The sequence below is a fragment of the Natator depressus genome, chromosome 7 (genome assembly GCF_965152275.1).
Source record: "Natator depressus isolate rNatDep1 chromosome 7, rNatDep2.hap1, whole genome shotgun sequence".
Taxonomy (NCBI): domain Eukaryota; kingdom Metazoa; phylum Chordata; order Testudines; family Cheloniidae; genus Natator; species Natator depressus.
Genome location: NC_134240.1, coordinates 122,940,222 through 123,065,450, shown reverse-complemented (window position 1 = coordinate 123,065,450; position 125,229 = coordinate 122,940,222). Strand labels below are relative to the sequence as shown.

Sequence of the window (125,229 nt, the reverse complement as noted above, 5' to 3'; positions counted from 1 at the left end):
GGCACCATGACTCCTGGCTCCTATGGCTGTGGGGGCTCCTGGTGCCAGTGGATACAGCGGCTGCCGTGGAAGCCCAGTGCCTACGGCTGCAGCAGGCTCCTGGCACCCACAGCTGTGGCTCATGGCCTGGCACTACCAGCTCCAGCTCCCATCCACGCCAGTCTGTGAATGGATGAGCTGGGAGAACCCTGCCCTTGGCTCCAACCCCAGAGGGACCCTGGGAGAGAAGGCACCAGCTCCTCATGCTTCTTGCACTGCTATTGTTCAGCGGCTGGGCCCGCTGGGCAGGGAACCTGAACCCTGGGTCAGCGTCACCTGCTCCATATCTCCCCCTTTACCAGCCTGGTCTGCCACAGGAACCGCGCCCAGCACTGCAAGGGCGCCGGGTCCCCGTTAGGCACCTAATTATGCACCCAGGGTTTGAGACATGCCCAGCCCAGTGGGTAAACAGTGCAAAGCTGCCCCCAGCTGTGGGCGCTGACTAACCTGGCCCCAGAACTCACCCTGGTGTTGCAGACAAACGGGGCTTAGCGCCAGTGACAAGCGTCCCCTGCGGGCTGCGAGCTGCCCTGGGGCCTGCGGGCATGCGAGAGCTGACAGCAGTGCTCAGGTCTGCAGGAGGCCTCTCGCTGCGGCACCAAGTGATTTATACAATGGGCTTGTCAGCCTGTCGGTCACTGCGGGGTCACAGCTGCCGGCTGCCCAAGGTCTTCGCTGTGCTGCAGGCCTGAGGCTCCTCCAAGTGCCAGGGACTGTCACAGAGCTGAGCAAAAACAGGGCAGGGCCTGGACCATGTCTCCTCCCGGCCACACCGGCCAGGGCCATCACCAGCTATGGAGCTGTGCTCACACCATTCACAGCGGCGTGCCACATCGCTGCCTTGTTCCCCCCCACCCCCGCCAGCGCTGCAAAGCCAGGACCCCTGTGTATAGCCTGGACCCCACAGCTCCCTCAGGGGTCTCTGGGGTGATGAGGCAGAAGCCCTGCTCTTTCCATGGTGGCAGGAGCAGACCCATCCCACTCGCTCCAGCCTGCTCTCTGCTCCCCCATGGAGGGCGTGCTCTGCCCTGGGCTGGCACAGAGCTGCGTGTCGTGGGGCTGGTGCTGCAAATCCAGCCGTTTCATGGCTTCCACGGCCTGGGTCTGATCAATCCAAAGCAGCTCAGTGCGGTCAATGGGGTAATGCTGGGTAGCCCCGCTCAGGATTCCTACTACGAGCGAGTGACACCAGTTGGGACCCTCAGAACAACCGAGGGCCCAGAGACCGCTCAGCTGAGCTCCCCACAGACAGAGCAACCCGGGGCGACCAGCACTTATGGAGCATCCCCCCGCCCCCCATGCCTCCACCAGCGTCTGCCGGGGGGGAGCTGCCCCAGCTTTGCAACAGGGTCTGGCAACCCCCAAGGCTGGAGCATTCAGATGGGCCTGGACAGGCCCAAGCCTGGCGTGTGACTAGAACCCAGCAAGCAGAGGAGGGTAAGGCCTGGCAGGGCAGCATGGGTGGCCCCCAAAGGCCCTGTGGGTGGGGGAAACAACCCCCTGGGAGGCATTAGCCCCTCCCACCCAAAGACACTGAGATAACATCGGGGAGGGGCAGCTGCTGGGAGGGAGAGGGGCTCACAGGGCCCCCCAGCACAGAGCTCTCCAACCTACCTCCCCCACCCCCCTCGCACCCAGCCCTACAGTGTCAAAGCACCTGACAGGGCTCCCATCAGGTCACCCAGGGAGCCCAGCAGAGCCCTCAGCCCACCGGCCTCCCACAAGGCCACACAAGCTGCCCTGGGGTGGGGTGAAGGATTTTGGTGAACACCCCCATGGCGCTGGCACCTCTCCCACTCCAGCCTGCCCCAGGCCATGCCCTTTGCCATGCTGTGCCCCCCTCCACAGGCACGGTGCTGCGTGCGGTTTGTGCAGGGGGCAGGGGCAGGGATCTGGTTCCTCTCCATGTCTAGCTGCTGCAGCCAGGCTTCGGCCACCCCCCGCTCCCTGTGCACGGCGCTGCCACCCGCCCGGAGCCAGGGCCAGACCCAACTCCCTGTGCCCAGATGGGCGCCCCGGTAGCACTGGGCCCTGAGTCCCAGAGCCCGGCCCCTGCCCTGCAGCCCAGAGTGGGGCTTGCAGTGGGGGGACAAGCCCCCAGGCCCCCACACTCATCCCCCAGCAGCCTGGTGGACTGACAGACCCAGTGATCCCCGGGGTCGGGGCCCCACGGCCCCAGCTCCTGCCTCTCCTCCTGTCATCCCCCACGTCAGCAGCAGGCCACCTCCCCCGCCCGGCCGGACGGGATGTGTTGCCATAGCGATGCTGCCCTTGACTGTATGAATAAAGCCCCCCCCCATGGGAGCCAGGAGATCAGCTGCCTCCAGCCCCCCGTGAGGCTCGGCCCCCCAGGGGCAGGGAAGGTGGCTCGTGACTAGGCTGGGAAAGCACCGGTCTGGGTCTGCGGACGCTGCCTGTCTGTGCCCAGCCAGCACTGCCCAGGGCGGCCTAGTCTGCCCCTCGGCCCTGCTGGCCTCCCACAGGGCCCTGAAGTGTTTGGGGACCAGGGGAGGGGGCCTGGTCTGTGGCCAGGTTCAGCCCTGGCACAAAGAACCCACCCCGCCCCCACTGCTTGAGCTTAGCACCACCCCAAACCGGCAGGGGGACGTCACCCCAACCCGCAGGGCTGGGCGCGTGGGCTGCCCCCTGCCTAAGGGCGCCCCGCCTGCCTGGCAGCACCCCCAGAACCAGGCGTGTGCCCTGTGGGCACGGCCAAGCCCGCAGCCAGCCACAGCACACAGGGGCTGAGGCAGGGTAGCCCGGCGTCCCCCAGCCAGAGCCAGCACAGACCCCCTCAAACAGCCGCACAGCCGCTGGGCGCCCCCTCAGTCACACCAGGCTGGGCGGGCGCCAGGGAGAGGAGCATTGGCCCGGGGCCCCAGGGAGTGGGCGCAACATTTGTGTGTGGCAGGAGGATTTCCTCTCTCCCACCTGCAGCCACTTCCTACGCGAGGCCCCATCTCAGGCTGGCTCTGGGCGAGCGGCCCCCTCCGCCACGCACCCAGACCCCGGGGCCGCGGCACAGCGAGTGGCTGGTGCCTGGGTAGGAACGCTGGGGGGCGAGGAAACCTGCTCCTCTGGCACGGGGCAAGAGCCCCCGCCTGAGCAGTGCGAAGCAAACCGGGCGCTGAGCCTCTGCCAAGGCAATCCCGGTGTGGCCCCCCGGGTCTGCCCCACACCAGCGCCCAGTGCCCCCAGAGAACTCCTGGGTCTGCCCCACCCCAGGGCCCGGAGGCCCCATAGAGCCCCCACGGCCTGCCCCACACTGTGCCAGGTGGGCGGCATGCTGCGCTAGGGGGCAGGCAGGGGCATGCTCACTGACCCCCCCGACCTCGCCCCCCGAAGCTCTGCCGTAAACGTCACGGATGCTCTGAAACGGCAGCCCCCGCCCGGGCTGGCATGTCGCTTTGCTGCAGCTCCTTGGCGCGGGCGGCGAGGTGCCACCACGCTGGGGGCTTGGCCCTTCGGCTCCAGCCGCAGCAGCTGAGAGCTGCTATTTTTAACCGGCCTGGAAGTGGAGGCGGCTCGTTTCCCAGCGCGGCTGCAGGAGCTGTAATTACTCTCCCAGCTGGGTCCCTTCCCTCCGCTCGGTGAGCTGGGGCCAGACCTGCCTGGCCTAGAGACGCCCCTGCCCCCCCGCGAGCCACTGTCCGGCCCATCAGCCCATGTACAGCCCACAAAGGGGGCAGCGCTGGGCCGTGCAGGGGGCTGCGGTACCAGCCCTGGGCGCCCCTCACACGCAGGGCAGATGCTTCGCACGTCCCCCCCGTCATCTTTTCTCAAGACGAAGCGGGTTTTAGCCTTTTCTCACAGAGCAGCATTTCTAAACCTTTGAGCAGTTCTGTTGCTCTCCTCTGGGGTCTCCCCCATATGTCCACATCTTCCCTAATGTGTGGGGCCCAGAACCGGACACAGTATCCAGCTGAGGCCTCACCAGTGCTGAGTAGAGCAGGACAATTACCGCCCATGTCTTACATACGACGCGCTTGTGAACACACCGCAGGATGATATTAGACTTTTTTGCAACTGTGTCACATTGTGACTCATATTCAATTTGTGAGTCACTCTGACCCCAGCTCCTTGGCAGCTGTGTGAGACCTTGCCAGCTGCTCTCCAGTGTGTACTTGGGCATTTGATTTTTCCTTCCTAAGTGAAGCACTTTGCACTTGTCTTTATGGAATTTCATCTTGTTGATTCGAGATCAATTCTCCAATTTGTCAAGGTCACTTTGAATTCTGATCCTGTCCTCCAAAGTGCCTACGACCCCTCCCAACTTGGTGTCATCCGCAAATTTTATAAGCATTCTCTCCACTCCATTTTCCAAATCCCTGATGAAAATATTGCATAGGATCAGACCCAGGACTGACCCCCGCTGGACCCCATCAGGTACATCCCCCAGCCCCCAGTGTGACAGTGAACCATTGATCACGGTCTTTCAACCAGGTGTACTTTATAGTCATTTGATTCAGACCCCATTTCCCTAGTTTGCTTATGTGAATGTCAGGTGGGACTGCGTCAAAAGCCCCACTAAAATCAAGGTGTATCACGTCTACTGCTTTCCCCTTTCCCCTTTCCAGTAGGACAGTGACCCTGGCAATGAAGGAAATCAGGTTGGTTTGGCATGACCCTGAATACACTGAAATATTCGTTAGCCTGTTCTTCCCCTTTTTTGGCTTGTGTTCCTTCCCCGGGTTCTTAATATTAACTGTGTTGAGTCACCATTAACGTCTTAAATGAAGACAGAGGCTAGAGGGGCATTAAACACATGTTCTTTCTTGATATTATTAACTCTCCTTTCCCACTAAATAGAGGGCCTAGACTTTCCTTTGTCTTTCTCTCACTTCCAATGTATTTAAATAACCTCTCTCTCCCTTGCCAGGTGTCACGGAGTGTGGGGGAGTCCAGGCCCTGCACCCCTCTTCCTGGGATTCACTGAGACTCTCAGCCAGCCAGTAAAACCGAAGGTTTATTGGACAACAGGAACACAGTCCAAAACAGAGCTTGTGGGTACACCCAGGACCCCTCAGTGAAGTCCTTCTGGGGGAGCAGGGAGCTTAGACCCCAGCCCTGGGGTTCCCTGTGTTCCTCCACCCAGCCCCAAACTGAAACTAAACCCACCGAGCAGGTTCCCTGCTGCAGCCTCCATCCACATTCCTGGGCAGAGGTGTTACCTCCCCCTCCCCCTCCTGGCTCAGGTGACAGGCTCTCAGGTCTCCCGTCCCCAGGGCACATTCCCAGGTCAACACTCCCCCCTCCCTGCTGCGTCACATCGTCACATCTCTCCCCCCTTCGAGACTGAACTGAGCGGGGTCACTGTGACCAGTGACCTGGGGAAGTTCGGGGCCCCCTCTCCAGGACAGCGCATCCGCTATCAGGTTGGCACTTCCCTTCACGTGGACCACGTCCATGTCGTAATCCTGCAGGAGCAGGCTCCACCTCAGGAGCTTGGCGTTGGCTCCTTTCATCTGGTGCAGCCAGGTCAGGGGAGAGTGGTCGGTGTAGACGGTGAAGTGTCGCCCGAAGAGATAGGGCTCTAGTTTCTTGAGGGCCCACACCATGGCCAGGCACTCCTTCTCGATGGCCGCGTAGTGTTGCTCCCGGGGTAGCAACTTCTTGCTCAGGTACACGATGGGGTGTCTCTCCCCCTTTTCATCCTCCTGCATTAGCACCGCCCCCAGTCCCGTGTCGGAGGCGTCGGTGAACACCACAAAGGGCTTGTCAAAGTCTGGGTTTGCTAGAACTGGGCCACTGACCAGAGCCTCCTTCAGCGCCCGGAAAGCCTCCTGGCACTGCTCGGTCCAGACCACCTTGTCTGGCTTCCCCTTCTTGCATAGCTCAGTGATGGGGGTGGCTATGGCGCTAAAGTGGGGCACAAATCTTCGGTAGTATCCTGCCATCCCAATAAAGGCTTGGACCTGCTTTTTGGTGTGGGGAGCGGGCCAGTCTCTGATCACCTCCACCTTGGCCGGTTCCGGCTTTAGGCGGCCGCTCCCCACCCGATGGCCCAGGTAAGATACTTCAGCCATCCCCACCTTGCACTTCTCCGCTTTGACAGTCAGCCCAGCCCCCTGGAGTCGGTCCAGCACTTGTCTAACCTGGGACACGTGGTCCTCCCAGGTCTGGCTAAAGACACAGATGTCGTCAATATACGCCACGGCAAAACTCTCCATCCCCCTCAGGAGCTGGTCCACCAGGCGCTGGAAGGTGGCCGGCGCTCCCTTGAGGCCGAAAGGCAGGGTCAGAAACTCATAGAGCCCCAGAGGGGTGATAAAGGCCGATTTCAGCCGGGCATCTGCATCCAGCGGCACTTGCCAGTAGCCCTTTGTAAGGTCCATGGTGGTAAGGTACCGAGCTCCTCCCAGCTTGTCTAGGAGCTCGTCCGGCCTGGGCATGGGGTAGGCATCCGATACAGTGATGGCATTGAGCTTCCGATAGTCCACACAGAACCGGACTGACCCATCCTTTTTGGGGACCAGCACCACCGGCGAGGCCCAAGGGCTGGCCGATGGCTGGATCACCCCCAAAGCCAGCATGTCCCGGACCTCTCTTTCCAGGTCCTGAGCAGTTTTCCCTGTGACTCGGAAGGGGGAGCATCTTATCGGCGGGTGCGACCCTGTCTGCACCCGGTGGACAGTCAGATTAGTGCGTCCAGGCTGGTTGGAAAACAGCTGTCGGTACGGATGCAGCACCCCCCTGACCTCAGCTTGCTGGGCAGGGGTGAGCTGATCCGAGAGGGGGATTGTTTCCAGGGGGGAACCAGCTCTGGTCCCAGGGAATAGATCTACTAAAGGGTCATCTCCCTGCTCCTCCCACTGACCACACACAGCTAACACCACATTCCCCCTGGCATAATATGGCTTCATCATATTCACATGGTACACCCGGCGGTGGTGGGCCCGGTTCGACAGCTCCACCACATAGTTTACCTCATTGAGCTGCTTGACGACCTTGAACGGGCCCTCCCAGGCGGCCTGTAGTTTGTTCTTTCTCACGGGGATGAGAACCATCACCTGATCCCCGGTGGCGTAGGCACGGGCCCGCGCCGTGCGGTCATACCAGACCTTCTGCTTCCTCTGGGCTCTGGCCAGATTCTCCCTGGCCAGGCCCATGAGTTCAGCCAGTCTCTCTCGGAAGGTCAGGACATACTCCACCACTGACTCTCCATCGGGAGTGGCCTTCCCCTCCCACTCGTCTCTCATCAGGTCCAGGGGGCCCCTCACCCTCCTTCCATATAACAGTTCGAAAGGCGAAAATCCGGTAGACTCCTGGGGCACCTCCCTGTACGCGAACAGCAGGTGAGGTAAGTACTTGTCCCAATCCTGCGGGTGCTGGTTCATAAAGGTTTTCAGCATCATCTTTAGCGTCCCGTTAAACCTCTCCACCAGCCCATTGGACTGGGGGTGATACGCTGAGGCCCAGTCATGCTGGACCCCACATTTCTCCCACAAGCACCGGAGCAGGGCCGACATGAAGTTGGAGCCTTGGTCTGTCAAGACTTCCCTGGGGAACCCCACTCGGCTGAAAATGGTCAGGAGCGCATCTGCCACGGTGTCTGCTTCAATGGAAGCTAAGGGCACTGCCTCGGGGTAGCGGGTGGCGAAATCTACCACCACCAGAATGTATTTCTTCCCCGACCGGGTCGTCTTGCTGAGAGGCCCCACGATGTCCATGGCCACCTTCTGGAAAGGCTCCTCTATGATGGGCAAAGGTCTCAACGCCGCTTTCCCCTTGTCCCGGGCCTTCCCCACCCTCTGACAGGGGTCACAGGATCGGCAATACTGCCGGACGGTGGTAAAGACCCCGGGCCAGTAAAAGTTCTGTAGCAACCTCTGCCGGGTGCGCCGGATTCCCTGGTGCCCTGCGAGGGGGATGTCATGGGCCAGGGACAGGAGCTTGCGGCGGTACTTCTGGGGGACCACCAGCTGCCTCCTGATCCCACAGGACTCCCCTTCCCCTGGGGGAGCCCATTCTCGGTACAGGAACCCCTTCTCCCACAGGAACCTCTCCTGGCAGCCTCTCCTCATGGTCCGTCCCTCACTGAGGTCGGCCAGGTCCCTGAGCTTCTGCAAGGAGGGATCTTTCCTCAACTCGGCCTGGAACTCAGCGGCTGGGGAAGGGATGGGGCCCGGTTCCCCCTCCGTGGCCAGGTCTGAGGCCGCAGCCTCTCTGAGCCGTGCCCCTCGGCGCTCCCTCCCCACCCGAGTAGGGTCTCGCGCCTCCAGTGTGGTACCCTCCCCAGGGTCAGGTCGCAGTGCCCCTCGCCGGCTCTGGCTACGGGTCACAACCAGGGCGGTCTGGGGGTCGCTTGGCCAGTCCTCTAGGTCTCCCCCCATCAAAACTTCAGTGGGCAAATGGTGGTGTACCCCCACATCCTTGGGGCCCTCCTTGGTCCCCCATTTCAGGTGTACCCTTGCCACGGGCACCTTAAATGGGGTCCCGCCCACCCCCGTCAGGGTCAGGTAGGTGTTGGGCACCACCCGATCTGGGGCCACCACCTCGGGCCGGGCCAGCGTCACCTCCGCGCCCGTATCCCAGTATCCATTGACCTTCCTCCCATCCACCTCCAGGGGAACAAGGCACTCTCTCCGGAGGGACAGCCCCGCACCCACCCTGTAAACCGAGCACCCTGAGTCCAGAGCCTCCAGCCCTCTGGTGGGGCTGGCTGGGGGTACTCTTCCCTCCTGAGCAGGTGGCAAACTGGTAGCCCCCCTTTCCTGGGTCGCCTGCCCCTCGTCCAGCTGAGTCCCTACCCAGTTAACCCTGGGTAGGTTGGGTCTGCTCAGTTTGTCCCTGAGCCCGGGGCACTGGGCCCGTACGTGGCCTCTCTGGCCACAGTGATAGCAGCTCAGGTCACGTTCGTCCCCTCGAACGGGTCGGAGGGGCCTGACACCAGGCGTTCCCCTTTGGAGGGGGTTCTCCCTATTTCCCCGCTGGGAGGCCCCATGGTGACTCTCTCTCTGCATCGGGGGGGGCCTGTTCTTTTGGGACTCCTCCCGGCTACCCCCTGACCGACTGTTCACAAACTCGTCGGCCAGCTGCCCTGCATGCTGGGGGTTCGCGAGCTTTTTGTCCACCAGCCACAGCCTCAGGTCGGAAGGGCACTGTTCATACAGGTGCTCCAGTACAAACAGGTCAAGCAGGTCCTCTTTAGTTTGGGCCCCCGCTGTCCACTTGCGGGCATATCCCTGCATCCTGTTGACCAGTTGTAGGTAGGTGACCTCAGGCGTTTTACGCTGACTCCGGAACCTTCTCCGGTACATCTCGGGGGTCAGCCCAAACTCACGGAGCAGAGCCTGTTTGAACAGTTCATAGTCCCCTGCCTCTGCCCCTGTCATCCGGCTGTAGACCTCCACGGCTTTGGGGTCCAGTAAGGGGGTGAGGAACTGGAGCCTGTCTGCAGGGTCAACCCTGTGCAGCTCGCAGGCATTCTCAAAGGCCGTCAGGAAGCTATCTATGTCCTCCCCCTCCTTCCGCTGGGCCAGGAAGCACTTATCAAAGCTCCTTGCAGTCTTGGGTCCCCCTCACTCACCGCAGCCGGGGCCCCACTGCTCCTCAGCCTGGCCAGCTCCAGTTCATGCTGTCTTTGTTTCTCCTTCTCCTGCTGCTCATGTTGACGTTCCCTCTCCTTCTCCTGACGCTCCCTCTCCTTCTCCTGACGTTCCCTCTCCTTCTCCTGACGCTCCCTCTCCTTCTCCTCCTGCTCATGTTGACGTTGTTTCTCCTCATGTTGACGTTGTTTTTCATGATCCTCCAGCTCCCTCATTTTCCTCTCCCTCTCCCATTCCAGCCGCATCCGCTCCAGGGATGGGGAGCTCCGCTGGGAGGATCCCCTGCTGGCTGCTGGGGTCAGGGGGCCCTCGGTATTCGCTGGGCTTCCCACAACCCCTCCCCCAGGCATAGGTAGGAAGGGTCTCGGGGTGTCCTGGGCAGCAGTCTGACCCCTCCCAGCCTGGTCAGGCCCCAGGGCCCACGCTGCGTCCGCCGGGCGGCTTCCCTCAGGGACAGGGATCGGGTCATCCAAGCGATCCCTCTCCTCCAGCTGGGCAATCAGCTGTTCCTTGGTGGACCTCCCGACGCGCAGCCCCCTCTGCCTGCACAGCTCCACCAGGTCGCTCTTAAGGCGTTTAGCGTACATCTCCCGGCTGGCCACTCGCAGGCCGGGCAGCTGTCCACGGTTTCCAGGAAAAGCCCCTAGTGTGCCAGTCCTTCTTGAGGTCACCACCTCTTTGCCAGGGTCGAGTTGCAGACTCCTCCGCCCCTGGGACCGCTCGCTGCAATCCCCCGGGGGACCCTGTTACTGCAAAAGTCCTTCTCTCTGGTGACACACTCCCAGGGGTTAACCGCCCCCTGAAACCGTCTCTCTCTCTGAATCTTCAGCACGCCTGGTCCCCGTCAATCCCCCTTCGTTTTACTGTTCCCCAGTCACTTACTGCAGGAAGCGCCGTTCACGGGGTGCAGTAGATCCCACCGCTGCCACCAGTTGTCACGGAGTGTGGGGGAGTCCAGGCCCTGCACCCCTCTTCCTGGGATTCACTGAGACTCTCAGCCAGCCAGTAAAACCGAAGGTTTATTGGACAACAGGAACACAGTCCAAAACAGAGCTTGTGGGTACACCCAGGACCCCTCAGTGAAGTCCTTCTGGGGGAGCAGGGAGCTTAGACCCCAGCCCTGGGGTTCCCTGTGTTCCTCCACCCAGCCCCAAACTGAAACTAAACCCACCGAGCAGGTTCCCTGCTGCAGCCTCCCTCCACATTCCTGGGCAGAGGTGTTACCTCCCCCTCCCCCTCCTGGCTCAGGTGACAGGCTCTCAGGTCTCCCGTCCCCAGGGCACATTCCCAGGTCAACACTCCCCCCTCCCTGCTGCGTCACATCGTCACACCAGGGCCACAGGGGAAGGGGCTGAGAGCAGCGAGTGGGGGCGTGGCCTCGGTGGGAAGAGGCGGGGGCAGGGGGCTAGCCTCCCCAAGGGGAAGCTTCACCTGCCACAGCTGCCGCCCGTGTTCAGAGCAGTTCCAGAGCACCAGGACTGACTCAATGACGTTCACTAATGATCTGGAGGATGGTGTGGATTGCACCCTCAGCAAGTTTGCAGATGACACTAAGCTGGGGGGAGAGGTAGATACGCTGGAGGGTAGGGATAGGGTCCAGAGGGACCTAGACAAATTAGAGGATTGGGCCAAAGGAAATCTGATGAGGTTCAACAAGGACAAGTGCAGAGTCCTGCACTTAGGACGGAAGAATCCCAGGCACCGCTACAGACTAGGGACCGAATGGCTAGGCAGCAGTTCTGCAGAAAAGGACCTAGGGGTGACAGTGGACGAGAAGCTGGATATGAGTCAGCAGTGTGCCCTTGTTGCCAAGAAGGCCAATGGCATTTTGGGATGTATATGTAGGGGCATTGCCAGCAGATCGAGGGACGTGATCGTTCCCCTCTATTCGACATTGGTGAGGCCTCATCTGGAGTACTGTGTCCAGCTTTGGGCCCCACACTACGAGAAGGATGTGGAAAAATTGGAAAACGTCCAGCGGAGGGCAACAAAAATGATTAGGGGACTGGAACACATGACTTATGAGGAGAGGCTGAGGGAATTGGGATTGTTTAGACTGCAGAAGAGAAGAATGAGGGGGGATTTGATAGCTGCTTTCAACTACCTGAGAGGTGGTTCCAAAGAGGATGGCTCTAGACTGTTCTCAGTGGTAGCTGATGACAGAACGAGGAGTAATGGTCTCAAGTTGCAGTGGGGGAGGTTTAGATTGGATATTAGGAAACACTATTTCACTAGGAGGGTGGTGAAACACTGGAATGCGTTACCTAGGGAGGTGGTGGAATCTCCTTCCTTAGAAGTTTTTAAGGTCAGGCTTGACAAAGCCCTGGCTCGGATGATTTAGTTGGGATTGGTCCTGCTTTGAGCAGGGGGTGGGACTAGATGACCTCCTGAGGTCCCTTCCCACCCGGATATTCTATGATTCTATGCTCGGCAGCTCTTCACATGGGCCGGTCTGATAGTGGCTGATGGTTGGCCCTACTGGATCAACAGCTTCTAGTTTCCCTGGCACGGCTTCCCTCTGCTTGGGCAATTCTGTTTCCAGTGGCCTTTGCCTCCACATCATCTGCACAAGTCAGCTGGGCTGGGATCCACGCGGGAGCAGCCCCGCATCCAACCCATGGGACGCTGGAGAATAGCTGGCACTTGGGCCTCCTCCGATTTTTCAGCAATTCATTAGCAATCGTTCCTTGCAGAGCTGCCTCGGGTAGGAAGGAGTCTCCCTGGGGCTGGCAACAGGGGTGCTGGAACAGGGGGACAAGGGGCCACGGCCCTCCCACTTTTCACCACGGGGCCTGGCTCCCAGCCCCTCCTCTTGCCCCCAAAGCCCGGCTCAGGTAAGAGCGGCCCAGGGAGCCCAGGGAGCTGTGCAGAGCCGTGGACCCTCCACCTGCCTGGGGTGAGGAGACCCGAGAGCAGCCCCTGGCCCATGTCCCCACCCCCGGGGTCCCGCAACAGGCAGCTGTGGAGACCTGCAGACCCTCCACCTGCCCTGGGCAGGGCCCAAGGGGGCGGGGACAGGGCCACGGAGGTGGCAGGGCCTCATGCCCACCCCCCCCCCCACACACACACACTTTTAGGAAGAATCCGTCACCCCTGGCTGGGAATTAACAGCTGATCCCTTTAAGGAAACTCCAATTTCTGCTCCCACATTTGTGACTCTGTCTAGTCGGAGCCACAGATCTCCTCAGCCCGTCAGGCTCCTTCTCCAGCGGGTGAGGGACTCCCCATTAAACAATTTACAAACTGGCTCTTCACACAGGCCTCTCTCAGGGCTTGTGTCACAGACCCACAGGAGCGGAGCTGGGCCCCAGCCTTGGAACAGTCTCTGGAGGACCCCTTCAGTGGGCCAGACCCCCAGGGATCTCACTCTTCCTCCAGGGTGGCCACGCGACCCACCCCTTCCTGAGACTGAACCTTCAGAGAATCACAGACATGTCGGGCTGGAAGGGACCTCGCTAGGTCAGCTACTTCAGCCCCCCACCGAGGCAGGACTCAGTATTACCTAGACCAGCCCTGGGAGGTGTGTGTCCATCCTGCTCTTAAACAACTCCAATGACAGGGACGCCACAACCCCCTGGGCAACTTATCCCAGGGCTTAACCACCCTGACAGGAAGTTTTTCCTAGTGTCCAACCTAAACTGCCCTGGCTGCAGTTTGAGCCCGTTGCGGCTTGTCCTGGCCTCAGGAGAACAACATGGCACCCTCCTCTTTGTAACAACCGTTTACAGACTAGAAAACTGCTTGGCACCGTGAGCCCGGCTGCCCCATGGACTTGCCCAGTCTGCAGGGAGTGAGGCCCCTCTCCCAGCATCTACAGGGACCCAGCAGCGCTTTCAAAGCAGGCGGGTTATTAGTCCCCCGGGACACAGAATCATAGAATCATAGAATATCAGGGTTGGAAGGGACCTCAGGAGGTCATCTAGTCCAACCCCCTGCCCAAAGCAGGACCTATCCCCAATCAAATCATCCCAGCCAGGGCTTTGTCAAGCCTGACCTTAAAAACTTCTAAGGAAGGAGATTCTACCACCTCCCTAGGTAACACATTCCAGTGTTTCACCACCCTCCTAGTGAAAAAGTTTTTCCTAATATCCAACCTAAACCTCCCCCACTGCAACTTGAGACCATTACTCCTCGTTCTGTCCTCCTCTACCACTGAGAATAGTCTAGAGCCATCCTCTCTGGAACCCCCTTTCAGGTAGTTGAAAGCAGCTATCAAATCCCCCCTCATTCTTCTCTTCCGCAGACTAAACAATCCCAGTTCCCTCAGCCTCTCCTCATAAGTCATGTGTTCCAGTCCCCTAATCATTTTTGTTGCCCTTCGCTGGACTCTCACCAATTTTTCCACATCCTTCTTGTAGTGTGGGGCCCAAAGCTGGACACAGTACTCCAGATGAGGCCTCACCAATGTCGAATAGAGGGGAACGATCACGTCCCTCGATCTGCTGGCAATGCCCCTACGTATACATCCCAAAATGCCATTGGCCTTCTTGGCAACAAGGGCACACTGCTGACTCATATCCAGCTTCTCGTCCACTGTAACTCCTAGGTCCTTTTCCGCAGAACTGCTGCCTAGCCATTCGGTCCCTAGTCTGTAGCGGTGCATGGGATTCTTCCGTCCTAAGTGCAGGACCCTGCACTTATCCTTGTTGAACCTCATCAGATTTCTTTTGGCCCCATCCTCCAATTTGTCTAGGTCCCTCTGTATCCTATCACTACCCTCCAGCGTATCTACCTCTGTCACGGAGTCCCCGGGCGATGCTCTGGAACTGCTCCCCGTGAAGCCAGTCAGGACTCTGGGGAAGTCTCCTCTCTGGGAGCAGACTGTCTTCAGGACACACAGCTCACACAGCTTCCACCTTCCTGGGTCTGACCTCGGAGCATTCAGCCTCCTCTGCCCCTCCGTGCGCTTCCCACAGCGAGTCCGCTCAGGCGGGGTCCTGGGGAAGCCAGAGGGTCCTGCCCCCCAACTCCGCAGTCAGACGGGACTCTCAGCCAGCCAGTAAAACAGAGGTTTATTAGATGACAGGAACACGGTCTAACACAGAGCTTGTAGGTGCAGAGAACAGGACCCCTCAGCTGGGTCCATTTTGGGGGGCAGTGAGCCAGACAACCACATCTGCCCTTCACTCCATGTCCCAGCCAGCCCCAAACTGAAACTCCCTCCAGCCCCTCCTCCTCTGGGCTTTGTCCCTTTCCCGGGCCAGGAGGTCACCTGATTCCTTTGTTCTCCAACCCTTTAGCTCTCACCTGGCAGGGGGGAAGGCCCAGGCCATCAGTTGCCAGGAAACAGGGTGTCGGCCATTCTCTGTGTCCAGACCCCTGCACACAGCTGCCCTCTAGGGCTCTGCAGTGATCATACACCCTTACCCCACCCCCTAGATACTTAAGAACTGCATAGGGGAAACTGAGGCACCCCCACACTATTCAGAGGAAACATTAAGAACAGTCCCACTTCGTCACAACCTCTCCTCCCAGTTTAGTGTCATCTGCAAAGTTGCTGAGGGTGCAATCCACACCATCCTCCAGATCATTAATGAAGATATTGAACGAAATTGGCCGAGGACCAACTCTTGATACCGGCTGCCAACTAGACATGGAGCCATTGATCACTACCCGTTGAGCCCGACAATCTAGCCAACTTTCTATCCACCTTATAGTCCATTCATCCAGCCCATACTTCTTTAACTTGCTGACAAGAATACTGTGGGAGACCGTGTCAAAAGCTTTGCTAAAGTCAAGGAATAACACGTCCACTGCTTTCCCTTCATCCACAGAACCAGTAATCTCATCATAGAAGGCGATTAGATTAGTCAGGCATGACTTGCCCTTGGTGAATCCATGCTGACTGTTCCTGATCACTTTCCTCTCATGAAAGTGCTTCAGGATTGATTCCTTGAGGACCTGCTCCATGATTTTTCCGGGGACTGAGGTGAGGCTGAGGTGAGGCTGACTGGCCTGTAGTTCCCAGGATCCTCCTTCTTCCCTGACAACATGACATGACAGCAGCACGGGAACCCTTTGGTAGCTAGGTGAAGCCCAGTCCATTCTGGGCAGCCGAGATCAGGCTCTGTGCCTCTCCGGCTGATCCTTAGGCAGTTCCCAGGTGAGAGCCCAGGCTCCTTCTCCCCCTCCTCCACCCCTGCCCCGACCTCACCGTCCTTTGTTCCCTGGGGTCTCCGCTCAGCTCCCTCCTTGCTGAGAGGTGGAGAAATCCTCCTCCCTCCCAGTGTTGGCTGCTAGTGTGCCGAAGTGGGGGTTCTCTTGGTTGATTTTGTTAATGGTTTGCATGCCAAGGGGGTGGGACTCAGTGTCCCTGGGTGTTACTGGTTAAAGAGGGGATGGGAGAGGGGGTTTGTTGGACACAGCACCGGCGAGGAAACTTGGGACCCCGGCCAATGGCCTGGAGAATGGAGACCTTAGCGACTGGTGACCTGGGGACCCAGAGGCCCAGCTCGGGAGTCACCTCCGGGTCTGGCCAGTGGGAGGACAATGGGCTGCGGAGAGAGGATCCCGTGACCTGACCAGCCGGTTCCAGCCAGAAGGGACAAAGGACAGAAGAGGGGAGAGGGGGCCCAAGCAACCCTGTTTACCTGGAGAGAAGACAATGGACAGAGGCAGGATTTGGGGCCAGTGATAGCAGATGACCAGCTGGGAAGCAGGGGAGCTCGGGACTGGAGAGAGGGAGCAAGCAGAGCCCCCCTGGATGCAGGGGAGACTGGGATGTGCTGTGCTGAGGGGGGCCAGGCCTGAGGCTCTGAGAGTTTCCAGGGCTGTGTTCGGACTCTCAATAAACCCTCCTGATTTATGCTGGCTGATAGTCGCTCCGGTCTAGAGAACAGGGGGCATTATTCCCTCTGGGGGTGGAGGCCCCAGGGGTCCAGAGTGAGGGGACTCCCTGAGGGGGCCCACGCCGAAAGACAGGCAGGCTAAGGCTCAGAGAGGTGCGGCTCCAGGAGGCGGAGGGGCTTAACCCCGAGAGAGAGTGGACCCCTGAGAAGGGCTGTCACACTGAAGGGGGTTCCTGTGAGCCCTTGACAGCTAGGCGTCAGTGTCCTGGCAATTGGGGCTTTCCATTGTCTTCCTGGATTTTCCATCCATCCGGGTCGGCCTTGGCCAGTCCCCTGTAATGATCCGTTCCGGCCACTCAGACAGCTGAGAACCTGCTTTGGCATCACCAGCCACAGCCCTGCTAGGCGCTGGGCTGTTGTCTCAGCCCTTCGCTCCATACCCGCACCTGCCATGTGCTCACAGCCGCCCCGCACGCACGGTGCTGCTCAGCCAAAGGCTGCTGCAGGACTTCGGGGAACTCTGCAAGTACCAGCTCCAGCGTCCACGGGCAGGAGCCAGACGCCCGTCACCAACTCCCACCCCTCGGCACAGCCGCACGCCAGACAGCAGTGCAGAGCCCCGGAGGAGCAGGGCTGCCCAGCTTGAGAGCGAGGCATGCCTCCCGTGCCCGTTGCCAGCTGGACTGGCCCTGGCCCAATGGGCTGCAGGAAGGCATTTACCTGCAGTTATGGCTTTTGACCATCAGAGGCCGCTGTGGCACCTGCTGAGCTGGCAGTCCTGCACCCCGCCGTCCCCCCAGCCAGAGGAAAAGCCCCCCCAGCAGGGCAAGCAGCCCTGGGCTCCCTCCACCCCCACCAGAACCAGTGCTCCAGCCATGGGACACAACCTGAGCCCTTTCACCAAGGGCCAGGGAGCCCCAGCAGGCCCCAGCGTTGCCTGGCTGGGCAGCACCCCCCGCCTCCCACAGGCCAAGTGTGGGGCTTGGGAGCAGGCCCACCAGTGCTCCCCGGGGGTACCCAGCGCCGCCCCGCCAGCCTCTGTGGGCTCATATATTGCACCTAAGATCACGGCAGGTTGGGTGTGTTTGAGTCCCCTGGCACCAAGGCCTGGGCAGGGGGGCTCCTTGGGCCCACTGTGGCTAGGCAGGGTGGGTTAGTGCACTGGGCTGGGACCCAGGAGTGCGGGTCCAAATCCCCTCCCTGGCAGGAGGCCCCAAACCCAGACGTGCCACGCCCAGGGTTTGGCAATGAGCACAGTGCACGGAGGGAGCAGCTCCGGGGAGCCCTCTGTTCCAGAGCCACGTAGGGCTCGCCCTGCCCACCCAGCACATCGCCCCATCCCCCCGACACAGCTTCACAGGCCGCGTCCCCCCACCCCAACACAGCCAGGGCACGACCCACCAGACACGGCTGGGGCCAGAGCACGTCCCCCCTGCCAGCTCCAACAGGCCCACACGAGAGTGTGTCCCCCCACCCCAACACAGCCAGAGCACGACCCACCAGACACGGCTGGGGCCAGAGCACGTCCCCCCCCGACATGGCCAGAGAGCATGTCCCCACACACACAGCCAGGGCCGGAGCATGTCCCCTGCCCCAGCACGGCCAGGGCCAATGCATGTGTCCCCCCCAACATGGCCGGGGCCAGAGTATGCAAACCCCCCCGCTCCAGCACGGCCTGCACGAGAGCGCGGCGTCCCCCGGAACGCGGTGCCAGGCGGGGGGCTGGGCAGTGCCAGGTGCTTGGGACTCGCCTGAGGGGGAGGGGAGCCGGCAGTACCTGGTGAGGGTCCTGTGGCACCAGCAGCAGAAGTGGCAGCCCCCATCGCCAGTCCCACCGCTCTGGGGCAGGCCCCTCTCCTGCCTCCATGGGCTGGCCGGCCCCACACAGCCGAATGACAGGCACAGGTGCCAGCTGGGCTGCAGGCCAGGAGCGACTTCCCCTGCACTCCTGTCCCAGGACGGGGGGGCTGCCAGGGATCCCCCGCCGGTTCCCTTGCCCTCCTGTCCCTTCCAGCCCACCTGCCCCCTGGGCCAGGGACAGCAGCACCCCTCCCACACCCCCTGGGGCCCATGTACAGGGGGTGAGAGAGGGCTGGAGTGTGGGGGGAGGGGCTGCAGGGGGCAGGATTGTACAGGGGGAGGGGCTGGAGGGGGGCAGGGTGTGCAGGGGGAGGGGGGCTGCAGGGGATAAAATTAAAGCGGGGAAGAGAGAAAACCGCACAGGCCAGACTCGGGGGATGGGCTGAAGTTGGTGCATAGGGCTGGGAGCCAGGACTCCTGGGTTCTCTCTCCGGGTATGACTCTGCCTTGCCAGAGGCCCCTTCCCACTGGGGGAGAGCACCTGCTTGCCCGCGGGTGCTGGGTTATTAGCGGAGGCAGGGGGTTCAGGCTGTGGGAAACGCCACTCCAGGAGCGCAGGGGCCTGGGCCCAGCCCCGGGAGCCCCAGAGAGCTGCAGGGCAGCAGCATTGCTGGGGGGCAGGGAGCCTGGAGCTGGGCATTCCCCTCAGGGCAGCGGAGGGGCAGGCCCTTCCCTGCCCCAGGCCAGGGTCCCCTGGGGGCCCCGAGTGCAGGGCTGTGTGAGGTCTGGGGGCAGCTAAGGGAGCCAGGGGCCAGCCCTGCCCCCCAGCCGCCAGCCCTCCCTGCCAGGTGGTGACTCAGTGGCTCTAATGGAGGCGTGCTGACAGACGGGGGGCACAGGCCAGCTGGCAGGTAGCCCTCCGCTCACAGGGCCTTTCATCTCCTGTCCCGGGCTCAGGACGGGGAGGGGCTCACGGGGGTTGTGCATTGGCCTGCTCCCAGCTCCCTGGGGAGGGGGACTCGGCCTGGGCCCAGCCCTGGGGAAGGGACCCCTTGGCCCTGCAGGGGGGTGGAATCCCCAGTCCCAGAGCTCCCTGCACAACTCCCCCCCACACACACACACACCCCAGTCAAGGCACACAGGTCTCAGGGCCCCATCATGGGACCCAGGCTCTGGCATCCACTGACAGCCAGTCCCTCAGGGAGGAGGGACAAAGCTCCCCGCCTGCCCCCCAAGGTTAACCTGCTCCTGGGGGGAACCCCAGCCCGGTGCCTCGGCCCCAGAGCTCAGCCCTTGGCTGCAACTTCTGGCCCTGTCGGAACCAGGCTGCTGAGAGCTGTGACAATCTGCCCCAGCTGGGCTCTGCCCCACGGGGCGTCCGTCTGGGGGGAGGCCTAGAGCCAGGCGCTGGAGTCTCCCTTCCCCAGGTGCCCACCTACGGCCCGCGTGGGAGCGCCGCAGAGGGGCGTGCGGGCGGAGGCTGGCTGGAAGCTGGCGGCCCGGAGGCAGCAGCCTGGCTGAGGCAGCCCCAGTCACTAATCGGTGTCTGCTCCAGAAGAGCTCTGGGGGCCAGGCGGATGCCCTGGCTGAGCACAGCGCCTCCTAGGGGAGGAGAGAGACGCTGCCGGGGGAGCTCTGCAGAGACTCCCTCACTCACGTGCAAACCCTGCCAGCTACAGCCCGGCCCACGGAGGAAACCGGGGCAGGAGCAACCAGTGGCCCAGATGACCAGGCACCGGTCAACTGGGGCACACAGTCAGCACAGGGGACCCGACCCGCCTCATCACGGTGCCAAGATCCCAGCTGGGGGCTGGCCCTACAACCCCTCAGACTGCAAATGAGGACAGGGGTCCCCATGCGGCCGTCTCAGCTCAGTGGAGTGGGGTGTGGGCTCAGCCACTGAAGCACTGGGAGCGTCAGACACAGAGCCGGTGCCACCGCAGATGTCTTGGAACCCGGTGAATTTGCCAGGTGATGCAGCGGGCACGGTTGCCCTGGCCACGAAGGCAGCATACACCAAAGGTTGGTCAGGCTCCCTGTGCCCGATGCCCTGAGTCACTGACGCCAGGCGCAGAGCTCCCACAACCGAGCAGCCGCCAGTGCTGTGCCCCGGGCAAGGGATGACGCACACGCACAGGGCAGGCCAGGCCCAGAACAGAGCAATACCCATGCTAGTTGACAGGTTTCAGAGTAACAGCCGTGTTAGTCTGTATTCGCAAAAAGAAAAGGAGTACTTGTGGCACCTTAGAGACTAACCAGTTTATTTGAGCATAAGCTTTCGTTCTGATGAAGTGAGCTGTAGCTCACGAAAGCTTATGCTCAAATAAATTGGTTAGTCTCTAAGGTGCCACAAGTCCTCCTTTTCTTCATGCTAGTTGAGGAGGCCACCCTCCTTGCTAAATGGTTAGTGGGACAAAGCCTGTGCCCATGGGAAGGGACAGTTCAGCGAGGAAAGCAGGATCAGGCCCAGACAAGCAGGTAGGCAACAGACAAAGAGATTGGAAAACAGGATGGAAGCCCTGAGGGGCATAGAGGCAGGAGTAAGGAAAGCAGTAAGTAAGTCCAGGCATGGGGATTTCAGATCCCTGGGGCAATACTTGGAACCCTGAAATCTTGAGTTGATGAAGGTGTCATTCTGGGAGATAAGCAAGTGATTTAAGGAAAGAGAGTGAGAAGTTAACTCTGCAAATTCTGGAGGGAATTAAACAGTTGAACATTGTGAAAATGTTAAAAAGGCAAGATGTTATAGAAAGAGAATTCTTGGCTTCTTTGCAGCCATTCTGAAGGAAAAATGGCCCTTTTCCAAAGGAATGTCTGTAAATAATCCAGGCAAAGAGACAATCAGATTGAAATCATTTGACTATGGACAATTTAGTTAAATTTACTAAAAGAACAGAAGGGGTTTCTGTTGGAACATAACTGCCCCAAATGTATAAAGGGAATGTAATCTATGTACAGCTATGTATCCATAGAGCAGTGTAAGGGATGTTAAGGAAAAAAGAATATGTGTATGTGTCTGTACATAGATATGTATGGATCTATCTGTGTGTACAGTATAACTATATTGTGTAAATACATGAGGTTCTAAGGACCTACACCAACACACCTGGTTTGTAAAACTCTTGTTTTGTAGGTTTAAGATAAATTGGTTTTGGTTTCAATAATGCCACTAAAAATCCATTTGAGTCTTTAATTCAAAGTTGCGGAACTGACAGACCTTTTTGCCAAACACAGGTAATTAGTGTTGTTGCTTTGGAATTTGGCCTTTAACCCTTAAGGGGAACCCCAATGCTTTACAAAGTTTAATTTGTTCTTAAATAAAGACCAAAGTCATGGCTGCCGCAGGGCAGTCAAAACCAGGCGAACGGGAAGAGATTCTGGATCTTTTTTGTTTGTTTGTTTGTTTGTTTGTAAAATAACAGGAAATTAAAAAAAAAAGACAGCACCCCACTGAAGCAACAACAGGGGTGAGGTGCCCAAAACAATAAGAAGCAGTGTCAGAAACACTGAGCCTTAGGTGGCTTGGAGTAATCAGACTGTGACTTTAATAAAGGTACTTGAAAACTCTGAACACAAAGAAACAGGGACACCTGATGTAAAAACTGATCTGGCTAATAGCATGTTATTGAAGGTTTCAGAGTAGCAGCCGTGTTAGTCTGTATTCGCAAAAAGAAAAGGAGGACTTGTGGCACCTTAGAGACTAACCAATTTATTTGAATTTATTTATTTATTTGAAAGCTCATGCTCAAATAAATTGGTTAGTCTCTAAGGTGCCACAAGTCCTCCTTTTCTTCATGTCATTGAAGTTACACTATGGAAGGAATGTGCATTTTTCCCAGGACATGTGCAGTGTATCTTGGAGAAGGGGTAAAAGAAATGCAAACAAAACTTGCTACTTAATTAAAATCCTATTAGGGCTCCAAAAGGGAGCCACCATAGGTTGTGTTTTCCTTTTCAGATCTCTGTGTGTTTTGGAAGCAGAAGCTGAAAGTGAAAAGAAATCAAAACTCTGGTGGAAGTTGATTGTGTCCCTTCTAAGTCTCTGAGCTCTGCTGATGGCTTTGGATCCAAAAGCAAGACAGGAAGCCTCTGTGTTGATGCAAATTACCTAACTGGTAGAGGAAGGAGAGAACTGCCCATAAATGGCAGCACAAAGGAGCCGCAGAGAAAGGACATACCTGGTCAGCAAACAAACTACAGTAACTCCTCACTTAACGTCCTCCCGCCTAACGTTGATTCAAAGTTACGTCGCTGCTCAATTAGGGAACATGCTCATTTAAAGTTGTGCAATGCTCCTGCCAGGCATCCCCGGGCGATGCTCTGGAACTGCTCCCCACGAAGCCAGGCAAGACTCTGGGGAAGTCTCCTCTCTGTGAGCAGCCTGTCTGCAGGGCACACAGCTCACACAGCTTCCACCTTCCTGGGTCTGACCTCGGAGCATTCAGCATCCTCTGCCCCTCCGTGCGCTTCCCCCAGCGAGTCCGCCCAGGCGGGGTCCTGGGGAAGCCAGAGGGTCCTGCCCCCAACTTCGCAGTCAGACGGGACTCTCAGCCAGCCAGTAAAACAGAAGGTTTATTAGACGACAGGAACATGGTCTAACACAGAGCTTGTAGGTGCAGAGAACAGGACCCCTCAGCCAGGTCCATTTTGGGGGCAGGGAGGTGTGACAAAGTGGGAATGTTCTTTATGCTTTCTCTGAATACTGTGTGGGTGCCTCAGTTTCCCCTATGCAGTTCTTAAGTATCTAGGTGGGGGAATAAGGGGGTGTGATTGTTGCAGAGCAGAGGGCCAGTGTGGTGGTGTCTGCACAGAGAATGGCCGACACCCTGTCTCCTGGCAACTGATGGCCTGGGCCTCTCCTCTGCAAAGGTGCCAACTGAAGGGGCTGGAGAACAAAGAGATCAGGTGGCCTCCTGGCCCGGGAAAGAGACAAAGGCCGGAGGAGGGGCGGGAGAGTTCCAGTTTGGAGCTGGCTGGGGAAATGGAGGGAGGCCCAGATGCGGCTCTGGCCTCCCTGCCCCCCAAGGTTGGTTAAGGTACAGCTAAAGCAGGCCCCACAGAGAGGCGGCTCCCCCAGAGTCCTGACTGGCTTCATAGGGAGCAATTCCAGAGCATCGCCCGGGGACTCTGTGACAGGAGGCCAGAGCCCCATCTGGGCCTCCCTCCATTTCCGCAGCCACCAGGTAATGTGGGGGTGGAACAGGCCACCCAGCCGCCAGGTAACAGGGGGGACACACTGCCCTGCCACCAGGTAACAGGGGAGACAGGTCACCCCATCACCAGGTAACGGGGGGGACAGGTCACCCCACCACCAGGTAACGGGGTGGGACAGCGGGAAGGGCTGGGTCGCGGAGCATCCGCCCGCAGTGCCAGCGCCGCCCGCTCGGCCCTGATACCCACGGCTCAGAGCCCCATCGGCAGGCTGAATGCCCGGCAGACCCTGCCCGGGGCCAAGCAGGGCTGCTGCAGAGCCCCTGGTGCCCCCCATGTGGGGCTGCGCTGGAGAGACAGACGGATGGGAAGGGGGCAGCAGTGACCCTGCCATGGTCCCTGGGGCAGAGGGGTTGAACCGGCTCAGCCTGGGGCTTTGGCTCTGTTCCCGCAGCCGCACGGGCTCCCTGGGGCAGAAACGTCAGCCCAGCCCCTCTGCCCACCTTGGCAGCAGCATCCCCTCCTGCTGCCAGCCTGGCTCCCTGCGCTCTGCCCTGGGGGGTCGCTGACAGCTGGGCACATGGTGGGAACACAGTCACATGGGGGGGCCTGTGCCAGGCCTCTCACCTCCCCATCCCCACAGCGTGCAGGGTCTGCCCGCAGTGCGAGATGGAGCACAAGGCGGAGGGCATGATGGAGCAGATGTGTACTAGTGACTTCAGTGAGTGGGGTGGGGAGAAGGGGGCTCCCGGGGTGTCCCCCCCACAGATCGGCCTGGGTAGGCCTTGTCCCAGGGGAGGGAGGGGCTGGATAAGGGGGGCTGGGCAGTGGGTGGGGGTAGCGGGTAGGGGGAGGCTGGGCAGTGGGGCCGGGGAGGGACTGGGGGGGCTGGGCAGTGGGGAGCAGGGGGGGCACGAGGGGGCTGGATCAGGGGGGCCGGGGAGAGTGGGGCCCGGGGGGGGCTGGGCAATGGGGAGCGGGGCCGGGGGGCCGGATCGGGGGGGCGGAGCCGGGGGGGCTGTGGGCGCCCCGGGCAGTCCGGGGGCAGCTCCGAGCCGGCCCCGCTCCCCCCGCAGTGCTGAAGACGCTGCTCCGGGAGCTGCGGGCGGAGGGCGGTGAGCGCCGCCTGGCGGCCGCCCCGAAAAAAAAAGCTGCTGAAGCGGGGCCTGCTGCAGCGCCCCGGCGCCCGGCGCTGCACATGCGGAACGCGGCCGCCTGCCCCTGCCCGCAGCTGGCCGACCTGCGCCGCCCCTTCCTGGTGCTGGGCGGGCGGCTGCTGCTGGGGGCCCTGTACCGCTGGGAGCGGGGCAACCGGGAGATGCGCTTCGCCCTCAAGTTCATGTTCTCCTACCCCTGCCCCCCGCGCTACGCCCCGCTCCTCGGGGCCGAGCAGCGCTAGGGGCCCGGGAACCCCCCCTGCCTACCGGGCACCCCCGGGGACTCCGCCCCACCCGCCTGCAGGCCACCCCCTGCCCACCCCCCGCCGGGCACTCCCCTGCCAGGCACCCCTAGGAACCCTCCCCCCGCTAGGCCCCCCTGGGAACCCCTCCTGCCTGCCGGGCATCCCCAGGACCCCCCCCCCACTCACCTGATGGCTACCCTCCCCCTGCCTGCCGGGCACCCCGCAGACCCCCACCCACCTGCCAGAGACCCCCCAGGACGGGGCTCCCCCCATCCCAGCCTGCGAGTTCCGGTGTGTCGGGCAGGTTAACCCAGGTGCCAGGTCCCTCCTGTCCCTCCTGCTCAGTGGGGTGGCCCCGGGGGAGGGGGGAATCCAGGCTCCGCCCCCTCCGCTTGCTCCTGTCTGCCCCCTCCTGCCTTAAGGGCAGCGAGGGGGGAAGGGGGCAGAGAGGAGCAAGTGGCCGGGCAGCCCCGCTCAGCAGCTGATTGGCGGCCAGCCCCAGGGCCACCAGAGCAGCAGCCCTGGCCAGCCCCATGGGTGCTGAGCACCCCTTAGTTCTTCTTCATGGGTGCTTGAGGCCCTGAGCACCCACAAAGTTGACTCCATCCCCCAGCAAGGCCCCAGCAGGGGACCCCATGGCTACAGGAGGGCACAAGGCCTGGCCAGCAAAGGGCACCCGCCCCGCCGGCTCGGCTTCCTGCTCTGCAGCCGTCTGCCCTGCAGGCACCACAATGCCCTGTGCCCAATGGCCCTGCCCCCCCAAGCCGGAGAGACGCGGCAGGCCCAGAGCACCGGGGACACGGGCAGAGGGTGCTGCCAAGGCGGCTCCCACACTGGGGACCTGGCTGCTGGCAGGGTGGGGGCAGATCTCTGTGCTCCGTGGCAAGGCCCCGGCCGGTGGGTACCCAAGGATCCTGCCAACACCCAGCATCACACAGCAACTGTGGCCTGGCCCTAGCACAGCCCGGCTGCCCCAGCACGCGGTGCCAAAGCTGCCCAGCCCGCGCACAGCCAGGCCTGGCACCCAGGTGGGCACTGAAGGGGGAAGAGGCAGATGCCTCACGCCAGGCGAGGAAACACCGGCTGAGTCCAGGGACACCACCACCTGGGGGGCTGTGGCAGGAGCTGGGGGCTGACCCACACAGCCACCCCAAGCCCTGTCTCCCTCACACGTTGGCTCCAATGAACAGGCAGGTGGGGGCCACAGGCCAGACCTAGAACTCTGCTCTCGCTTGGCGCTGGGGCCACCTGCCCCTGGAAACGCTGGCACCATCAGCATCCACTGGCCCATGCCAAGGCCTGTGCAGGTCCCCATGGCACAGACACCCCCACTGGGGACCAGGTGTGACGAAGTGGGACTGTTCTTAATGGTTCCTCCGAATATTGTGGGGGTGCCTCAATTCCCTTATGCAGTTCTTAAGTATCTAGGTGGTGGGGTAAGGGTGTATGATCACTGCAGAGCCCTAGAGGGCAGGTGTGTGCAGGGGTCTGGACACAGAGAATGGCCGACACCCTGTTTCCTGGCCACTGATGGCCTGGACCCTTCCCCCCTGCAAGGTGAGAGCTAAAGGGTTGGAGAACAAAGGAATCAGGTGACCTCCTGGCCTGGAAAAGGAACAAAGCCCAGAGGAGGGGGGGCTGGAGGGAGTTTCAGTTTGGGGCTGGCTAGGACATGGAGTGAAGGGCAGACGTGGTTGTCTGGCTCACTGCCCTCCAAAATGGACCCAGCTGAGGGGTCCTGTTCTCTGCACCTGCAAGCTCTGTTTTAGACCATGTTCCTGTCGTCTAATAAACCTCTGTTTTACTGGCTGGCTGAGAGTCCCGTCTGACTGCGAAGTTGGGGTGCAGGACCCTCTGGCTTCCCCAGGAGCCCCGCCTGAGCAGTCTCGCTGTGGGAAGCACACGGAGGGGCAGAGGATGCTGAATGCTCTGAGGTCAGACCCAGGAAGGTGGAAGCCGTGTGAGCTGTTTGCCCTGCGGACAGGCTGCTCACCGGAAGGCGACTGCCCCAGAGTCCTGACTGGCTTCATGGGGAGCAGTTCCAGAGCATCGCCCGGGCACTCCGTGACAACTGGTGGCAGCGGTGGGATCTACTGCACCCCGTGGATGGCGCTTCCTGCAGTAAGTGACTGGGGAGCAGTAAAACAAAGGGGGATTGATGGGGACTAGGCGTGCTGAAGATTCAGAGAGAGACGGTTTCAGGGGGCGGTTAACCCCTAGGATTGTGTGACCAGAGAGAAGGACTTTTGCAGTAACAGTGTTCCCCTGGGGATTGCAGCGAGCGGTCCAAGAGGCGGAGGAGTCTGCCACTCGACCCTGGCAAAGAGGTGGTGACCTTGAGTTGGGCTGGCACACTAGGGGTTCTCCTGGAAACCGTGGGGAGCTGAGAGCACACAGGCCTGTGAGTCCACAACAACCTGGGAAGAGCGGAGTGATGGCCTGTCACCGTCTCCTTAAGAAGGACATTGTAACCCTGTGCAAAAAGAGAGGGTTGCGCATTGGAAAGTTCACCAAAGCACAGTTAATCGTGCAGCTGGAGGAGGATGACCGCTCTAAGGGACAGATTCCTGACCCCAAATGGGGCTATAGCAGGATCTGGGAGCAGCTGGAGTGGGAGCCAGGCATCGCCAAGACTCCTGTCCCCGACCAGACGAGGGTCTTCACGATCGGGTTCCCCATCCGGGGATCGGAGATGGACGGGATTGGAGCTGAGTCCGAGAGAGCAAGAGGACTGGAGAGACAGCGAGAGCCCGAGAAAGAGCTGCAGAAGCAGCAGCAGCATGAACTGGCGGTGGGGGGAGCGGAGAGGCCTAGGGAACCTCCCCGGGGTGAGTGGGGATAGACCCCGGGGGGCCAGTTCCGCAGGGAACCTCGAGACTAAATTGCTGCCCCTGGTTAAGGGGGGGGGGGATGTGGATGCCCACCTCACTGCCTTTGAGCAGGCTGGAGATTTGAACCAGGGGGACCCTGCGGAAAAGCCCCGGTGTCTAGCTCCCTTGCTGGGTCCCAAGGCCATAGACTCTGTCGGCCAGATGGGTGGGGAGGTGGACAGGCTCCCACTCCTGACCCCAACCTATATGTCTGTGTGGAGTTTCCTGGGGCCAGGCCCCTCGGACCCCCAGTGGGAGCGGAAGGTGATGGTCAATGGGGAGACATTCCTGGGGTGGCGAGATCCTGGGACAGAGAGAACTGTTGTCAGGCCCTGGGTGGTGCAGCCTCAGATGCTGAGGGGCTGTGTGAGCTGGGTGAGGGTCCCAGGGACGAAGCCCCTCGCCCTGCCTATGGCCCAGATCCCTGTGCAGACCCAGGAGGGGTGGGGCTGGCTGGTTGTTGGGGTTCTCCAGGATATCGGCTGCGAGACCCTGTTGGGGGGTGACTGTGTCTCTTTGGGACAGGATCCAGGCCCTGCTCCTGTAACGGCCAAGGGTTTGAATTTGAATCCAGGGAACCAATCGGTGGAGAGGGAAATGGTCAGTGAAAATGCAGATGACCTGGCTGGCAGCAGGGAGGAGCCGCTAGGCTCAGGCTACCTGCCTGCCTGTAAGCAGACCCCTGGGGCTGGGTGGGACAGAGAGATGCTCCCTGCGCCCTTGCACTCCGGAGAGGGGGCTCACGCTGGCTCTGATGCAGTGAGGAAAGCAGCGAGCTCGCTGCCTACTCCCACTGGCACAGCAAGGGCAGTGCTGAGCACAGGGGGAGCTGAGACCCCAGCTGAGTGGGGGGAGACACAGGCAGGGGAGGGGATCTGTGGGGAGTGGCAAGGTGCTTGGTAAGGAAAGTTTGGATGAGCCTAGGCAGCCTTGTGATCTGATGGCTTTGTCTAGTCAGCAGGGTGGGAAGGCGAGGAGAGTGGAAGATGAGTGTCCCTGGACCTTACCTGTTAGCTGGGTGGAGAATTGGGACAGTGAAGGAAACGTGCCTGTGCCTGTCAGAGGTATTGACTTGCCTGTGGAGGGAGCTACCCTGATCTCCAAGCAGGTGTCTGTGATCAGCCTTGTGTGCTGGGACAAGGGGAATGAGATCCCAAGCTGTGTGTCTGGTAAAGGAGAAAGTGTGTCCGGCTCTTCTTGGTCTGTGGAGCAGACAGAAGGGGCCTTGCAGCCTGTGATGGTTGAGCGTTGTGCAGTTGTCTCAGAGCTGGTTCTGGATTCAGCTAAAGCCCAGGAAGGGAATGGTCCTAAGTTTGTGTCTGCTCAGGAGAATGGCCCTGTAACTAGGTCGCATCCAGTTAGTGTCTATGTAAAATCCCAGAGACCAGACAATTCTGGTGCTTGTATTTTGCCTGTTGCTCGTGTGTGGTTGGGAAAGGGTGTCGCAACTCTGTCTAATCAGGGTGAGATCCTAGCCAGGGCACAAGGAGAGCGTGAAGGTGATGTGATTGTGTTACCTATGGAGGGTGTGGAAACCTGTAGCAAGAAGGAAAAGATTCCTGAACTTGTGTGTGGCAAAGGGAAGGAGAAGGCTTCTGACCATTTATCTAGGAAGTCTGTCAGTTTGCCTGAAAGGGGATTGTGTAGGAATCCACCGGACGGGCCATAGGTAATTCTGGATGTAAGGGAGACCCAGAAAGAGTCTGTTGTTGCTCAGGAATGTGTTCCTCTAGAGCAAGCCCTAGGTAAAGAGGGTAAGAGCAGAATTTCTGGGAGGGGTGAATTGTTGCATAGAAAAGCCCTAGGGAAAGGAATCCTCATGGAGTCTTTGCAAGCAGTTTACTGCAACTGAAGGGTGTGAAAGTGATTTAATCAAGAAAGTTTCAGTTCCTAACAGCCAGAAATTTTCTGTTGTGAATGGATCCACTGACTGTCCTGTTGAAAGACCCAGTGTGGATAGCTTTGAGAAGGTCTCAGATGGAGTGAAAGCTGTTAAGAAACTTAAACAGTCCTATAACCAAGTGGCTGTGTTTGGCCAGCTTGTTGGGGAGAAGACCCAATCCAAGTTTGACCCCCTGGGGTTTTGGGGTGGCAAAAGGGCGGGCCGCAGAAACCTTCCCACATGCGGCCTGCGAGTGCTATCGACCACCCCCGACCTAAGGGAGGGCGTGAAACTGGAAGGGCCTGGTGTAACTCCTACCAAGGAATGGCAGAGACGCTGGGGCATCCATGGGAACGTTGGTGGCTTCAAACTTCCCCAGGTCACCGCCTAAAGTGACCCCGCTCAGTTCGATCTCGAAGGGGGGAGAGATGTGACGAAGTGGGACTGTTCTTAATGGTTCCTCCGAATATTGTGGAGGTGCCTCAATTTCCCTTATGCAGTTCTTAAGTATCTAGGTGGTGGGTAAGGGTGTATGATCACTGCAGAGCCCTAGAGGGCAGGTGTGTGCAGGGGTCTGGACACAGAGAATGGCCGACACCCTGTTTCCTGGCCACTGATGGCCTGGACCCTTCCCCCCTGCAAGGTGAGAGCTAAAGGGTTGGAGAACAAAGGAATCAGGTGATCTCCTGGGCCCGGGAAAGGGACAAAAGCCCAGAGGAGGAGGGGCTGGAGAGAGTTTCAGTTTGGGGCTGGCTGGGACATGGAGTGAAGGGCAGACGTGGTTGTCTGGCTCACTGCCCTCCAAAATGGACCCAGCTGAGGGGTCCTGTTCTCTGCACCTGCAAGCTCTGTGTTAGACCATGTTCCTGTCGTCTAATAAACCTCTGTTTTACTGGCTGGCTGAGAGTCCCGTCTGACTGCGAAGTTGGGGTGCAGGACCCTCTGGCTTCCCCAGGAGCCCCGCCTGAGCAGTCTCGCTGTGGAAGCACACGGAGGGGCAGAGGATGCTGAATGCTCCGAGGTCAGACCCAGGAAGGTGGAAGCCGTGTGAGCTGTTTGCCCTGCGGACAGGCTGCTCACCGGAAGGCGACTGCCCCAGAGTCCTGACTGGCTTCATGGGGAGCAGTTCCAGAGCATCGCCCGGGCACTCCGTGACACCAGGCCAAGGCCCCGCAGCCCCAGCTGCCCCCTTTGCCCCACCCCTGCATCGGCCGCTCTGGGCAGGTCTCCAGCAACACCTTCTCCAGGCGCCCTGCGGGAGCATCAATGCAGCCAGTGCCCCCTCCCCAGCTCCAGGGGTTACGCCCTGCACAGAGCTGGGCGCTTTGCTGTACACGAGGCGTGCCGGGGAGGGAGCGAGGCTCCAGCAGGTCACAGGAAGCAGCAAGGCGGGGGCTGGCAGGCTGAGAGGGACATTGGCTGGGCCGGAGATTGACCTGCGCTGGGGCTAGAGCCAAGCCTGTGAACCAGGGCCTGGGGCACACCAGGCTTGGGGGTAGCAGGGCACAGAACAAGGCTAATGAATGCACCAGTTTGGGAGGGAACAGTCTGGGAATTTTTCATGTTTTGTAGGAATATTGTGTGCCTCAGTTTCCCCTACGTGCTGCATGGGTAACTAGGTGTGGGGGGAAGGTTGGTTGCTCTTTGCAGAGAGCCAGGTGTGACTGACCCCGGGCTGTCTAGGCCCCATCTCCACGGACAGTCCAGAACACAATGGCCACCGAATTGCCCAGACATTTGGCACCTAGCAAGACACACCCATGCACCCCCCCCCCTGCACCGGAAGCCAGCCGGGTGCAACCAGCTGGAGAGAAAGGCAGGGGCGGGGCAGGGCAGGTGGGGTTAAGTGGGGGCTGCTGGAGGCAGAGGGAGAAGCTCTTCTGGGCTGGGACTACAGAGGGGCCGCGAGCTCTGGGCCGGACCCAGCTGGGCCAGGCTGTAACTTCCTGCTCTCGGTGCTAACCGAGGCCCGGCTACGCCTGTTCCAGCCCCTCCTCGCCCCTGCGGTCACCCGCTGGCTGAGTCCCTGCACTGCAAGGAACCTGGGGGTGCCTGGCTCCCCTTGGGGCATCTCTCTGCTGGACCCAGGGGGCTGCAGGCAGAGACCTCAGGATTCAGCCCTCACCCCCAGCTCCAGGCTGGCAGAAGGGGGGGGCTCCTCTCCTGCAGAGCTTGCAAAGCCCCCTCCCCGCCACAGCACCCTGGGAGCCGGCCCTTGGCCTCCGGCCAGAGACACGGGTGCTAGGGGAAGACCCACCCAGCCGGCACCAGCACTGCTCAGCTCTGCACAAGCCCCCTCGCCTGGCAAGGAGACGGCAGCCCAGCCACCCAGCCCCCCTTGACTAATAACCAGGGGTCCGAGCAAGCCGCTGGGCCAAGAAAACACACACATTTGGGGTTTGCAGAGAATCTGGACTTTTCACCTTTTGTGAGAAAATAAAAACATTCTGCAGCACCCCCGTACCCAAGCCTGCCGGATCCGGCCGAGGGCGCCCACCTGGGGCCAGGGCAACACACACAGCGAGTCAGCGTAACAGCAGAGAAATGCAGAGTCATGTTTATTGTGGGGTTATCATGGAAAACTAGGGTCCCCTGGTCCTAACAGCACAGTCCTCCGCAGAGCTCCCCCACCTTCACCCAGGGCCAGGGGGCTGGAGGCACAGAGCAGGGACCTGCCCAGTGGGCCAGGGCCAGGGCCACCGGGACAGGTGGTTTCTCACTAGTGCCAACTCAGCCAGGGAAAGTGAGTCACATCATTTACCAACGGGTGCAAGAGAAGCAGAGGGGAAGCTGCCATTGTGTAAACAGAGGAGCCACATTCACACCACACCCTCCCCAGGACTCGCACTGGTACCGGGCCCAGGCCGTGGGGCCAGAAGTTAATAAACTCAAACTGGAGAGTCAGACACTGGGCCTAAGTGGTGGAGAAAGCGGGGGGGGGGGGGGGGGGGGGGAAGGGCTGGACTATCCCCCCTCCCTTGTGAGTCCTTAAGGACAGGGGGAGGGGGAATAGGCAGAACAGAAGCTGAAGGGAGCTTCATGCTGACAGCCCCCCATCCACCCCCCAGTCTCCTGGGACCCGGCCGTGGTCACCCTGCTCCTGAGCAGCCCAGGGCAGAGAGGGGGACACCCTGGCACAGCAGCAGCAACCGCCCCGGCTAGCCCCTCTGCCCCCCGGGTCTCCTCTCGCTCCAGCTATGCCTGGCACCCGGGAGTTGGGCCCAAGGAAGGGCCCCTGGGCTGCCAGCCTGGCCAGGCGTGAAGCGCTCTCCTTGCTCCCGTACCTTTGGTGCCGGTCCAGGGCATTTGCCACGGGACAAAGCAGGTGGAGGTCTCCACACAGCAGCCCCCCTTTTAACCCTGCTTCTCATGACCTGCAACATGGCAGATGCTGCCCTAGGGCCAGGCTGGAGCCTGCTGCCAGCGGCTCACCGGGCAGCAGGGAGCCCCCCCCACAGCAGAGCAGGTGCCAGCTACCCCAGCAGGGCATGTGCAGCCCAGGGGGCCTGCAGGGGCCCCGCCATCCCTCACGGGGGGACACAGGAGCCAGCTCCAGCTAGACACACAGTAACGCCCACGTACGCAGGGGTCAGCGCAGAACGGGCGGTGGGGGTGGGCCTCGCCCTGCCCGTGAGACCCTCGCTCCGCCCTGGCCCTGCAGTGCTTCCAGCCCCCACTCTCAGCAGCAGACACCCAACCCCCCTTGCCGAGAGAGGAGCCCCCCAGGGCCATGGGGGGTGAAGCCTTTGCCCGGATTCCGTGGGGCAGGGCGGCAGCAGAGCAGGGGAGTGCTGTGGCCCCAGGTGACGGGAGTGGAACCAGCACCCACCACTGTGGGCAAAGCCAGCAGCCCAGCATGCAGAGTGCGAGCCGAGAGCCACCCCACGCCAGGCCCTCTACTCCCCCTGCCCTCCCCCATGGCCCATTCCAGCCACCCACTGCACTCCGCCCTGCCCAGCTGAGCACAGCCTGGCTCCTGCCTGCTCCCATCTGCCTGCAGGCGGGGAGGAAGCCCAGCCCTGGGGGGCGAGGAGGGTCTGCTCCGAGCCCCGGGGCAGGCTGTGGGGGACTTAGCTAGCACAGGGCACTGTGCATATGGTTACCCCTCTGGCTTTGCAAAACCCTGACAGTCACCCTGACCTGCCAAGGCCCCTGAGGCACTGCCCCGGAGCAGAGAGGAGGGGTGGCTGGCCTCAGTCCCCTGCCCCGGTCGGGACCCCACAGCAAAGCTCCAGGGAACAGAGCAGTGGGGCCCATGCAGCCACCCAGTGCCATGGGCCAGCGGGGGGACTCAGCGACGCAGGATCCTGGCGCTCTCCTGCCCAGAGCAGCAGGGACAGGCAGCCGGAGACGCCCCCGCTGGGGGCTCCGCTCACTTGACGAGAGCCTGGTTACACAACGAGCAAACGAACACCGTCTCCCTCTGGGCATCTGGGGCTGGAAGGAAAGGAGCTGTCAGAGATCCACCCCATTGCCCCCCCAGAAATCCAACCCCCATCATCCCCCATCACTGCCCATCGCCCTTCCCAAAGACCCCCATCACCATCCAACCACCCCCAACACCAACCCCCATGCCCCATCACTGCACCCCCCACATCCCATCACTTCCATCCCGCCCAGAGACCCTCCCCATCATTCCCAGCTAGCAGAGACCTGTCCCCTCCCCAGCCTGCCCGAGATCGGCTGCACCATGGCCCCCAGCAGAGCCCCTCCCGCACCAGAGCGCAAAGGGAGAGGAGCCAGCAATCGCCGCTGCACGCTCCCGAGTGCTAGGGCGGCCCGGTGTCCGGTTTTGTCGAAAAGAGACCATGGCAGCTGACCAGGCCGGTAAAAGTCTGGTCGGGGCGCAGCGGGGCTCAGGGAGGCTCCCTGCCAGCCCTGGCTCCGCACAGCTCCCAGAAGCCACCGGGATGTCCGGCCCCTAGGCATAGGGGCAGCCACCGTGGCTCCACATGTGCCCCCAGCCCCGAGCACCAGCTCCGCAGCTCCCATTGGCCGGGAACCGTGGCCAATGGGAGCTGCGGGGACAGTGCCTGCAGGTACAGGCAGCATGCAGTGCGCCTAGGGGCTGCAGGGACCTGGCGGCTGCTTTCAGGAGCGGCGCGGAGCCAGGGAGCTTCCCTTCTGCCAACTGGGAGCTGCACCCCGAACCCCTGCCCCAGGTTGGAACCCCCTCCCGTATGCCAAACCCCTCCGCCCCAGCCGAAGCCTGCAGCCCCTCCTGCCCCCCAACCCCCTGCCCCAGCCCAGAGCCCCCTCCTGCACCCCAAACCTCTCATCCCCCAGCTCCACCCCAGAGCCTGCAGCCCCAGCTGGAGCCCTCACCCTTCCTGCACCCCAACCCCGAGCCAGCCCAGTGAAAGCAAGCGAGGGTGGGGGAGAGCAAGCAATGGAGGGAGGGGGGCGCCTCAAAGGGGCAGGGCAGGGGCAGGGCAAGGGAGCTGGTTTTCTGCCGTTAGAAAGTTGGTATCCCTACTTGAGCGCCGATGCACTGCTGCCACCCCACTGCCTGGGCGAGGCCGGGGCTGGAGTCGCCGGGAGGCCCCCCCCCCCAGTGCCCTGCCCCCCTCCCCACAGCGCCCCTTGCTGGGACAGGCCGGGGCTGGAGTCACCAGGAGCCCCCTCCAGCCAGTGCCCTGCCCCCCTCCCCACAGCACCCCCTGCTGGGATGGGACAGGTCTGGAGTCGCTGGGAGCCCCCCCCAGCCAGTGCCCTGCCCCCCTCCCCACAGCGCCCCCTGCTGGGAAAGGCCGGGGCTGGAGTCGCCAGGAGCAAGAGAGGCCCCCCCACCTGCACCCACTCACCTGTGGCTCCCATGGAGGATTTGGGGACTTTGTAGGAGCAGCAGCGGGAGCAGAAGCTGTTGCCGCAGTTACTGCAGCTCCGCTGGGGAGAGAGACGCCGGTCAGTGTGCAGCCCCCCCCGGGGGAAGGCAGGCGATTGCCTGTCAGGGGCAGGGCAGGGGTTGCTGGAGACTGTGACCCAAGGACCTGCTGAGGGCACCCGGGCTACGGAGATCGCCTGGCTCTGGCACCCACCTCGAGTGCCAAGAAAGGTCCCGCAGGGCCAAGCTGCCTGCAGGCTAACCACTGTCCCTCGGGCAGAGACGCGGCAGGCGGGGGGACGCGCCCCTCTGTCTGGGCACGGCACTATGGTTGGCACAGCGGGCGCAGTCAGGGCACAGTGCGGGTCAGGCTGCAGGGGAGACCGGGGGGGGGGGGGGGTTCGTCCCAGTGTGGTGACATCAACACTACAAAGGGGCCGAGCTGGCGCTGCAGCATAGACACGCAGTCCAGCACGGACCGTAGCCCACCTCCCCAAGCGGCAGCCCGACGCTGTCTACACCAGGGCCTAGGTCGGCAGGGGGGTGAATTTCACTCCCCAGACCATGCAGCTGGGGCCAGCTAATTCACCAGCAAAGACCTGACCTAAGACCAGTCCCTTTTCGCTGTCTGGGGTGCAGCTGAACCCGGGTGCGTGAGGACAAGCAGCCGGAGAGGGGCTCTCACCCAGCTGGGGCCAAGTGTGGGCTCTGGTTCCAGGGTCCTCACATCCCATGGCTGGGCTCCCCCCCGCGACCCTAAACGTGGCTTATTCTCACACTGTCTCACCCCAGACCCTGCGGGGTCAGGCAAGCGGCAGCCTGGGCCAAGTGCCAGGCAGGGAACGGCGGCTGGGCCCTGTGGAGGGACACTTGGGGGATGGCGGGTGCCTGTCGCTGACTGTCCGGAGAGCAAGGCCTGCAAGCAGCGCTGGTGCTGGCAGGTTCAAGGAGAAGGAGATGACCCACACACCAACAACCCAGGGCACGGGGTGGCCAGGAGGCCCCACTACTGCCCAGCTGAGCCAGCCAGGCCAGGGCCCAGAGATACCCACAGCGGAGCTGGCAAGATGGGAGCGGGTGGGAAGCAGGCAGGACTCACCCTCTTCTTGAGCACGGAGAAGGTGGCTGCGCAGCGGGTGCAGCTCCCTAGAGGAGACAGAGCGAGGGGTCAGGCTGGGCACTGCTTGGGGCTGAACCGCCTGCAGCAGGGGGGATGTGGGAACTCAGCCTGGCGCCAGTCCCTGCACCCCAGGGGCCAAGGCGATCCCCTGGCCCAAGGCAGCCTCAGCGCAGAGACCAGCTTCTCTGCTGTCTGCACAGCCTCCCCCGGAGCTGCCTGGCACCCCTGGGAATGCCCCGGCTCTGGAAGCAGCAGCTGCCTGCACCCTGAGCTCCCAGGGCCACGTGCCCGTTGCTGCCGCCCGGGAGAGTGGGGACCCAGCTCGAAGCCCCAGGTCCAGGCCAGCAGGAGCCCTAGCTCAGGGGATCTCCCGGGGGCTCCAGCCTGGCTGCAGAGGCCAGAGCTCCAGCTGGCAGGGCCCTGCAGGGGGCACCAAGCATCCCCCTGGCAGCCTGGGCTGTGGGCTCCCATTACCCATGGGGGAGCCCCCCACTGCCCACAGCATGGCTCAGGGCCAGGCCGACCTGGCACCCAGACAGCACAACCCAGCCAGTGCCCATCCCCAGCTCCCCCGGGGCAGCAACAGCCCGGCCACCCCCAGCCCAGCCCCTGACAGACACAGGCAGGGGAGGGGCTGCCTCGCCAAGCTGGCGTTCGGCAGCCCCTCCTGCCAGGCTGGCACTCAGCTGCGCCCCCCTGCCCCGCCGGCGTTCACCAGCCCACCCCCCGCGCCACCCCTACCGAAGTTATTGCTGGGATAGCGCTTGCGCAGCCGCTCGGTCAGCCGCGACACCTTGCTGCGGATCACCTCGTTCTTGCTCATGACGCTGCTGTCCGGGAGGCCGATGTCGAACTCGGCGGAGCACTGGGAGACGTCGTCGTCCTCCTGCCGGAGAGCCCAACTCAGCCGGGGGCTGCTCCTTGGGGACCCGGCTGGGCACAGAGCTCGCCCTGACCGAGCCTCCCGCGGGCCACGGGGCAGGAGCTGGCGGGGGCGCTCGGCCTGGTTCCGCTCCAGGGACACAAGGGCCGCGCTCTGCCCGGGGCAGGTGCCACCCCCATCCCCAGCACCCGGCCGAGCGCCAGCCCCGCCTGGTACTCACCATGGCCAGCGCCTGGGTCTCCTTCTCCCGCCGCGTGGAGAGAAGAGAGGAGACGCAGTAGCAACAGAACACACAGTGGCAGGCCCCCCCCGCCCCCCGTGTCCCTGCCTGGGACAGCCATGGACCCCCAGCTTCTCCCCGAGGCAGGGACGGCAGCACTAGGCTCTGCCTGCCTGGCACACGGGCAGCACGTGCCAGGGCGTGGGGAAGGGCCGGGGGCAGGACCCCCCCCCACATCCAGCCCCTCTCATTCTAAGGGGGAAAGTGAGAATCCCTGTCCAGCTCTCGCTCACTGGTGCCCTCCAGTGGCTGCCTGAGGGGGTACACCGCTCAACACAATGCCCACCTGCACCCAGTGTGTGGGGAGCCCCCCACCCCCACCTGCCCCGCTGGGTACGCACCTCAATAGCGTCTTTAAACTCCTCGTCAGGCTCTGCCTCCTCTGCTTCCTCCACGCTGCCGGGCGTGAGGTCCTGCCAGGATACAGGCCCAGTCACTACAGCCCTGCCCACCCGGGCAGGGAGCGGCACGGGCAGCCCAGGGAAGCCAGGGCCGTGGGCAGGGCCGCGGGCAGCACAGGGACCAGGCTCCGGATGGGGGCTGGGAAGCACGAGCCAACAGCCCCCAGCCCAGCCGGCTCACCTCGGTGCTCGTGGGCGTGGGGGTCCGATCCACCAGGGAGCTGCCCCCCTCTGCTCCCGCGTCAGGCTCCGCCGGCTCCAGGGTGCTGGCGAGGGGCTTGGGGCCGAGGCGTTGCTCCATCGCAGCCTTGAGCTCCAGCAGCACTGGGGAGAGAGGGGGCGTCGGGGCGGGACATACCTGGAGCATGCCAGCCTCCCCCAGGCGGGGCCCAGAGCTCCCACCCCCAGGCAGGGCCCAGCCCAGCCATGATCCAGGCCCTAGCAGCAGTTCCCATGGTGCCGAGGGGCAGCCACAGCCCTGGCACGGAGCCAGGGCCGCTGCCCCTCCTGCCCCGCAGAGCACAGGGGCTGGCTGGGACAGCAGGGCCCCCCCCAGACCTGCCGTTCCACGTGCAGGCAGCCCTCCCCCGGCAGAGTCCCGGCTAGCACTCACTCCCACCACCAGCTCCCCGACTCGGGGAGGGGACCCGGGGAGATGCTCGGTCTCTCTGGGCCACGGATCTGGTCGGTACCGGGGCAGCCCAGGGACCGATCCTGCGGTGAGGGGCCAAGCGAGTCCCTAGCTTGGCAGAGGGGACAGGATGGCATCTTGGGCGCTAGTGGTCTGAGCCCAGGGTCAGCGGCTGCCCTCACACTGGCCTCGTTGGGTGCCAGGCTGCAGCGTCACCCCCTGAAGGACCAAGCAGCAGCTACTGCCACAGCCAGGATCCTTGGACCAAAGGGGCAGCGGGAACCTGGCACAGAAGGCACAGGGGACCCCAGAGCAGAGGGGTAGCGGGGAGGCTGGCAGCAGGGATGAACCTGGCAGCTGTAGCTATGGGGAGAGTCAGACGCAGGGGGAACCTGCATGGGCCCAGCCAGGATGCGGGTGCTTGTGGGTCTCCAGTTGGCACTTGTCCCCTGGCAGCCAGTCAGACCCACTGCTGCCCCCAGAGCCCATGGGCACCCTAGGGGGGCTCTCACCTCGGTAGAACTCGGCATTCCCCAGGAAGAGGGTGCTGTTGAGCAGGGCGAGGACCCAGCAGAAGGGCAGCAAGTACAGGACACAGAGGGAGCCCAGCAGCGCCCCATAGAACCTGGGCAAGGAGGGTACAGGGCTCAGGATAGCAGGAGAGCCTTGGACACACGCCTAGCATACGCACCCCGTGCCACGCGTACGCAGCCCCCAGCACCTCTCCCACCGTGCCACGTACCCAGTGTATGTACCTCCCCCATGTCCCCAGGCTGTGTCTCCACAGTGTACACCCCCACCCTCGTACAGGCTGTCACAACCATCCCCCTACAGCTGCATAAAATCATAGAATATCAGGGTTGGAAGGGACCTCAGGAGGTCATCTAGTCCAACCCCCTGCTCAAAGCAGGACCGATCCCCGACTAAATCATCCCAGCAGGGCTTTGTCAAGCCTAACCTTGAAAACCTCTAAGGAAGGAGATTCCACTCCCTCCCGAGGTAACGCATTCCAGTGCTTCACCACCCTCCTAGTGAAAGTTTTTCCTAATATCCAACCTAAATCTCCCCCACCGCAACTTGAGACCATTACTCCTTGTTCTGTCATCTGCTACCACTTGAGAACAGTCTAGAGCCATCCTCTTTTGAACCCCCTTTCAGGTAGTTGAAAGCAGCTATCAAATCCCCCCTCATTCTTCTCTTCCGCAGACTAAACAATCCCAGTTCCCTCAGCCTCTCCTCATAAGTCATGTGTTCCAGTCCCCTAATCATTTTTGTTGCCCTCCGCTGGACTCTTTCCAATTTTTCCACATCCTTCTTGTAGTCTGAGGCCCAAAACTGGACACAGTACTCCAGATGAGGCCTCATCAATGTCAAATAGAGGGGAACGATCACGTCCCTCGATCTGCTGGCAATGCCCCTACTTATACATCCCAAAATGCCATTAGCCTTCTTGGCAACAAGGGCACACTGCTGACTCATATCCAGCTTCTCGTCCACTGTAACCCCTAGGTCCTTTTCTGCAGAACTGCTGCCGAGCCACTCGGTCCCTAGTCTGTAGCGGTGCATGGGATTCTTCCATCCTAAGTGCAGGACCCTGCACTTGTCCTTGTTGAACCTCATCAGATTTCTTTTGGCCCAATCCTCTAATTTGTCTAGGTCCCTCTGTATTCTATCCCTACCCTCCAGCGTATCTACCACTCCTCCCAGTTTAGTATCATCTGCAAACTTGCTGAGGGTGCAATCCACACCATCCTCCAGATCATCCTCCAGATCATTGAAGATATTAAACAAAACCGGCCCCAGGACCGACCCCTGGGGCACTCCACTTGATACTGGCTGCCAACTAAACATGGAGCCATTGATCACTACCCGTTGAGCCCAACAATCTAGCCAGCTTTCTATCCGCCTTCTAGTCCATTCATCCAGCCCATACTACTTTAACTTGTTGGCAAGAATACTGTGGGAGACCGTGTCAAAAGCTTTGCTAAAGTCAAGGAACAACACGTCCACCACTTTCCCCTCATCCACAGAGCCAGTTATCTCGTCATAGAAGGCAATTAGATTAGTCAGGCATGACTTGCCCTTGGTGAATCCATGCTGACTGTTCCTGATCACTTTCCTCTCCTCTAAGTGCTTCAGAATTGATTCCTTGAGGACCTGCTCCATGACTCTTCCATGCCCAGAGTCCACCCCCACCCCCCGAAACACAGGGGAGCCAACCTGGACACCTCCCTTCCTCCCAGACACAGTGGGCACCAGGTGCCTGGCTCACTGGCTGGGTTTGCAACCTCTCCAGGGGGTCCCCAGCCAGCCCCTGCAGCAGAAAGGACCAGAGGAGAAAGCCCCTGGGGGCGGGGGAGGAGGGGCAGACTCACTGGGACGACAGGGCAGGGGTCTCCCAGTGCAGCACACGGTACGCCCCCTCGCAGGCATAGCACAGCCAGCTCAGGAAGCCCTCCAGGTGGATCAGGCTGGGGAAGAAACGGGAGCGTCAGGGGGTGCCCACCCCGGGCATGTACCCAGCCACCCCGGCCACGGATCCACCCCACCCCGCGCAGGACATGCGTCCCATCCTCCCCAGCGGGGCCCACAGCCAGGAAATGAACCCAGCCCCTGCCTGTCGCTGAGCTGGGCAGCCCCTCGCCTGCGCCGGGCCCAGCAGCACAGGGGCACCTTGCAGGGCTCCTGGGGACTGTCTCAGCCTGACACAGCCAGGAAGGGCCAGGCCGGGGGCACCGCTAGGCTCAGCAAATGCTGGGACTATAGAGACAGCCCTGGGGCTGCCCCACTGCTCAGAGCCAGAGGCTGCCGAGCAGGACCCAGCCACCCCAGGGCCTGTCTGGCGGGGACCCTGCCCCGTGGCGGGCAGTTACGGAAAGGAGTCATCGAATATCAGGGACCTCAGGAGGTTCTAGTCCAACCCCCTGCTCAAAGCAGGACCAATCCCCAACTAAATCATCCCAGCCAGGACTTGGTCAAGCCAGGCCTTAAAAACCTCTAAGGAAGGAGATTCTACCACCTCACTAGGTGTGAGGAAGTGGGGGAGATTCCTGGTTTCCTTGCTTCCTAGGGGTTCCCCCCCCCTTGGTTTTCCTATGGTTTGCATGCAGAGGGAGTGGGACTCAGTTTCCCTGGGGGTTACCGGTTTAACAAGGTGATGGGAGAGGGAGCTTGTTGTTCCAGAGGACCAGCCAGGGAACTGGGGACCCCGGCCGATGGCCTGGTGACCCGGGGGCCCTGCTCAGTGGCAGCTGGTTCTGGCCAGCAGGAGAACAAGGGCTGTGAAGAGAGAACCCCGGAACCCGAAGGCAGAGGAACCCGAGGGCAGACGAGAGGAGAGGGGTCCAGGCGACCCTGTTTACCTGGAGAGAAGACAATGGACAGAGGGGGGCTTGGGGCCGGTGCTATCAGATGCCCAGCAGGGAAGCAGGGGGCTCTGGGCTGGAGGGAGGGAGCAGGCAGAGCCCCCCTGGGTGCAGGGAGACTTGGATGTCCTGTGCTGAGGGAGGCCAGGCCTGAGGTCCTGAGAGTTTCCTGGGCTGTGTTCAACGCTCAATAAACCTCCTGTTTTATGCTGGCTGAGAGTCGCTCCGGTGTAGAGAACAGGGGGAATCGTCCCCTTTGGGGGGTGGAGGCCCTGGGGGGTCCAGAGTGAGGGGACAACCCGAGGGGGCCCACGGCAGAGACAGGGGTGCTAAAGCTCAGAGAGGTGTGGGTCCAGGAGGTGGAGGGGCTTAATCCTGAGAAAGAGTGGACCCCCTAGAAGGGCGGTCTCACTGAAAGGGCACCCTGCCACGGACCACACGGGGCCAAGAGTGGGCACGATCGGTGAGTCTGTGACACTAGGTAACCATTCCAGTGTTTCACCACCCTCCTCGTGAAATAGGGTTTCCTAATATCCAACCTAGACTTCCCACACCGCAACTTGAGACCATTGCTCCTCGTTCTGTCATCTGCCACCACTGAGAACAGTCTAGATCCATCCTCTTTGGAACCCCCCTTCAAGTAGTTGAAGGCTGCTATCAAATCCCCCCTCACTCTTCTCTTCTGCAGACAAAATAACCCCAGTTCTCTCAGCCTCTCCCTGCCTCCACTCCACAGGCCTGAGCCCTGGCGGGGAGGGGTGGGGGTGTCGGGTGTCTCACCCCCAAGCTAGAGTCCCTGAGAGCCCTGCCCGGCCACGCCCCACCCCACCCTGTAGGGCCCCAGCACTTACAATCTCTTCACCTCAGTGATGGCTTCATGCCGCGCCAGCCGCACCTGCTGCAGGTCCTCGCGCCGGACGCTGTGGTACCTCTGGCGCGCCAGGTCCGGGGCCGGCCGGCGGGCCCGGCAGGCCTCCTGCAGGTAGCCCAGCAGGGCGGGCACCAGGACCAGCAGTGCGCACAGCGAGAACCAGGCAGCTGGAAGAGCCAGGCCACATCAAGGCCCCCAAGCCGGAGCAGAACCGGCCACACTCCCAGCTGTGCCCCAGGACATGAGCCGGTTCCAGCCCCATGCTTGCAGCCCCTCCCCTCAGCCCTGCTCACCTGCCCAGCCCCCCACCCATCCCGCCCCCTGCCACCCCACCACCAGCCTGCTCCCCATCCCCAGCCCCCGCCGACATGACATCCCCTGCCCCACCAGCCTGCTCCCCATCCCCAGCCCCCGCCACCCCGTCCTCCCCCCCACCAGCCTGCTCCCCATCCCCAGCCCCCGCCACCCCGTCCTCCCCCCCACCAGCCTACTCCCCATTCCCGCCACCACGTCCCCACCCCCCCGCGACCCCTCACCTTCAGTCAGGGTGAGCAGCAAGAAGTTGAGGCCCAGGCAGGTGAGCAGCGAGCACAGAGGCATCTGCCACCTGCAGGGCAGAGCCCAGGTTAGTGGCTGCCAACCGTGCTGGAGCCAGAGGCAGCCCCCCCACCCGCAGGCGATGCCGAGAGCCCGGGCCCAGCACCTACCTTAGCAGGAAGTGGATCCCCTCCCAGGCGTCCCCCAGGGGCTCCAGGTACATCTCCAGCCGCTTGGAGGACAGGACCAGGCTGAAGAGGTCGAAGGCCGGGGACTTGGGGGGGGCGGGCGACTCCATCTGGGCATCGGGCTGGGCAGGGCCCCCCTCCAGGCCCTGCCCCGCAGCCTCGCGCTCCGTCACCTGCATGCTGCACACAGGAGTCAGCCCCTGCCCGCCGGCCCCGGGCCGCGCTGCCCGCCGGGGGTGCGGGGGGAGGAGACGCTCAGGGGCTGCGGGACGCTGGAGGTTCCGGGGCAGGGCGCCCACGGGCCCCCCGTGGGGGGAGCAGCCTCCAGAGGGGGCCATGGCCCGGGGCAGCACGGCCAGGCCCTGCTCAGCCAGCCGGGCAGAGCCAGCCCCCCGGCTGAGGGGCAGAGGGGCCCGGGCACCGCCCTGGCGGCAGGCCCCTCGCAGCCCCCCCCCGCCGCGCGCGCACGAGACAGGCCCGAGGCAGCCCAGAGCCCCCCCGCCAGGGCGAAGGCCCCACCCCCCCGGCGGCCTAGAGCCCGAGCTACCGGGTCCGGAGCGGGGTCGGCTCCGCAGGCGGGAGACCAGACAGGGGGCCGGGGCCGGGGCCCGCCGCGTCTTGGGGGCCGGGGGTCCCACATGCCGCCAGCCCCGCCCCGCCGCCCCCTGCCAGCCCCGCGCGGGCCCCCCAGACTCGGCGGGGGGGGGTCTCTCACCTGGCCGGAGCCCCCCCTCCCTGCCAGCGCCGCGCCGCGCCGCGCCGGTGCCAGCCCCGCGCGGGCCCCCCAGACTCGGCGGGGGGGGGGGGATGGTCTCTCACCTGGCCGGAGCCCCCGGCCGGGCCCCACCCTGGGACCGCAGCGTCCGCTTCCGGGGCCAGCGCCAGGGCTGGCGGCGCTGCTTCCTCAGCACGTGACCCGCCGGCCCCGCCCATTGCCCCCGACAGCCAATCGGAAGCGCGGGGGCGGGTCTTGCCAGGAGACCCCGCCCCCGCTACCCGGCCAGGCCCCGCCCTCAGAGCCCAGACCGACTCCGCCCCCTCCCAGGCCCTGGCCCCGCCCCACACTGCCCGGCCCCGCCCCGGGAGCCCAGACTGACTCCGCCCCCTCCCAGCCCCTGCCCCCCGCTCCCCGGCCAGGCCCCGCCCCCAGAGCCCAGACCGACCCGCCCCCTCCCAGGCCCTGACCCCGCCCCCCACTGCCCGGCCCCGCCCCGGGAGCCCAGACTGACTCCGCCCCCTACCAGGCCATGGCCCCGCCCCCCACTGCCCGGCCAGGCCCCGCCCCCAGACCGACACCGCCCCCTCTCAGGCCCTGGCCCCACCCCACACTGCCCGGCCCCGCCCCGGGAGCCCAGACTGGCCCCGCCCCCTCCCAGCCCCTGGCCCCGCCCCCCACTGCCGAAAGCGTGGGGTGGGACCCCTGGCGGGGCATGGCGGCAGGTGCGGGGGCAGCGAGTGGCGACGCCAGCCCGGCATTGCGGGGCAGCGGGCGGGCTCAGGCGGCTCCCCGCGTGGGCAGGCAGCGCAGGGGCGCGAACCCCCGGCGGGGGCCGCAGGGGCGGGGGCTGGGGGCTGTCGGCAGGGGGTCTGGGCCCAGCCCTGAGCGACTGGGGGTCCTTGGGCCGGCCCCGGGCGCCAGTGGGGAGGGGGTCCTCAGGCCAGGGTGGGAGGAGGGCTCGGGCTCGGGCTGGCCCCCCACAGGCAGGGGCCGCGGGCAGGCGCAGAGGTGTCCCGTGCTCCCTTTGGGGAAATACCGGCCCCGTGAAGGGTTCCAGTGCCGGGCGCCGGGCGAGCCCGCCGGGCCGAGCACAGGCCTCGGGGCGGGGTCCGATGCGGGTTTGGGGAGGAGGGATTCAGGGTTATACGGAACAGGGGAGTCTTTTGGGGAAGGAGGAGCCTGTGCAGAAAGGACGGGCTCCACCTAAACCAAACCAGACCCAGATCGCTGGCATGTAGAAATTAAAGGGTCCTAGAGCAGTTTTTAAACTAGGGCCTGGGGGAAGCTGACAGGCACGGAGGAGCACAGGGTCGGAACAGAGGCATCCCTTAGGGGAGATCTATTAACGGGGATTCTCTATGTCCTAGTGAGGAGGAGAGGCTATAAGTCGATAAAGTAGAGGTGGAAAGAGTCCTATTCAATTACATCACATGCAGGCAGACAACTAAGCGGTGACAAATTGTGTAAGTGCTTGTTGTGATGGAGTGGACATTTCCTGTATTATTTTGTATGAAAACTGGGTGTGCCTCGGTTTCCCCTAGTTGCTGCATGGATAAGTAGGTGGTGGGAAAAGGCAGTTTAGTCTCGGGCTGCTGGGCAGGCTACAACAGAGGTGGGAATGTCGCCTGGCTGTCTCTGGTTTGGGGGCCCAGGTCTATGGGGGGCCCATGAAGACAATGGCAAATCCAATCACTGGGACATTTGGTACCTAGCAGCTACGGACCATCAAGGTCCCGCCCTTGCAGGAAGCCAGCCGGGTGTGACCAGCTGGACAAAGGGCTGAGGAGGGGCCAGCTGGGACAGGCCTGGGAATTTGAACGGAGGGACAGAGCAGGAGGCAAGGGTGGACACCGCTTGCCTGGGGCTCTGGGTAACCAGAATGGGCCAAGCATGCTGTAACTTTCTGGGTTTTGTGTGAAGCAAGGACTTTCTAGCTGTGTTCCAGACATCCACTGATAGTTTTAAAAGTATGATACGAGAGGCCAACAAAGAGCTGGAAGAGCAACGAGCAAAAGACTCAAAAAAATGTTAAGTACTTCAGAAGCCGGAAGCCTGACGAACAGCCACTGGAGGATCGCGATGCTAAAGGAGCCCTCAAGGACGACAAGGCCATTGCAGAGAAACTAAATGAATTCTTTGCATCGGTCTTCACGGCTGAGGGTGCGAGGGAGAATCCCACACCTGAGCCAGTCTTTTTAGGTGACAATCTGAGGAACTGTCCCAGGTTGAGGGGTCACTAGAGGAGGGTTTGGAACAAACTGATAAACAGCAATACGTCCCCAGGACCAGATGGGATTCACCCAAGGGTTCTGAAGGAACTCAGATGTGAAATTGCAGAACTACTAACTGTGGTGTGTAACCTATCGCTTCAATCAGCCTCTGGACCAGGTGACAGGCGGAGAGCTAATGGGACACCCATTTTTCAAAAAGTCTCCAGAGGTGACCCCAGCAACGACAGGCTGGTGAGCCTGACTTCAGTATCCGGCGTACAGGTTGAAACTAGGGCTCTCCAGCGATTAAAAAAATTAATTGCGCTTAATCGCACTGTTAAACAATAATAGAATACCGTTGATTGAAATATTTTGGATGTTTTCTACATTCTCAAATATATTGATTTCAATTACAACACCGAATACAGTGTACAGTGCTCACTTTCTATTTATTTTTAATACAAATATTTGCACTGTAAAAAACAATAGAAATAGTGTATTTCAATTCACCTCATACAAGCACTGTAGGGCAATCTCTGTATCATGAAAGTTGAACTTACAAATGTCAAATTATGTACAAAAAAATAACTGCATTCAAAGATAAAACAATATAAAACTTTAGAGCCTACAAGTCCACTCAGTCCTACTTGAGCCAATCGCTCAGACAAACAAGTTTGGTTACAATTTGCAGGAGATAATGTGGCCCACTTCTTGTTTACAATGTCACCTGAAAGTGAGAACAGGCACTGTTGTAGCTGGCGTCACAAGATATTTACGTGCCAGATGCGCTAAAGGTTCATATGTCCCTTCATGCTTCAACCACCGTTCCAGGGGACAGGTTTCCATGCTGATGACAGGTTCTGCTCAATAATGATCCAAAGCAGAGCTGACCGACGCATGTTCATTTTCATCATCTGAGTCAGATGCCACCAGCAGAAGGGTGATTTTCTTTTTTGGTGGTTCGGGTTCTGTAGTTTCCGCATCAGAGTGTTGCTCTTTTAAGACTTCTGAAAGCATGCTCCACACCTCATCCCTCTGAGATTTTGGAAGGCACTTCAGATTCTTAAACCTTGGGTCGAGTGCTGTAGCTATCTTTAGAAATCTGACATTGGTACCTTCTTTGTGTTTTGTCAAATCTGCAGTGAAAGTGTTCTTAAAACGAACATGTGCTGGGTCATCACCCGATACGGCTGTAACATGAGATATCTGGCAGAATGCGGGTCAAACAGAGCAGGGGACGAACAATTCTCCCCCAAGGAGTTCAGTCTCAAATTTAATTAATGAACATCATCAGCATGGAAGCATGTCCTCTGGAATGGTGGCCGACATGTAAAGAGGCATTTGAATGTTTAGCATATCTCTCATGTGAATACCTTATGATACCGGCTACAAACGTGCCATGCAAATGCCTGTTCTCACTTTCAGGTGACATGGTAAATAAGAAGCAGGCAGCATTATCTCCTGTGAATGTAAACCAACTTGTTTGAGCAATTGGCTGAACAAGAAGTAGGACTGAGTGGACTTGTAGGCGCTAAAGTTTTACATTGTTTTGTTTTTCAGTGCAGTTATGTAACAAAAAAAATCTACATTTGTAAGTTAGACTTTCATGATAAAGAGATCACACGACAGTATTTGTATGAGGTGAATTGAAAAATACGATTTCTTTTATCATTTTTACAGTGCAAATATTTGTGATAGAAAATAGTATAAAGTGAGCACTGTACAGTTTGTAGTCTGTGGTGTAATTGAAATCAATATATTTGAAAATGTAGAAAAACATCCAAAAATATAAATTTCAATTTGTATTCTATTGTTTAACAGTGTGATTAATTGTGATTAATTTTTTTAATTGCAGTTAATCTTTTTGGGTTAATCGTGTGAGTTAACTGCGATTAATCGACAGCCCGAGTTGAAACTATAGTAAAGAACAGAATTGTCAGACACATAGATGAACACCATATGTTGGGGAAGAGTCAGCATGGTTTTTGTAAAGGGAAATCATGCCTCAACAATCTACTAGAATTCTCTGAGGGGGTCAACAAGCATGTGGACCAGGGGGATCCAGTGGATACAGTGTACTTAGATTTTCAGAAAGCCTTTGACAAGGTCCCTCACCAAAGGCTCTTAAGCACCTGGCGGAAGCATTTCACAGCCACCATGAACACCCCCCCACCCCACCCCCTGCCCCAGCGAGTACAGATTCCTCAGAAATGCTCCAAGCTTGGCTCCCACCAGCCCCACTGCAGGAGGGAAGCCGTTCAAGCAGGCCCCTGTGCTGGGTAAGTTTCCAGCCCAATCTTAAAATGCTGCCCTCTCCCAGCCTGCCACTGGGCAGGCAGCTGCCAAGCTGAGGGGGAAGCCCAGTGGCCTGGGGATGCTGCAGCCTACACCCCAGCTCCCTCAGTGCACATGGGCATTCAGACAGCTAGTGCAGGGTCATCACCCAGGGGCCCTGGAGGCACCCACAGGACATGGTGGGCTGTGGGGGGTGGGGCAGCACCTGGGCACCTTCCTGCCACTGGGCACAGAGAGATCTGAGCGACAGGCAGCTGGCTCTGCAGTGAGAGGGCAGGGGACAGTCCAGGCCAAACGGGTCAGTCCCTGCCGGGGACGTCTCAGTGGTGCGTGGATATTCAGGCCCCTGCGTGGGGAGCCCAGCCCCAGGCCTGACACCTCCAGACGTTGCACCTCCAGGTGAGGCAGAGCTGCCCGAGCAGAAGGCCCTGTCTCTTGCCTGGCCACAAGCTGGAAACAGGATTCTGGCCCCAGAGGCACAAGGGGTCACAGGGTGAGACTACACCTGTCCTGCACCCAGCACGGGATCTGGGTGTTAGCCGATGGCCAGGGATGTTTGGTGAGGTGCCAGCTATGCCCGTTTATACCATCCGTGACTTTAACCGCTAGGACGCACTGTCCCTTCGCGGCGGGCAGCCCGGGCTAGGCTGACGGATGCCCCAAGGTCCTAACCACCCGTGACTTTAACTGCTAGAGCTCAGAGCTCCTTCGCAGCGGGCAGTCAGGATTGACTGACAGGTGCCCCAAGAGTTTGCCCTGTGGAGGCGGCACAACTCAACGCTAGGCTCTTAGTACTCTCACCTAATGGCCAGGCTTTATAGCCAAAACGGCTGAGGTTCTTTAATTGTGTTGGCTGCTTTACAGTAAACCAGAGAAACAAGTCAGGCTTATGCACAAATGGTTACCAAAATTTATTAAACTAGATTCTAATCATGTGGTTACAAAATTGCTAGTGCCTACTTATTTAAGTGTAGAGATGTTACACACACAAACAAGTTACAAAACTGAAGCTACAATCCCAAAGAAAGAAAACAAAGTATAGAGCTCTATTTCAAAATATGTGTACACTAAAGATAGGAGATCAGGTGTGGGTGCTTCTTACCCTCCTTGCATCTCTCGATTCCAGCGGTGCCAAGCCAGGATCGGTCACTCAATTCCGCGGAAAGACGAATAAGGGACAAGGCTCAGGGACCCTCTTAGCTGCAGAAGCCTTGGGAGGCGGTCACTTATCTGACCAGCAGATAGATAGTGAAAAGCACTCAAAAATCATGGTGCTGTAGGTCCCCTACTTATACCTCTGTACTCCTTTATTCTCTTTCTCCTTTCTATGCCAAATTGGGGCTGGTCTGTCGGGGTGACGCCAGCTCTCGCAAGAGTAGTTCACACTTGCAAGGGAGAAACAATAAGTTTCGACTACTGGACACTTCTTTTATCAGGGTAAATATTTTCCCACCTAGGATGTTGGTGTGTGTGCATCATGCTGTTTAGTAGGGGCTAAGAGCCATGTCTGTCACAGCGCCTCTGCCTGCTGTGAGCCCAATTGTTGTATACGTTCCCAGAGGCACATTGTCGCAGCACACCTGTGCTTCTCTCAGCTTCAAAGGCTGTGCTGGAGTGCCCTGGTGTTTTGGCTCCCGTGTGTTTCCAGCAATGCTGGTCTGAGAGGGGGGGCTGGCTGTCTGGCTACACTGGGCCAGCGGCGGGTGCTGGGTACATCCCCCCAGGGGCCGTTCAGCCTTCTAGCACCTAGGGCAGAGAGAGGGTCTCTCCCCCTGCAGATACGGAGGAGTCTTGAGCAGGTCCCACAGAGGTCCCTATCCCACCCACCCCCCGCCCTTCCCACTGCCCCTGCTGAGCAATTCCTGCCTTTCCCCACTTGGTATTTTGCTCTGGTCCCTTTCATTCCAGTCTGCCTCTCCCGCCCACCGCCACTCTGGGCTTTTCTGCAATCCCAGCCCTAGGTGGGCAGTGAGGACTGGTGGTTAGAGTGGGAGAGCAGGGAGTCAGGACTCCTGGGTTCCAGCCCCAGATGTGGGAAGGTATGGAGCCTAGTGATTAGAGCAGGGAGGCTGGGAGCCAGGACTCCTGGGTTCTGGCCTCCAGTGACCTCCTCAATTGGAGGACAGTGACTGTGGCCCACCTCCTGGGGTGGGGTGTTACAGAGAACCCCCATCATGGGTGCCCCCTTGGCAGCACAGGCCAACCCACCTCAGCTTCCCCTTCACAGTCTCTCCCTACGCCTCTCCACTCCCCCACCGCCAGTTCATGCTGCTGCTGCTTCTGCAGCTCTTTCTCGGGCTCTCGCTGTCTCTCACAGTCCTCTTGCTCTCTCGGACTCAGCTCCAATCCCGTCCATCTCCGATCCCCGGATGGGGAACCCGATCGTGAAGACCCCCGTCTGGTCGGGGACAGCAGTCTTGGGGGTGCCTGGCTACCACTCCAGCTGCTCCCAGATCCTGCTATAGCCCCATTTGGGGTCAGGAATCTGTTCCTTAGAGCGGTCATCCTCCTCCAGCTGCAGGATGAACTGTGCTTTGGTGACCTTTCCAATGCTCAACCCTCTCTTTCTGCACAGGGTTACAATGTCCTTCTTAAGGAGACGGTGACAGGCCATCACTCCGCTCTTCAAGTTGTTGTGGACTCACAGGCCTGTGTGCTCTCAGCTCCCCACGGTTTCCAGGGAGAACCCCTAGTGTGCCAGCCCTTCTCGAGGTCACCCCCTCTTTGCCAGGGTCGAGCTGCAGACTCCTCCGCCCCTGGGACTGCTCAATGCAGTCCCCTGGGAGACCCCATTACTGCACAGTCCTTCTCGCTGGTCACACACTCCCAGGGGTTAACCGTCCCCCGAAACCGCTCCTCTCTGAGCCTTCAGCACGCCTGGTCCTCGTCAATCCCCCTTCGTTTTACTGCTCCCCAGTCACTTACTGCAGGAAGCGCCACCCGCGGGGTGCAGTACATCCCACCGCTAACACCAGTTGTCACGGAGTCCCCGGGCGATGCTCTGGAACTGCTCCCCATGAAGCCAGTCAGGACTCTGGGGCAGTCGCCTTTCTGTGAGCAGCCTGTCTGCAGGACACACAGCTCACCCAGCTTCCACCTTCCTGGGTCTGACCTCGGAGCATTCAGCGTCCTCTGCCCCTCCGTGCGCTTCCCACACCCAGTCCGCCCAGGTGGGGTCCTGGGGAAGCCAGAGGGTCCTGCCCCCCAACTCCGCAGTCAGACGGGACTCTCAGCCAGCCAGTAAAACAGAGGTTTATTAGACGACAGGAACATGGTCTAACACAGAGCTTGCAGGTGCAGAGAACAGGACCCCTCAGCTGGGTCCATTTTGGGGGGCAGTGAGCCAGACAACCACGTCTGCACTTCACTCCTTGTCCCCAGCCTGCCCCAAACTGAAACTCCCTCCAGCCCCTCCTCCTCTGGGCTTTGTCCCTTTCCCGGGCCAGGAGGTCACCTGATTCCTTTGTTCTCCAACCCTTTAGCTCTCACCTTGCAGGGGGGAAGGGCCCAGGGCATCAGTTGCCAGGAAACAGGGTGTCGGCCATTTTCTGTGTCCAGACCCCTGCACACACCTGCCCTCTAGGGCTCTGCAACGATCATACACCCTTACCCCACCCCCTAGATACTTAAGAACTGCCTAGGGGAAACTGAGGCACCCCCACAATATTCAGAGGAAACAATAAGAACAGTCCCGCCTCGTCACACCCCCTCGTGCCTGGCTCCCTCCCCCAGCCCTGCCCGCCCCTCCTGGAGCACAAGCGTGTGCCAAGCTCCCAGCAGCTTGCACCTGCCCCCTACCCCACCGCTGCCCCCGGCACACAGAGAGCCCATTCAGCAGCCGCCAGGGCAGGAAGTGCTGGGCCTGTGGAATGTGGCCACTTGGCTCCCTCCTGCCCCGGCTGCCTCACTGCAGCCTTGTTCTCGCTGCCTGGCAGAGAAAACATCACAGGGGCGTGCTCAGCCGGCCCCCCCCACTCCCCGCTGGGGCCCCAGCAGCCTGGCCAGCCCAAGGCGGGAACCATCCCTGCAGCTGGGGCCCCACGCAGACAGCAGGGCTGCTGGGCTGAGCCGGGCCGGGGGGAAAGCCCTGGAGATGCTCAGGGCGCTGCTGGGACTGGGAGAGATGGGCTGTCCCGGCATGCGGGGCTGGGAACGGGGCCTGGCCAGGGCTTGGCCTGCCTTTGGCATCGCTGCAGCCATGCCGCCGGCCCGGGAGCCCTCGGTAACGCCGCCACTGCGCCACGCTCCTGCCGGGATGTCCCGCAGGCTTCCTACACCTGCCCCCGGGCCAGCCTTCCCCATGAGCAGGGAGCTGCAGGCCCGGGTTAAGGGGGCAGAGGGCCCCAAGCCACACAGAGACATAGGCCCGGGGGGGCTGGCGGGGGGGGTGTTGTCAGGCTGCTCCCCCACTCTGGTCCTGCTGGTGGGGCAGGGAGCCCTTGCCTCCCATGTGCTCTGCTGCCGGGGGCGAGCAGGCCAGTGCGAGGAACAGGGCCCCGGGGCCCATCTGCTGGGCTGGTGCCTAAAGCCAGGCCTGCACGAGCCCTTGACAAGTCACGCCAGCTCTCGGGGAGCCCAGCCTGTGGCCCCAAGAAACAAACGCAGGCTACAGTGTCCTGAGGGGCCCCTGGTCCCCAGCCCAGCTGGTGTGCTGACACGGGGCAGCTTCAAGGGCAGGTGGGGGTTGGCTGGGGAAGCCGAGGTGAGGCTGTCAGCCCCCTGGGATGCAGGTCCCAGCTTGGTCTCTGCTGTGAGGAATCAGAGATCAGACTGCAGGGGTCTGCCCCTTTGCTAGCCCCAGCCCCACCATCAGACTCCAGCAGCTGTGCTGGGTCCTGGGGGGTCTTGGGGATCCCCAGCGATGGTCTGAGCCCTGCTCCAGGCCAGACCCCCAATACCAGGCCATGCTGTGGCAGTCAGGGTCAGCAGGACCCCCTTGCTAGGGCAGGGTGTCACGGAGTCCCCGGGCGATGCTCTGGAACTGCTCCCTACGAAGCCGGTCAGGACTCTGGGGAAGTCGCCTTTCTGGGAGCAGCCTGTCTGCAGGACACACAGCTCACCCAGCTTCCACCTTCCTGGGTCTGACCGCGGAGCATTCAGCCTCCTCTGCCCCTCCGTGCGCTTCCCCCAGCGAGTCCACCCGAGCAGGCTCCTGGGGAAGCCAGAGGGTCCTGCACCCCAACTTCACAGTCAGACGTGACTCTCAGCCAGACAGTAAAACAGAAGGTTTATTAGACGACAGGAACATGGTCTAACACAGAGCTTGTAGGTGCAGAGAACAGGACCCCTCAGCTGGGTCCATTCTGGGGGGCAGTGAGCCAGACAACCACGTCTGCACTTCACTCCATGTCCCAGCCAGCCCCAAACTGAAACTCCCTCCAGCCCCTCCTCCTCTGGGCTTTGTCCCTTTCCCGGGCCAGGAGGTCACCGGATTCCTTTGTTCTCCAACCCTTTAGCTCTCACCTTGCAGGGGGGAAGGGCCCAGGCCATCCGTTGCCAGGAAACAGGGTGTCGGCCATTCTCTGTGTCCAGACCCCTGCACACACCTGCCCTCTAGGGCTCTGCAATGATCATACACCCTTACCCCACCCCCTAGATACTTAAGAACTGCATAGGGGAAACTGAGGCACCCCCCACACTATTCAGAGGAAACATTAAGAACAGTCCCACTTCGTCACACAGGGTATGTGCAGACATGGGCGGAGCAGAGGGGCCAGGGGTCCCTATGGGGCTGGAGGGGGAGCAGGTCTGAGACCTCTCCGATGAGGGGTTGGAATGTGGTGAGCCTGAGGCTCCTGGGAAACCCCTGCCTGGAGCCACCCCCTGTATGACTCTTCCCCACCCAGGGCTGCAGTCCCAGTCCCTCTCCCTCGCCCCGCAGCCGGCCCGGGACACGAAGCCCCAGTATAGACAGCCCCAGCTCGTACCAGCAACCCTTTATTTAAAAAGGTGAATCCACAGCAAACAACAGAGATCTGGGTGCAGCTGGGCCCACGAGTCAGACAGAGCGAGGGGGCTGCATGGGCAGGGGCCTGGGAAACACGCCAGGGACAGAGCCCCTCCCTGCCAACCCAGCGGGCCTCCTGCTTCTAGGCAGTGCCGTCCCTGGGCAGGGGCATCGGGGTGAGAGGGGGACCCAGCTTCCTCCGCAGCAGCACGTTCCAGCCTAGAGGTGCTGGAGGTCTCATTCAGCATGGCCAGGGGCACCTGGCTGGCTCTGTCACAGGGCTCCGTCTCCAGCTACCCAGTGCGGCCAGCTCCCACCCCAGCTGTGCAGAGTAGGCCCTGGGGCCACACGCCGAGCAGTCTGGCTGCAGGCAGCAGGGAGGGTGGGAAAGATCCACAGGCACTGGAGAGGACAGTGGTGCCCATGGCACGCCCTGTGCTGACGGGTGGGATCTCCCCAAGGCAGGGATGGGGGCACAGCTGGGAGTCAGGGGCAGCATGCAGGGCGTGCCCGGGGAAAGGGAGACAGTGGTTGGTGGAGGCATGCAGCTCTCCAGTGCTCTGGGGCTTGGCTATTCACGAGCACCATGGCACAGCCTGAGAACAAGGCAGGCGGGCACCAGGCAGCCCTGGGCCTGTCCACAACACACAGGGAGCCAGCCTGGCTGTACGGGGCAGGAACACGTCTGCCCAGTCCATGTCCTCTCCCAGAGCAGCATGGGGCTGCTGGTCTCTCCATGAAAGGAGGCTGCAGCTCCCCAGTCCTTCTTGGGGTCCTCGCCTGCTCCCTCCAGCCCAAAGCAGCCTCCGGAGGTCCCAGGAGCGAGCTCAGCACCAGGCCCTGCGCACGGGAGCCACGGGGCAGGCTCCTCAGCAAACTGCAAGGGAAACAGAGTCAGTAGCAGAGCAGCCAGGCCCCGGCCTCAGCCCCAAACACCAACCTCTGCCCCCCAGCTCCAGCTCTGCCCCCTGCCCCCACTGCCTGTGTGTCGGGACACCGATGGGTCATGGCTCCTGCCACTGACACAAACGATGGGGTGTTGGGAGCCCAGGAACGACAGCCAGAAGTCACATGCACTCCTTGTGCTGCCTGCGGGCTCTCCCTGGGGTGGGGGTCATGACCCTCAAACCCAAACAGGCAGCAAAGGGTTAACTCTGCAGCCAGGCATCAGAAGGGCCCCCTCATCCTTGCCCTTTGTTCTCTGTTGTCTCACCCCCATCCAGGTGTAGAGTCACCTGGCCAGAACCCCTACGCCCAGCTCAGAAAGGCCTTGCTGACACATGCAACTCACAGGAGAAGGGTGTGCACAAGGCAGGGGGCTATCCCCTGGGGTCTGCACTCATCTGGACTCTCTGGAGCACCACTCGGAGACCCAGGGCGCTGCAGCCCAAGGACCCTGTCTCAGAGCCATGTAGCTCGCCCTTGGGAAAAGCAGAGCTTCGGGCCGGGCATGTTAACGGGGGGCAGAGCCAACAAGACTGTGTACTGCCTGGGGGCATTGAAGCCCCCTGTAATGCCATGAGCCCAGGGCAGGCAGCCCCTTCCCACCCCCCGGCCACCCCAGCCTGCGCCCTGCGGCTCAGAGCACACAGGGAGAGTTTGAGCTGAGCCCTGGATACAGTCTGCAGGGGAGCCCTGCCCTGGATGCTGCCCAGACCCCAGACAGCACAGGCCCGGAACAACCCTGTTCCCAGGTGTGGGGGGCACTGGGGACCTCCAGCCCTCGGGCTCTCTCCCACAGCGTCCCCCGCCAGGCCCAGCGGGTTTGTGCCACGACCCTGAAACTACAGAGCTCTCACCTCCAGGCTCGACTCCCTCCCTTGGGTCCTGCCACTGCTTCTCCGGCGTCCAGAGCCGTGGGGGGGGGAGCCTGCAGCCGCTGGCCTTTCCCAGGGGGCCTGGGGCTGGGCTCAGAGCAATCTCCAATTTCCCAGCACAATTCCACCCAAAGTGTAGCTTCCTCCGGGCCTGGCTGGCAGCCCGGTTCCAGCCCTTGCAGCCAGTCCATCCCCGGGGCCTCGTGGCTGGAGGAGGGGTCAGGAGAGGAGCCAGAGCTGGGGGTTTCCGAGGGTGTGCTGGAACCGGTCAAGTTCCCTGAGCTGTCAGCTCTCGGGTGGGGGGCCACAGGCCAGGCTGATCCACCCCCTGGCTCCCCATGCCTTCGCAGAGAGCTCTGCAGGTCGCTGGGGTGAAAGGCACTTCACCGGGTTGCAGCCAAGCGAGGTCACCAGGCCCGGAAAAACCAGGGGCCTGAGAGATGGGTACAGACGTGGGGGAAGGGGACAGCGCTCCTGGAACAAGGCACAGCCCCCAGCCGCTGCGTCTCCAGAGTCGCTCTCTGCCTCCTTCGCAGCGCTGGGCTCCCGCTGCCAGTCCAGTTCACAGCGCCCAGGGCACGTCATGCCCACCCAGCTCCAGGGGCAAGAGCAGCGCCGCATCGATGGCACCAGGGTGGAAGTCTGTAAAAAATCTAAGGCACTTGCTGCCCCTTTGCCCAGGGGCTCCTCTGCGCTGCCCAGAACGCCTTGGCACAGCCGCTGCCCAGGGGCCGGGGGCACGGCCCTGAGTCACCGCCCGTGGAATCAGCCCGCGGAGCAGGGAGGCCAGCACTTCCCTTGCACCCCAAGCAGTACAGGCCTGGCTTGCCCTGCCGGAGGGGCCCTCCGCGGGGGATCTTCCGAAGGTGGAGCCGTCTCCTCTCGGCGGGGTCTCTGCTTGGTTACGAAACCTGCCTGTCTTTCCCTTGAATTTCCTTATTGGGCTAAATTCCACCAACTTCAAATCCGTCCCACCCTGCAACGTCAGCTGGGCACAGTGTCTTTCACTTCCCGCTCTCGCCAGCTGCACCGGGGTTAAACAACGGCTGCACGCCACCCCAGAGGTAGCTGCACTTCCCTGGCAGGTGGGGAGACCCCTGTGCACAGTTTGCCAGGGGCTGCGTGGCCTCTGCAAAGAAAAGGGCACTAGGGAGAGGCACACCCCTGAGCAGGAGGCTGAGCTGAAGGGGGCTCTCAGGCTGCCCTGACATACCCGGGCCTGGAACATCTTGCATGGCCCAGCCCCTGCTCCCTCCGCCCGCATCCATGAGTCAGGGCTGGGCATGGGCAGCAGCAGTGAACAAGGGCTTTGCCCTGCTGGGGCCTCACTCCCTGGGAATGTGTGGCCGGGGAAAGGGTGGTGGCTCTGGGCTGGCACTCGACTCCCAGCCACATGCCACCTGCCCAGCCTAGGAGGGGGCCGCGTCTGGGGGCACAGTTCTGTCCCTGAGCAGATGGGGCAGGAGCAGGGGCTGCATGTGGGGGCAGGGGAGAGTGAGGGCTCAGCCCCTGGGAGGGGGGGAGGTCTCAGAGCACAGCAGGGGGTCCCACTAGGGAGCTTTGGGGGGTCTCTGGGCAGTCGGTTCTCATAGATCAGGGCTTCTCCCTGGGCGTTTCCAGCCTGGGGAGGGGCTGATCCTGGGAAGCTCATCCTGGCTGGGCAGTGGGTGCTGGGAGGGGCTCCTGGGGTGCCAGAGCAGCCCCTGGCCCTGAACTCCCCTCCCTCCCCCCCCCGACAGCCATGGGGGCCTGCTCCCTCCTGTCCCAGCCCCACAGCCCAGGCTCCCCATGCCCAGCTGCCCCCTGCAGAGCGAGTGAGCGGAGACCCAGAGCCAGCACCCACCTGTGAGAGCCGGAAGGGGGGAGCCCGAGGGCCGGCAGCCCCCACCTTTGGGCAATCGGGGCTGGGGTTCTTTGGCTGAGACTAGCCTGTGTCTGTCCGTCCTCCGGGGCGGGGGGTCCCTGTGTCTGGGGGCTGCGGGTCCCTGCCTGGCTAGGGGAGCCGTCAGGCAGGGAGTGGTCGGTCGGTCTGTCTGTCCCGGGGGGGCTCCGTCCCTGGTGGAGGCCGAGGGGCTCTGTCCGTCGGTCTGTCCCGGGGGCGATCCGTCCCTGGTGGAGCCGAGGGGCTCTGTCCGTCGGTCTGTCCCGGGGGCGATCCGTCCCTGGTGGAGCTGAGGGGCTCTGTCCGTCGGTCTGTCCCGGGGGGGCTCCGTCCCTGGTGGAGCTGAGGGGCTCTGTCCGTCGGTCTGTCCCGGGGGGGCTCCGTCCCTGGTGGAGGCCGAGGGGCTCTGTCCGTCGGTCTGTCCCGGGGGGGCTCTGTCCCTGGTGGAGCCGAGGGGCTCTGTCCGTCGGTCTGTCCCGGGGGCGATCCGTCCCTGGTGGAGGCCGAGGGGCTCTGTCCGTCGGTCTGTCCCGGGGGGGGCTCTGTCCCTGGTGGAGGCCGAGGGGCTCTGTCCGTCGGTCTGTCCCGGGGGGGCTCCGTCCCTGGTGGAGCCGAGGGGCTCTGTCCGTCGGTCTGTCCCGGGGGCGATCCGTCCCTGGTGGAGCTGAGGGGCTCTGTCCGTCGGTCTGTCCCGGGGGCGATCTGTCCCTGGTGGAGCTGAGGGGCTCTGTCCGTCGGTCTGTCCTGGGGGCGATCCGTCCCTGGCGGGGCGGAGGGGCTCTGTCCGTCGGTCTGTCCCGGGGGCGATCTGTCCCTGGTGGAGGCCGAGGGGCTCTGTCAGTCGGTCTGTCCCGGGGGCGATCCGTCCCTGGTGGAGGCCGAGGGGCTCTGTCCGTCGGTCTGTCCCGGGGGCGATCCGTCCCTGGTGGAGCCGAGGGGCTCTGTCCGTCGGTCTGTCCCGTGGGGGCTCCGTCCCTGGTGGAGGCCGAGGGGCTCTGTCCGTCGGTCTGTCCCGGGGGCGATCCGTCCCTGGCGGGGCGGAGGGGCTCTGTCCGTCGGTCTGTCCCGGGGGGGCTCCGTCCCTGGTGGAGGCCGAGGGGCTCTGTCCGTCGGTCTGTCCCGGGGGCGATCTGTCCCTGGTGGAGGCCGAGGGGCTCTGTCCGTCGGTCTGTCCCGGGGGCGATCCGTCCCTGGTGGAGCCGAGGGGCTCTGTCCGTCGGTCTGTCCCGTGGGGGCTCCGTCCCTGGTGGAGGCCGAGGGGCTCTGTCCGTCGGTCTGTCCCGGGGGCGATCCGTCCCTGGCGGGGCGGAGGGGCTCTGTCCGTCGGTCTGTCCCGGGGGGGCTCCGTCCCTGGCGGATGTCGCGGATGTCAGACGATGTCGCGGTGGCCCCGGCGGCGGCGCGCCAGGCAGTAGAGGCCGGAGAGCAGGTGCAGGGCGGCGGCCAGCGCGGCGCAGGCGGCGGCGGCCAGGTAGGCGCGGTAGAGGCAGGGCTGGCTGTAGCCCGGCAGGCTGCAGTAGCTGTGGCGAGCCGCCTTGTGGCCCATGACGCCCGCGGCCGCCGCGTAGAGCCCGGCGCCCAGCGCCAGGTCGTGCGCCGCGTTGGTGAGCAGCCAGCGGGCGCCCAGCAGCGGCACCAGCGCCCAGCGCCCCAGCAGGCTGAGGCCGGAGAGCGCCAGCGCCAGCAGCCAGGCCAGCACGGCGGCGAAGAGCGCGAAGTGCGCCGCCCCCTCGTACTTGTGCGCCGCCACCGTCCCCCAGCAGGCGGCGCCCAGGAGCAGCTGCCCCAGGCGCAGCGGGGCCAGCGGGCTGCGCAGGAAGGGCCGGTGCAGGCTCAGCGGCCCGCGGGCGGGCGGCGCGGGCGGCGGCGCGGCGGGCGGGGGCATGGCGCAGCGCTGGGGCCTCGGGCCGCTCCCCGTCCGTCCGCCCGTCCCGGCAGCCACTTCCTCCGCGCTCGGCTGCCAAACATCTGGCGCCTAACGGTCCTGCCTGCGCCGGGCGCCCTGCCCGGCCCCGCCCCAGCCCGGGACGTGCCGGAGGCTCCCTGCAAGGGGCTGGCTCCGCCGCGGAGCCGGCCCCCAGCGCGGCCCCCGGCCTGGCCTCTCCCGGCCTGCGGGCCCCGGGGCGCCCTCGGCGGGGGGCGCAGGGAGAGGCCAGGCCCGCACGACCCGCTGCTGCTGGGGGCGGCAAGAGCCCTGGGGGCTGCCGCTTCCAGCGAGAGCCCCGAGCGCCTCCCCGTGTCTCCCCCGGCGGCTGTGGCCACGGAGCCCGGCGTCCCCAGCCCCATTACAATGCCAGGCATCTCCAGCCCCACCGGGCGTCCCCAGCCCCGTTACAACGCCGGGCGTCCCCAGCCCTCCTGGGCGTCCCCAGCCCCATTACAATGCCAGGCATCTCCAGCCCCATCGGGCATCCCCAGCCCTGTCACAACGCCGGGTGTCCCCAGCCCCGTTCGGCATCTCCAGCCCTGCTGGGCGTCCGCAGCCCCACCACCAGGCTGGGCATCCCCAGCCCTGCCAGGCATCTCCAGCCCCGCGGGGCGTCCCCAGCCCTGTCACAATGCCGGGCATCCCCAGCCCCGCTCGGCATCTCCAGCCCCGCTCGGCATCTCCAGCCCCGCCGGGAGTCCCCAGCCCTGTCGCAATGCTGGGTGTCCTCGGCCCCATCAAGCATCCCTAGCCCCACCCCTGTGCCAGGCGTCGCCAGCCCCGTCACAACGCCGGGCGTCCCCAGCCCCATCACCATGCTGGGCACCTCCAGCCCCACTGGGTGTCCCCAGCCCCACCATCACATCAGGTGTCCTCAGCCCCAGCCCTGCGCCAGGCATCCCTAGCCCCACCACTGCGTCAGAGCAGACTTGTGCTCCCTTAGTTCAGTGCCTTCTCTCTGAGTGCCCAAAGCCTGATTCTTCAGAGAAAGGCATAAATCCCTGCCCCCCGTGCCCAGCTCTGGCCAGCGGTGTTGCAGCCCTGTGGGTCTCAGGACATGGGAGGGACAGGGTGGGTGACATCATATCTTTTATTGCACTGATTTCTATGGGTGAGAGACGGGCTTTCCACCGACATGGGGCTCTTCCTCGGGAAGCATGCGCGTCTCTCTCACCAGCAGAAGTTGGTCCAGTGAAAGATATTCCCTCCCCCCTTGTCTCTCTACTGTGCCTCACTGTCCAGCTACCTCACAGGAGAGGTGTGAAGCAAGGACAGGCCTTCCTGACCCCAGCTGCTGATTTCCTTTGCCCTGAAGCATGAGGATGTAGAACTCATCCATCACTCCCATGTACTCACAAACATCTCACCCCTTCGCTGCAGCAGTGAGCCCAGCCCTATGCCCAGCCACAAGCCAGCACGGTGAAGGACCGGGTTCTCTTTCCTTTGGTAAGTAAAGCCCAGCCCACCACAGTCTGGTCAGCGCTTCCTGCTAGTTTCTGAGAGGCTCTCGTTAATGAGTGCAGGCTCTAGGCTGCCTGGTCTGTTTGTCTTTTACCTGTAACCTGTCTGTAAATCCTTTGACTTGCCTTTGTCTGAATCCTTAACTCGAGCTCTGCTAAATAAACTTCCGTGTGGTTTTATGAGAGACCTGTGAGCGTGCTGCGGAGAGGGTGGGACCGAGGAGAAGCCAGTGAACTGTGGCGTGCTGCTTCCATGCTGCAGGGGCTGGGTGCTCTGGTGTAACAACATGGGGCGCGGGAACTGCTGGCCTGCAGAGGGAAGGAGCCTAGTGGGGAGCACGTGTTGCCTGCAGCTGGTAGTGTTGGCAGAGTTTCCCCCGGTGGGCACTGCCAGGGATCCACAGGGCCGGGTCTGTTCTCCAGCCTGAAACTAGTCCCTTGGGGGGCCAAACCCTAAAGGTTCACATTGGCCCATGTGGGCAGGCCCATGGCCTCCAAGACTCCATGCACCAGCCCTCCTAGCTCCTGGGCTGGGAGGCATCTTCCCTCTGCAGACAGACCCTGAGGGGCAGGTCTAGGCCTTGACAGGATTCGTCTGCTCTTACAGGCAGTGCTGAGCTGGAAGGGATGGGATGTCAGAGCCAGCCCTCCCCCATCCTCCAGGCATAGGGTTATTGACAGGTCAGTGAGCGCCCCTCTCCCAGCCCCACAACATGTGTGTGGAACATGAGCCATCTACACCCCCCGCCCCCTCTCCCCAACTGACCAGCGCTGTGGAAATCCCCTGTACTGCAGGATCCTCGCTGCTGGATGGATCACTGTCCTTCCTGAGCATCCTCCCACCATGTGCCCCGGCGGGCGCACCCTGCTTTCTTCTGGCTCAGTCATTCGGGACAGAAACGCTGCACCAGGAAAGGGAGAGGATTCCACCCAGCCGTTCATCGAAGCGTTTCTTCTGTTACTCAGGGAGGCCGATAAACCCATTTCCTCCCGTGCTGCGTTCATCCGTGACGCTTGCACAACATTGCTTGGTTTTCATATTGCAAATGAGCCAGCCCCACTGTGTACTGCCTCGGCTCAGGGCCTCTCCCCAGGCTCCATACAGCCTCGGGTGATGCTGGCAAAATATGTCACCTCCCCCGGGCCACTGGTGGATAGCAGCCTTCTACAGGTGGCAGCAAACGAGGTTACTCCTTGAGCTCAAGCGGCAGGGGGTTGTGCTACAGATCTGAAAGTCCCAGGTTCAAAAGCTGCAGGTTACTGTTAGAATCTCCTTCATCCTTCTGCAAAGTCTGTAGGGAAGATCCCCCAGTGCAGGGCTCCAGCAGCTCCTGTTCATGCCGTCAGGCGGTGTGGCGGGTCTGAACTAGGCTGCAGCAGGGGCTGGGGCACGGGAGGTAGGGGGCCTTTCCGTCTGGGCAGCCTTGAGTGCACCGGTGGCTGCTCAGTCGCCCAGGCGAGGGGCAGTGTGACCCCTGGGAAGAACCTGGGATACCGTGAGCTGCAGGCGCAGGAAGCCTCCAAAGTCCCCAGCAGCCACACGGACACACAGAGGGCAGTGGCTGAGCCTGGGCGGGGCAGGGAGCTGGAAGGATACGGCCTTCGTCTGCAGCCTGTTAAAAAGCCGCCGAGCTGCAGCCGTTAGCTGAGAAGCAGGAAGTCCCATCCTCATAATCCATCTACATGACAGTAAAACAATGTCAGATCCGGCTGGGGAGAAGGAGACCCCGTCCCAGTGGCCCCCACAACCACCAGATAGAGACACGGCTTTTAAGGTGGTTAAAGAAAATTTAGTTCGATAGCGTCTGTCTGGCAAGAAACCACTTCTCAATAGTCGTGCTTGTGAAGTGTTCCTTTCTGTATTGTTTTGTCATTATGGTCCCCGCTTCCCTATTGTTTATCTGTCTGGTCTCTGGTTCTTTGATTGTTGCTGTCTGTTACATAATTAATTTTGCTAGGTGTAAATTAAGATGGTGGGATAGGATTGGTTAAAAATTTTTGTTACACTATGTTAGGATTGGTTAGTAAAATTTTAGTATAATGATTGGTTAGGGCACAGCTAAAAAGGACTCAAATTTCACGATATAAACTGGGGTCCAAAAGGAAGTTCTTTGGGAACCAACTCCAGGACACACCCCCAAGATCACAGCTGCCAGACCTCAACACCCTGCCAATGACACCGGGCAGAAACTGGAGTCCCCCGGATGGACCTGATCCTGACTGGCCATCCAGAAAAGTTCACCTGTCTTATTGGGAGTGGTGAGCACTGTGTGTGTGGCGTGTGCAGTCTGGTTTGGTGACTGTTCATAAATAGAGGTGGTGTAGGATATTACAGTGTAAGGCTCTTTCACTGGTCAAAGGCCCTGCACACCTGCAGAAGTAGGATACACCCGGAGCCCTACACATTGGGAAAGGGTGTGGGTACTTACATTGACCAGGTTAGTGACACCCTGAGCCCGAGGGACTGGGTACGGGCGGCCCTGAGCCCGAGGGACTGGGTACGGGCGGGTGCTTTTCGCCTGGATCTCTACAGACTGGGAAAAGGTGGGGTGCCCTAACGTGTGCAGGGAACAGAGCTTCTCACTGCAAAGCATTTCACAGCCTGGGTTGTGCAACCGGCTGCAGACTCCTGGGCGGGGCCCGAGCGGGATCCGGGTGGGGGGGCGGCTGCAGGCTCCTGGGCGGGGGGGGTCCCGAGCGGGATGGGGGGGGCGGCCGGCTGCAGACTCCTGGGCGGGGCCCGAGCGGGATCCGGGTGGGGGGGCGGCTGCAGGCTCCTAGGCAGGGCCCAAAGCAGGATCCTGGGCGGGGGGGGTCCCGAGCGGGATGGGGGGGGCGGCCGGCTGCAGGCTCGTGGGAGGGGCCGCGAGCGGGATGGGGGGGCGGCTCCAGGCTCCTGGGGGGGCGCTCCCCGCTTTCCCCCACCAGCAGCTGGTCACCGCTTGCCTATTGACGTCACTGAGTGCCACGTGTTTCCCCGAGAGGCGCCAGGCACCGCCCCTCCCCCTGTGCGGGGCCTGATTGGGCGGCCGGTGTCTCCGCGTCCGGCTCCGGAAGGCGGGACGCGGATGGCCGCGGCCGCTGATTGGCTGGCAGGCGGGGGCGGGGCTGCGGTCCTCGCTCGGGGCGGGGGGTTCGGGCCGGACCCCAGAGCCCGGCCCGGCCGCGGAGCCGCCGCCGCGAGTCGCGTGCGCAGGTAGCCGGGCCGGGGGCGCTCGGGGCGGGGTCCGGTCGGGCCCGGCCGGGGCGCTCGGGGCCCCCCGCCGCCAGCCCCCCCGAGCCGGGGCCGGTCGCGGGCAGGCCCGGGGCTGGCTCGCTCCGCGGGCGGGCGCGTCTACACTGGCGTTGAACCCCGCCGCTGCCTGCGCCGGGGCCGGGCTCGGTCACTGCCTCTCGCCCTTGGGGCCGGAGCGCCCGCACCCAGCCCCGGGGCCAGCTGGCACGGGCCAGCCCTGGGCTCGTAGCTGCCGTGTAGACGCACCCGGAGAGCCCAGGGCCACCGGTCATTGGAGCGCGACCCCCACGGCTCGCGGCCCGCCGGAGAAGGCAGCGGCCCCCCCCTTTCCTGGGGCTGCCCGAGGGCTATGGGGCTGTTGTGTCCAGGGGATGGTGGCTCGGGTCCAGCCCTGCTCAGCCAGCCCAGGAAATGGGGCCCCTCTGGGCCCCAAAGGCAGCGCAGCCAGGCAGGGAAATATCTCGCTCTTCTCTTTCCCAGCTGGCCTTGGGCCCCTGGCTAGTGCCACGCTGGCCGGGACACTGGGCAGATGTCATGGGTGCAGGCTGCAAAATCCCCTAGGCTCCCCCACCCGTCCCAGCAGGGGAGCCCTGGGGGATGCAGGCTGACGGAGGGAGGGGGACACCCAAACCCTTCTCGCAACCTCATCCTGTTCCCTTCCTTCCCACAGCTTCTCCTCTGGCCCCACGGGGGCAGACCCATGGGCACCCCGGCCTCTGTGGCATGTGACCCCCTGCAGCGCCAGGCTCCTGAGGCCCGTGCCCGGAAAAGAGCTTCTGCCAACATCTTCCAGGGCGTGGGGCTGCTGCAGCTGCGGCAGCTGTTCCGGAGCAGCGGGGACGCACGGGCCGAGGAACGCGCCCAGCTGGTCTTGGGCTATGCGGGCGACCGGCGCACGGCCCAAGCCCTGCGCCAGCTCAGGGGCAGGCAGAGGAGGGGGCGGCTGCCCCCCCAGCTGAGCCCAGCAGCTCAGGACAGCAACCACCCAAGGTACAGGCTGGGCCCTGGGAGCAGCACCCGCTGGGCCGAGGGCCCTAAGCATGCGGAGCGGCCAGCACAGCCTTCTGTGGGGAGACTGCACTGTGGGGTGGGGCTCTGGGGAGAAGGGGGGCAGTGGCAGGTCACCCCACAAGCCCTGGTGGGGGCACGCCTGGCCTGTGTGATTCAGGGGCTGGCCCAGGGTAGACTGAATGAGCTACTCCCAAGCACAAAAGACCATCCCAGTGCCATGGCCCTTCCTTGGACCTGCTGCCTCCCCCACAGCCCCCCCAGCACTGGGGGTAACAGACTCCAAACCTGTCCCTGGCTCCCAGCTGGCCTGGCCCAGGAGGGGAGCCCCCCCCGCAGCAAGGCCATGGGGAGGGCATGGCTGGAAGGGGCAGCCTAGGCTAGGGCTCCTTTGCCCTCAGGGAGGCTGGGCTAGCTGCCTCTGCGGCAATTCCAGCTCCATCCTCACGCCTGGGGCAGGGATGCCCCATGTGTTCCTGGCCAGGCATCCTCTGCCCCTCACACTGGCTCCATTTGTTCCCCTACAGGTTCGAGGACAGCAGCTCCCCTGGCACAGACCCTAGCAGCACCCCGAGGCTGGAGGGGCCCAGCAGGACAGGTCCAAGGACCAGGCGGAGGAAGAGGGGGCCAGGGCCCACAGGGTACCTGCACCAGCTCAAGCAGTGAGGGGGGCAGCTGGTGCTGGGAGCTCCCAGCTGCCTGGCCAGGCTCAGCCCCACACACTGGCAGAGACACAGGGCGGGGGTTCTGTCCCCCCTGGCTAGAGCTGGGCCAAGCAGCTGCAGATTCCCCTCCCTCCCCCACAGTAGGTGAAGGGAGAGGGGAGCAGAGTGAGGGGTCCCTGGAGGGAAGCGAGCCACCCATCACTGTGGGGACCAGCCAGCCTAGGGCAGCTGCAGCCTGGGCTGCGAGTGGGCCTTGCAGCCACCCCCCATCCAACACAAACCTGCCCTGAAGGCCCTTTGCTGAGGGGCTGGGGCCAGGGCCTCTGGGACCCGAGTGGTGCTGAGCCTTGTGCTGGCAGCTAGACTGGAGCCCAAATGGGGAGGGGAGTGACCCACAAGCAGGCAACCCTTCCCCCACTTCCAGGCCTGGCTGGGGTGGTACATGTGGGGCAAATGCAGTCAGCACCAGAGCTGGCTTTCTAGGGTGCCCCTCTGCCTGGGGTCCAAGTCCCATGGGTGAGCCCCACCCTACTAGGGGCAGCCCAAGGAAAACACCTGATGCTTGTTGAATACAGCAGGAGAGAATGTGTAATAAAAGCCAGAGCAGTAACCCAGCTGTGAGACTTGTACATGCCTCCCAGTCTGCTGCTGTCTGCACTGCCAGGATTTACTGCAGGCCTGGCCAGCTCCGAGAGGGGAGGACCAGGGAGACACACCTATGTGGGGTGAGGCTCTCACTACAGCATGACACAGCCACGGCACCTCTGTACAGCAGCCCAGCTGGGTGCTCAGCCTGGCAGGTGGGGTGTAAATGCCAGCATGTTGTTTTGTCTGTTCAGATCCCTGGGCACCGTCCCACTCAGCCCATTGCACTGTGAGACTCCCCAGGCCCTGGCTGTGCAAAGGCCAGGGGAAGTGCTAGAAAGCCCCAGTTCAGATGCATCCAGCTGGAGGACACGAAGTACAGTGGGGTCAGTCTGCCTGGCAGCCAATTCAACAGGGGGCTTATAGCCCCACTGCCTCTTGTGAGGAGGGAGCCAGCACAATTCTCCTAACATGGCACATGCTCCTCAGCTGGAAGTAGAGGACACTGCTCAGGCCCTTCCCTGACCCCTTCCCACCAGATCCCACCCCCCTCCAGCCCACTAATGGGGGGGGGGTCACTTTACACAGGCCCTGACAGACAGTGCTCTAGCTTCAGTCAGCGAGCAGCATGCCCACAGCTGCCAGCCCCCAGGGGGCACCCCTAAATGCCCAGCTCTGCAGGGCATTCCTCACAGCTGACAGCAGCTTTGCCCTGTGCCCATGGCAGGCAGGTCAGCTACACCAGCGCAGGTGCTGGAAGCGTTGGGGCCTCAGTGAGACGGGCCTGTTTGACTGACCGCAGCCAGCTCTGCAGGGCACAGCCCCCAGCTGCTGTCCCTTGCTCCAGCCTGGCTGCAGCAGCTCCCCCCACTCCTGCAGCTGGGTTCAGGCCCAGGAGAGTAGCTCCATGGGGCCCTAGAGCAAGGACAGCACCCCCAGCCCAGGCTTATCAGTGACAGGTGGTGCTAGGCCACAGGCCCTGCCTGACAAGTGCCACATCACAGCCCCAGGGGCAGACAGGAGCGAGTGGGGCCCACAGGCAGAGGGGCACTCACCCCCCAGCTGCAGCAGGTGTCACCTCCCCCCACCCCCAGAGCCCCACAGGGAAAGGCAGGTCTGACTCAGCGGGTGCATGGGTTTAAATACATTACATACATTTCTACAGTGCATGAGAACGATACATTACAGGTCAGGTTGCAGCAGCAGCCGCCAGAAAGATGGACTCTTGCCTCCGGCTCGCTAGCAGTGGTCACAGCCCACGAAGCCCCTGGCCAGCTCCAGCGCACACGGCCCCAGGTCCTGCAGCCCAGGCCTGCTCCAGAGCCTGGCTCCCCCCCCACCACTTCCGTTCATGGAGGGGAATGTGCCCAACCGCCCTGCCCCAATGGGGCAGCGCAGCCTGAGCCCCGGTGCTAGTGCTAGGCCACCCCAGGGGGCTTGGGGCAGGACCAGGACCAGGAGGAGCTTGGCCCAGGCCCAGCCTGGGAACCAGCTGTATGATGCCCAGAACTGCCCCTGGGCAGTGGCCATGAGGCAAGCCGCCTGGCCGCAGGAGCAGCAACAGGGTGGGGAAGAGGGAGCCGTACAGACGCATGGAGCCAGACCCCTTCCAGCAGCCATAGCTCACCCAGCAGGCACCAGCCCCCCATGCCAGGCTGGACTCTCCCCTGGCTGGGAAGGGCTGGCATGGCTCCCTTGAGAAGTGAAGCCAGGCTGCCCCCACATGCAGCCAGGGCCTGCGGAGCAGAGAGGGCGAGTGCCCCTGGACAGGGGGCCTGCCCAGCAGCCTGAGGGCAGGAGCAGAGAGGAACATGGGCCCCTCATATAGGAGAGAGGGTGGAATAATGGCAGGCCAGCTAAACCAGGATAGATCACCCTGTGCCCAGTGGGGAAGGGGGACAAGCAGCTCCCATGCCAGGGCCCTCAGCTTTCCTATGAAGTGGGGCCAGGTCCCAGCATGCATCACTCCTGTGCCAAGGTGCCCAGCACTCCCTGGGATCCGCAGTCTCCAGCCCCTGCTCTCCCCTCTGCAGGAAGGGCAGCTACAAACACTCCATAGCGCAGCTGTTCGGGGCACCCCCAGGCCTGCTGCCCCCTGCCAGCTCAGCCCTGGGCACGTGCTGGGCCTCCTGTGCCAGCCCCTCACTCATGCACATGCCTCCTCTCCAGGGACACCAGCTCCAAACAGCCACTGGGGAGGGGGGGCAGCCCAGCAGGGCCACTTCCAGCTGACACTGGCTGCCTTTATTCCCCTGCAGCCAGCGAGCAGCCGGGGTTCCTGAGGGGTGGGCGGATCCCAGCCCCAGCAGGGAGCAGATGGGCTCAGAACCACACGCAGGAGGCAGGCCCCGGCTCCACTCACTCAGCAGCTGCACTGAGGACTCCTGCTGGGCAGGGCAGTTTGCAGCTGGAGCTGGGCTCTGCCAGGCTGTGTCCAAGCCCCGCAGCACGGGGAATCCATGGCTCTGCCCCGGCAGAGTTCAGCTGGAAGTTCCCCCAGACGCACCTGCCCTCTCCCGGAGCGTAGAGTCCTGGCCGCGGGTCCGCAGCAGCAGACAGGAGCAGGCCAGCACTGCTCCAGCCAGCCCCAGGGGGCCCAGCGCCCAGCTACCACCAGGAGAAGAAGGGCTTGCGGCTTTGGAAGCTCTGTGTGTAGGATTCGCTGGCACTGCGCTGGTGGGAGCGTGCCGTCTCCACGATCACCGGCGGCATCTGCACCAGGTGTAGGGGGCTCTTCCCGTCCTTCAGGGCCTGTGTCAGGTTCAGGATCTAGGCAACAGAGCAGAAGGGATGCTGAGTCCAGGACCCCTGCCCTAGGCACCACAGACCAGGGAACTGCCAGGGCCACTGTCCCCCCGAGGGGCGCTAGGCCAGTGTCCCACACTGCAGCGCCCAGCCTGCCCCTGCCGTGCCTGCCCACAGGGCAAGAGGGGCCTTCCCAGCATACCTGGCCCCTCAGGACAGCAATCTGCTTGTGGAACTGTCCCCGGTCGAAGCCAGGGTCCTTCTGCAAGAGAAACAGCAGTGAGGGACAGGCAGCGAGGCACCCCTCCCCCCCAAGGCAGTGGGACCCCGGGCCCCGGCAACGGCACCCCTGCCTCCCTCACCCTGGCAGCGAGACACCCCCGCCACGGCAGCGACGCTCCCCACCCCCGGCAGTGACACGCCCATCTGCCTCACCAAGGCAGAGAGACCCTGGACCCAGACCCCTGCTGCGAGACCCCGGGCCCTAGGCAGCAAGGCCCCTGCCCTGACAGCAGTTGCTGCCTGGGATTTCTGCTCCCCCAAGAAGGTGCTAGCAGGATGCAGGAAAACCCGCCCCATGCAGACTGAGCCCCCCACCCCCTGGCTCTGAAAGGGTCTCACGGCACCACCCAGGCCAGCCCCTCCCATCTACATGACAGACCTACCTCCCCCCCAGGTCCCCACCTGACCTTGAAGAGTTCGTACAAATCCTCCTCCAGGTCTTTGACGAAGTTGGGGTCGGAAACCTTTGGGAGGATCAGGTCTTTGATCTCCTGTGAGAAGGGGACTTTGGCCTGGGGCAGCCATGCCCAGTAGAAGGGGTCTGGGGGGGGGGAAGAGCCGGAGCCGAGGTCAGAGCCATGTGCTCAGCCCTGGCCTGCGAAGGATGGCATGGGGGTCACAGCCTGGTGCCCTGGGGACAGCTCCACCCGTTGGGGGGCTGGCATGAACCTTCTTGCCATGGCTCCCACCCCTTGAACCATCTCCCAACCCCCAGGGGGAACTGAGGCCACCCTGCTGCTTCTGGGAGCATGGTGCCCGGCCGGCTCCAGGGAGCTGGTGCGGGGCTGCAGGCTTAGCCCTGGGGGTTGCCAGTATAAGGCAAGTTGTCAAAGCACCAGGCTGGCCCCAGGCTCGCGAGCAGGAGCGCAGCAGAGGGACCTACATGCTCTCCAGGAGTCGGGGTGCTTCAGGGGGAAGGCCAAGCCGTTGTCTATGGCAGCCAGTTTGATGATGGGCTCCTTCACCACCACCCACTCGGAGTCCTACAGGGGAAACAAATTGACCAGGAGTCACCAGGGGCAGGGAAGCCAGAGCCCAGCACTCACCCCTGGCACCAACATGCAGCCTGGTCCCTGCCCCGGGCACTTCCTCTGTTCTGAGCCACCTGCTGCCTGGCTCCTCCGCTCTCATCCCAGACTCCCCTCATTGCCAACATACTGCCCTGGGCACAGGAGCTGGTTCACTGCACCGAGGGCTCAGGGCTGACATTGCCCTGGGCACAGGGGGATGGGCACACGGGAGCCGGTGCACTGCACTGAGGGGTCAGGGCTGGCACTGAACTCAAATCACATGAGGGAACAGGAGGACCGGCTCCTTACACACCTGTCTCTAACATGAGGAAAAAGCCACATAATTGCAGGGACTGTGATTTGAGTGACATGCGCCGGAGGTCTCCTGCTGACAGCTTTAAGACATCCTTGGAATTTCTAACCATTATTAATGACAGTTTCCTAACTCAAAGATCTGCAGCCAAGTCAGGGGAATTCTCTAGCAGACCTTGTCCTACAGATAAGGAGGAGCTGACCACATAACTAGAAGTTAATGGGACCTTAGGTACAAGTGATTGTGACTGATCACACTTATAACATGGAAGCAGAAAGAAGCCCAGGCCAGTGGTATAAATACTTGGGGCTTTAACAAGGCCAATTTCACAAAGCTTAAAAACAATGATGAGCCAAATCAGCTGGGAGGGAGAGTTTAATGAGACCAATGTGAATGATCATTGGGGGATCATTTAAGAACACTTCACTGGATGTCCCAAAAGCCACAATCGAGGAAGAGGGTTCCGCTGATTAAACAAAACTGAACTGGTTTAGGGGGAAGTGACAGCAGCTATAACAAATAACGAGATAATACACACAAATGGGAGACAGGGGAGTTGATAGTAATGAGTATAAATCAGAAGTTAGGAATCTTCCTGGGACAGAGTCCCCCAGCCTGTAAGTGTGACCTGCAGTCTTTGTCCCTAGGTGTGTACATTGACATTTAGCCGCATGAAAATGCACATTGTTTACTCGTGCTCGTTTGCCAAGCAATGCAGATCACGCTGTATCTGTGACCTGTTCTCTTTGCTATTTACCACCCCCCCTTGCAAATTTTAGGTCATCTGCAAACTATCAGGGATGATTTTATGTTTTCTTCCTGGTCATTGATAAAACTTACATTGTGTAGGGCCAAGAACTGATCCCTGCAGGACCTCACTGGAAACAGATCTACTCAATGATAATTCCCCAGTTACAGTGACATTTTGAGACCTATCAGTTACCCAGTGTTTAGTCCATTTCATGTGCGCCGGGTTAATTTTATATCGTTCTTTTTTTTTTTAATTCAAAATGTCATGCAGTCCCAAGTCAAATGCCTTACAGAAGTCTAAATATGTTTCATAAGCACTATTACCTTAAGAACATAAGAATGGCCAGACTGGGTCAGACCAAAGGTCCATCCAGCCCAGCATCCTGTCTGCTGACAGTGGCCAATGTCAGGTGCCCCAGAGGGAGTGAAGCTAACAGGTAATGATCTAGTGATCTCTCTCCTGCCATCCATCTCCACCCTCTGACAAACAGAAGCTAGGGACACCATTCCTTACCCATCCTGGCTAATAGCCATTAATGGACTTAACTGGATAAATTCATGGAGGCTCTCTTTTAAACCTTGTTATAGTCCTAGCCTTCACAACCTCCTCAGGCAAGGAGTTCCACAGGTTGACTGTGCGCTGAGTGAAGAACAACTTCCTTTGATTTGTTTTAAACCTGCTGCCCATTAATTTCATTTGGTGGCCCCTAGTTCTTATATGATGGGAACAAGTAAATAACTTTTCCTAATTCACTTTCTCCACACCACTATCATATCCCCCCTTAGTCTCCTCTTTTCCAAGCTGAAAAGTCCTAGCCTCTTTCATCTCTCCTCATATGGGACCCTAATCATTTTAGTTGCCCTTTTCTGAACCTTTTCTAATGCCAGCATATCTTTTTAGAGATGAGGGGACCACACCTGTACGCAGTATTCATGATGTGAGCGTATCATGGATTTATTTAAGGGCAATAAGATATTCTCCATCCCTTTTTTAATGATTCCCTAACATCCCGTTTGCTTTTTTGACTGCCGCTGCACACTGTGTGGACGTCTTCAGAGAACTATCCACGATGACTCCAAGATCTTTCTCCCGATTAGTTGTAGCTAAATTAGCCCCCCATCATATTGTATGTATAATTGGGATTATTTTTTCCAATGTGCATGACTTTACATTTATCCACATTAAATTTCATTTGCCATTTTGTTGCCCAATCCCTTAGTTTTGTGAGATCTTTTTGAAGTTCTTCACAGTCTGCTTTGGTCTTAACTATTTTGAGCAGTTTAGTATCATCTGCAAACTTTGCCACCTCGCTGTTTACCCCTTTCTCCAGATCATTTATCAATAAATTGAATAGGATTGGTCCTACGACTGACCCTTGGGGAACACCACTAGTTACCCCCTCCATTCTGAAAATTTACCATTTATTCCTACCCTTTGTTCCCTGTCTTTTAACCAGTTCTCAGTCCACGAAAGGATCTTCCCTCTTATCCCATGACAACTTAATTTACATAAGAGCCTTTGGTGAGGGACCTTGTCAAAGGCTTTCTGGAAATCTAAGTACACTATGTTCACTTTATCAACCTAACTTATAATCTCAAAGAATATATCCAATTTGACAGGATCTAGTTCCCATAAATCTGAACTCATTTACTTTAATTACATTATGCTCCTTTAGTTCTTTAGTAACTGAGTCCTGCATTAGCAACTCCATTATCTTGCCCAGGATCACTGTCAGGCCTATAATTACCCAGGTCATCTTGTTTACCCTTTTTAAAAATTGGCATAACAGTAGCTTTCTTCCAGGCTTCTGGAACTTTCCCAGTGCTCCATAACCTATTGAAAATCAACATTAATGGTCCCGCAAGTTCCTCAGGCAGCTCTTTTTAAACTCTTGGATGCAAGTTACCTGGACTTGCTGATTTAAAAATGTCTAACTTTACTAATGTCTAACACCCTCCAGAGATACAAGGTGAATTGAAATAGTATTGTCTCCATACAATGAGATATAATTTTTTTTTTGCCCCCAGAATATTAATGTTTATTGAACATTTCTGCCTTTTCTGCATTATCACTGATCATTCTACCTCCATTTCCACCTGTCAATGGACCAATACCATTGTCAGGCTCCTCCTTATTGTCCCTCACTCTGCTGGCCATGGATTTCTCTGCATCTCCCTGGACTTCCCTTATCACATTTTCTACAATTCCCAACTTCTGATGAATATTTATTTCTACCAAATTTCCCCTTTCTTCCATTCATTCTATTTTTAATTTTTTTTTTTTCTACATTTTTTAAACATACCAGGGTGACGCTGTGGCTAAAAGAGCGAATGCGATCCTGGGATGCATAAACAGGGGACTTGAGAAGGAGCAGAGAGGTGATTTTACCTCTGGATTTGGCACTGGTGTGACCACTGCTGGGATCCTGTGTCCAGTTCTGGTGCGCACAAAGTCAAGAAGGATGTGGGTAAATTGGAGAGGGGTCAGAGACGAGTCACAGGAATGATTAAAGGATTAGAAAACCTGCCTGATAGTGACAGACTCCAGGAGCTCGATCTATTTAGCTTAACAAGGAGAAGGCTAAGGGGTGACTCGATCTGTCTGTCAGCACCTACAAGGGGGACAGATATTTAACCACAGGCTTTGCAGTCCAGCCAAGGAAGGTCTCACTCAATCCAGTGGCTGGACGTTGAAGCTACACAGATAGAGGCTGGAAATGAGGTGTACGTTAACCACTGGAACAACTTCCCAGGCTCGGGGTAGATTCTCCATCACCGGCCATTGTTAAATCCAGACGGGATGTTTTTTGAAGCTCTGCCCTAGGAATTATTGCGGGGCAGGTCTCTGCCCTGTGTTATACAGGAGGTCAGATGAGATGCCCACAATGGTCCCTTCTAGCTCCCAACGCCCCTCCTGCTCAGAGAGTGCCAAGAGTTGGCCAATACCACCTGCAGCTGGCTGGGGCTCAGACCACACAGCCTTTGGGGCTTCACAGAGGGGCTGGGAGCCCTCACGCCGCTGGGAGACTGAATGAGCCACAGCTCGACTGCCACATCGCACTACTGTTGTGGGGATGGCGAGTCTATCTAGCAACATCATCACAAGCACATGTCTCCAGCCTGCCACATGGTACCTAAACAGAGCCCAGCTCCCCATCTGCATCCCTCTGCCAACACCTGCACAGAACGGGCCCTGGCTCCTCCCCCCACAAGAGCCTCGGTCCATGTAAATCACACTGCCATCAGCCAGAGGGGAGGCTTGCGAGAGTCATCCATGGGGCTGGGCAACTCCCCACCACTGGAGAGAAGACCCAGAACCTCAGCACATTCAGAACTCGCCTCTGCTGCCTGACAGTGCAGTGACTTTCCCCACGCTCCCTGCCCAGCCCCCTCCCCACTCACCCGCACACTTGTGCTGTCCAGCGGGCAGTCATACTTGATCAGCCAGTTGTCATTGCCTCGATCTGCAGGGAGCAGAACCAATGGACGTCACTACAGGACCTGCCCTGTTTGGGGAGGAGCAGCACCAAAGCTCCCACTCCGTGCCTTGCATGCCCGAGCAGGGGGGTCACAGTCTCCAGCAGCACCAGGGCAACCCTGGGCCCTGAGCCATGTAACCCTCTGGGTGCGCGCAGCACACAGGAGGGGACACAGACTCCTCCAGGGATTTTGGGGGGGAGGGGGTGTGGGGGGGGAAGATAGAACCACACACATGAGGGCCCCTGGGGGAGCTCAGTGGCTGGCAAAGGGAACTCTACCCTGGGAAATGGCTCCAGGCCCCAAGCCGGCCAGGGCTGCCCCCAAAAACGCCACCCCCAGAGACCGAACAGTTTGGGAGCATTCACAGGCACAGCCTAGGAGTGGCATCTTCCCCTCCAGCCCTGCCTTGGCAGCTGGACCAAGCTCAGGCCCCAAGGCCAGGAGACCCACCCCACTCCCAGATCGAGCAGGGCCAGACTCTGCCTGGCACAGTGCTGAGGAGGGGAGCGTTCCCCCGAGCCAGTCACGAACTCCCCTGCCCAGGCCAGTGTCAAGCGGGGCTAGAACTGCAGCTCCAGCTCCTTGGCATTCCAGCTGCAGACAGGGTTTTAACCGCAGGGCCCCGGCCAGGCCAGCCTGAGCTATGACCTTCTGCCTCCCCTGGCTACACCATTCGTGTCAGGGAAGTGGTGCTGTTAGCTGCTGTGATCCACCCCAGTCAGAGCTGCCCTGTGGCAGGGGGTGCAGTGACTCCGCACCCTCCCCCCGTCCTGGGGCAGCAATATGCTGACCCCCCACTCATTGCTCTCCCCCTCCTCAGCTCCCTCCAGGCAGCAAGGCCCAATGCCGGGGCTCCTGGGCGTGGGTGCGGCACCAGCCCCACCTGTGTTCCTGATGATGTAGTCCAGGACCACCAGCCTCTCGAACTGCAGCAGCAGCTGCCGGTTGGTGTTCTCGGGGAGCGGCTCCGCCTCGAAGCGCCGCAGCCAGTAATCCGCGTCCTTGTAGCCTTCCACGAAGAGCTGGAAGGAGCCCACCTGCAGCAGAGAGGCCAGGTGTGACGGAGCAGGGAGTGGGGAGGATTGACCTGGGGATGTGGCAGGGGAGTTTTACTGGGACTGTCTGCACTGGGGATGGGATAGCGGGGGGGGCTTCACTAGCGGGATAATACCTGAGCCTGTCACCTGAGCCAGGAGGAGGGCTGGGGCGAGGTGACACCTTTTGCCTGGGAAGCTGGACAAAGGCTGGAGGAGGAGCCGGAGGCTGGGTGAGTCGGCGGGAAGGGGTTTTGAGTTGGGAGTGGACTGGGGAAATCGAAGTAACCCCAAGGCTGGGGTCTACGCTCCCTGCCCCCCAGAAGGACCTGTCTGAGAGGTCCTGGTTGTACCAACAAGCTCTGTTTGGGACTGTGCTCCTGTCCTCCAATAAGCCTTCCATTTTACTGGCTGGCTGAGAGTCACAGGGAATCGCAGGAAGTGGGGGTGTAGGACCCCGACTCCCGCACACTGCGTGACACTAGGTGAGGGGGCTGCGGACGCAGGGCAGCCCCAGGGGGTCTCTGACAGCCCCTACCTTTGGCGGCAGGCCGATGCGGTTGAATCGTTGCCCAACTTTTGGCACCTTCTCCAGGGCCAGCTTTTTCCCTCTGGACTTCACCCGGTCAATGGCACTGTAGTTGAAAGTCTCGCTGGCCAGATACACCACCTGGGGGGACACAGCGGTCAGCGCGGAGCGCAGGCAGAGCTGCCGGACCCTAGGTGGGACATGGCCTTCCCGCAGCATGGGCTGGGGCTCTGCCTGTTCCTGGGCCAGCAGCCTAAGCCCAGGAGTGCGGGACCCGCGAGAGCCAAGGGCTGGGGGGGGCGGCAGGGCAGGAACCGCGGGGCACCAGCAGAGCTGCGGGGGCGTGGAAAAGCAGCCCACACAATGACGGGCTCTGCCCCCCCCATTCACCTTTGTGCGGGGAACAATGTTGAGCTCCAGTTTCTGGTCCACCAGGCTGGCGCCGGCCTCGGACAGGTAGCCCTGGTTGAGGACCAGGCAGTCTCTCCCGAAGCAGCAAGGGCAGCACAGCTGCTGCAGCCACTTGGTCCACTTGGGGTTCAGCTGCCCGTAGGGCTCCTCGTTCTTGGGCTTGAAGACGCCGATGATTTTCTGGAGACAGAGGGAGGCAGCTGGGTCTCTGCAGGGGAGGGATGTGGGACAGCAGGGACGAACCCCCCCACCAGTCAGACCTCTGAGCCCCCACAGGCTCCTGACAAACCCCACCAGGGAGAGAAGGGGGGACTCCACAGCAGTAGGGAACAGACTGCATGCCTCTCAGGAGGGATCTCCTACCTGGCTCATCCCTGCGCACACACACACACACACCGCCCCCCGGGGGCCCCTGGCTCAGGCTGGGCCTGGCCGCCAGGGAGTTTGAGCCTCTTCCCAGCTGACCCACAGCTCGGCCAGCTGGCCAGGCCCCTCACAGCCTGGGCAGCAGCTCAGGGAGGCGAGGGCTGCCCAGCCCCGCACCGGGACCAGCGGCAGGGCCTGCCAGAACCCGCCTGCTGCTCGGTAAGGAGCTGGAATGTTTGGGGCGTGGCTGGAAACCCCCGGGGGGAGGGCGGGGGGGCCCACACTGTAGCACCAGGAATCCCCACTCCAAAGGGGGCTTCCAAAGTGCCATGAGTTGACTGGTTCCCTCCCCACCCCCGCCTGCTCCTGCAGGCCAGCGCCCTGGGAGCCGCTGGGCCGCCCTGGGAGCCGCTGGGCCGTGGAGAGCGGCAAGAGCAATGGCAGCACCACCCAGGCACCCTCACCCCCTGCCCCAGGCCACTCCTGTCACCCCGGGCCCCAGAAGCACAGGGAGGGTCAGCCTGTCCCCAGAGCCAAGGGACCAGTGGGCACAGGAGAGGACATGGCTCCACCCGGGACTCGTTCACCACCCAGAGGCCTTGGTGCTGCTCTGCCAGTGACACCGGCACACTGCCCCCAGAGGCTGTAGGCCTGGAGCCGGAGACCCCGTGAGAGCGGAGGGGCCGGACCTGCCACAAAGCCCTGCTCACCCCACGGCAGGCTCCAGGCAGGGGCTGGACCCACGCCCAGGGATGAGGCAGTGGATACAAGAAGGTCCCCATGGCACTGTAGCAGGAGCCTTGCCCAGGCCCCACCACCACGGAGATGCAAGGGCTCTGGGGGGAGCGGACAGGACACACACTCGTGGGCTGGGGGACCCATCTCCACCTATTGACCTATTGCAAGTGAACTGCTCCAGGCCAGCTACAGCATCCCAGGCTCCAACCCCCTGGCACATGGGCATCGCAAGCCTGCTGCTGGGATGGGGGTTCTGCATTGGATGAGACAGGACATCTCACCATCCCCATGACAAACCCCGGTCCATGGAGGGTACGCACGAAGATCACTCCCCACATGTGCGCCACTGGGGTCCAGCCACAGGACCCAAAAGGGCTCGTAGCCGGGCCGCAGGACTCAGCCAGCCCTGGTCAGGGGCAGCCCCGTTCTCCGGCCAGAGCCTGGGAGCGGTGCTAGAGGTATGGCCTGCTCTGCCCCAGACATGTGCCCCCCAGCCCCCGGCAGGGGACCCTGGGAAGAGGCAGCTGCCTCCTGACTTCAGGGACAACAGTCCATGAGTCACTGAGCCCTTGGCTCAGCACCTAAGGTGAGAGGAGCCACGTGGGTCTGCATTCGAGGGAACCGGCTGGCTGGCGAGTCCCCGCCCCCAGCAGATGCCCACACCACACCCAGTGCAGCCGAGTGACACATGCCGGCCTGGCAGCTGAGCCCCGGGCACCTGCCGAGGGGCAGGGTTAGGCAGGGACCAGGCGGAACAGTCTCTGCAGCAGAGCCCAGAGCTGGAGCCATCTGCAAAGGCCCCTCTAGTCCAGGGCACAGCCCTGCGGAGAGCTGGCCCAGCACCATGCTGCCCAGGCTGGAGTGACGTGAATGTGGCCCAGCCCATACCAGTCAGACTGGCAGAGGACAGCCAGGCCTGGAGAGCAACTCGCACGGGCACATGATCCTCATCCCCAGGCTGGGGCCTGCTCCAACCTGCCAAAGCCTGGAGCACCCTTCCCTGGCACAGGCCCGCTGCCATGTGGAGACAGGCTTGGCTCCTGCCTGCCACCCACTGACTGGCTCGGCCATGACAGGTGTAAACTATGGGGCCCCATCCCAGCAGCCCCTGGAGCCCAGCGCAGGGCAGAGCCCCACGCACTGGGAATGCAGCCCCAACAGCACCAGGGCAGAGGAGGACCCAGAGCACTACAGCAGACAGAGAGGGGATGGAGTCAGAGCATCAGGAAAGGGAGGGACCTTCAGGGGCAGTGTCTGGGATCGACGCACCCCACGGGAAGGGACGGCTGCCTGGTTTGAGCTGGGGAGCTCGGGGCGAGGAGCCAGGGCTGGGTATCGAGGGCAGGAGGCGTCGGGATCCCAGCAGTACGTGGCAGGGGGCACTGGCAGTGACAGAGGGAGCTCAGGGACCAGGGCTCAGCACCCTGGGCTCAGCACCCCCAGCGCCTGCCCTCCCTGCAGGGAGCAAGCGGGGCCTGGCAGTAGCTGCACAGGCGAGATTCAAGGGCTTTCAGTTTGAGGCAGCTCCAGCTGGGGAGAGAAGGGCTCCCCTTACCACGCCAGCCAGCGACTCCTGCCCCAGTGTGCCCAGTAAGGGGCTGAGCCCCCGAGCCAGGCACTCGTGAGCTGCATGGTCAGCACCCCCCAGCTGTCAGTTGTACCCCCTCAGCCCCAGGGGCTCTCTCCAGGCCCCACAGCTGTGCACAGGACCGCTGGCCAGGGGAGGGGTTCAGGGGCTCACCACAAGCAGCCAGGCATGGGGCGGAGGGACAGCCAGCTGGGAGCAGCCGGCTGCAGCCTCCCCCAGTTCTGACCCCATGTGATTCAGCAGGGCACGACCACCCCGCCCTCCTCAGGACCAGGCCAGAGCCAAGCAGTCTCAGCAGTTCAGTCACAGGTCCCCTTTCAGTGGGTGGCGTTTCCCGGGCTGGGACCACAAGCAGGAAGTGGTGCACAGCTGCGATGGCTCGCTCCCCCAGCCAGCGTGGGGCCCCTGCCCTTCACCCCACACGGCACGCCCACAGCCTCCCCGCTGCCAGCCCTGCCACTGCAGAGAGGCCATCCCCAGAGAGAGCGGAGAAGAGGCTCCGTGGCAGGGCAAAGTCCTTGGCAGCGCAGCGTACCGGAGGAAGAGCCCTGCTCTGAGGGAGGGGAAGAGAGACTGGAGTGGGCACCAAGGGGTCTGTTCGCCGCACACGTGATGCTCAGTGCTGCACGCACAGAGCAGCCGGCCCCAATGGCAGGGGCACACGACTGGCAGGCAGGCCCAGGGATCCGAACGAGGGGCCCAGGAGGAGAGACAGGCGGGAGAGGAAGGGCAGCAACACAGCACGAGACAGAGCGCCCCACACAGAACACTGCAGCTCCATTCCCTTAGCAGTGGCACTTCAGACCCCGCACCTGGGGGCAAGCCCCTCACCCCACTGTCCACAGCCTCATGCCACCACAAGCCCCGAGAACGGAGCCCTTGGGAACCGGTGGTAGCACAGGCTGTCGGCCCAGGACCCTGGAGCGCTGTGTGGCCTGCCCAGATTCTGGCGCAAGTTCCCAGAGAGCCCCATCACTGGGAGGGGATGGCCAGGCAGCCAGAGCGTCAGGTGTAAAGTCGCACTCCCTGACACCACAGGGTCGAATCCCATCAGGTCCAGTTCAGCCCTTCATGCTCTGAAGTGCCAGAGGACACCCAGGCTGGGCAGAGCAGGGGACACTTTCCCTCTGTAGTAAGGTTTTCCCTGGTATCCTCAAACTTCCCATCCATTCATCCATCACACAGGACAGTGGGCTGTGGCCCTCCACCCCAGAGGTGGCCGCATTTCAGTGCTACTCTGGTCAGTTTTGCTCCTAGCTCTGTCACTGATTCACTGCGTGACCCTGTAAGAGTCCCTTCCCTTCTACGCCTGCAGAATGGCATAACACCGATCTACCTGCTTCATTCCTCGTTTGTCGAGTGCTTTGGGATTCCAGGAAAAGCAGAGAGGACTGGAGGACAGGGCTGGGAGAAGGCATTGGGCCAGGGGGGGCTAGAAAAGCAGCCACACACACCGAGCCCCACAGTGCCAGGCCCTCAGCTGCACACATTCCTTACGGTGCTTGACAAGTGCTCTTTGCTGCCCAGCGGTGATAGCTACTCAGGGGCTCTGGGCCTCTGCCATCTCCTGGCTGGAGGACCCTCCCTGCCCTTCCGCACTGCGTCCCACCTGAAAGCCCCCCAGACACACAGGGTTATGGGCAGCTCCCGTGAGGAGGTGGGCAGGCACCCAAGCCAGGAATAACCCCCGTCTACTGACCCCCAGTGCCACACCCTCAGACAACGCTTCCACCCACACACTCTCTGCATTGCCAGGAACGGCGCAGAGCCAGGGTGGAAAGGAAGTTGCTCACTGGTTCTATTGCCTCACCTCTGGCTGGGGCAGAGCCGCCTACGCCCCAGGACCCAGCCAGTGGAAGACCCGGTAGCCAGAATCCCAGCTGGCCCCCGACAGGGGCAGGGAAGTTGGTGTTATGAAAACCCCAGCCAAGCCAAGCCTTGCTCCAGGAGCAGCAATAGACAAGGGAGCCCCAGGAACCAGCAGCGAGACTAATCCGGTTAGCAGCCAGAGTCACAAGGCAGCCACCCGTCCCCGCGCCCAGCCCTGATCAGTGCCCTGGAGAATGCTGCAGCGCAGCCAACTGGACCCACGGGGAGTGGAGATACGGTGAGGGCTTCACGCTGGCTTGGTCCATCCCCCTCCTGCAGGGAACATACCACGGAGTCTGCGCCAGCGACCCCACAGGGCCGGGGCACAGACAGAGGGGCTCAGGAAGGGTTCAGTGTGTGTGTGTGTGTGGGGGTTAGTTAGGAGGCAGGCCCAAGCCTATAGGGGTGTGAGGGAACGAGGCAATGAGACAGGAGCACAGACAGACCTGGGCTGAGAGCATCTATCTCCCTTACGGCGCCCCTCCCGGAGATTGTAGCGCCAGGTCCCTGGCTGGGACAACGGCCACGGCAAGGCGCGTAACCCCAGCACGCAGAGTCAGACTCCATGGCAGAGTCCTGACAACTGGCACGTCCTCTGGGCCTGTCTGCGTGGGACGGCTGCACTGTTCATTCAAACCCAGCTTCTGATCTCTGTAACTGAACCAGTGCAAACCTGCGGGGACACTTGGGTTTAGCTGAAACCTGCTCCCCAGTCAAAACCAGAAGAGGCCCCCAGACCGATCAGCAGCACCCAGAGCTGGCACCCCCATCAGTCAGTTGAAAGCCGCATTTCGGTTAAACTGATGCAGCTGCCCAGGGCAACACAGACTTTCTTAGGCCCTGGCCACCACTCCAGCCCAGAAAGCCCCATCCTAAGCCCACGCTATTCAGTCACCGAACGCTGCAGGAGATGGGACGAGGCTGAGCACTTTGGGCAGCCAAGCCCTGCAGCAGGGAGACCTATACAGTCTCACACACTCAAAAGGGGTCTTGGCCTGCCACCGCCGGGCCTGGGGGTCTAATCAGAGCCGTCCAGGCACTGGCCCGGTTCACTCAGAGGCAGCCGGGTCCATTAGCAACAAGCAGGCCCATCTCCGGGCAGTCCCAGCAAGTGGGGGAGGTGGAGGTTTGACACAGACAAGGACAGGATCCTCCAATGTGTACAGCACTGGGAGCCCAATCCATGCTTCACTCTGCAGTCAACAACAAGTGGCGCAGGACATAAACCCAGGCCGGGGGTCAGCCCAGCCAGAGCCCCCCTGCCCAGGGGGCGTGTAGCTGGGAGCGGGGACACAACCCGGCAGCCTGGGCCGGTACCTGACCCACACCCTGCCGGGGGCCAGGCTCCTGCATCGCACCCCGGACACACTCCGGGGTCCCCGGGGAAGCGGGGTCAGGGCACAGCCCCCCAACAGGTCACTTCGCTTCCCGACACCCCCTCCTCGCCCAGAGAAACGGAGCCGGGCCCCCCGCCCCAGGGCGGGGGAGTCCCCCCAGGGCACAGGGGCTGCCGAGCAGCCAGGCCCCCCCGGGCGCAGCGAGGGGAGGGCGCCGGCGGGCCGGGGGACGAGGAAGCTGGAGAGGCCCGAGCTCCGTTGCGCGGCTGCCAGGAAGGCCCCCGGGGGCGCGGCGGGGGAGGGGGGGGCGCGGGGGGCCAGGCCGGCGGGAGGAAGCGGGGGAGCGACGCCAGGCCGAGGGGGACCGGGACCAGGCCGGCGGGGGGGCGCCAGGCCGGCGGGGGGGGCGCGGCCGCCAGGCCGGGAGGGGGAGGGGGCGGGGGCGCCAGGCCGGGAGGGGGCGGGCGCGGCGGGTCTCCCCCCCGGCTCTCACCCCCTGCGGGTCCTTGACGAAGTAGCTGCCGCTGGAGCCCTGGTAGATGCGCTCCGGGAAGACGCCGCGCTCGCTGGCCGCCTCCGCCAGCCGCACCACCTCGGCGAAGGCGGGGTCCTCGGGGAAGTCGTTCCGCTCGCGCTGGGCCTGCGCCGCCGCCGCCTGGGCCGCCGCCTGCGCCGCCCCGGGGCCCCGGCCGCCCGCCGCGCCCCGCTCCAGCAGCGGCTGCCGCTCGCGGTCGCGGGCGCGCGGGGAGCCGGGCGGGGAGGGCGCGGCGGGGGCGGGGGGGGGCCCGGGCGGCGGCGGGGGGGGCAGCAGCGCGCGCACCGCGCCGCCCGGCCCCGCGGGCAGCCCGTAGGCGGCGGCGGCCGGGGCCCGCTGCGGGGACACCAGCGGGCTGCTCTCGTCCATGGCCGGCCGGCTGTGGCGGGGCGCCGCGCGTCAGCTGACCCGCCCGCCGCGGCCAATCGCCGGCCGCCCCGCCCCGCCCCGCGCGCCGGGCCCCGCCTCCTGCTCTGGCCACGCCCCCGGACCCAGGCCCCGTGCTCTCCGCGCCGGCGCCGACACCTGCCCCTCGCTGTCCTGGCCACGCCCCTTCCCTGAACCCCGCCCGCTGCCTGCTCTGGCCACGCCCCTTCCCTGTACCCCGCCCACTGCCTGCTCTGGCCACGCCCCTTCCCTGAACCCCGCCCACTGCCTGCTCTGGCCACGCCCCTTCCCTGAACCCCGCCCGCTGCCTGCTCTGGCCACGCCCCCAGACCCAGTCCCCGTGCTCTCCGCGCCGGCGCCGACCCCTCCCCCTCGCTGTGCTGGCCACGCCCCTTCCCTGAACACCGCCCACTGCCTACTCTGGTCACGCCCCTTCCCTGAACCCCGCCCACTGCCTACTCTGGCCACGCCCCTCGAACCAGTCACAGTGCTAACCACGCCTACTCCACCTCTTCAGTGCGCTGGTCACGCCTCTTCCCTAAACTCCTCCCACTGACTGCAATTCCCACGTCCTTTTCTAGCCCCCCAGGCACCAACATCCTCTCCCTAAACCTCTCGGAGGTGCCACAAGTACTCCTGTTCTTTCGGCTAAACCTGCGCTTCCCCCAAATCCCCGCTTCACTGCACTGACCAGTCTCTTCTTTAAACTCTGTCCACTTACTTCACTGGCCACGCCCCTTCCCTAAGCTCCTCCTACTCATTGCATCCAAACTTGATTTAGAATCACTGAATGCAAGGAGGCTCACCTAAGGCATCCTGCGGGCGGGTTGAATAGCTGGAGAGAGGCAAGGACTATCTATCCATGGGCAGGGACTCTGGTTCCCCTGAGTCAATGTCACTGCCTCCCTCCACTCCTGGGACTTCTCCTTCTGTCCTACTGCACCTGTAAAGGTGTTTTCAAACAGGAAGCACCAGGCCTCCCTCATGCAGATGCTCCCCACTTGTGACCTCTTCTGCACCACAGACTGCAGGCTCTAATCACACTGAATCCCACAACCCCCACCCCCTGGTCTCTCTGGGGGAAAGGCTGCTACCAGCCTAAAGAATGTGCAGTCCTGTGAGGCTCTGCATGCTGGTTCTTTAACTTTGTAGCAGGGAGGCAGGCCAGGAGGAGGCTGGGGAAGGTTCTGGACGGAAGCTCTGTGGGAGTGACAGAGTGGCTTTAGGGCTAGTACTGTTTCCCTCATTCTAATAAAGTTCCTTGTTCAGTGTTAGAAGAAAGTGACTCTTTCTGAGATTCTTTACCATGGTCACATGAGTGCAGGCCTTAGCCTTTCCCGCCCTTCCGCCCCCATACAAGGAAACCCAGGCACTTGTGCATGCCATGGGATTTTCAGCCCAGGAAGTCTGGCTGATGGTTTTGGAGTGGGTGACATGGCTAATGGGAGCAGTGCCCGCGCATAAACAGCTGGCCAGTATGTGTAGCTGTGCCAATTCATGCCAGTGTTCCCAGAGGGTGCCTAATGCCACTGCTGCCTTAGCCACAACTGCTCGTCCAGACACAAGCAGGAAGGCATTTTGGAAATGGCCATGGGCAGCTGCCCAGAGGGAACCGCACTGACCGATCATACGATGCCCCAGTGTCTCTCTGGGCTCAAAGGCAGCCGCCCTTCCAAAGATGCTAACCTGTGCATCTGGCCTGAAAAGCTATGTGGGGCCTGGCACTCTGGGGTGATGGGGCTGTGGCTGGGGACCAGCAGGAAGCTGGACCAAGGGGACGGGGCCATGGCTGGGGACCAGGCTCTGGAGGGACAGGGCCATGACTGGGGACCGGGCAGAAGGCTGGGCCGGGGGAACAGGGCTAGGGTTGCCAAGCATCCGGTTTTCCACTGGAATGCTCAGTCGAAAAGGGACCCTGGCAGCTCCAGTCAGCCCTGTGGGGGTGGCACCTGTGGGTGCAAGGACAGCACGTGGAGGCTCCCTGGCCACCCATGTGCCTAGGGCTGAAGGGACCTGATGGCCGCTTTCTGGGAGCCGCAGTACGCGCCCCCAGGACCCTGTATCCTGAAACCCTCCCATACCCCAATGCCCCGCCCCAGCCCTGAGCCCATATCCAAACTCCCTCCCAGAGCCTGCGCCCTGCACCCCAAACCCCTGCCCCAGCCCTGAGCCCATATCCAAACTCCCTCCCAGAGCCTGCGCCCTGCACCCCAAACCCTTGCCCCAGCCCTGAGCCCCACCCTGCACCCCACCCCCTGCCCCAGCCCAGTGAAAGGGGGTGAGAGCAGGGAAGGGACGGGGCGGGGCCCCAGGGAAGGGATGCTGGTTTTGTGCAATGAGAAAGTTGGCAGCCCTACAGGGGCGGTGGCTGGGGAGCGCGGAGCCAGCGGAGGCCGGGGCCGCTCGCGTGCCCGGGGCACGCAAGGCAGTTTGCCAAGGCAGAGATTCCCTCGCCCCGCACAAACATGGCCGCCCTAGGCGTTCTGCGGCGCGCCCCGCACAAACATGGCGAGATCGGGGCGGGGGAGTCTCTGCCGCTCACAGCGATGACGATTCTCGGGTAGAATCTTTGCCCCTCATAAAGATGGCGACTGGTGACAGGGCCGGCGCTTCTGGCCAATGAGAAGCCGTGTTGCTACTGGTTGTCATGGTAACAGCCAATGACACGTGGAGATGGAATCTAGTGTTGCTGCCCAAGAGGCTGGGGGGCCGGGTGGGCGGGAAGCCGGGCTGCCAGCGGCGCTGACGGCCGTCGATGGGGACCGGGGCCCCCAGTGGGGAGCGGCGCCGCCGGTGGTGAAACGCGGAGTCCAGGTGAGGGGCCCCCCCTGTGCCGCCGGGCCGGGGTGGAGGTGGAGGTGGAGGTGGGGGGAGTGGGGTACAGGAGTGTGACGTGGGGGTACAGGAGTGGGGGGTGCAGGGAGTGGGGTGGAGGCGGAGTAGCGGGAGTGGGGGTGCAGGGAGTGGAGTACAGGAGTGGGGGGTGCAGGGAGTGGAGTACAGGAGTGGGGGGTGCAGGGGGTGGGGTGGAGGCGGAGTAGGGGGAGTGGGGTACAGGAGTGTGGTGTGATGAGGTGCAGGGGGTGGGGTGGGGAAGAAGGGTGCAGGTGGGGGAGGGGTTGGGGTGCAGGGGGTCATTTGTGTGGGGTCACCTGAGTGACACTTTTCCGGAAGCTCAGGGGGGTGCATGAATTCAGCCTCCTTGGATGGCAGATGAGGTCATTCCGCCCCGGGCTGTCCTAGCAAGGGGCACCTCTGGGTCAGTTCACAGGGATATCTACTGCTGCCCGGCTGGGGTGGGGGCGGAGCTTGGAGTGTCTCTGAGGCCGGTTGTAGTGGGGAGGGGGCAGATTGCTGCTAGAAGGGCTGTTGCACCCATTAGGCCGGGGCTCTCAAGCTTTTTCTTTCCAAGGCCCCCCCAACGGCAATAAGAATCCCACGGCCCATCCATGCCATGACTGGGTTTCTGCATATACAAGCCAGGGTCAGCGTCAGGGGGCAGCAAACCAGGCAGTTGTCCGGGGCCCCACCACAAACCTGTGAAGCTAAGTTGCTCAGGCTTTGGCTTGAGCCCTAGGCGGTGGGGCTTTGGCTTTCTGCTCTGAGTCCCAGCAAGTCTAATGCCAGCCCTGCTTGGTGGACCACCTGAAACCTGCTCGTGGCCCCGCGGTGGGCCCTGGACTCCTGGTTGAGAACCATTGCATTAGACAATGACTAGCATGCACACACAGTGTAGATTACGTGCCAGATGCACTCACAGCTTGGTGGAATTGTTACTAGAGGTGCACACCTCTTTCTGTAGGAGGCAGGACAATCCATGGTCCCCAGGCACCTCCATTTCTCTCTCCCAGCTTTGGATCATGAATTCCAGTGTGGTGTCTGGATTCTGTGTATCTCCCCATGAAGCCATCCAAACTAGTGCTTCTCTGTGTCCCATCCCAACCCCTCCCAGGCCTCTCCTCCAGGCTGATGGGTGGCCTGTGAGCCTGAGAAGAGCACTGGCTGTTAATGACCTCAGCAGAGAGCACTCAGTCCAATTACCAGCTTGGCACTGACTAAGGACCATCTATCTTCTAGACAAGAAGCCCCTGCAGTCTAGCTTTGATCCTTCCCAACAATACATCCTGCTGGCTGGGGAGCTCTCTGGCTCTCAGCTTCCATGGAGGTAAGCGAGTGAGCATCCTCTCTCTCGGAGGGAGCAGCCCACCCCCAGAGCATGATGCTGGTACATTCCCCCTTTAAAAAGCCCTTTCTCTTAACTTGCATTGTAAGGCCTGCAGCTTGAACTGTCAAGCTGGTCCCTAAGAGGGGCAGCATGTGTGCGGGGAAGCATGGCTCATGGGAGCTGCACACCAGGCTAGCGCTGTGCTGCAGGTGCATCTCTGGCTTCTCTTGGTGCCATTACAAGCTAATCATGGTTCTCTCAGGAACAGCTTTTTCCAAATGAGTGGCTGAGCCTCGATTTGAATGGAAATACTGATTAAACTCACAGCCTGTTTGGGTGTTGGCTTTTGGTTTTGCAAATTGAACTAGAAGGCTAGCAGCATGTATGGTATCATGGTGATTGGAATTGTGGTTTGGTGAGTAAGTAAAGGGGAAAATGAGATGGAGTAGAGACTAAAGTGGGGGTAAGACATTCAAATCCCAATGTGCCTGTGAGTCAAACTGCGGCGCCTGCCCAAGCTGAGGGAACCAGGGGAAACGGGTTCTGATTTTTCACCACTGATGCTGCCCTCTGAAGAGAGCCGTCAGTTTCCCTTCCTAGGTTTGGACACTACAACAACGTCTGGGGAACAGAGAAACCGGGGGGAGGGCTAAAGCCTTCTAAGTGGTTCTCACGGTAGCAGCATGCTGCTTGGGCTGAATATGGATTTGTGACACCTCTCCTGGCTACCTGTGTGACGAAGTGGGACTGTTCTTAATGTTTCCTCTGAATATTGTGGGGGTGCCTCAGTTTCCCCTAGGCAGTTCTTAAGTATCTAGGTAGTGGGGTAAGGGTGTATGATCACTGCAGAGCCCTAGAGGGCAGGTGTGTGCAGGAGTCTGGACACAAAGAATGGCTGACACCCTGTTTCCTGGCAACTGATGGCCTGGGCCCTTCCCCCCTGCAAGGTGAGAGCTAAAGGGTTGGAGAACAAAGGAATCCAGTGACCTCCTGGCCTGGGAAAGGGGCAAAGCCCAGAGGAGGAGGGGCTGGAGAGAGTTTCAGTTTGGGGCTGGCTGGGACATGGAGTGAAGGGCAGACGTGGTTGTCTGGCTCACTGCCCCCCCAAAATGGACCCAGCTGAGGGGTCCGGTTCTCTGCACCTACAAGCTCTGTGTTAGACCGTGTTCCTTCGTCTAATAAACCTCTGTTTTACTGGCTGGCTGAGAGTCCCGTCTGACTGCGGAGTTGGGGGGCAGGACCCTCTGGCTTCCCCAGGAGCCCCGCCTGGGCGGACTCACTGCGGGAAGCGCACGGAGGGGCAGAGGATGCTGAATGCTCCGAGGTCAGACCCAGGAAGGTGGAAGCTGTGTGTTCTGAAGACAGGCTGCTCGCAGAAAGGAGACTTCCCCAGAATCCTGACTGGCTTCATGGGGAGCAGTTCCAGAGCATCCCCCGGGGACTCCATGACAACTGGTGGCAGAGGTGGGATGTACTGCACCCCGTGGACGGCGCTTCCTGCAGTAAGTGACTGGGGAGCAGTAAAACGAAGGGGGATTGACGAGGACCAGATGTGCTGAAGGCTCAGAGAGGAGCGGTTTCGGGGGGCGGTTAACCCCTGGGAGTGTGTGACCAGCGAGAAGGACTGTGCAGTAACAGGGTTCCCCTGGGGATTGCAGCGAGCAGTCCAAGGGGCGGAGGAGTCTGCTGCTCGACCCTGGCAAAGAAGTGGTGACCTCGAGAAGGGCTGGCACACTAGGGGTTCTCCCTGGAAACTGTGGGGAGCTGAGAGCACGCAGGCCTGTGAGTCCACAACAACTTGGGAAGAGCAGAGAGATGGCCTGTCACCATCTCCTTAAGAAGGATTTTGTAATCCTGTGCAGAAAGAGAGGGTTGAGCATTGGAAAGGTCACCAAAGCACAGTTAATCGTGCAGCTGGAGGAGGATGACTGCTCTAAGGAACAGATTCCTGACCCCAAATGGGGCTATAGCAGGATCTGGGAGCAGCTGGAGTGATAGCCAGGCATCCCCAAGACTCATGTCCCCGACCAGACGAGGGTCTTCATGATTGGGTTCCCCATCCGGGGATCGGAGATGGATGGGATTGGAGCTGAGTCTGAGAGAGCAAGAGGACTGTGAGAGACAGCGAGAGCCTGAGAAAGAGCTGCAGCAGCAGCATGAACTGACGGTGGTGGAGCGGAGAGGCCTAGGGGACTTCCCAGGGGTGAGTGGGGATAGACCCCGGGGGGCCAGTTCCGCAGGGAACCTCGAGACTAAATTGCTGCCCCTGGTTAAGGAGGGGGGGGGATGTGGATGCCCATCTCACTGCCTTTGAGCAGGCTGGAGATTTGAACTAGGGGGACCCTGCGGAAAAGCTCCGGTGTCTAGCTCCCTTGCTGGGTCCCAAGGCCATAGACTCCGTCAGCCAGATGGCTGGGGAGGTGGACAGGCTCCCACTCCTGACCTCAACCTATCTGTCTGTGTGGAGTTTCCTGGGGCCAGGCCCCTCGGACCTCCAGTAGGAGCGGAAGGTGATGGTCAATGGGGAGACATTCCTGGGGTGGTGAGACCCTGGGACAGAGAGAACTGTTGTCAGGCCCTGGGTGGTGGAGCCTCAGATGCTGAGGAGCTGTGTGAGCTGGGTGAGGGTCCCAGGGACGAAGCCCCTCGCCCTGCCTATGGCCCAGATCCCTGTGCAGACCCAGGAGGGTTGGGGCTGGCTGGTCGTTGGGGTTCTCCAGAATACCAGCTGCGAGACCCTGTTGGGGAGTGACTGTCTCTTTGGGACAGGATCCAGGCCTTGCTCCTGTAACCGCCAAGGGTTTCAATTTGAATCCAGGGAACCAATCGGTGGAGAGGGAAATGGTCAGTGAAAATGCAGATGAACTGGCTGGCAGCAGGGAGGAGCCGCAAGGCTCAGGCTACCTGCCTGCCTGTGACCAGACCCCTGGGGCTCCCTGCCCCCCTTGCACACCAGAGAGGGGGCTCAGGCTGGCTCTGATGCAGTGAGGAAAGCAGCAAGCTCACTGTCTACCCCCACTGGGACAGCAAGGGCAGCGCTGACCACAGGGGGAGCTGAGACCCCAGCTGAGTGGGGGGAGACACAGGCAGGGTAGCGTATCTGTTGGGAGTGGCAAGGTGCTTGGTAAGGAAAGTTTGGATGAGCCTAGGCAGCCTTGTGATCTGATGGCTTTGTCTAGTCAGGAGGGTGGGAAGGCGAGGAGAGTGGAAGACGAGTGTCCCTGGACCTTACCTATTACCTGGGTGGAGAATTGTGACAGTGAAGGAAACGTGCCTGTGTCTGTCAGGGGTATTGACTTGCCTATGGAGGGAGCTACCCTGGTCTCCAAGCAGTTGTCTGTGACCAGCCTTGTGTGCTGGGACCAGGGGAATGAGATCCCAAGCTGTGTGTCTGGGAAAGGAGAAAGTGTGTCCGGCTCTTCTTTGTCTGTGGAGCAGACAGAAAGGGTCTTTCAGCCTGTGATGGTTGAGGGTAGTGCAGTTGTCTCAGAGCTGGTTGTGGATTCAGCTAAAGCCCAGGAAGGGAATGGTCCTAAGTTTGTGTCTGCTCGGGAGAATGGCCCTGTAACTAGGTTGCATCCAGTTAATGTCTATGTAAAATCCCAGAGACCAGACAATTCTGGTGCTTGTATTTTGCCTGTTGCTAGTGTGTTGTTGGAAAGGGTGTCGCAACTCTGTCTAATCAGGGTGAGATCCTAGCCAGGGCACAAGGAGAGCATGATGGTGATGTGATTGTGTTACCTACTGAGGGTGTGGAAACCTGTAGGAAGAAGGAAAAGATTCCTGAACTTGTGTGTGGCAAAGGGAAGGAGAAAGCTTCTGACCTTTTATCTCGGAAGCCTGCAAGTTTGCCTGAAAGGGGGTTGTGTAGGAATCCGCCGGATGGGCCAGAGGTAATTCTGATGTAAGGGAGACCCAGAAAGAGTCTGTTGTTGCTCAGGAAAGTGTTTCTCTAGAGCAAGCCCTAGGTGAAGAGGGTAAGAGCAGAATTTCTGTGAGGGGTGAATTGTTGCATAGAAAAGCCCTAGGGAAAGGAATCCTCATGGAGTCTTTGCAAGCAGTTTACTGCCACTGAAGGGTGTGAAAGTAATTTAATCAAGAAAGTTTCAGTTCCTAACAGCCAGAAATTTTCTGCTGTGAATGGATCCACTTTCTTTCCTGTTGAAAGATCCAGCATGGATAGCTTTGAGAAGGTCTCAGATGAAGTGAAAGCTGTTAAGAAAGTTAAACCGTCCTATAACCAAGTGGCTGTGTTTGGCCAGCTTCTTGGGGAGAAGACCCAATCCCAGTTTGACCCCCTGGGGTTTTGGGTGTGGCCAAAGGGCTCGGGCCGCATAAGCCTTCCCACATGCGGCCTGCGAGTGCTATCGACCACCCCCGACCTAAGGGAGGGCGTGAAACTGGAAGGGCCTGGTGTAACTCCTACCAAGGAATGGGAGAGATGCTGGGGCATCCATGGGAACGTTGGTGGCTTCGAACTTCCCCAGGTCACCGGCTAAAGTGACCCCGCTCAATTCGATCTCGGAGGGGGGAGAGATGTGACGAAGTGGGACTGTTCTTAATGTATCCTCTGAATATTGCGGGGGTGCCTCAGTTTCCCCTAGGCAGTTCTTAAGTATCTAGGTGGTGGGGTAAGGGTGTATGATCATTGCAGAGCCCTAGAGGGCAGGTATGTGCAGGGGTCTGGACACAGAGAATGGCCGACACCCTGTCTCCTGGCAACTGATGGCCTGGGCCCTTCCCCCCTGCAAGGTGAGAGCTGAAGGGCTGGAGAACAAAGGTTTCAGAGTAACAGTCGTGTTAGTCTGTATTCGCAAAAAGAAAAGGAGGACTTGTGGCACCTTAGAGACTAACCAATTTATCTGAGCATAAGCTTTCGTGAGCTACAGCTCACTTCATCGAATACAGACAGTATGCATCCGATTAAGTGAGCTGTAGCTCACGAAAGCTTATGCTCAGATAAATTGGTTAGTCTCTAAGGTGCCACAAGTCCTCCTTTTCTTTTTGGAGAACAAAGGAATCAGGTGACCTCCTGGCCCGGGAAAGGGACAAAGCCCAGAGGAGGAGGGGCTGGAGGGAGTTTCAGTTTCGGGCTGGCTGGGACATGGAGTGAAGGGCAGACGTGGTTGTCTGGCTCACTGCCCCCCAAAATGGACCTAGCTGACGGGTCCTGTTCTCTGCACCTACAAGCTCTGTGTTAGACCATGTTCCTGTCATCTAATAAACCTCTGTTTTACTGGCTGGCTGAGAGTCACGTCTGACTGCGGAGTTGGGGGGCAGGACCCTCTGGCTTCCCCAGGACCCCGCCTGGGCGGACTCACTGCGGGAAGCGCACGGAGGGGCAGAGGATGCTGAATGCTCCGGGGTCAGACCCAGGAAGGTGGAAGCTGGGTGAGCTGTGTGTCCTGCAGACAGGCTGCTCACAGAAATCAGACTTCCCCAGAGTCCTGACTGGCTTCGTAGGGAGCAGTTTCAGAGCATTGCCCGGGGACTCCGTGACAACCTGGCAGAGTCCTCTTCCCGCCACTCCCTGTCCTCACTGAAATGAGCAGAGTAAAGTCATCTCTCTCCAGGGCAAAGTGCAGCTGGGACTTACAGACTCACTGACCTCTGAGCTGGAAAAGCCATGTTCGACCCTCTCTCCATTTGCTGGAGTCCAGCATGACCCCAGCAAATCTCTGCTCCTCTCTCAGTGATCTCCACGTGGGCATGGTTACTGTCCAAGGGCCTGACCCAAAGAATCCCCAAGAGGACCTGGTTCTCCACTTGGCTCCTTTTGAATCTGCATTTCTAATTGCGCTGCCAGGAGGAGCTGGGGTAGGAAGAGGGGACTCTGATGCTGGAAGCTCTCTCCCGTCCCCTCCCTGGTACTGCACTGAGGCCTTGGGAGGCCCGGTTCTCAGTCTTACTGGTTGGTCGAAGTCTGAGTAGAGAAGCCCTGGGATTGCATTGGCAATGGGCTCCAGAGCTTGGCACGCCGGGCTCTCAGTCCAATGGCCCTTGTGAGAAATGAATCGTTGGGTTATCGGAGACTCACGACCACAAGGGTCACTGATTAGCCCCCTTGTCCTCTCACCCCTACTGGGGTCCTGTAGGGCAGAGCAGAGGCCCACCGGGAAGTCGGGGGCACCACTACTGCTCATGCAGCACCCTCCAGAACTATCCTGGCACCTCTCGCCCCCTGCTCCCCTTGGCAGCCTGAGCTCCGTGGCTGCCAGATTTCTCCCTCCCTCCTCTGGGAAGCGGGAGTGCTGCCGGCACAGCCCTGGCAGGGGGTTTGATAGTTACTGGGGCAGAGCCACAGCAGGTGTCAGTGCTGGGAGCCAGTGGGACATCCTACATCAGCAGCCGTGATTTCATTGCCAGGGCCAGAGAGTGTCCTCTGCCTGCCCTTCACCGCATCGGAGCACTTCATTAGATAGGGACGGGAGGTGGCCTTTGATACTCAGCAGGAGCCCTGTGCCTCGAGGGAGCAGCAAGCCGAAGCCGGAGCTCCGTCTGGGAGGACAGAGCAGGGATCCTTGCCCTTCGAGTGAGTGCCTCTCCCCTGGTTCATGGAGGTGCAACCCTGTTGGGCTTTGACTCCAGGCTGATGAAACAAAAGCCACAGGCAACAGCAACCTGAACTGAGCACTCAAACCGGTCGCTGCCAGCTGAGGAGCAGGGATCTTCTGCCCTGAGGCGGTCACCGGTGCCCAGCTCTCAGACTCCCGTCTCCTCCGTGGGCCTTCGGCATTTCCTGGAGTCCGCTCTGGTCCCAGCACAGGGCACCTCCAGGGACAGGAGCCATAGTCTGTGCCCTTCTGACCAAGGCCTGGGTTGGGCAAGATGTCGGACTCCTCTTCCAGGGCAGTCTGTGCAAGATTCTCCAAGCAGCAATCTAGGATACACAGCCTCAGTGAGGCCCAGCCTCAACCTTATTGAGAGAGGATCAGTAACACCCAGGAGGTGGCTGGGCCTTGCTCCCTGAGCCATCTGGAAAGCTAGCAAATACAGGGGAGTGCTCTCCCTCAGCCTCCCACAACCCACGTCTACACTGGGGAACCACAAAGGGTTAACTAACGTGACTTAGCCCCTGGTGTGGACATGTCAGGCCATCTGGCCAGGGTTAGCCCTGTGTCCATGTGAAGCACAGAGTTGAACTGGTGAATGCAATCCCTAATGCAAGGACTGAGAGGGCCCGCCAACCCTCCTCTCCCTGCAGTCTCCCAGTGCATGATCCCAGGCCTTGAGGAGATGGTTGATGTCCCCGTGGCCATGGAGTTCCTAGTCAAATCCAGCCTTTCACAGAAGGCGTTTGCCCGGCTCTGCTGGTTTATTCTCCTCTCCCCAGGCTTATATTCAGCACCTGATACACCTGGCCTTTGGTGTACATCCTGCCTCTGTGCTTGCTGTGACTCTCCATTGGGGCGTGAAGAGTCTAGAGTTGTTATGGAGAACTGGTCAGCTGGTAGCTTGGCTGGATGGAAATCCCCCCCAGACCCCAATGGTTGGTTCTACATTGCTATTGACAGGATCTGTTAATACAGAAGTCAGTTTTTCCTTCAAAACCCAGCAGTGTCCCTGTACACCTGCCATTTATGGGAGGGTTATGGGGCCGTTCTATGGACCAGCACCTCGTGGGGCACAGTTTCCTCTTATTTACCTCGGGACTTTGCAGGTCTGGAACCTGACATCTGGGGAAGAAAGAACCAAACCAGGCAGGTCTCCAGTTAATGTATTGGGGACTGGTCCTGCTTTGAGCAGGGGGCTGGACTAGGTGACCTCCTGGGGTCCCTTCCAACCCTGATATTTGATGATTCTATTTTATTTACTAAATTCAGCAAAAAGCATGGACAAGTCACATTGAGAACGTGGGTTAGTAGCAAGAAAATTAATGTAACTGTCACGGAATCCCTGGGCGATGCTCTGGAACTGCTCCCCATGAAGCCAGTCAGGACTCTGGGGCAGTCGCCTTCCTGTGAGCAGACTGTCTCCAGGGCAAACAGCTCACACAGCTTCCACCTTCCTGGGTCTGACCTCGGAGCATTCAACATCCCCTTCTCACACCGTGCGCTTCCCACAGTGATTCCGCACAGGCAGGGCTCCTGGGGAAGCCAGAGGGTCCTGCACCCCAACTTCGCAGTCAGACGTGACTCTCAGCGAGCCGGTAAATCAGAGGTTTATTAGACGACAGGAACGTGGTCTAAAACAGAGCTTGTAGGTGCAGAGAACAGGACCCCTCAGCTGGGTCCATTTTGGGGGTCAGTGAGCCAGACAACCACGTCTGCCCTTCACTCCATGTCCCAACCAGCCCCAAACTGAAACTCCCTCCAGCCCCTCCTCCTCTGGGCTTTGTCCCTTTCCGGGGCCAGGAGGTCACCTGATTCCTTTGTTCTCCAACCCTTTAGCTCTCACCTTGCAGGGGGGAAGGGCCAGGCCATCAGTGGCCAGGAAACAGGGTGTCGGCCATTCTCTGTGTCCAGACCCCTGCACACACCTGCCCTCTAGGGCTCTGCAATGATCATACACCCTTATCCCACCACCTAGATACTTAAGAACTGCCTAGGGGAAACTGAGGCACCCCCACAATATTCAGAGGAACCATTAAGAACAGTCCCGCTTCATTACAGTAACGATCCAGGTTATTTAATCCAACAGTTCCCTCTGAGATCTGCGTGATACTGTGGGAAGGCAGCCGTCCTGCGTAGCCGTCAGCCCCAAGGTAGCAGCATTATGAATCTCCATGCCAGTTGATAGCTTTGTTCCTGACAAATAGTGATTCAGGGAGGGCCAAAATCACCCCCCAGCCAAATCCGCAGGCAGTTCCGTGTTCTATTGGGACATTTCATTTACAATTCAAATGACAAATGTAGGTGAAAACCAGGTGAGTTCTCAGGATTAAACACAGAGCTCCTAACCCAGGAGATATGCGTGTGATCTCCTAGGCAAGGAGGTTGTTTCCCCTAGGGCACTCAGGTGTTTGAGGAGCTGTTGAACAGGTGCCACTCTCCTCTAACTTGTCTGGGGCCCAGCCCCACTGCACACCTGTGTGCTTGCTACCAGCCATGTGCTGGAGCTTAAACCCTACGTGCACAAATGCGGGGGTAGCGGCAACCCTCTGCTGGTAAGTTGGAAGAGAAGAGCAAACCCCAAAGGTTGATTCTTGCGCAGGATGGTTGTCATGACTCTCGGTTGGTTCAGCCACTGGAAGCTGGGATGGAGTAATACCCAGTGCTTTTATCACTGATTCAGAAGTTCTTGCTGGCTCCTAGAGATTACTTGCTGGCAGGTGTCAAAGACTCCTACCCTTCCCTGGCCAGGTGGGAGGGTGGGGGAAGCACAAGCCTCTCTGCAGGCATGGTGGAATCAGGTGGCCAGAGACTCCTGGACAGGAGCAGCCAGGACAGGCAACCAAAGGGTGGCCTGGCTGCCTTCTCCCCTTTGGAAGCCCCTCAGCAAATCAGAATGGGGCCCTCCTCACCCAAGATCACAGGATCACCAAAAGAGCTTGATTAGGTCTCCCTTATGCAAATGAGAGCCTGCCCACTGCAGACACTGTAGGCCCCAAATCCAGGAGTCTGTCCAGGCAGTCGGCAGGTCCCCAGGTATTTTGAGGCTCAGGCGACTGGCCATATCTCAGCTGGCGTACGACAGTTGACTCCAGAGTCATTCAAACTGTAAAGCTGGCTGTGAGCTGGCCCTGAAATGCTGGGCAGACCCGGCTCCCACGCTCGCTCAGCCGTGCACAGAGAGCGACATGGCATATGCCTTCCCCCATCCCTTGGTGCTCAGCTTGGAGCAGAGTTGTTCACTCTGCGGAATCCAGTGAGAGCTTAGTCTCTAACTCAGAGCAGGAAGTCTGTTCCTCCTCAGCTCCCAATCCAGAGGTGCCATCTTTACCTGCAGGGAGCTCCTTAGCCTTCCTGCCCACGCAGGCATCTTATCTGCTCAGGGGATGGAGGTCTGTACGATTACAGGGCTCGTTCCTCCCCCGGTCTAGGCAACTGCCAGCCCATCTGGGGGCTGCAGCGTGGCGATGGAAGATGCAATGTCAGGTCAGCTGGAAGGGCCGCTGGCCCAAGGGGGCTCAGCCCCCGTCATCTCCTGACTAGCAGTGTGCAGAGAGGGCATCCCCTGGCAGGTCAGTCCAGCTGGTGGGTCCTACTGATAAGCCTCAGAGAGGCACTGGGGTTGGGAGGAGATCCGAGAGATCCAAAGGGAATGGGGAAGTGCCGGCCAGTGCTAGGCAGAGGCCAAGGAGCTTGCACTGGGCATGGAACGCGGGGAGCTGTGGGGATGGGACATGCTTTGGGCAGAGGGAGAGCTTCATGCAGCCTGGCCTGGAGCAGGGCACTAGGGTCAGGGTGAGGCCTCAGAACAATGGCAAACAACATAACCTGGGCCCTGCACATCCAGCAGGCTCCCAGCCAGCCAGCAACATGCGTCTCCCCCCCAGCACCTACTGGGTGTTCTCACCTGCCCCTTCCTTGCAGGTGTCATCTCACCCTCCAGGACCTGGCAGCATGACCTTGACCAAGGGCTCCTTCACCTACTCCAGTGGGGAGGAGTACTGCGGGGAGTGGAAGGAAGGTGAGCAGGGGTGCAGTGCCATGGCCCGGCTGTGTCTCCCAGCTGGCCCGTTCCATTACCCTCCCCTGGCTCCACCCAGATGGGCTGCAAACAGCCCCTGCCATCTGTGCTGAGCACAGCCTGCCAGCTTCCCCTGCAGGCGGGGCTGGGAGAGGCACCTGCTCCAGTCGGTCCCACAGGTTGTATGGTGCCCTCCTTCCCAGGGCTGCTGGGAGAGGGGAGCCTGCCCCTCCCTACGTGACAAGGCTCCTGGTGCCAGGCCCTTAAAAATCAGTAACCCAAGTTCTCCCCAGACAGCATCTGCCCCTGCCCTCCCCAGGCCCTTGTCTGCTCCCCAACTCCTGGGACAGGGCAGCCTGATCTCCTGCCTCCCCCCTTGGCCTTAGCCCATGTCACTGGAGAAGAGCATTGTGTCCCTGTGGGACCACTGGCTGCCAGGAGCCCTGTGCCTGGCAGTGTTGGGGCTGCCCTGTCTGGGGAGCCGGGTGTGCTGTGGGGAGAGATGGGTCTGTCTATACAGCATGTGTCACTTCTGGCTGCTGAGCAGCACTGCCAGACACTGCCCCCAGGGTCCAAGCCCCTCTGGCAATTGCCATTCCTCTAAGGGATGAGAGCAGGCCGAGTGACCTCTCCCCCCAGTGGCTCGGGCCTGGGGATTCCTGAGCTGCATGCGCCCTGCCCAGGCAGCCCTGCCATGGCACCGGGAAAGCTGGCAGCAGCCCTGGAGCAGCTTGTGTTTGGGGATGTCTGCCCTGGCACCCGGCAGCTTCCTACCAGTGTGGACCATAAATGTGCCCTGTCAGGACACCCCTGTGGTCCCCTCCTCCTCCTCTCCCTTCACCCTCCTGTGTGTTCTGGTGAATGGCAGATGCCTGCCCCATGCGTGGATTGGCCCCGGGGGGGCAGGCAGGGAGGGCGGGAGAGGCTGCTGTAACAAAGTCCAAACCCTCCTGCCCCACTGGCCTGGGGAGCTGATTGCGTAGAGCCCAGCCGTGAATACAAGCTGCCTTCCCCTGAATCTCTCGGGCTCCCTCCTGCCTGCCCCTGGGCACCGGCAGAGCAGCCGTGAGTGCTGGGGTTCCTGGCTCTGTCTGGCGATAGTTAGATACTGAGCATGGGCCCCAGGAAGAGATGGACCCTGCTGAGCCTGGCTGGGAACAACCCAAACCTCCCCAGCTGGGCCAGCTCTGGGAGCAAGCTTAGCCCTGGGTTTTCCCGTATGGTCCTGTGGAGCCCAAGTGAGGCTTCTACGACCCCCAGCACTGCCCTGCCCTGCCCACATCCCAGCAGTGCCCTGCCCAACCCTGCACCTGTCCCTCTGGTCCCCTTCTGGGGGGATGGGCCCTGTGGCCCCTTCCCCGGGCTGCGGGCGCTGGTGACACTGCCCGCTCTTGTTGCCTAGGCCGCCGGCACGGCGTTGGCCAGCTAACGTTTGCGGATGGCAGCACCTACCTGGGTCACTTTGAGAACGGGCTCTTCCATGGCTGCGGCGTGCTCACCTTCTCCGATGGCTCCAGGTTGGTACAGCGCCTTGCTGGGTCTGCCCTGAGCGGCCTGGGCAGCTTGGGGCAACTGGCCTTTCTCTTCCGTCGGGACTGGGGATGGCTGAGGGGTGCTGGTGCTGAGTCATGTCTGTACCCTCTCACCCCACGGAGACCCTCTCCTCTCTGCTCCTGCTTACTCGCCCTCCCCCTTCAGCTCTGGAACCTGTGGGTGCTCCTTCTCCATTAGCCTGTTGGGGGCGCAGCCACACTCCCTGCCCGCAGGGCTGCTGTGGACTGGCGCTGCCAGCTCCTGCGGGTCTCGGGTGTAAGAGCGCCCCAGTGTCCCATGCCTGAGCAGCTGTGAGGCTGGGGCTGGCGGGGTGTGGCCGGGGTGTCTGATTCATAGATTCATAGATACTAAAGTCAGAAGGGACCATTATGATCATCCAGTCCGACCTCCTGCACGACGCAGGCCACAGAATCTCACCCACCCACTCCTGCGATAAACCTCTCACCTATGTCTGAGCTATTGAAGTCCTCAAATCGTGGTTTAAAGACTTCAAGGAGCAGAGAATCCTCCAGCAAGTGACCCATGCCCCATGCTACAGAGGAAGGCAAAAAATCTCCAGGGCCTCTTCCAATCTGCCCTGGAGGAAAATTCCTTCCCGAGCCCAAATATGGCGATCAGCTGAACCCTCAGCACATGGGCTAGATTCACCAGCCAGATATCCAGGAAAGAATTCTCTGTAGTAACTCAGATCCCATGCCATCTAACATCCATCACAGGCCATTGGGCCTATTTACCATGAATATTTAAAGATCAATTAATTGCCAAAATCATGTTCTCCCATCATACCATCTCCTCCATAAACTTATCGAGTTTAATCTTATGGTGCGGGTGGGCTGGCGGGGCGCGGGCAGGCGGGGAGCCTCGCGGGGCGGGGCGCAGGCAGGTGGGGAGTCTGGCACTGCAGGGTAGGTGGGGACTGTTATGCTGCGGGGCAGGGGGGGCGGGCGGAGAGCCAGATGCTGCGGGGGCACAGGAGGGGAGCCTGACGCTGCGGGGCTGTCTGTCTGCGCAGGTACGAGGGGGAGTTCGTGCAGGGGAAGTTCAATGGCGTCGGAGTTTTCACGCGCTACGACTCGATGACCTTCGAGGGCGAGTTCAAGAGCGGGCGTGTGGACGGCTTTGGTGAGTCCAGGCAGCCCCCGTGAGCAGCCGCAGCCCCTGCCAGCAAGAGCAGTGGGACGAACAGTCTGGGCAGAGCCAGGCAGGCAGCCCTGTTCTCCAGCATGGCCCCCATTGCTCCCTGCTGCCCCACTCCTAGACCCTGCTCTCCCACCGCCCTGCCCCTCCCTGGTGTGTGCAGCTCCCTTCCCCATGACTCCCTGCTCTTCCCTCCCCCAGGGCTCCTGACCTTCCCCGACGGCTCCCATGGGGTGCCCCGCAGCGAGGGCTTCTTTGAGAACAACAAGCTGCTGCGGCGGGAGAAGTGCCCGGCCGTGATCCAGAGAGCTCAAAGTGCCTCCAAGTCCGCACACAACCTCCCGGCGTGACCGTGGTGCCACGGGACTCCGCCGCCCACCCACGGCCCCTCCTGCCGCTGGCCAGCCTGGTTTCCAAGAGCCTGCGGGGCAGGAGCTGCGGTGCCCAGCCGGCGGGGGGGGGGGGGCGTTGGCACAGCTCGTCACAGGCCCCAGCATAGCTGGCCACCTCCCTACTGCTGGCTACAGAACTTCCTCTGAGTGCCCACCTCCTGGATCCTGGGGGCTCTGAGTGCTGCCCCCCACTGGGGGGAGACAGGAGACCCCCCTCCCTGGGGCTTTGCTCACTGCCTTGGGGCAAGCAGTACCGCAGGGCCCTCCATACAGACCCCTGGGCACAGCCCCCTGCTGCTGGGCTGTGTGGGGCAGTGGAGGGGCAATCTGCCAGGGCAGTGGTGCCTGTGGTTAGCAGGGGATGTAGCTGGGAGCTGCTGCACCTGCTTTCCCAAAGCCAGGCATGATGGGCTGGGGGTAGTGCCCAGTCTGTGCCCCCCAAGCTCAGCGGGAATAGTGCCCCTCCCCAGCAGGTTGCTGACCCAGGCCTGAATTCACTGGTGGGGTATGGTGGCTGTGGCAGGGAGCTGGTATCTCCCTGCCCCTTTTTGTCCTGATGCTGGGGGCAGGGCAAGCCCCCCCACCCCTTCCCTTGCTCTGGGCATCCTGGCCCCATGGCCCGTGCCTCCCCCTCAGCTCTCCCAAGGGCGTATGGCCTGAGCAGGCCCAGGTCTCCTCCCAGCTGGCCTCTCTGTGTCCCGGGGGCTGTCTGGTCACTATTGCCTGTCAGTGCCTTGACACAGGTTCGGGCCAGGGCTGTGATCAGGGGGCACTATGTAGCCCCAGCCCTGAGCCATGCCCATGGTTCCAAGCGTCTCAGCCTCCTCCCTCATTGCTGTGCTGACAGGCCGCACTGTGGGGCTGGTGCCAAGGGCTCCGGCAGGCACCGGGCGCTGTGGGTCTGCACTGCCTGGGGTGAGCTTTTCGCGCTCCCGCTGTCCCTTGAACCGACTGGGGACTTAGTCTCCATTCAGCCCTAGTGAGCACTGGGGCCTGCCGTGATGGGACCGTGTCTGTGCCAGTGTCTGAGGGGCTGCAGGTCAGGGCAAGGGGCAGAGGCAGAGCTGTGCTGGAGCCCAGCGGGGCGAGGAAGAGCAGGGGCTGAGGGGCACCAGCAGTGTGAGGTGGGGGAGCCAGGGCAGCGAGCAGGATGGGGGGCACCAGCAGAGCTGCACACGGGACTCCCCCCACGCGGCCTGCTTGTCTCCAGTGTCGGTTCTCTGCTGGGAGCAGTAGCTGTCACTCATGATGCTGGTGCAGGAAGGGAGCCCGGGGCCAGGCCCGGCTGAGAGCCGTCTCCTCGCAGAGCGGGGTGCATGTGAACTGCCCGCTCCATGCTGCTGCTGCCCTCGTGCCTTGCTGTGTCCTGCACCAAGCCGCCCCCGCGGGGCCTCGGCGAATAAACCGCGTTGCCAAACCTGCCCTGCTGTATGTGGTTCTGCGAGGTGTGCTGGGGCCAGGCCTGCCCATCCCTCCCTTCATCACCCAGCTGGGGGAGGCGACCCCCCAGGGGTTTTCCCCCTAGCCCTTCCCAGGTTTGAGCACAGGGAGGGGCCCGGGGAGGGGCCCCCATTCCCCTCCCCCCCTCACAGTCACTGCCCCCTGTGACGCAGCAGGGAGGGGGGAGTGTTGACCTGGGAATGGGGCAGGGGGGTTTCCCTGGGGATGGGAGACCTGAGAGCCTGTAACCTGAGCCAGGAGGGAAAGGGGGAGGTAACACCTCTGCCCCGGAATCTGGACAAAGGCTGCAGGAGAGAGCCTGCTAGGTGGGTTTTTTGTTTCAGTTTAGGGCTGGGTGGTGGAACACAAGGAACCCCAGGGCTGGGGTCTAAGCTCCCTGCCCCCCAGAAGGACTTGACTGAGGGGTCCTGGTTGTACCCACAAGCTCTGTTTTAGACTGTGTTCCTATTGTCCAATAAACCTTCCGCTTTACTGCCTGGCTGAGAGTCACGATGAATCCCAGGAAGAGGGGTGCAGGGCCTGGACTCCCCCACACTCGGTGACAACTGGTGGCAGAGGTGGGATCTACTACACCGCGTGGACGGCGCTTCCTGCAGTAAGTGACTGGGGAACAGTAAAACGAAGGGGGATTGACGGGGACCAGACATGTTGAAGATTCAGAGAGAGACGGTTTCTGGGGGCGGTTAACCCCTGGGAGTGTGTGACCAGAGAGAAGGACTTTTGCAGTAACAGGGTCCCCCGGGGGATTGCAGCGAGCGGTCCCAGGGGCAGAGGAGTCTGCAGCTCGACCCTGGCAAAGAAGTGGCGACCTCAAGAAGGCCTGGCACCCGAGGGGTTTTTTCTGGAAACCGTAGAAAGCTGCCCGGCCTGCAAGTGGCCAGCAGGGAGATGTACGCTAAACGCCTTAAGAGCGACCTGGTGGAGCTGTGCAGGCAGAGGGGGTTGCGCATCGGGAGGTCCACCAAGGAACAGCTGATTGCCCAGTTGGAGGAGAGGGATCGCTTGGATGACCTGATCCCTGTCCCTGAGGGAAGCCGCCCGGCGGACGCAGCGTGGGCCCTCGGGCCTGACCGGGCTGGGAGGGGTCAGACTGCTGCCCAGGACATCCCGAGACCCTTCCTACCTAGGCCTGGGGGAGGGGTTGGGGGAAGCCCAGTGAATACCGAGGGCACCCTAACCCCGGCAGCCAGCAGGGGATCCTCCTGGCGGAGCTCCCCATCCCTGGAGCAGAGGCGGCTGGAATGGGAGAGGGAGATGAAAATGAGGGAGCTGGAGGATCATGAAAAGCAGCGTTAGCATGAGCAGGAGGAGAAGGAGAAACAGAGGCAGCATGAAGAGAAGCAGAGACAGCATGAACTGGGGCTGGCCAGGCTGAGGAGCAGTGGGGCCCCGGCTGCGGTGAATGTGGGGGGACCCAAGACTGCAAGGAGCTTTGATAAGTGCTTCCTGGCCCAGCGGAAGGAGGGGGAGGACATAGATAGCTTCCTGACGGCCTTTGAGAATGCCTGTGAGATGCACAGGGTTGACCCTGCAGACAGGCTCCAGTTTCTCACCCCCTTACTGGACCCCAAAGCCCCCACAGCCAAATGACGGGGCGGAGGCAGGGGACTATGAACTGTTCAAACAGGCCCTGCTCCGTGAGTTTGGGCTGGCCCCCGAGATGTACCGGAGAAGGTTCCTGAGTCAGCGTAAAACGCCTGAGGTCACCTACCTACAACTGGTCAACCGGATGCAGGGATATGCCCGCAAGTGGACAGCGGGGGCCCAAGCTAAAGAGGACCTGCTGGACCTAATCGTACTGGAGCAACTGTATGAACGGTGCCCTTCCGACCTGAGGCTGTGGCTGGTGGACAAAAAGCTCGAGAACCCCCAGCATGCAGGGCAGCTGGCCGACGAGTTTGTGAACAGTCGGTCAGGGGGTAGCCGGGAGGAGTCCCAAAAGAACAGGCCCCCCCCCCAATGCAGAGAGAGTCACCATGGGGCCTCCCAGCGGGGAAATAGGGAGAACCCCCTCCAAAGGGGAACGCCTGGCGTCAGGACCATCTGACCCGCTCGAGGGGACCAACGTGACCTGAGCTGCTATCACTGTGGCCAGAGAGGCCACGTACGGACCCAGTGCCCCGGGCTCAGGGACAGACTGAGCAGACCCAACCTACCCAGGGTTAACTGGGTAGGGACTCAGCTGGACGAGGGGCAGACGGCCCAGGAAAGGGGGGCTGCCAGCTTACCACCTGCTTGGGAGGGAAGAGTACCCCCGGCCAGCTCCGCCAGGGGCTGGAGGCTCTGGACTCAGGGTTCTTGGTTTACAGGGTGGGCGCGGGGCTGTCCCTCCGGAGAGAATGCCTTGTTCCCCTGGAGGTGGATGGGAGGAAGGTCAATGGATACTGGGATACGGGTGCGAAGGTGACGCTGGCCCGGCCTGAGGTGGTGGCCCCAGATTGGGTGGTGCCCAACACCTACCTGACCCTGACGGGGGTGGGCGGGACCCCATTCAAGGTGCCCGTGGCAAGGGTACACCTGAAATGGGGGGCCAAGGAGGGCCCCAAGGATATGGGGGTGCACCACCATTTGCCCACCGAGGTTTTGATGGGGTGGGGGACCTAGAGGACTGGCCAAGCAAACCCCAGACCGCCCTGGTTGTGACCCGTAGCCAGAGCCGGCGAGGGGCACTGCGACCTGACCCTGGGGAGGGTACCACACTGGAGGCGCGAGACCCTACTCGGGTGGGGAGGGAGCGCCGAGGGGCACGGCTCAGAGAGGCTGCGGCCTCAGACCTGGCCACTGAGGGGGAACCGGGCCCCATCCCTTCCCCAGCCGCTGAGTTCCAGGCCGAGTTGAGGAAAGATCCCTCCTTGCAGAAGCTCAGGGACCTGGCCGACCTCAGTGTGGGACGGACCATGAGGAGAGGCTGCCAGGAGAGGTTCCTGTGGGAGAAGGGGTTCCTGTACCAAGAATGGGCTCCCCTGGGGAAGTGGAGTCCTGTGGGATCAGGAGGCAGCTGGGGGTCCCCCAGAAGTATCGCCGCAAGCTATTTTACCTGGCCCATGACATCCCCCTCGCAGGGCACCAGGGAATCCGGCGCACCCGGCAGAAGTTGCTACAGAACTTTTTTACTGGCCCGGGGTCTTTACCACGGTCCGGCAGTAGATCCTGTGACCCCTGTCAGAGGGTGGGGAAGTCCCGGGACAAGGGGAAAGCACCTTTGAAACCTTTGCCATAGAGGAGCCTTTCCAGAAGGTGGCCATGGACATTGTGGGGCCTCTCAGCAAGACGACCCGGTCGGGGAAGAAATACATTCTGGGGGTGGTAGATTTCGCCACCCGCTACCCCGAGGCAGTGCCCTTAGCTTCCGTTGAAGCAGACACCGTGGCAGATGCGCTCCTGACCATTTTCAGCCGAGTGGGGTTTCCCAAGGAAGTCTTGACAGACCAAGGGTCCAACTTCATGTCGGCCCCGCTCCGGAGTTTGTGGGAGAAATGTGGGGTCCAGCACAACTGGGCCTCAGCATATCACCCCCAATCCAACAGGCTGGTGGAGAGGTTCAATGGGATGCTAAAGATGATGCTGAAAACCTTTATGAACCAGCACCCGCAGGATTGGGACAAGTACTTACCTCACCTGCTGTTTGCGTACAGGGAGGTGCCCCAGGAGTCTACCGGATTTTCGCCTTTCGAACTGTTATATGGAAGGAGGGTGAGGGGCCCCCTGGACCTGATGAGAGACGAGTGGGAGGGGAAGGCCACTCCCGATAGAGAGTCAGTGGTGGAGTATGTCCTGACCTTCCGAGAGAGACTGGCTGAACTCATGGGCCTGGCCAGGGAGAATCTGGCCAGAGCCCAGAGGAAGCAGAAGGTCTGGTATGACCGCACGGCGCGGGCCCGGGCCTACACCACCGGGGATCAGGTGATGGTTCTCATCCCGGTGAGAAAGAACAAACTACAGGCCGCCTGGGAGGGCCCTTTCAAGGTTGTCAAGCAGCTCAATGAGATAAACTATGTGGTGGAGCTGTCGAACTGGGCGCACCACCGCCGGGTGTACCATGTGAATATGATGAAGCCATATTATGCCAGGGGGAATGTGGTGTTAGCTGTGTGTGGTCAGTGGGAGGAGCAGGGAGATGACCCTTTAGTAGATCTATTCCCTGGGACCAGAGCTGGTTCCCCCCTGGAAACAATTCCCCTCTCGGATCAGCTAACCCCTACCCAGCAAGCTGAGGTCAGGGGGGTGCTGCATCCGTACCGACAGCTGTTTTCCAACCAGCCTGGACGCACTAATCTGACTGTCCACCGGGTGCAGACAGGGTCGCACCCGCCGATAAGATGCCCCCCTTTCCGAGTCACAGGAAAACTGCTCAGGATCTGGAAAGAGAGGTCTGGGACATGCTGGCTTTGGAGATGATCCAGCCATCGGCCAGCCCTTGGGCCTCGCCGGTGGTGCTGGTCCCCAAAAAGGACGGGTCGGTCCGGTTCTGTGTGGACGATCGGAAGCTCAATGCCATCACTGTATCGGATGCCTACCCCATGCCCAGGCCGGACGAGCTCCTAGACAAGCTGGGAGGAGCTTGGTACCTTACCACCATGGACCTTACAAAGGGCTACTGGCAAGTGCCGCTGGATGCAGATGCCCGGCTGAAATCGGCCTTTATCACCCCTCTGGGGCTCTATGAGTTTCTGACCCTGCCTTTCGGCCTCAAGGGAGCGCCGGCCACCTTCCAGCGCCTAGTGGACCAGCTACTGAGGGGGATGGAGAGTTTGCCGTGGCGTATATTGATGACATCTGTGTCTTTAGCCAGACCTGGGAGGACCATGTGTCCCAGGTTAGACAAGTGCTGGACCGACTCCAGGGGGCTGGGCTGACTGTCAAAGCGGAGAAGTGCAAGGTGGGGATGGCTGAAGTATCTCACCTGGGCCATCGGGTGGGGAGCGGCCGCCTAAAGCCGGAACCAGCTAAGGTGGAGGTGATCAGAGACTGGCCCGCTCCCCACACCAAAAAGCAGGTCCAAGCCTTTATTGGGATGGAAGGTTCGTGCCCTGCTTTAGCGCCATCGCCACCCCCATCACTGAGCTATGCAAGAAGGGGAAGCCAGACAAGGTGGTCTGGACCGAGCAGTGCCAGGAGGCTTTCCGGGCGCTGAAGGAGGCTCTGGTCAGTGGCCCAGTTCTGGCAAACCCAGACTTTGACAAGCCCTTTGTGGTGTTCACCGACGCCTCCGACACGGGACTGGGGGCGATGTTAATGCAGGAGGATGAAAAGGGGGAGAGACACCCCATCGTGTACCTGAGCAAGAAGTTGCTACCCCGGGAGCAACACTACGCGGCCATCGAGAAGGAGTGCCTGGCCATGGTGTGGGCCCTCAAGAAACTAGAGCCCTATCTCTTCGGGCGACACTTCACCGTGTACACCGACCACTCTCCCCTGACCTGGCTGCACCAGATGAAAGGAGCCAACGCCAAGCTCCTGAGGTGGAGCCTGCTCCTGCAGGATTACGACATGGACGTGGTCCATGTGAAGGGAAGTGCCAACCTGATAGCGGACGCGCTGTCCCGGAGAGGGGGCCCCGAACTTCCCCAGGTCACTGGTCACAGTGACCCCGCTCAGAGATGTGACGCAGCAGGGAGGGGGGAGTGTTGACCTGGGAATGTGCCCTGGGGACGGGAGACCTGAGAGCCTGTCACCTGAGCCAGGAGGGGGCGGGGGAGGTAATACCTCTGCCTGGGAAACTGGACAAAGGCTGCAGGAGGGAGCCTGCTGGGGGAGGGGACGGTTTCAGTTTCGGGCTGGGTGGTAGAAAGCAGGGAACCCCAGGGCTGGGGTCCAAGCTCCCTGCCCCCCAGAAGGACTTGACTGAGGGGTCCTGGTGGTACCCACAAGCTCTGTTTTGGACTGTGTTCCTATTGTCCAATAAACCTTCCACTTTACTGGCTGGCTGAGAGTCACGGTGAATCCCAGGAAGATGGGTGCAGGCCCCGGACTCCCCCACACTCCGTGACACCCCCCACCTAGCACATGCCCAAATCCATCTGCAGCCCCCCAAAGCCCTGGAACAAAGGCACTTGGGGCCCAGGAGCAGTGACTCTACAGGCGGGGGCGGGGTCCCGCCGAGGACCCGTTCAGAGACCCCGGCCTTGGCACAAGCTTCTCGTGTCCTTGTCCAGCTCTGCCTGCTGGCACTGGGCTCTGGTGCCCCACGTTGCTGGCCAGCCACTCATTGCTGTAGTGGGGAGGGGCACTGGTCAGGGGGCAGGGCCTTGGCTTTCCTGGGGTGGGGAAAAGCGCAGCTCCAGTGGGGAAAGGGCAGCATGCCCAGGTGCCAGGGGAGGGTACGGATACACTGGCAGAGCCCGCTCTATGCTCTGTGCGCCCACGCTGGCTGGCCCTGCCCCTCCCTGGGAGCTAGTTCGTGCCTGCCCTGCGGGTGGCCCGCCTGCCCTGCGGGTGGCCCACCTGCACTGGTGCCCAAGCCCCCATGTTCCTGTTGGGAGCCCCTACAGCACCCCTGCTGGCGGAGGATAATGCCCGACTGCCCCCCACCAGCTACCGAGGCGCCCCCAGGCCACAGGGGCCGTTCCACTTTCTGTGAGGGAGGAGGGCGGAGGCAAGCGCAGTGCGGATGCCAGGGGTTTATTGACAGCTCAGGGTGCACCAGGGACACTGCTCCTCCCCACTCCCACCTTACAGCAGTTAAAACGCCACCCAGGGCTGCCCGGCTCCAGCACTGCCAAGGTCACAGCCACCCTCGGGGCTCTCCCTGGTCGGCAGGGTCCTGGCTGGGTCCTGTGCAGCCCCCACTCTGCTCTTCTGAGCCGGCACAGCTCAGCCGGGGCCAGCAGCTGGCGGGATCCCGCCAGGAGCCAGAGGCCAAGGCTAGCGATGCCCCTTGCCATGGGGCAGCAGCCTCTTCCTAGACTCTGACCCCTGGAGAGCTGAGATCTGCGGGGCACTGGGGCTGGGCGAGGGAAGTTGGGGAGAGGGATGGAGCAGGCATCCCCTCCTGCTGCTGCGAGGGGCTGGCTGGCCCCACAGCACGCTGGAGATGGTTCTCCTGAGAACGACGGCATCGGGCAGTGCGAGGGTTAGGGGCTGGGGCAGTGCCTCTGGCACTATGTTAGCTAGTGAAAGCCGAGTCCATCCCGAGTCACCCCCTGCGCCGGGTCCATCCCGCCACCCCACCGGGAGCCATGGCCTGCAATGGGCGTTTCCCTTCCCGGCTAACCCCACAGCCCTGCGGGGCCCTGTTCCCTGGGCCTGTCCCAGAGCAGGGGCTGAGCCAGACGCCCTGGTGGCCAGGGGTGAATGTGGCCCTGAGAGCAGAGCAGCCTGGGGCATGGGAGGGGGCCGAGCTGGCAGGAAGCCCAGCCAGGCCTCTCCGGGTGGGGGGCTTGAGGGACCTGGGTATGCACCATATCGCTGAGGCCTGGGGGTTGGCTCTGCCCCATGGCAGGGGGCTTGTGGGGGGAAGGACTGCGCCCCCTTGGCCAGCTCTAGGTGTCAGGCAGCGAGGTTTGGGGCTGGGCGGGGGCTGCACTCCTGCCCTGGGGAGGAGGCTGGGCGCCATGGGGGGCTTGGGGACTCCTGGGGAAGCAGAGAGAGGGAAGGTGCCAGTGAGGGGGGAGGAGTGAGGACCCCCGTTCCCCTCCCCCCCTCACAGCCAGCCATTGATGCTAAAGTCTCTGTGCAGCTCCTCCAGCTGGGCCTCGCTCAGCGGGCGCAGGGGGGCACGGCAGGGCCCGCCGTGGTACCCGAACCACTCCATGGCCTGCTTGACCGCCGGGATCCCAAACTTGCGGGTGACCTGCAGGTGCCAGAGACACAGTGAGAGGCTGGCCTGTCCCCCCACCCCGCCTCTGGGCGCTACACCGTCAGCTGTCCCCCCTCCATGCCCTGCCCCTCTCGCCCCCCTGCCTGCAGCCTGGCCAGGTCCCAGGGCGCTGGGGAGGCCTAGGGCAAAAGCATCTCAGCAGGGGCTGGGTTGGGCTCCAGGGAGCAGGGCGCCTGCCCTGGTGACTCCTGACTCCAGCCCAGCTGGCCTGGGCCAGCACGTGTCTGTCAGGGAGGCCAAGCAGGACGCATGCTCAGGGAGCGCGTGGCTGATGCCCGGCACAGTGTGGCCGCCTGTTCGGGGGAGAGGCCTAGGCTGGTGCAGCAGGGGGTCAGGCCCGAGGGGCATTGGCAGAGCTGGGAGGGGGGCACCATATTACAGCAGTCACCTGCCTCCTGCCTAGCTCCAGTCTGCCCTGAGAGCCCCCGGCCAGGCTGCCCCTTGGCCCTAGAGCCCCCGGCCTGGCCACTCCCTGAGGCCGGAGCTTTCAGCAGCTCCAACAGCAGCAGGCAGTGCCTAGGGAGGAGCCCAGGGACCGGTCTCACCGGGAGCCCCCAGGGCAGGGCCCCCGGGCCCAGCAGGAGCCTCTCCCAGGAGTGAGGGCAGCTGCTCCAGTCTCCTGGGCTATTCAGCTTCACAAGATACTGGCCTGGCCCTCCCCCAGCATAGGGACCTGGCAGCGGAGCTGAAGGCGTGGGAGACGGATCCTGGGCTGGGAACCCCGAGTGGGGGGTGTAGCTGGGCAGGACGCCAGGGTTCCCATGGACAGAGGGGAGTTCAGGAGCCCGGGGAGGGCTGGGGGAGCAGGGCCGCACTGGAGCCAGAGCGCACACTGTTCCAGGCACTTCCCACCAGGGAAGGGGAGGCACTGGGCATCCTGCCCGCGCTTGGCCTCCAGCCCAGCCTGGCAGGCTGCCCTCTGCCTTGGGGCTGGGGGCATCTCCCCACCTTCCCTGCCACTCCCAGGCACCCAGACCCTGCCATGCAGCGGGATTGCTGGAAATGGGGAGCAGAGGGCTCATGAATGTGCAAGTGTAATAGGGCCAGGTGGGCAACAAAGTTCTGCCGGTGCCCCTCACTCCCGACCCGCAGCCCCCTGCCAGCCCAGCCCTGCCCCCGCAGCTCTGCCGGTGCCCCTCACTCCCGACCCGCAGCCCCCTGCCAGCCCAGCCCTGCCCCCCCAGCTCCGTCGGTGCCCCTCACTCCTGACCCGCAGCCCCCTGCCAGCCCAGCCCTCTCCCCCCAGCTCCGCCGGTGCCCCTCACTCCCGACCCGCAGGCCCCTGCCAGCCCAGCCCTGCCCCCGCAGCTCCGCCGGTGCCCCTCACTCCCGACTCGCAGCCCCCTGCCAGCCCAGCCCTTCCCCCCCAGCTCTGCCAGTGCCCCTCACTCCCGACCCGCAGCCCCTGCCAGCCCAGCCCTCCCCCCCCAGCTCCGCCGGTGCCCCTCACTCCCGACCCGCAGCCCCCTGCCAGCCCAGCCCTGCCCCCGCAGCTCTGCCGGTGCCCCTCACTCCCGACCCGCAGCCCCTGCCAGCCCAGCCCTCCCCCCCCAGCTCCGCCGGTGCCCCTCACTCCCGACCCGCAGCCCCCTGCCAGCCCAGCCCTGCCCCCGCAGCTCTGCCGGTGCCCCTCACTCCCGACCCGCAGCCCCTGCCAGCCCAGCCCTCCCCCCCCAGCTCCGCCGGTGCCCCTCACTCCCGACCCGCAGCCCCCTGCCAGCCCAGCCCCACCCCCCCAGCTCTGCCAGTGCCCCTCACTCCCGACCCGCAGCCCCCTGCCAGCCCAGCCCCACCCCCCCAGCTCTGCCAGTGCCCCTCACTCCTGACCTGCTGCCTACACAACACTCCAAGGAAAACCTGAGTCCTGCTCTCTTGCGCCCCTGGGAGCTGCTCTGCCCTGAGGCCCTGGAGGCCAGGGAGGGTCTGCCCTGCGCTGGGCTGTGCCGAAAAGTGCCCCGTACCCCCCAGCCCGGGAACGTCTCTTACCGCTACGTTGGGCTCAATGAGCCGGAGCTGCAAGGCCCGGGCCTCCTGCCAGCGTCCCTCCTGGCACAGGCGCTCCAGCTGGCAGAGCGGGGCTCCCAGCACGTTGGCGAGGACACACACCCCCCCGCAGGCACCTGGAGGGCAGAGAGCAGAGTACCCAGGGCCTGGCCACCATCTGGGACCCCAACCTCTCCCCCAGCACCCCATGCCCTCTGTACCCCCACATCCTGCACCCTGCCCCCCATCCTCCCTCCACCACCCCAACCCCCTCCACACCCCCACATCCTGCACCCTACCCCCGATGATCGCCCCAGCACCCCACCCCCTCCACACCCCCACAACCTGCACCCTATTGTACCCCCTGCACCCCAACCCCTTCCCTGGCACCCCAACCCAATTTCCGCAATACCTGCACATCCTGTCCCCCCAACCCACATCCCCCACCACCCTGGGTCCCTTCCCCCCCCCCCCCCGGCTGGCTGAAGCCAACACTGCCCATACCCCCGAAGCCCCAGTACATCCCCCTGCGGGGGCCCGGGTGAACCACGGCGGCGGAGAGGCTGCCCGTACCTATGGCGTAGCCAGCCAGCAGGAAGCCAGCCGACCCCACCAGCACCTGGAACGCCTCCGTCCGGGTCTTGTGGACAATCAGCCCCAGCCGGGTAATCTGGGGAGACACAGCGCATCCTGCCGGGAGCCAGGAACACCCCGAGTGCCCACAGCCCCCAAGCACCGTGGAGCTGTGGGCACCGTGCGCTGGGCAGGCTCCAGAAGGCCAGATGGCCTGTCAGGGCACACACTAGGCCACCAAGCAAACCAGCCTGGGTAGGCTCTACACAAACAACCCACCCGTGGCACCCCCCACACTAAGTAACAGGCTCCACCCCAGAGCAGCCCTGTGGCTGGGGCCCAGACGGCTCCTGGGAGATTCCACAGGGATTGGGGGGGGAAGGGGCAGAGAGAGAGTGTGTGTGTGGGCGGGGACTCCTGGGTTCTTATCTTGGCAGTGGGGAGAGTTCCTTCCCCACACTGTGTCGTGCCTCAGTTTCCCCGCCTGTCTGCTGGGGGCACTGGCCCTGACACCTGCTGGGTGCGGGGTCAGTCAGTGTCTGTAACGCACTTTGGCTGCAGGAAGCGGTGATGGCATTGCTGGGGGGAGGAAAGTGGGATGGGGCAGGGCGATGGGGGCTGGGCCCTGCCAGTGCGGAGGCCCCGGCGTGAGGGGACCTCAGCCGGGTCCGAAGGCCTCACCCAACAGCCACTCGGGCTGTGCTGGTGCCCGGCTGGCAGAGCCACTGTCCTGGCTCCAGACCCACAGGATGCTCCAAGCTGCCCCCTGCACAGCCGCCCCAGACTCACCCCCTACCCGAGTGCAGCGAGCCCCCCACACCGGGCAGGAGGCTCAGCAGGGCCTGCTCAGCCCCTCCCCAGTCTCCCAGAATTGGGTCAGCCAGGTGAGCCCCTGGCCCAGCGCTGGGGTGAAGGGCCCCTGGTTTCACCCTCTCCCTGGGTGGGAGGCCCTGACTGAAGCTGGAGCCCGCAGGGCTGAGCCGGGCACGGTGGGGTGAGGGCTCCCCGGGGTGGCTAGGCTCAGACATGGCCCCTGCTCCCCCACTCACATCCCCCCCGCTGTCCTTGAGGCCCACGATGTTGGGGTGCTGTGACAGGGTGAGCACGGCCTCCAGGGGCAGCTCCAGGCCGGTGTTGGCTGGGACGCTGTACAGCACCACGGGGATCGGCGATGCATCTGCCACCTGCGGACACCGAGAGGGGCGCTGGGCATGGGCCCGTAGGACAGGGGAACAGCCCCTGCCCCTCACAGCCTGCGGCCAGCCAAGAGCCCCTGCTAGGCAAAGCGCCCTCCCTGCACCCAGCGCACCAGTGTAGGGCCTACATAAATGACAACCATTCTGGCTTGTGTGGGGCCTCCATAAGCAATGGGGCTGAATTTCACTCTCCCGTCCCCTCCCCCAATCTCAGCCCCTGTCGCCAAGACCAGGGGGTGACGGAGCTGACGGTGTCGCACGTAGCGTGTCACGTCACACTCCCTCAGCTTCCCCCCACCCCCAGAGCCACTGGCTCTTTGCTCCCCTCCACCCTGGGAAGAGGCATCCGGTCACTGAGATGCAGGGTTGACAGGTGTCCGGTTTTCGGCTGGAACGCCCAGTCGAAAAGAGACGCTGGTGGCTCCGATCGGCACCGCCAACCGGGTCATTAAAAGTCCGGTCGGCAGTGCCCTGGAGCTAAGGCAGAGCTGCCTGCCCTGGCTCCACACGGCTCCCAGAAGCAGCGGCACGTCCCCTCTCCGGCTCCTACGCGTAGGGTCAGCCAGGGGACTCCGCACTCTGACCCCGCTGCAAGCGCTGACTCCAAGAACTGTGGCCAATGGGAGCTGCAGGGGCAGCGCCTGCGGACGGGGCAGCGCACAGAGCCACCTGGCCGTGCCTCCACATAGGAGCCAGAGCAGGGACATGCCGCTGCTTCCGGGAGCTGCTTTGAGGTACGCGCCACCCGGAGCCTGCACTCCTGAGCCTCCCCCCACCCCCCAACTCCCTGCCCCAGCCCTGATCCTGCTCCTGCCCTCCAAATCCCTCAGTCCCAGCCCGGAGCAGCCTCCTGCACCCCAAACCGCTCATCCCCAGCCAGAGCCCTCACACTCCCTGCACCCCAACTTCCTGCCCCAGCCCAGAGCCTCCTCCTGAACCCCTCCTTTCTGGCCCCACCCCGGAACCCGCACGCCCAGCCAAGAGCCCGAATCCCCTCCCACACCCCAACCCTGAACTCCTCGGCTCCACCCCCGGCCCGGAGCCCCCTCCTGCACCTCAAACCCCTCATCGCTGGGCCCACCCCAGAGCCCACCCCCCCAGCCGGAGCCCTAACCCCCCCCGCATCCCAACCCCCTGCCCCAGCCCGGAGCCCCCTCCCATACTCTGAACTCCTCGGCTCCACCCCAGCCAGGGTCCTTTTTCGAGCCTAGCCCCACCCCCTCATAGGCCCCTCCCTCTGCAGAGGCCCTCCCCCTTCCCCCGAGCCCCTCCCCTGTAGGGCCCCTCCCCTTCTTCCCCCAAGTCTCCTCCCAGAGCCCCCCTTCCTGTAGGCCCCTCCCCCTGCAGAGCCCCTCCCCCTTTGTTCAAAGGCCCCTCCCCCTAGCACTGCAGGGCCCCCACTCCCCCCGTCCAGCTGTCACTGAGCCAGAGCAGCCCCCGGCTGCGGCCCGTCCCGTACCTGGCTGTAGTGGTGGATCAGGGCCGCGCTGGTCATTGCGCCCCGGTAGTAGCAGGGTGTGACCACCAGGGCGGCGTCGGCGCCCGCCTCGGCCATGCCCACGGTCATCGCAACGGTGCCCTGCGTGGCTGGGGGGAGGGCGAGCGGGAGGTCACGTCACGGCCCTCGCCAGAGCATCGCGCGGGGCCATGGGGCCTGGGACAGGGACCCAGCCGGGGGCAGGCGCAGGGCCCAGGCACTGGGGGGCGGGGGGGGCGGAGGGGTCCAGGCCCAGGCACTGGGGGCGGGATGGATGGGGGGGCCGAACCCGGGCCGGGGGGGATGGATGGATGGGGGGGGCCGAACCCGGGCCTGGGGGGGATGGATGGGGGGGCCGAACCTGGGCCGGGGGGGATGGATGGGGGGACCGAACCCGGGCCAGTGGGGATGGATGGGGGGGCCGAACCCGGGCCGGGGGGGGGGGCGGATGGCGGGGCGGAACCCAGGCTGGGGGGGGGGTGGATGGATGGGGGGCAGAACCCGGGCCAGGGCGGGGATGCTTGGGGGGGAGATGGGGAGCGAAGCCTGCAGGCTGCAGGGGCCGGTGGTGCAGCACTAAGGGGCCCTGGCCCGGGGGTGGGAGGGGAGTCAGGAGCCTGGCCCTGTGGCCATGGCACCCGCCCAGGCACGTCCACGGTGACCCCCCCATCCCTGCCTCTCACATTCGCAGCCCGACCCGGCCAGCAGAAGCTTGTCCTTGGGCACGGCTTGGCGCACGCGGCTCACCACGGCCAGCCGCTCCTGGGGCGTCAGGTAGGGGCACTCCCCACTGGAGCCCTGCACCACAAAGCCTGCAAGACAGAGCACAAGGCCGTTGGGCTGCCCCAGAGCTCCCGGCACCAGGGGTGGCCCTTGGCCAGCCCCCCGCACAGAGGGGCAGGCAGGACCCAGGCCCAGGGGGGGCAGTGCTGGGCCAGCGGGGCTGGATGGGGGTGAAGTGCCCAGATCCCGTTAGGGGGCTGCATGAGGGATAGTGCCCAGCTCCAGGGTGGCAGGGGCATGGGAGGGTGCCCAGCCCTGGGGTGGGGGGCACATAGGGGTGGTGCCCAGTTCCAGGGGCACCCACCCTTGCAGCCCAGCCGAGCACTGGTACAGTCCTTCCACCCAGTGCCCTCGCTGGAGCCTTTCGATGAGGGTCCCGCCCAGGCCCTCCCCAGGGACACGCAGGGACCCCTGGGCAGACCCAGCGGGCGTTTCTGCAGTGAAACCCGCAGCTGGCCCAGGGCTGCCCACACAGCTGCCATGACACCCCTCGGGCAGAGCCGTGTGACAGCCCTGGGCTGGGGCAAGTGACCCCGGGCACCACTGTTCCACAGACCCCCAGAGCCGCAGGCCAGTCTGGTGACACCCCCACCCAGCCAGGAGCCCCATGGCTGCCTCGCGGCCTCAGACCCCCTCAGCTGCCAGCCCGTCCGCAACCCTGCCCCGGCCCTGCCCTGCTCCAGCCCTGCCCCTGCATCCTGACCCCCACCTCTCGGGGTGACTCCAACCCACCTGCAGCCTGCGGCCAGACTCTGCCTACGACCCTGACCTGGCCTGGCCACAGACTGACCCACGGTTTGTTCCCAGAGCCCCGTTTCAGCGCTGCTCTCGGCCGGGTCCACACCATACGTCTGGCTTCGCCTGCCGCTCCAACCACCAGGCCTGACTGCCTAGCACCCAGACAGGTGGATCCTCCCGGGGGAGACTCGACAGAGCCCCTTCACTTTGGGGCACCACATGGGCACCGTAGCCCTAAGAGCTGCAACCAAACTCAGGCCCTGCCCTGGAGCCCCACCGAGGCAAGGAGGCCAATCAGGGGTCCCAGCAGGGGCAGGAACCATACACACCCACCCACCCACCCGCACACAGAGCCGGGAGGTGCCAGAGCACACGGCCTCCTCGGGCCCCAAGGGCGCGAACCCCATCACTTGCTCACCCCCCTCCGCACCCCTCACAAATCACCCCACAAGGGACGCTCACAAAGAGTTTATTGCCTGATGGTGGGGGCGCGCTGCGGTCTCCCCACCCAAGGCTGCAGCTGCCCGGGAAGGGGCACCATGTTCCCAGAGCCCCGACACTGACACGTGGGCCATGAGGCCGCGAGTGTGCCCGGGGCAAGAGGCTGACAGAGGGTGGGTGCTGGACGGGGGCACTCGTCACACCCGCTCTTCTGCCCGTGGCTGCATCCCCTCGCTTGCTCCTTGCCCTGCTGTGCTGGTAGCCGTGGGCCCGAGGGGCAGGGGGCAGGGCCCTGGCTCGCTGCCCCTGCTGTGGGGATGGGCGCAGGAAGCACAGAGCCTGGGGACCGGAGCCCCGGCCCGGGGCTCAGTCCCTGCAGCGGCGGGCCAGCCTGGAGTGGTCCGTGTGGGCGGGAGCTGCCGTGGCACGTGGGCCCGCAGCCTGGCGCTCGCTCCCTCCGTGCTGACGGGCGTGTTCGGGCTGGGCCTGGCCGCCTCCACCTGGCGGCTGATCTGGCAGGAGGTGGCCCGCAGCAGCAGGGCCTCGGCCAGGCGCCTCCTCGGGGCACCGCTCTCCCTGCTGGGCTCGGTGCCCCGGTTCCCCTCCTCCACGGGCTGCCCGGCCCTCCGGCGCCCGCTGGGCCTCTCCTCTGCCCCTGCTGTCTCGCTCTCCTCGGGGAAGCAGCTGTAGTACGACCTGATCCACTGCGGAGCCTGCTCCGGCGCCGGGCGGCCCCCCCCGGGGTCCCTCCTCCACAGGAACAGGGCGCCGGCCCCCAGCAGCAGGGCAGCCCCCAGGGCCAGCACCACCTTCCAGCAGCAGGAGGCCCTGGCTGACCCCATAGGCCTGCGGTCAGGGCCAGGCAAGAGCAGGGGGCCGGGGCTCATGGGACAGCGGGGCCATGCCGGGCAGAACAGCACCTGGGGAGCAGGCGTGGGTCCCAGCTGTTCAGCCTCCCTGCTCCCCCGGGCAGCGCCCGGGTCACCAGTCAGGGGGGCATTGTGAGGGAAGCACCTGACCCTGCTGGTCTCAGGGCCAGGGAGAGCACGGGGCCGGGGGAGCAGGGCTCTGCGCTTGGGAGTCTCCGAGCAGGGTCCCGACAGTGGAAGCGGCTGAGTCTGGGGCCAGCTGAGTGTGGGGCCGGGCACGGAGGCAGCGGTTCGGCCCCCGGACGAGCTGTGGGAGACCTGGCCCTGACCCACCAGCAGGTGTGTGCTGGGGGCCCCAGCCAGGCAGCATGCCCCTTGTCCCGGGACGCTGCCACCCAGGCTCCAGGCTTGGCCTAGAACCTGGCCGGGGCCAGCAGCCTGCCCCACGTGCCCCGGTCTGACTGGGCACTGACGGGGGGGCCAATCCCAAAGAAAAACCCTCCGCCCCCTAGTGCCCTCGGCCAGTTCTAGCCACCGTGGTCCAAGCGCCCTGCCTGCACCATGCCCAGCACCCAGGGGGCCCGCGAACGCCAGCACGCGGTGGGGCAGGAGCCCTGAGCAGGGGGCGCGCAGGGTCTCGATGGGGGAGAGCAACCCTCGGGGAGTGGGGTTGAGGGTGCGCAAAGGGCCTCGTCCGGCCCGGGGAGCCAGCCCTGCGGGGTGGGCACGGAGTCTGCCTGGGCGCATCAGGACTGAGCCCAGGACAGGGCGAGCGGGGCAGCCAGCCAGGGCACAAAGCCCGGGGGCCGGAAAAATTACACCCAAAACCCCAGACTGGGGGGGAATCTGCCTGCTTGTTCTGGGCCCGAGAATGCTCCTTACAGCTCTGGAGCACGTGCTCTTGCTAGGTTACCTGAGTGGCAGGGGCTGGTGGGGGAGATGGGGCGGGAGCTGTTTTGGGGGGTTAGGTGGGGCAGGGGTTGGTGTGGGGTGGGAGCTGTTTGGGGGCTAGGCAGGGTGGGAGCTGGGGGGGATGGGCGGGGAGCGGCTGGTGGGGGTTGGGCCCATTTTGGCAGGGTGGGGGCCGTTGGTATGTAGGGGGCTGGGAGTGTCGGTGGGTGGGGGCCATTTGGGGGACTGAGAGGCCCGTTGAGCCAGGTGCCGAGTCTCCCCACCACTGGCTCCGTCCCCTGCCACGCAGCGTCCACCCACCCCAGCTGCACAGACCCTGCGAGTGGGGCCACGATCCCTGGCCAGGAGCCTGCAGCGAGTTCCAGCCAAGCCCACCCCTCCTGCCCCTTCCTTGCCCTCCTGCTCCCTGGGCTGGGGCACCGCGCCCACCCCCATGCGGCCAGGCCCCGGGTGGGGCTGGGCCACCCTTGTGCCAAGGGGCCTGGCTCCCTCCAGGCCCAGGTGTGCCGCTGACCCGCTTGCCCACAGGTGGCAAGCCGGGGTGAGGCGGGAACGCGCCCGTCTGGAGGGGCTGGGGGTTCCCGTTCTGCTCGGCTGAGCCTGTTACCCCGCCCCCATGGAGCTTCTGCCGGGCAGCTCAGGGGGCCCCATGCGACAGGAGCTGGGGGGCTCTGGCCTGCTCCCGGTGGCCAGGTGCCTGCCCCACAATCCGGGCTAACCGGCCCCACAGGAGCTGAACGGGACACAGCCAGAATCCCCCACAGCCCTAGAGGGCGGAACTGGAGTGCGGGGGGCAGGTTAGCAGGGTGGGGGCGCACACACAGGGCGGGGATGTGTGGGGCAGGGCGGGGACACACAGGGGCACAAGGGCAGGCTGGGGTGTGTGTGGAATTAGGTAGGGTGGGAGCGTGGGGGGCAGGACGAGGGGGTGGGGGGACAGAGGGGGGCATGTGGAATTGGGCAGGGTGGGGGAATGGCAGTGGGGCAGGGGCAGACCCTGTGCCCGCCAGGGATAGCCAGACCCCACTGTGCAGAGCTGTGGGGCGCTGGGCTGCACGACCCCCGCAGGGCCCCCCCGGCCGGCCTCACCTCGGAAGGGGACCGTGGCGAAGCGGTGCAGGTTCTCCTCCAGCTGCCTGTGGTCCACCTCGCCCTGGGCTGTGAAGGGGGTGGTGAGCGGGGGGAAGATGCCCCGCAGGTCGAGCCGGGTCCCCGGCGCGGCAGGGGAGCTGAGCCCCCTGCCCCACCCGAGGGGGCGCCAGCGTAATGCTGCTAGCCCCAGCCTGAGCGGGGCGAGGAGCCGGCGGGGCTGTGCCATCGCAGGGCCTGGGGGCACGCTCCGAGCTGCTGCCCCACGGCTGCCTTAGCCCAGGGCTGTTAATGATTGATGGGGCTGGCTGGGGATTTGCTGCTCCGGGGGCGGCGAGGTCCCTCCTGGCTGCCTCTCACTGGGGCCCTGCCAGGGGCACCGGGGGCCATGGACCAGTGCTGACCAGTGCCTGGCACGGGCCCAGGGCCCCACCTGCCCAGCCACGAGGGCCCATGTGTCTGCCAGCTGGCCGTGTGTGTGCGGGGGCAGCTGCTCGGCCCCTCTCGGGGTCAGGCCCCCAGGTGCCTCTAGCCGGCCCCTGGGGCTCCCCACACAGCCCGTCGCCGCCCCCAGCACTGTACAGGCCGCTATTGCCAAATCCTGGCCAGGCAGCCCCTCCGGCTCTTAAAGGGGCCCCAGCATGAGCAGGGTCAGCGGCAGCTGCCCGTGGGAGGAAGGGACACCCTGTGTCTGCAGGGCATGGCTGGTATTCAGCTGTCCTGGGGCACACCCTCTGCTCCCACTCCCCAGAGCTGCAGTCATTCTCACCAGGCAGGAGAGACTTCTGCTCTGGGGCAGCTGGGCTGGGTCCCACACGCTGCTGGGATCCCGTGAGATCTGCGGCAGCATGCACTAGTTTGTTACTGTAAGGTGGCTTGTAAACACCCTGCGGGTTTGTATTTCAAGAGGGGCGTGTGAGCACCAGGTCTGCATGGGCTCAGTTATGGTAAGACCTCCCCTCCATGCTGGTGCAGTATTGGCTCTCTCTCAGGAGTGCCGAGGCCGGGGGGGCTGCCCTGTTAGGGTAGGGGGCTAGCTGGTGATCACACGGTCAGTGCGAGTGTCAGGGTTGGACATGGCCCAGGGGAGTACCAGGGCTGGGTGTGATTCCGGGGGCTGGTGTGTTGCTATAGGTTCTCCTGGAAATGCTGGGCATACAGGATCATTTCAGTGGCATTTTGGAATAACCAGTGTGACAAAGTAGGAGGTTTATTACTTAATGTTTTGTGTGAATGTGACGATGTGACGCAGCAGGGAGGGGGGAGTGTTGACCTGGGAATGTGCCCTGGGGACGGGAGACCTGAGAGCCTGTCACCTGAGCCAGGAGGGGGAGGGGGAGGTGACACCTCTGCCCAGGAATGTGGATGGAGGCTGCAGCAGGGAACCTGCTCGGTGGGTTTTAGTTTCAGTTTGGGGCTGGGTGGAGGAACACAGGGAACCCCAGGGCTGGGGTCTAAGCTCCCTGCTCCCCCAGAAGGACTTCACTGAGGGGTCCTGGGTGTCCCCACAAGCTCTGTTTTGGACTGTGTTCCTGTTGTCCAATAAACCTTCTGTTTTACTGGCTGGCTGAGAGTCTCAGTGAATCCCAGGAAGAGGGGTGCAGGGCCTGGACCCCCCCACACTCCGTGACAACTGGTGGCAGTGGTGGGATCTACTGCACCCCGTGAACGGCGCTTCCTGCAGTAAGTGACTGGGGAACAGTAAAACGAAGGGGGATTGACGGGGACCAGGCGTGCTGAAGATTCAGAGAGAGACGGTTTCAGGGGGCGGTTAACCCCTGGGAGTGTGTGACCAGAGAGAAGGACTTTTGCAGTAACAGGGTCCCCCGGGGGATTGCAGCGAGCGGTCCCAGGGGCGGAGGAGTCTGCAGCTCGACCCTGGCAAAGAGGTGGTGACCTCAAGAAGGACTGGCACACTAGGGGCTTTTCCTGGAAACCGTGGACAGCTGCCCGGCCTGCGAGTGGCCAGCCGGGAGATGTACGCTAAACGCCTTAAGAGCGACCTGGTGGAGCTGTGCAGGCAGAGGGGGCTGCGCATCGGGAGGTCCACCAAGGAACAGCTGATTGCCCAGCTGGAGGAGAGGGATCGCTTGGATGACCCGATCCCTGTCCCTGAGGGAAGCCGCCCGGCGGACGCAGCGTGGGCCCTGGGGCCTGACCAGGCTGGGAGGGGTCAGACTGCTGCCCAGGACACCCCGAGACCCTTCCTACCTATGCCTGGGGGAGGGGTTGTGGGAAGCCCAGCGAATACCGAGGGCCCCCTGACCCCAGCAGCCAGCAGGGGATCCTCCCAGCGGAGCTCCCCATCCCTGGAGCGGATGCGGCTGGAATGGGAGAGGGAGAGGAAAATGAGGGAGCTGGAGGATCATGAAAAACAACGTCAACATGAGGAGAAACAACGTCAACATGAGCAGGAGGAGAAGGAGAAACAACGTCAACATGAGCAGGAGGAGAAGGAGAGGGAACGTCAGGAGAAGGAGAGGGAGCGTCAGGAGAAGGAGAGGGAACGTCAACGTGAGCAGCAGGAGAAGGAGAAACAAAGACAGCATGAACTGGAGCTGGCCAGGCTGAGGAGCAGTGGGGCCCCGGCTGCGGTGAGTGAGGGGGGACCCAAGACTGCAAGGAGCTTTGATAAGTGCTTCCTGGCCCAGCGGAAGGAGGGGGAGGACATAGATAGCTTCCTGACGGCCTTTGAGAATGCCTGCGAGCTGCACAGGGTTGACCCTGCAGACAGGCTCCAGTTCCTCACCCCCTTACTGGACCCCAAAGCCGTGGAGGTCTACAGCCGGATGACAGGGGCAGAGGCAGGGGACTATGAACTGTTCAAACAGGCCCTGCTCCGTGAGTTTGGGCTGACCCCCGAGATGTACCGGAGAAGGTTCCGGAGTCAGCGTAAAACGCCTGAGGTCACCTACCTACAACTGGTCAACAGGATGCAGGGATATGCCCGCAAGTGGACAGCGGGGGCCCAAACTAAAGAGGACCTGCTTGACCTGTTTGTACTGGAGCACCTGTATGAACAGTGCCCTTCCGACCTGAGGCTGTGGCTGGTGGACAAAAAGCTCGCGAACCCCCAGCATGCAGGGCAGCTGGCCGACGAGTTTGTGAACAGTCGGTCAGGGGGTAGCCGGGAGGAGTCCCAAAAGAACAGGCCCCCCCCGATGCAGAGAGAGAGTCACCATGGGGCCTCCCAGCGGGGAAGTAGGGAGAACCCCCCCCAAAGGGGAACGCCTGGTGTCGGGCCCCTCCGACCCGTTCGAGGGGACCAACGTGACCTGGGCTGCTATCACTGTGGCCAGAGAGGCCACGTACGGGCCCAGTGCCCCGGGCTCAGGGACAAACTGAGCAGACCCAACCTACCCAGG

General features: G+C 62.0%; 6 protein-coding genes across 12 annotated transcripts; 2 read left to right on the top strand and 4 right to left on the bottom strand.

Annotated features, from left to right (window-relative positions):
• Nucleotides 1–32,549: 32,549 nt before the first annotated feature.
• Nucleotides 32,550–44,487, bottom strand: ZFYVE27 (zinc finger FYVE-type containing 27). 2 transcript variants are annotated; one of them, XM_074959548.1, is made up of 13 exons: nucleotides 44,400–44,487; nucleotides 43,563–43,760; nucleotides 43,392–43,462; nucleotides 42,836–43,022; nucleotides 40,995–41,090; nucleotides 39,132–39,244; nucleotides 38,170–38,312; nucleotides 37,929–38,000; nucleotides 37,528–37,548; nucleotides 37,166–37,310; nucleotides 36,404–36,450; nucleotides 35,285–35,366; nucleotides 32,550–33,917 (listed from the first exon to the last, which is right to left on the bottom strand). In XM_074959548.1, exons 2-13 carry the CDS (start codon nucleotides 43,757–43,759, stop codon nucleotides 33,853–33,855), a joined length of 1,239 nt encoding a protein of 412 aa, XP_074815649.1. In that variant the 5' UTR covers nucleotide 43,760; nucleotides 44,400–44,487; the 3' UTR covers nucleotides 32,550–33,852. The 2 variants fall into 2 exon arrangements, with proteins under 2 accessions (XP_074815649.1, XP_074815650.1); XM_074959549.1 differs by lacking the exon at nucleotides 37,528–37,548 and having other exon boundaries at nucleotides 32,551–33,917; nucleotides 44,400–44,483.
• Nucleotides 44,488–59,673: 15,186 nt separating this feature from the next.
• On the bottom strand, nucleotides 59,674–60,334 carry MARVELD1 (MARVEL domain containing 1). Its single transcript, XM_074959534.1, has one exon. The coding sequence runs from the start codon at nucleotides 60,332–60,334 to the stop codon at nucleotides 59,819–59,821; it is 516 nt and encodes a 171-aa protein (XP_074815635.1). The 3' UTR covers nucleotides 59,674–59,818.
• A 3,658-nt stretch (nucleotides 60,335–63,992) lies between these two features.
• On the top strand, nucleotides 63,993–67,909 carry AVPI1 (arginine vasopressin induced 1). 2 transcript variants are annotated; one of them, XM_074959537.1, is made up of 3 exons: nucleotides 63,993–64,095; nucleotides 65,742–66,061; nucleotides 66,607–67,909. In XM_074959537.1, the coding sequence occupies exons 2-3, from the start codon at nucleotides 65,772–65,774 to the stop codon at nucleotides 66,743–66,745; spliced, it is 429 nt and encodes a 142-aa protein (XP_074815638.1). In that variant the 5' UTR covers nucleotides 63,993–64,095; nucleotides 65,742–65,771; the 3' UTR covers nucleotides 66,746–67,909. The 2 variants fall into 2 exon arrangements, with proteins under 2 accessions (XP_074815638.1, XP_074815637.1); XM_074959536.1 differs by lacking the exon at nucleotides 63,993–64,095 and adding an exon at nucleotides 64,949–65,032.
• Nucleotides 67,910–68,453: 544 nt separating this feature from the next.
• PI4K2A (phosphatidylinositol 4-kinase type 2 alpha) lies at nucleotides 68,454–84,685 on the bottom strand. Its single transcript, XM_074959526.1, has 9 exons — nucleotides 84,275–84,685; nucleotides 77,863–78,063; nucleotides 77,482–77,613; nucleotides 76,793–76,946; nucleotides 75,832–75,893; nucleotides 71,240–71,339; nucleotides 70,764–70,897; nucleotides 70,277–70,336; nucleotides 68,454–70,098 (listed from the first exon to the last, which is right to left on the bottom strand). The coding sequence occupies exons 1-9, from the start codon at nucleotides 84,683–84,685 to the stop codon at nucleotides 69,937–69,939; spliced, it is 1,416 nt and encodes a 471-aa protein (XP_074815627.1). The 3' UTR covers nucleotides 68,454–69,936.
• Nucleotides 84,686–87,420: 2,735 nt separating this feature from the next.
• On the top strand, nucleotides 87,421–102,571 carry MORN4 (MORN repeat containing 4). 5 transcript variants are annotated; one of them, XM_074959531.1, is made up of 6 exons: nucleotides 87,421–87,517; nucleotides 88,656–88,868; nucleotides 99,344–99,440; nucleotides 100,843–100,957; nucleotides 102,007–102,116; nucleotides 102,333–102,571. In XM_074959531.1, the coding sequence occupies exons 2-6, from the start codon at nucleotides 88,863–88,865 to the stop codon at nucleotides 102,479–102,481; spliced, it is 477 nt and encodes a 158-aa protein (XP_074815632.1). In that variant the 5' UTR covers nucleotides 87,421–87,517; nucleotides 88,656–88,862; the 3' UTR covers nucleotides 102,482–102,571. The 5 variants fall into 5 exon arrangements, with proteins under 5 accessions (XP_074815632.1, XP_074815633.1, XP_074815634.1 ...); XM_074959533.1 differs by lacking the exon at nucleotides 88,656–88,868 and adding an exon at nucleotides 98,851–98,991 and having other exon boundaries at nucleotides 87,448–87,517; XM_074959532.1 differs by lacking the exon at nucleotides 88,656–88,868 and having other exon boundaries at nucleotides 102,333–102,570.
• Nucleotides 102,572–110,470: 7,899 nt separating this feature from the next.
• On the bottom strand, nucleotides 110,471–122,168 carry HOGA1 (4-hydroxy-2-oxoglutarate aldolase 1). Its single transcript, XM_074959527.1, has 7 exons — nucleotides 121,865–122,168; nucleotides 117,716–117,844; nucleotides 117,015–117,142; nucleotides 115,409–115,543; nucleotides 114,360–114,456; nucleotides 113,790–113,923; nucleotides 110,471–111,776 (listed from the first exon to the last, which is right to left on the bottom strand). The coding sequence occupies exons 1-7, from the start codon at nucleotides 122,091–122,093 to the stop codon at nucleotides 111,627–111,629; spliced, it is 1,002 nt and encodes a 333-aa protein (XP_074815628.1). The 5' UTR covers nucleotides 122,094–122,168; the 3' UTR covers nucleotides 110,471–111,626.
• Between the last annotated feature and the right edge of the window lie 3,061 nt (nucleotides 122,169–125,229).

Coding starts and splice junctions, on each gene's coding strand:
- ZFYVE27 (XM_074959548.1), bottom strand. CDS start 43,759: ATGCAGGTGACGGAGCGCGAGGCTGCGGGGCAGGGCCTGGAGGGGGGC. Junction 37,311..37,527: donor AGACCCAGGCGCTGGCCATG/GTGAGTACCAGG, acceptor GCTCTCCGGCAG/GAGGACGACGACGTCTCCCA. Junction 36,451..37,165: donor CTATCCCAGCAATAACTTCG/GTAGGGGTGGCG, acceptor TGTCTCCTCTAG/GGAGCTGCACCCGCTGCGCA.
- MARVELD1 (XM_074959534.1), bottom strand. CDS start 60,334: ATGCCCCCGCCCGCCGCGCCGCCGCCCGCGCCGCCCGCCCGCGGGCCG.
- AVPI1 (XM_074959537.1), top strand. CDS start 65,772: ATGGGCACCCCGGCCTCTGTGGCATGTGACCCCCTGCAGCGCCAGGCT. Junction 66,062..66,606: donor CAGGACAGCAACCACCCAAG/GTACAGGCTGGG, acceptor GTTCCCCTACAG/GTTCGAGGACAGCAGCTCCC.
- PI4K2A (XM_074959526.1), bottom strand. CDS start 84,685: ATGGACGAGAGCAGCCCGCTGGTGTCCCCGCAGCGGGCCCCGGCCGCC. Junction 76,947..77,481: donor GCATCGGCCTGCCGCCAAAG/GTAGGGGCTGTC, acceptor TCTCTGCTGCAG/GTGGGCTCCTTCCAGCTCTT. Junction 70,898..71,239: donor CCCCGACTCCTGGAGAGCAT/GTAGGTCCCTCT, acceptor CCCCCCCCCCAG/ACCCCTTCTACTGGGCATGG.
- MORN4 (XM_074959528.1), top strand. CDS start 90,176: ATGCTGAATGCTCCGAGGTCAGACCCAGGAAGGTGGAAGCTGTGTGTT. Junction 90,371..99,343: donor CGTGGACGGCGCTTCCTGCA/GTAAGTGACTGG, acceptor CCTTCCTTGCAG/GTGTCATCTCACCCTCCAGG. Junction 99,441..100,842: donor CTGCGGGGAGTGGAAGGAAG/GTGAGCAGGGGT, acceptor CTTGTTGCCTAG/GCCGCCGGCACGGCGTTGGC.
- HOGA1 (XM_074959527.1), bottom strand. CDS start 122,093: ATGGCACAGCCCCGCCGGCTCCTCGCCCCGCTCAGGCTGGGGCTAGCA. Junction 113,924..114,359: donor GCTGGCTGGCTACGCCATAG/GTACGGGCAGCC, acceptor TCTGCCCTCCAG/GTGCCTGCGGGGGGGTGTGT. Junction 111,777..113,789: donor TCATTGAGCCCAACGTAGCG/GTAAGAGACGTT, acceptor TGGCACCTGCAG/GTCACCCGCAAGTTTGGGAT.